We start from the raw sequence: 112,407 nt of genomic DNA, 5'->3' as shown, positions 1-112,407 counted from the left end.
TGTAGCTGTCACCTGAGTAAACGATTTTCGACTTTGTGAAACTGTCTCCACAAAAGTCCTTGGAGGGGCTCTGTCAGACAAATGCCAAATCCATACTCTAAAGGTGACAGTTTCATGATAGCTCAAGAAACAATAATGCAAGTGTTGGTATTTTTCCCTTTCTCTGTATGCCGGTTTTCCTCCTGCTGTTTAGTGAACAGGAGAAATGTAACTCCTCACAACACAGCTCCTCCTCTCTTGGCTGTACTGTAACTCCTCACAACACAGCTCCTCCTCTCTTGGCTGTACTGTAACTCCTCACAACACAGCTCCTCCTCTCTTGGCTGTGCTGCATGATAGGGTGTCAGGGTGTCCTGGCAAATGGCAGAGGTACTTGGAAATATTGCCCTTGAGCAACAACCCCCTCTTCCTCCCCAAAAAAGTCAGCTCACTGAGTCAGCTCACTCACACCCGGGGTGAAACCTGCTGGTTCCCGAGGAGCCCAGGCAAGCCGCTGTGCCCCAATCCCACCAGCATTGCTCTCTGGGAGCGCTGGTCCTGTACCCTCCAGGGGACCTTTTCAGCCTTCTCATCCCTTCATGCAAAAAACAAGTGGGTGAGGGCCCCCTCCACAGGAGAGGGAGTATTTTTTCCACCTCACAGTGAGCCTTTCCAGCCCAGCCAGGGTGGCAAACTGTGCCACCACTCACCTGGGCTGAGCCAGGGCTGCCAGAGGCTGCAGGGTATGGCTGAGGTTGTTCAATATGAGTGAGAGAAAGCAAAGTGACACACGGTGTGATTTGTCTGTGTTATGCACTGCTTCAGGGCAGCTGAGCTCTCAAGCTCTTTCTCAAATCGTTGTGCTGTTTTCCCAGAGTCACTGGGTCAGGATGCTCCCTCTTCTGCTGGCTTTGCTCTCCTCTCTCATTTTTTGTGGTTTTGGTGTTTTGGGTTTTTTTTGTTTGTTTGGGTTTTGTTTGTTTGTTTGATTGGTTTTTGTTTGGTTTGGTTTGGTTTGGTTTGCTTTGTTTTGTTTTTTTTTTTTTTTACAGCTGTTAAGCAAAGTCAATATGCTTTGTTCTGCCAGGGGCTTTCCAAGTCAGGTGCAGGATCAGCCCTTTCTTCTTACTCCCTCTGCCTTTGCCTGCTGCCTCGATTGATCAGCTGCTCTCAATTCCTGGCTATTTTGGTGGGCTTCAAACTGCCTTACTCTAGCCCATGGGTCCGACCCCACAGCACTCCCACTGTTCTCTAGACCCAGCCCTTTTCCTCTGTGGCTTAGAGGGCTGGTTTCTGATCTCTGGCTGCAGATGAGTGGCAAGATGTGACACAGAGTTGGTGCTTCACAGGCACCACCACGGCTGGACATTGCCCACAGCAGGAGAACACATCTCTAAGCTCTCCTGGCCTTCTCCACCGCCCCTTGCCAGAAGTACCTTTTCCTGGCCTGATGCGCTGGCCTGGTTTTGTTCCTTGCAATCTGGAATTACCTCAGTTGCTTCACCAAATGTCCTTGGTTTGCCAGTTCAGCATTCCCTTGTGTCTAATTTCAGCTGATACATTACCTCAGGTTTCTTTCTCCTATTCTTTTCTCTCTCACTGCTGCAATTACTGGGACATATTAAGCCTAATTTATCTGTTTGGGAGCCGTTCATCATTCCCCCTCTTTGAGGCTCTGAGGCCTGTCTCTATGACAAGACTCAGGAGCCTCACTTCTTACAACCATCACATACTTTACCAAAATGGATCACGGGGATGACAGGTCAGTCAATTGCTTCATGATTTTCCAAATCAAATATGCAAAATATATGCAGCAAATACACAGTGCTGCAATTAAGACAAAGCATAATAGGGTTAATATTAAGAGAACAACAACAGGGTGAAGAGAACAACAGCAAAAATCCCTGTAGCACTCAGTGACCCTCTCAAAACTGTGCCCCCCCATTGATGTTCTGCATGGATAGCTGCACCTTTCTTTCCATTGTCACATTTTCCCACTTGAACACGAAGAGCCTGGTTCTGCTCATCCTCTGGAATGCAAAAGAAAGCATCTTTTAAATCCAAAACAGTCAAATATTATTTTTTCCATGATTATTTGGTTTATTGTTCTCAAATCCTACCTATACTCCTGAGAACAAGGCTTCTTCATTGGTGTCTGATTCAGACTGACACTCTCTAAGCAGCATTCGGGACTGCACTCAGGATGTCATTCCTGGGTTTCTCTGAGCTCTGGTTCATTAGTGAACATATCCTTCCATGCTTTTTCTTGTGAGATACATAGAGCTTTCCAAGAAGTTGTTTGAGCACTTAACTTGCATAATGCATCTTGTCCTAACAATGGAAGGGGACATTCTGGCATGTGGAGACTCATGAGACAGTTGAATATCTCCAGTTGTGCCCTCCATGAGTTGTTAGAATGTCACAAAGCTCATTTTCCCGTTCCCCCAACAATCAGAATTGTAACTTTACTTAGCAGGCCCTTTCAGTGAATTATTACTGAATGTGTGGCTCCACTATACATCAAAAATTCCTGGTTTCGGTTGATATATTATCCTGAATTTATTTTCATATTTTTTTTCTGTAGTTGCTGCAATTACTGAGACATGCTAAACATAATTTATGTATTTGGGAGCTGTACACCCATGTAGTGACTAGATTTTGAATTTTCAGCAGTGTCTTTGTTACGTGATCAGTTTGGTTATGGGGCTTTGTTTAATCACAGGACTATGTTTCTCAAAAAAAGAACAACTCTGGGCAGTATCACCTGCTGTGAAAGGTGAAATAGGGGTTTTCCTTTCTCCACATGCCAAGATTTTGGTTCTACTATTTTTTTCTGAAACAGCAAAATAGAATCTTTATCCCCTTAGTGGAAAATGCTTTAATGTAAGGCACTGAAAACAGTTTTCATGTTTGTGCAATGATTTATAACAGCTTGTTTCACCAGCAATACATTTCTACAGATTAAGACAACACAATAAAGGATGTTTAAAACAATTAAGCAGAATTTCATTCAAATCTGAGAGTGTAGAGTATGTTTTGAAATAAATTTAATGAACAGAAAAATGGGACATGACGCAGAAGATGAATGACCAAGCATTTGTCAAAGCCATTTCAGGTTGTAAATTAAAAAGAAATGTCAAAATGTAATGTAAATGCACTAGTTGGCAGGATCATGTGGCATAAACCACTATGAAAAATCCTTAATCATAAAATTATTCAGATATCACACTGGGTGTTGTCCAGTCAATCTTTATAAATCAAAGTGTTTCAGAGAGCGTTGCCTTGGGCTTTATCCCGTTGAGTCTTGAAAGCCCTCAAGTACGGAGATTCCACAGCCTCACTATGAAATGAATTCGGATGATTAGCTAATGATTTTTTTTTCCTTCTTCTTCATGTCCAGGTGGATATATCCCCCCATGTTTCAGTTTATGCCCCCTGTCTCTCATTCCCCCTCTGTGCATCTCTACAAAGAGCTCAGCATCATCCTCTCAGACACCAGGGGCAGGGGATGCTGCAACCCACCCACAGAACCATCCCTTCCCCAGTGTCCTGGCTGGGAGAGAGTTAGTTTTCTTCCTAGTAGCTGGTGCAGTGCTGTGTTTTGGAGAATATGTTGATAACACAGGGATGTTTTAGTTGTTGCTAAGTAGTGCTTACCCTAAGTCGAGGACATTTGAATTTCCCATGCTCTGACAGTGAGGAGATCTCACAAAAAGCCAGGAGAGAGCTCTTAATTAGCTCCTAGGCCTGTGTGAGATTTAAAACCAAACTGAACATATCCTGGTTCGTCAGCTTTCTGTCACTCACACCCAAATGGGTGCAAGATGGGAATGAAAATCTGGGGTCCCGGCAACAAAGCAGAAAGCCAGGAGAGAGTGGCCCAGAGGATGGAAGCTGATGGTCTTCTCTGACAAGAAGTTGTTACTGCCTGGAGGTACTTTGCAGTTCAAATGTAAAACTGCTTCAGCACAGCTAATGGAGACAAAAAGCATTTTGTTCCTTATGGCAGGAAGGAGTGGATGGTGAAAGCTTGAAAGGCTTCAAGATAAACAGAGGAGGGGAAAGGTCAGAGAGAAAAGATAATTGGGGTAGGTGAATCCTCAGGTCTGTGTATGCATGAGGGGTCTAAAAAATACATCAGTGGGTACAGTACTCTCCATGGTTCAGAGCAATGAGACACAAGTCAGAGCCCTTTTCTTTAGTTACGTGTTTCTGAGCCTTGGTTTTCTTTAGTAAGGGATGGGTTATAAGGATTTGGCAAATAGGGTGTGTATGAACTCTTCCATCTCTTCCTGCAAAAGTCTCAAGTGTATTTGTCTGCTTTTTGACTTGGCTGAAGTTTGGATCACAGTACCAACTGTTGGACGTGCAAGTTTCATCCTTACAGATGAGAAGGAAAATCCTGAAGGGGGTGAGACTTGTTCATGTGAGTGTCCATCACTGTGTGGCTTCCTATTGGTCACAGAGAGGGAGCCAAGACTGTGACTTGTCTGAGTGTGATTTAGTGAGGCCTGATTGTCTTATGTAAACTGAATGTTGTAATCAAGGGGATCTTTTTCCAGCACAAAATTTGAGAGATCCAAATTACTCAAAGCAGTGGGAGCTGCTGACATCATTAATACCAGGGTAATCCCACATGCACTGGACTAGGACTATCCAGATAATGAGTTTTCTGCAGTCTCAGGTCCTTCCTACCCTCACTCAGTGGGCTGTGTCCTCTTCAGCTGCATGTAGAGACTTACAGTTCCTGTTAAATATTCACTGTCTGGGTGCTTTCCCTTCTTCCACCTGCCCTGCACATCTGTTAGGCGTCATGCTTTCTGGGCAGAGAGGTGGTTCTCAGACCAGTGCCTGAGAAAAACATGTTGAACTACTCTGGGAACGCTTTGCAGAGGGAGTTGTAATGATATTTCAGTGAAAATGCTGTAACTCTGGGTCCTGGTCACAAATTGTCTGTGCTGGTGTGTTTGCCAAAGCCATTTTTCCGGTCTGGACTCTGAATCTTGAGCCAGTGTTTTCCTTTTTTACAGTATGAAAACCTCCCCTCCTGTCCCCAGAAGTAGCTTCAAAAGAGTGTCTAAAGGAAAGCAGTCAGAAATGAGCCCAGGAACTGACATCTGAACTCCCTCTTTGTTGTTATCCACACTCTGAGTTTGTTTTCAGTTCCATGTTGGCATTTTTTTTCTCCATTGAGAAAATGGTAAAAATCCTAATGTACCGGGACTAGATGGTACAAATTCCACTGAGAAAAGGAGTAAAAATTTGCTAAGAAGCAATGAAGAGCCTAACCCAGCAACAGCTGACAAAGTGACGTATTTTTCTGCCTCCAAATTTCAAGGTAACCAAAGGCAAAAGCAAGTAAACAGAGCAAAAACTGAAGTATCAAACAAGAAAGAGGAGCTTTAACCGTGCAATGGATTGGGCACAACCCCCCCCATAACAAACCCCACACAATGAAATAGCCAAAATAAATTAAATAACCACAATGAAGAGAATCTATTAAGAAGCATGGGGAAAGAGGAAAAAATGAAAAAAAAAAAATCCCCCCTCAAAGAGAGAGACCATTTCTTCAATTCATATAAGGCAGTGTGACTAAGAATTAAAACTTTGTTATCTGGACTATAAACCTATTTGTTCAAGGGATATTGACATTTGTTAGTCATCATTATGATGATGGTATCCAAGCAGTTGCCAGGAGGTAATGGATCCTGACATCTGGATATTTACAAGGGGTGATATTTTTATCTAACCATTTTTAATACTTTCCTAGCTTCTGATAATGAGAAAGGAATAGAAGAGCATTGTCTGTTACAGATAAGGCAAATAAAGTCAGTTCCTCACAGCTCTTTAGCATTCAAGCATTACAGTTTGCATGGGGTGGGGAGAAACTGAAATCTAAAACACAGCTTGTAGCGTATATGATTGCCCAGGAACTGCTTGGGTGCAACCAGCTTTGCATGAGCTTCCTCCACTTCTGTTCCTTTATCTCGTTGCTTTAAAAATTACAGAGATGAGCTCCTCGACTCATGTAAATGATCATTGCCAACAGGAAACTAAATAGCAGTGAAGGACCTGGCGGAATAATGTTGGGGGATTTTTGTATCCCTTGAGGCTAATGAAGCACATATTTGTGCTTGAATAAAAAAAGGATTTAATGAACGGTGTCTAGAGCAAAGTCCTGCTGCCCTAAGTTGTTGTACAAGGCCTGTGCAAAGATGTGGCATGGGCTGATTCCTTACACTTGTGCTGGGATCTATCAGGTGAGTGCTGGCACAGGGCACCTCAGCCCCCATGGTCCATCCTCCAGCACCAGCCCTGCTGTCCAAAGGTGACCCCTGAGTGCTCCCATGGCACCACTGCCACAGGACAGTGCTGCAGGATTTCTCATCACCCAGTGGAACTTCACTCCCTCACAGGGAGCAATCCTGTCTCAGGAATCCCTGCTTCCAGCCAGGGTAACCCTTTCTTGCCCTCTTTCCCTCCATGCCACATCATTCCTTGGTCAGGAATGACCACTGCTGAGCAGTTACAATTTGAATTACCCCTTCTGTGCCATAGTAACCAAACAGGTTATGAACTTAATTAATGCTCATTATTTGCTGTGAAATATGTCAGTATTTCACTGACAGATTCACTTCACTGCAGCAAAACACAAACAGGGGCTCAGACACCAAGCAGTGGACTGTGAAACAAGGAAAATGCTTTCACCACAGCTGAGGAACCCATTCAGTGCAGGGAGCTCAAGATGCAGGTTGAGCTCTGGGTGGCAGGAGCTCCAGGCAAGAGGCTGTGAACTGGCACCAACCCTTTGCACAACAAAGGGCACAGGGACCTGCGGCACCAGCCAGGTGACCAGACACTCAGGGACAAGGCAGGAGCCAAGGACTCAGGAGGAAGAGGGATAAAAGTCCAAGGTTCCTTAGTTTGGGGTCCCTCCTCAGAGGCAGCAGCTTGAACTGTTTGTGTGTTATTGAGCTGTGGATAAAGTGCTGTAAAGGATCCAGATGTCTGAGACTCTGTTGTGGGAAACCTGGGGTCGAGCTGGGAAGGAAGCCTGGTCTGACTGTGTGGGTGGGGTGTGCAGGGAGTCAAGCAGGGCACCTGTTGGGTCACTGGAACTGCTTACCATGAAAGGGCTTCAGTCCCAGCAGAGGAAGCCTCTGGTGGTGGGACTGTGACTGCCAGAGTGGCTCCTGAATGGTCAGGCAGGAAAATCTCCTTAACAGGGGAATGACAAAATCACAAAATCATTTAGGTTGGAAAACACCTTTAAGATCATTGAATCCAGCTGTAGATCTAACACTGCCAAGTGCAGAGGCAGGCCACGTCATCTCAGGAATAAACATGGGATAATAAACGGCACCATGAAATCTGCAGGGCCAGTTCCATGCCTGAGTGGCATCAGTTGTGTCTTACAAATGTTCAAGTACTTCATGAACAGGCTTTTTCTGAGGAACAATGTGATGCCTGACTGATGTATATTTGTTTAACTGATGTTTTCTGGCTAAATTACATATATGTGAAACAAACCTCGTAAATCTCTAAATGCAAATTCCTCTGTGGGAAATCCCTGGGATATCAGACATTAGTTTCAGCAGCACTGGAAAATAACAGTTGTAGTGATATATGCATAAACAAGGAATACTTATGCTCTGCTGGGCAGGGTGAGGGGGCTTTCCTTGGTTTTATTGCATCCCTAATGGAGCCACAGCCAGCCCAGATAGTTAGGGGGTATGTTGCATTCCTGCTGAGGTGCACTGGCAGTAAAAACTGTGGGAAATTATATCACAGAAAACTCTTGAGCCCTCATTTTTGGTACAGCGCCATAAAAGTTTTAAGTGAACAACAACAAAATAAAACCTCCCTTTTTTTGTTCTTGGAATATTGGGCAAGGGATGGGAGGGGTGCACCACTGGGCTGGGCTCTCATCAAAGGGGAATGTTACACAAGTCAGAAGGGGAAAGCTGTGGGCAGCAGGAGGAAAATTTACTTTGTTGAAGTTCCTCGGGTGAGAGGGGAAGTACAGCCTCCCAGAACAGGGTTATTCTGCACTCAAGTCTCACCAGCCCCCCCTTCCTCTGGAGGGGGTTCTCAGCAGCCATCAGATGGAGCTGGACAGGGACATGGGGTTTGTAACAGGGAAGCCCATCAGGACTTGAACTTTCTGTGCTCCTGGCCCATTCTCTGAAATGACACAAGAAAGCCCTCACAGTTCATTCATCTGAGCTGGCAGTAAAGAAGAGATCACTCTAAAGCAGGTGCTGGCTTTGTACAGAGCTGCTCAGTGTTGTAGTCAGTGAAGTGAACAGGGGTGCACAGAATTCTGATGAACTCTGAGGTGCAGACGCTGTGTGTCCTAAAAATCACCAGTTGTTTCTTTGTGCAGGAGCTGTAGCTGTGTCCCCCAGTCCTGTCTGTCACACTGAGCAACCAGTTCATAAACCAGGTCTGACTGTAACATTGCACGTGCACTTACAGGATGCATTCTCAATGAAAGGGATCAAAAGCCTGATCAGTAAATCCTCCAAGTCAGGAGAAAGCCTGAAACACCACAGGGAATGTCAGATTCCTTAATCTTTAGTACTGGGCAACTGCAGAGCAATTATGGGTGGTGTGTTGGGTCATAAAACACAGACTCGTGAGGAGTCACAGCAGTGACTTCTGAAGGGGAGGCAAACATTTGTTTTTCATTCTTCTGCAAAACAGGGTTGCTTTTGTCTGGCTTTAAACACATCAGCTATGGTGGCACAGGGAGTGAGAGGTGATTTCCTATATCCAGAGATACTGAAGGTGTAATTCTTCCAGTTGCAGTCCTTGCAGGCAATAAAATCAGGTAGCACGCTATTAGATAGGAGCAAAAGTGGAATTTATAGTCAGGAGTGACTCCAAAACACTAATAACCCTTTGGAAAAATCTTACTTTCAGACCTCATTCCTCTTTTTCAAGTCCAGATTGTCACAGACCCTGGGGGAGAAGGTAGAAGTTCAGTCTCATTCCCAAGAACTCTGGTAGGGAATTCCCAGGAGATAGAAAGTAGCTATAAAAAGCACAGCCATCTAAGGTCTATCTGAGAAGTATGAAGTTGAAATGTGTATTGCTTTTGGCTGAAACATTACTATTAAAAAATATCTTTTATTTTTAATGAGACCTGCAGTGGGGCAGGGACTGGCTAAAGCACCTGTCTGTGTGCTCTCATCTTTGGAAAAACCAGCTGCTAGCGTGAAGTTTGTGTTTTAAGGAGAAGCTACATCTCCTATGATGCTCAAAATCTCTCCCAGAAAGAAAAAACAAAGAGAAACACAATACGAAAAAAAAAAAACAAAAAAACCAAAAACCCAACCAACCAACCAAATAAACAAAACAAATAAAACCCACAACAGAGAAGTGAAATCAAAACTTCAGAGTCCCAGGAAACGAGGAACTGCTGTCACTCAAACATTATTAAAACCACCCATCTTAATCCCCTGAATTATAGTCATCATTCAGCATTTCATTGCAGCTAAGGAGAGATCAGATAAATCACAGTCATACATTACTTCCCTCTAGCCATTGTGTATAAGTAAAAGCAGCAGTTTCTCTTTGCTGGTCTTCATGGATTGCACTCTGTGGGAGTTTTCCTTTAAGCACTGCCTGCCCTGCAAAAGGGGATCTTTCACCCAAGAACTTTTCCTTTCTTGTATTTTTCTTTTAAATACAGAGGAAACTTCCCACTTCGAGGCAGATAACATTACACAAAGAACATGAAGGAACAGTTAGCACTGAGAAAGTGAAAATGTTACCTATTATTTGATCAATATTTCCTACCGCTGCCATCAAATTGGACTGCCAGGGATCCAGGGATTTTTAAGAGGCATGTCAAGAACCTGAAATGCTTTTCATGCTCTTAGATGGAGAGAGAAAAAAGTGCCTTTTTTCCAGGTACTTTGTTCTTTGTGGGATTGGTTGCCACGTTCACACTGGAGGTGAAAGCAGGAGCACCCGAAATGTCCAGCTAAATGGTCAGAGGGTCCGAGAGACATTCCCGTGTGGAATGCTGACTGGCAGGCTGCCTCTGGGGGGGAGGAATATTTGAAATGGGAGCCTGCCACTGGCAAAACCCAGGAAAGGAAGGTCTGGCACGTTAGAGGCAAAAGCTGCTGGCTTCCACCCAGCCACAAGAGAAAAGCAAGGTGACCTCCAACCATGTACGTGGCTTCCAGTGTCTGTACAGGACAGGTAAGCACAGACAGGTTGGGTATTTCTACAGAGATTCAGAAGATCTGGAAAGACACTGCTGCCACCTGCTGTGCCATTCTGCTTCTAAATCCACAAACCCACGCCCTGAGTAAGGCCACTGCCCAAAGCTCATGTCTTCCCGTGGGATTTGCCTGCTGGGGTTAGAAAGAGATGGATTGATGTGCAGGTTTTAACCTCATTTTGTGGTGGTGACCCCACTAACCACCCAGGGGTACTTCACAGGTGAGACCACCAGCAGTTATGCAGCCCAGGAGAGCACAGCAAATCACTTCCACACAACCACAGCTGCTGCTTGTGGTTGGCAGTGTCACCTGGCATTGAGAGCATCCACCTCCCCCCTGGAGCTGGTCTGTGGTCTAGAGCACCTGACAGAGAAGGTGAGGAAGGAAGATCTGTGTTAGGGATTCTACACCCTATGGCCTCACCCCCAAACAAAATTAAAGTTTTTAACTTCACGATCTTTTGGTTATTTATAAATCCAAAGCTACTTAACCTTTCCCCAGAATAATTTTTCAGGATTACAATTCCACGAAAAAGCTTTTCACTCCTCCCAAGGAGGCAGTGCCTTTAAAAGTGTTCAAGACGTGGGTGCAAAGTCAAAATCCCACTTTCAAACCAACTCCCTGTAAGATTGCTTCTAATCTGAAAAATCATTGAAAAAGTGGCACCCGTTTTGCCCAAGTGATCACTTTTCCATGATTTCTTCAGATCAGAGGGTTATCAAAGCACTTGAGGCTCCTCTGCCTACCATGTTTAAACACTGTGTCATGAACAAATTAAAACAAAGCTGATTACAGCTATTCAGCACTGGAGATTATCAACACTCTTGTCCAGATGACTCAACTTCATCTCTGAAAAAGTGAAAACACCAGGGAGTCAAAGATCATTTTTCATGAATTCTTGCTGTGAAAGGCTCTCATGTGGTTTGATCTTTGATTCAGAATGCAGGATTGCAAAGAGTGAGATACTTGCACAGAGAGAACAGAGCAAGTGTAAGGCACGAAAATGTACTACTTGGAGCACTTGTACAGTTCATGGCAACTGCTAAACAGAAATCGAAGCAAAATTTAATTGTAATTGCTGTAAGATTAATTGTGGCCTGGAGCAGAAGGCAATGACTTGTCAGACTCCAGGATTGCCAAGAGTTAGCACTGTAATTATGTTATTTTATAATTCAGGCAAGTAACAAAGGGTGATTATGATGTAAGGGTATAAATGTTCTGCCAGTAACATGAACACTGCCTGAATAAATTATTATTACTACAAGAAGAATGACAGATGTGGGAAAACATTGAAACAGCCATTGAAGTACTCAATTTGTAACCACCTCACCGGCAGCAAGGTGCTAAGGAGCAACCACTGAGTCTGCCAAAGTCAAACTGATTTAAGTGTTTCTTTGGCAGCGCCCCTGGGACGTGGAGCAGTTTGCAAACTGGTAGCAGGAAACTTTAGGGACTGGTGAGGGATATGATACCAGAAAGCTGCTGGGAACACAACAGTGACTACAAGTAGGCAGTGACAGCTGTGACAAGGGTAGAGATTTGAAGCTGCCAAGCTTCATTTGAGGTTTCGAGAGGGCTTCAAGCAGGAAGCACGAAGCTGCTGAACTAGTGTTTTAATGCTGAGAAAAATGTAAAGAAAATTTAAAACATACCAGGTGGGTTCAGCCAACGGAGGAGGGAGTTGATGGGGACAGTCTACAGATGAATAATGGACTGGCATAAAAAGAATAGTGATGAGTTATTCTCCACGTAATTGGCTTGGTCCTTTAAGGTTAAATCAGTGTGTGTGGGGAATAACTACAGTAACAGTGGAATGCTACAGGAAGCAACTTAAGCTGTGGGATCTGCCATATGGGAGGGTTCTGAACAACAGGGGGACAAACAGCAGTTAAGAACAGTCCAGACATACTTGCTGTGCTTCAGAAAAGGGGAAATGGAATAAAAGGTTCTATGGTTTCCTTTCAACCATGTGTTTGATTCTGTAGTTTGCATGAACAGCTTGCTTGAAGGCACTACATTTTTTTAAGTTAAACTTATAGGGTGTAAAAATAATTAAACCAAACTATATAGATTTTCAGCTTAAATTTGGTAAAAAAAAATTCAAAATTCAAGTAACTGTATCTTTACATGTTAACATGCAATGTTAACATTGCTATCCTGTGTTGTCAACATCACTAAAATCAGCTCAAGAAATGTGACTGCTATTTCCATACTTTTTCTGAAGAGAAAGAATGTTACTAATAAGCTAAGATAGAAGTAATTTTCTTTCTTGCTAGGGATTCTATACTACCATTTAGGTTAAGCTCTATTTGTATATTAGTATTTTAAAGGGAACCAAAAGAAAACACATGCTAAAAAAAAAAATCCAAGTAAAACCAAACCCGTAAAATATACTAATGTATACTCACTTTCAAAAATCATGGCATTTTATGGCTGACTTTCTGAGCATTGTAATTCCAAAAGATAGTATTTTTTCCACTTCTCATCAAAATACCTATTTGTTTTCAGTTCAGAATAAAACCACAGAGAGGAAAGAAAGGTTAAAAACCGTGCATATGACTTATTTTACAATTAGTATTCAGCTGCTTATTGGGTTCTGGAGGCCATTCACAAGAGTCATAGGTATAAAAATATAGAACTGTCTTTATTAATGAGTTATGCATTTGTTCAAATCAGGTTTCTTGGGATACAGCCTTCTATTTGGATTTCAGCTGGCCAGCCATTGTATCTGTTGGTCTTCCGATCAGAGTGGTTTATCTGTAAAAATAAATAAATTTCAAAAATCAATATTAAGTTCTCTCCATTTACACAGTAGTTTGTCAAACCTCATACAAGAGAAAGGGGTGATGGAGGGGGACTGGGAAGCAAAGTAGCACATCATGCTTGATATAATGGCTGAAGATTCCACCAGTTTCTCTCTTACACAGAGTGCTTTATTTATTTCCCAGATGGCTGTTGTGATACACACTCAATTGAATACCTTTGTCCAGCAGAAGCTCTGAAATGTGAACAATTCTGCAACAATATTCTGCGCCAGTACAGGCTGGGGGCTGACCTGCTGGGAAGCAGCTCTGCAGAGAAGGACCTGGGGGTCCTGGTGGACAAAGAGCTGTCCCTGTGTGTCCTGGGGGCCAATCCTGGGGTGTGCCAGGAAGAGCACTGCCAGCAGGTCAGGGAGGTGATCCTGCCCCTCTGCCCAGCCCTGTGAGGCACATCTGCAGGGCTGGGTCCAGCTCTGGGCTCCTCAGGACAGCAGGGACATGGAGCTCTTGGAGCAGGTCCAGAGGAAGATGTGAAGATGCTGAAGGGATGGAGCATCTCTGGGAGCAGGAAAGGCTGAGGGAGCTGGGGCTGTTCAGCCTCCAGAGCAGACACTGAGAGGGGACCTCCCCCAGGTCTGTAGGGTCTGCAGGGAGGGGGCAGAGGATGGACCAGGCTCTGCTCGGGGGGGCCCAGCAATGGCACAAGAGGAACGGGCAGGAACTGATGCCCAGGAAGTTCCAGCTGGACAGGAGGAAGAACTTCTTTGCTGTGCAGTGACCCAGCACTGAACAGATTGTCCAGAGAGGGTGTGGAGTCTCCTCACTGGAGATATTCCAGAACTGTCTGGATACAATCCTGTGCCATGTGCTCTGGGATGACCCTGCTGGAGCAGGGAGGTTGGACCAGAACACCCACTGTGGTCCCTTCCAACCTGACCCATCCTGTGATTCTGTAATATTCTGGGAAAAAAACCCACTATGGCAGTTTGACGTGGCTTTGGAGGGAATCAGCATCATCAAGGACCTGACACCTGTGTTGGGTTTTCTCTCAGAATAAAATGTCTCTGCACAGGACATCAAGTTGAACATTTCCAAACTGAGCCTCTTTAGAATCTCTGGTCACTTCCAAAATTTTTCTACCGTTGATTTAGTCCTGGTGTGGTTCAAGTCAGTTCTAGCACATGGCCCAGTTCCAAAGCACAGAATGATGCACAAACAGTCTGCAGTTGTTATAAATAACTCACAGATTCTGCACCTGAAAGTTATACCTGATATACAGACAAATATAAAGTGAAAATAAAATGAACATGACCTTTTCTTTTTGGATATCATCTGGGAGCTTGAAGCCTTTGGCAGTTATAAAAACCCAGCTTGACCTGAACTTCATATTCATTATTTCTTTACTTCCCAGTTCTTCTACTAATTTTTTGGCATCATTTTTCAATCTAGGAAAACGTAGGGAAAAAATGTGTTAAAAATTCAGAATGTGAAAAATGCTGAAAAAGATCACAGCTGATTCATGCTTTAAAATAAGCATTAAACCAGAAGAAGCAAAAATGAGAATTAATAAGTCCTGAGAATTGTGGAGAATTCACATTGAATTCATGGAATTTTCTTCCTCCTCAATATGTTCCTGATGTTAATGCAACCTGTTTGTAACAGCATAGTAGAAAGAAACATGTATCCCAAACACTATCTCATATTCCAACCCTTCCTAAGTAAGGACAAGGGCATCAAATGTGGATTAAGTATTTTCCTTGATTATTAATATCATGGATCCAGCCAAAAATCCCCTAAGAGTCAAAAGCACCCGAAGAATCACGTTAAGATGTAAGAAGGAATGAAAACTAGGCACATCATAATTGTAAATGTGGATAAATAACATATAAGAATAAGGAAGGTTGTGACCCAGAGGTAACAGCAGTGCCCTTTGGGGTGCCTTGGAACAGTATAATGCAATTATCCATCTTTGGGAACATCAACATACCTGATATGTGCAGTCATGGAAAGGACATGGAATCAAAACCTTTTGGGCAGGAAATGAGGGAACAGCTCTGACTGTAGAGTGGAATTTACCATTCCTTCACCCCATGACTCAATAGTCACTTCCCAGCCCTGTTCCTCAGCCTGAATAACCTGCTTACAAGGTGCTTCCGTCATCGTGAGTCGCCATCAGCAGGAGGGTCCCTTCCTGGGCATTCCTGATGAAGCTCATCATCTCTCCCGAGTGGTCTGTGGGAATCAGTCACACAACTGATCATTCACACACACATCACGTTCCTGTTCATGCATGGAAGGCCACAAGCATTTTTAAGCGGTCAGAGAATCAGCTGCCACTGCCCCAGATCATCCTGTTTCTCCTCAGTAACTTACTGTTCAAAGTTTAGAAAATGTGTAAAAACTACTCCTCAAGTAGATCACCTTTCTGGTTACGTGGAAGGATGTTAAGAGACAGACTAGAATATCTCCTATGATGATTTTGCAACTAAAATACCACAAAATATGTCAGGAAAAGGGATTTTGCTGAGTGAAGGATCTGGATGTAGTATCTGGTTAAGTGCTACTCCTACCAGACTGAAATAATGGAGGAAAAAAAAAAAAAAAAAAAAGGGAAAAGAACAATAATTTTTTTTAAAAGAAGACATCTACCTCAACCAACAGGAGAAATTCAGCTTTTAAGGCAACATTTGTCATCATATCTGGCCAGGGCATATTTTATGAAGACAGCAGCTGTTTGTTTCTAGCTGATCCTTGTTGATGATACAAACATAATCATTTGAAAGAGTAGACCAATTCTATAAGTCCTTTCTTAGTGCTGAAACACTAACAAAGCTCTATTGCACTCTTTTCCTTACCTCCTGTCCACATGTCAAAAAATTTTGTCGATGTAACTTTTCCTGTTTTATCTGTAATTAAAAAAGATTTGTGTAAATATGAGCAATTATTATTTTATTCAATAAGCATATATATCTAGCATTTTCAGCTAAAGCTAGGCTGTGTGTATGATTTGACTTCTGAGCTTTCTTTGGTTTCAGTTTTTAAATAGGAATATGGACTAATGTAAGTTTAAGATTTGGGGAGAATATTTTGTTTCATGCAGTCTCTGAATCACCAAGTGTGACTAACACATTTTTATTACTTTTTATTTGAAAGAAAAAAATCAATTTTCCATGTGCTTCCATGTTTTTATATGTAAATGTATTATACCAGGTCACAACCATTGACAGGAAGATTGGTTAAGCCTAAGAATATTTGAATGAGCTTAAGACTATTCTGTGAAGTGTTTGAGATGCTCAAACTTTCATACCATTTGAATGTCAGCAGACAGAAACACAATAATCATCATCACTGTATCAGAAACTGGGCATGCAAATAACAATAATTCCAAAACATTTTGGCCAATATTCACCATGAATTATGATGCTGTTCAGATGCTCATCTTTGGTTAAACAAGACATGAACAATTGAAAATATTTTACAAATTTCTAAATCCATGCAAACCAACTTAATGGACTTTCATTACCCATGACCCCGCTTGGATCCCTGCTGTGTGAGAGAATTTTTTCCATTTAGAGCACATCAACCAATTTCTAGTGAGAATATCCAGCAGTTCCTGGTTCCTTTCTAGCTTATCTTTGATTCCTCTGTGGCAAAATTACGATGGCAGATTCTGCTGAGCACAGGACTCTGCATGGCAGGTTTATCAGTGCTGATGAGGGGAAAAGGTGGCAAAAATCTGTCAGTGGTAAAACAGAATTCTAGGCCTGGGTTGCTTCTGAGCAGAGGTCACCAGAAAATGGAAAAGCCTGTAGTGGGGACAGCAGAAATTCACACAATCTTTTTTTATTCCCTCTGTGTTGTTGGTTTGGGCTTAATAGTTCTGCCTTCCTTCTTACAAAAGACCATATTCCTTCAGAAAAGAAAGTTATCATCATGGAATAAAAGGCAGGTGTGATGCCATAAGATATTTGTTGAGCAAAGTCATTGGTTTGACTGATCTAATTAGAGGACATGTAGAAAAAATGTCTCACTACAGATTGGTGCAGGATAATGGACAGAGTTACCTGCTCCTGTGTGCCATATTCTTGCTTATGCATTCAAGATGGGTATTCACCCTCTTACTCTACAGCAGTTTGCTGAAAACTAACTTTTAAACTGTTTATGTGTTATAACCAGTAAAGTTTTTATGATTATTGGAAAAAAATGCACAGTAGTTAACAGGAAAAAAAAATTGGAACAATATTCTTGCCAATGGTTAATTTAACCTTCAACAAAATCATGCAAGTTTAGACAAGATCAAGACCTTGCTTAGACAAAAAAATTGAAATATAAGTGTTTTGTGATCAAAGCCAACTTGACTGTGCCTATGAACTCCCTTTCTTCCTCTCCTCCACAAGATTTAGGCATTCGTTTTTCCCTGGATCCATTTTTGAAGACGCTGCTCTTCATCACCATTCCCATTCATCTAAATCAAAATGGTGCCTCCAGATCTGGAATGAAGAGCACCTTCTGCTTCCCAGTGGTTCCTACTGTTAACAAAGACTTATAATGGCAGTTTAATATTAATCAATCTTTGAGTTCGTCTTTCTGTCCACCGACCAAGACCGGAAAATGAATTTGTGCCGTGGCTGCACCTTGTGGCAGAGCTGCACTTCCCAGTTCCTGCTTCCCCCTTATCAGTGGAGCAGAAGATATATTTTTTCAAGGATTGAAGCTGAAAATTCAGTCTTACTGCTGGAGATCACAGATATCTGTGCTGTGCTACAGGTTTTTTGTCTAATAAAATACACTTACACCACCTCTATGCACACATCCTCTATTTTCTTATCCTGATTTCTGAACATGTTTCTTTTGTTTAACCAGAAGATTGTTTTCTCACACAGATTTGTTTTTCTTACATTTAACATGAATCAAGTTCGCAGTATTTTCCTTTCCCTTCCATGTTAACTGGTAAAAACACCCACAAACCCAACAACCCCACCCCCCAAGAACATATATAATTTATTGCTGTGCAAAAATGTTTCTCTCTAACATTTTTTCTCTTACTTACAATTCACAGTGGCAATGTTTATACCTCTTCCAACATTACCATTCCCTTCACTTATGAGCCTGGAATTGAAATAAGTACAGTATCAGTAAAATGAACCTGATCCAAAGTTATATTTACCAGTGCTAAGCAATTTTCTGATATTTATGTTTTCTTCAGTTATTTAGTTCAAGACTTTGTAGTAAATAAGAGCTGTGGCCTAAAAATCTTGCCCATTGTATCAGTCAGTTTCCTTTAAAAATGGGTCTTTCAAAATGAGCCAGATCAAGAAAATCTTCATATAAATGCACAGAAAGATAAGGAGAAAAAAAAACCCCAATAAAAATGTGGGTTTGTGGCACTGTTCTCTGTTTGACTGTATCTTCACAGAAAAGCTCACTGCAGGTTTTGAAGTTATTCTACCTGTCCAGTTTGAAAAGCCATGAAAGAACCTGAATTTCAGAAGGTGTTGACCACTCAACAGTCTGTAAATTTGCTATGCTGCTCTGTGGAAATTAAAAATCATACTGGAAACTAACAGTTGGATGCAGCTTATTCAGAGGAACAAAGAATATAACATGAGATTAGCTTTAAAAAAAGCCCACAAAACAAAATTAAACTGGACAAAAGAATTAAATACTGTCAGTTATGCTCAGAAGTTTTTCTCCAGAATAGGAGCCCCCTGGTAGGAGCTCATTTGCTGCTACTGGACCAAAACAACACACTCTTTCTCACACTAAAAAGCACTTGTTTGGATGCAAAGTTAGACTGGTACTCACAGCTCATCCTCAAAACAGATTTTAGCCATCTTTCCTTTGCCCCCACCACTGAGGATCCGGTAGGCGTAATTCCCAGGTGGGCAGGGGCTCCAGTGGTCACATTTCTGCCTTTTGGGGACTGGGGCTACAACAGCAAAGGTGGGAAAACGTTTCCTTGGATGCTGCATAAACAATTTCTGCGTGGAATGAATAATCACTAAATGTCAACGCTCTAAGCTCAAACATAAACACACAGAACCCCATCCTGAGAGTTTTCCTGGATCGTGGCAACATTATCACAGGTTTGTCAGGGCTTTAACTTATCATTGACTCTTATCCAGGGAAAAATGCCCCACTTAATATGATCTGAGTAATTATTTTGTGCTATTCCATGCAACAGGAAACAAGGGCTAGAGGGATGAAGGTTTCCTAGCAAGAGCTTGAAGTTATTAGTTTCAGCTCATTTAAGCCTTTTTTTTAAACAATAACGTAGTCACAGAATGAGAAAAATGTACACATTAAGCCACTTGGTCAGATTAGAGATAAAAATAATGAGAATCTAATCACAAAGTCTGGTTAGTGGTTCAACAGTTTACTATAATTAGGAAATACATGTGATATAAGCAAAGCTGCAGCTTTGCACTATATGCCAGCAAACAAATAAGGTGTTCTTCCATCACTGTTCAATTAATTACATTGCATACTGGCAAATATAGGCTGACATCATATTCTTCACAGATAGTGTCCAAGAAAAAGTTTGACCTTGTAATAATTAATTTTACACAGCCAACTTCCTTCTTATAATAGCACATACTAAGTAATTTCTTAGCTAACAAGCCATTTCTCATTTGGCATATAAATACAGATAAATACCAGATACAGTATAAGAAAAAAAAAAAAGAAAAAATATAATTACACACCCCTCAACACTGGTTTCTTTCTGATGCCTTGAAATTCAGCACTAGATATTGTGGTTTGGGGTACCTGAGCAGCAATGAAGAATCCCAAATACCAAGCAGCCAACGATGTCAACAAGAGCCCTGTTAATCTCACAAGACCTGTGAAGGGAAAAATAAAAAGTAAAACCAAAAAACCCCATAAAGATGTTTTCACAGCAGGACTCAAAATCTTCCATTTCCTTCTGGCATTGCTACATGAACTGACTGTTTTCTGCCTGATACTCTGTGTTAAACACAGCCTCAGAGCTGTGGCAATAGAGGATTTGTTTTATTCCCATCCCTTTTGTTTCTGAAACTTGATCTTCAGGCAGAAAACTCTCCCCAAGACTCCCCTTTAATCCACAGCCATAATACCCCAAAGAAGCATGAAACTCAGCTTAATCCTAGTAGGATTTTGACTGTGAAAAGTAAGTACCAGATGCCACACAGGTATTTTGCAGTTACTATTGACTTTCTGTGATAGGCAAACACCACAGGAATGGTTTAAAACACTGACCATACAGGGAACTCCTTCCCTCACTCTTTTAACGTGCTGGGTGAAAATAACTGAAGGAGGCCCAAACAACCTTGTCCACACAACGGGCTCTGACTGCATTCAGAAAATCATAGGGTAATTTGGGTCAGAAGGGACCCTCAAAGGTAATCTAGTCAACCTCCCTGCAATAAGCAGGGAAATCTTCAACTCCACCAGGTTGCTCAGAGCCCTGTCCAGCCTGACCTTGAATGTTTTCCAGGGATGGGGCGTCCACCACCTCTCTGGGCAACCTTTGCCAGTGTTTTACCACCTTCACTGTGAAAAACTTCTATCTAATCTAAACGTCCTGGTTTAAAGCCATTCCCCTTTGTCCTGTCACTCCAGGCCCTTGTAGAAAGTCCCTCTCCAGCTTTCTTGTTGGCTCCCTTTAGGTACTGGAAGGTTGGTTCCCTGACTCAGGTGCAGCACCTTGCACTGGGCCTCATTTAACCTCAGGAGATTCCCATGGACCCACTTCTTGGGCTTGTCCAGGTCCCTCTGGATGCCACCCCATCCCTCAGGAGTGTCAACCACACCACACAGCTTGGTGTCATCTGCAAACTCGCTGAGGGTGCCCTCAATCCCACTGTCCCTGTCATTGATGGAGACATTCAAACACAGACTGGAGTGACTGTTTCACCTTCCCTCAGCCATATCAGAGTTTCCATGGACTGTATTAGCAGTGCACCTACACAGTAGGAAAACAACAGGATCCATAATTTTCCTGACCATGAAGAAAATATGTAAATTCCATATTGAATGTCTACTCTTCCTCAACATCAGAAACGGTATCAGGGATTCCTGATCTAGAAGAAATGCACCACCTGGTTTATGATGCTGAACAAGGAAACATCACACTGCAATTGTGGAACACAGATGTAATGGCATGAGACACTTCCTGATGTGTAAAGAAACATGTGCTTGAAAAAAGGGTCGGTCTGCTAAAACAAACAAAAAAGAAAATTATTACTTTTATAGTCCTGGAAACCAAGTTCAACAGAACCAATGTCCAAAAATATTCAGTATGTTCACTTTTACAGCTGTCTAGAAAATGTGGTGTATTATCAAGTCTAAATCTTTCTTAGAACAGTCTACACTTATAAGATACTCCCTTGCTTTCCTTCTTGGAATTACCTTTTATAAACATTAAGATTTCCACCCTACTTTTTCTCTAGAATAAGGCCAAATTTTCCACTTGTCTTCCTCATGTCCTGTTTGCAGGTTCTACCACTTTCCTGTGAATTCTGCCCAACTGGTCTGCATCCAAAATCTGAAAAACTCTGCAGAATGAACACACTAGTCCAACCACATTCTTGAGACTTTACTTTTGGTTATACGTGCCAGAAGGACCTTAGCCCTTTTTTTTTTTTCATAAGAGTAGACTTTATTGACTCAGGTTCTGTTTAGAATCTATCATAAAAATTGGATTTTACCTCCATATCCTGTATCTGTGCATATGGTTATTCCTGCATTCTACTTGACTTTAAAAATCAAAAGCCCAACAAAACACTGCAGAAACATTTGTGTGACTTTAAGAAAGATACTGTGAGAAATTTACAGTACTTTAATCAAAGGATTAAGACTGAAAGAGAAATATAATGAATCTTCAGATATTACAAATTTCCCTAATTATTACATATGAGAAATTTCTCACTCTATGACTAGCAGTGGTGCAAACCTACACTAAATATGGAAAATTACTCCAACATTTTATTCATGCAGTCAGTGTGAACATGAGCACTGACAAAATACACATGCACAAATAAGGAGAACTGGTGGAACCAAGCAGAATGAAACTCACTTTTTCTCTTTTTGAATACTAAAAAACCAAACAGATTTATACACAATATATATTTAATTTGTAAAGGAGACCAAGTCACGAGTTTCAAAACCCAGGAAGAATTAAGTGAAAACTGCAAGTTTATTGAGAGATTTTAGTGATTGTTTTGGGGAGGTGGTGGGTGCAAAATCTGCGGGACCATCAGTCAGATTTTCTTTTGCTTTTCTATTGTAGGCTTGGTAGGTTTATCTTTACAATGATTTTTCACTGTTTTCCATCAAAACTAAGAAGCAACTCTGTTGCAAAACAGTCTCAACAGTGCGGAATTTTACCCAAATAGAAGAGAAAGTACAAAATGTCGAACTGCTGTTAAGTCTGACCGTGGTGCCTGGGAAAATCATGGAGCAGATCATCTTGAGTGCAACCACATGGCACAAACAGGACAACCTGGAGATCAGGCCCAGCCAGCACAGGTTTACGAAAGACAGGTCCTGCCTCACCAACCTGATCTCCTTTTATGACCAGGTGACCTGCCTGGTGGATGAGGGGAAGGCTGTGGATGAGTCTACCTGGACTTCAGCAAAGCCTTGGACACTGTCTCCCATGGTATTCTTCTGGAAAAGCTGCATCCCATGGCTTGGACAGGGGCACTCTGTGCTGGGTTAGGAGCTGGCTGGCCCAGGGTGGTGGTAAATGGTGCTGCATCCACTTGGCAGCTGGTCACTAGTGGTGTCCCCCAGGGATCAGTGCTGGGGCCAGCTTAATATTTTTATTGATGATCTGGATGAAGGCAGATGGAGGGCACCCTCAGTAAATTCACAGACAACCCTAAGCTGGGTGGGACCGTTGATCTGCTGGAGGGCAGGAAGGTTCTGCAGAGGGATCTGGACAGGCTGGATCCATGGGCCAAGGACAGTGGCATGAGGTTCAACAAGGCAAAGTGCAGGATCCTGCACTTGGGTCACAACAACCCCCCTGCAGTTGCAGGCTGGGGGCAGAGGGGCTGGAAAGTGCCTGGTAGGAAAGGATCTGGAGGTGCTGGTCGACAGCCCTCTGGGTAAAGAAACATTCCCCTAATATCCAAATTAAGCCTCCCTTGATGCAGCTTCATGCCATTCCCTTGGGTCCTGTGTTAGCAGTGCTACCTTATGGCAGCTCCCAATTTCCCTTCTCCCTCAGGTGTTCACTTGCCCCTTGGCAGCAACTAAAGTGCTAAATGTAAGCACAGTATTGGGTTTGTTTTCCATGCTTAGCTGATTAAATATCCCCAAGCAGCCCCACCTCACTCATACACACCCACCCATACGCAGCAGGGCTTTAACAGAGGGAAAAAAAACTAAAAAAGGAATATATTTAAGAGTCAGGCATGAATTATTCCAGACTAAAAGCTGGGCGTTGATCTGGGAACAGCCCTCCCTTTCCTTCCCTTCCCTGTGGTGAGAGGAGTCTCAGGGGGCTCCTGCCTGAGGAGGGCACGAACCCAGAGGGGTGAACCCTACTCACAGTGCCGGCTCAGCTTCATTATTCTGCCTTCTCCTCTTCCTGCAGCTCGTCCCTCTCCTGCCAGCACCGGGAAGGGGAGCGGCCACCCGTCAGCGCTGCACCGCCCCAGGAGTGAAAGGAAATAACTTCTAAGTTATTCTCTGCAGAAAGCAACCAACTGGAGTCCACCACTAGCAAATTTGCAGATGACACTAAGTTGAGGGGGAGTGTCCATCAGCTGGAAGGCAGGAGGGCTCTGCAGAGGAACCTGGACAGACCGGAGAGTTGGGCTGATTCCAACGGGATGAGGTTCAACAAGGTCAAGTGCTGGGTCCTGCACTTTGGTCACAAAAACCCCCTGCAGCACTACAGGCTGGGACAGAGGGGCTGGAGAGCAGCCAGGCAGGAAGGGACCTGGGAGTGTGGATGGACAGGAAGCTGAACATGAGCCATCAGTGTGCCCAGGTGGCCAAGGAGGCCAATGGATCCTGGCCTGGCTCAGGAACAGTGTGGCAGCAGGAGCAGGGAAGTGATTCTGCCCCTGGACTCAGCGCTGGTGAGGCCACCCCTGGAGTGCTGTGTCCAACTCTGGGCCCTCAGCTCAGGAAGGATATTGAGCGGTTGGAGCAGGTCCAGAGAAGAGCAACAAGGCTGGGGAAGGGACTGGAGCACAAGTCCTGTGAGGAGAGGCTGAGGGAGCTGGGGCTGTTCAGCCTGGAGAAGAGGAGGCTCAGGGGAGACCTCCTCACTCTCTGCAACTCCCTGACAGGAGGAGGGAGCCGGGGGGGGTTGGTCTCTTCTCCCAGGCAACGATCAGTAAGACAAGAGGGCTGGGTCTTAAGCTGTGCCAGGGGAGGTTTAGGCTGGATATTAGGAAGAAATTCTTTACAGGGAGGGTAATCAGGCATTAGAATGGGCTGCCCAGGGAAGTGGCGGATTCTCTGACCCTGGAGGTTTTTAAGATGAGACTGAATGTGGCACTTAGGCTGGTAACCACAGCGGGGTTGGATCGAGTGTTGGACTTGATGATCTCAGAGGTCCCTTCTAACCCAGCTGATTCTCTCATTCTATGAAGGCTCACACGGCACTCGGCAGCTCATTTGGAGAGCTGAACTTTTTCCTGTTTTTTTCCTCCAAATGTCATAATCATAGAATCATACAGTGGTTTGGGTTGGAAGGGACCTTAAAGATCATCTAGTTACAATCCCCTTGCTGTGGGCCGGGACACCTTCCACTAGCCCAGGTTGCTCAGAGCTCCATCCAGCCTGGCCCTGAACACTTCCAGGGATGGGGCAGCCACAGCTTCTCTGGGAAACCTGTGTCAGGGCCTTACCACCCTCACAGGGAAGAATTTCTTCCTAATACCTAATCTAAACCTATTCTCTTTCAGTTTGAATCCATTGTCCACACGAAACAGTTATTTTTGAATCTGTTGAACCCAATCCAGAAGGCAAGCAAGCACTTTTTCCTGGCAGCAGCCAGGGTCTGCCTGGTCCACTGGAGCCCCCTCTCCTTCTTCTACCCATTATCTTCTACCCTGGGATGACACAAGTCCCACCACGAGTACCAGCCCACTGGGCCAAGCCCTTGGTTTATCTTTCCTTGTGAACAAGGTGTCATGCACCATCACCTGGAGGCTCCCTTCCAGGTGGGGTAGGTTGGTCACCCCTTCTTTGCGTCATACCACCAAAAACCTGGCACCACTTGCACTTGGGATGTGGGGCAGTACCCCTGCTCCTCTCCTTCTCCTCAGCTTCCCAGCCCAGATGTAAGGAGTGTGAAACTAGAGCACAGTGCTGGCAGCACACAGTTTCCAGTCCCTGGCAGATAACGTGAGATAAAGGCATTGCCCATCAGGAGCCTCACATCATGGGCTTGGTTTTCTGCTTTTAAAATTTCCATTTTCCAACATGCTCTGGTCGATGGGTGTGTGGGCACTGAGCCCCAGCAGCACCAGTGAGTGCTGGCACTGAACCAAGGAAACTATAGCTCACACCAAGGCAGCTTGTGAGGACTGAAGTGGCCACTCAAACGTGTTCAGGAAACTGGGCTGAAGACCTCCAAGCTGGGCAGAACCCTAACAGAGAAACCTGTAATTTCACAAAACCACTGAATCATTCAGGCTGGAAACGACCTCTAAGGTCAGTGAGTCCAACCTTTGACTGAACACCCCCTTGTCCCCCAGCCCAGAGCACTCAGTGCCACGTCCAGACTTTCCTTGGACACCTCCAGGGATGGGGAATCCATCCACCACCTCCCTGGGCAGCTCCTTCCAAGGCCTGACCACCCTTTCCATGAAGAAATTCCTCCTGATGTCCAACCTGAATGTCCTCTGGTGCAGTTTGAGGCCATTTCCTCTTGTCCTGTCCCTTGTTCCCCAGGAGCAGAGCCAGACTCCCCCTGGCTCCCCTCTCCTGTCAGGGAGTTGTAGAGAGCAATGAGATCTCCCCTGAGCCTCCTTTTCTCCAGACTAAACACCCCGCTCCCTCAGCCCTCCTCATATGACTCATTCTCCAGACCCTTCCCCAGCTCTGTTGCCCTTCTCTGGACACACTCCAGCCCCTCAGTGTCCTCATTGCAGTGAGGGGCCCAAAACTGGACACAGCACTCGAGGTGTGGCCTCACCTCTCTAATTTTCATTTAGAAAATTAATCAAACTACACTGTGATTTAGTAGCTGCCCTTAAAATTCTCAGATTTGGTTTCCCTTAAGCTTTTTTCATTCCCTCTGCCTCTAATGATGCACAGAAATTATGCTTAGTTCAGCAAACAGATGAATTAAATCCTGTAGGAGGGTACATGTAGGACCACCAGCTGGATTTGGGCTTTTCATTCCTCCCAGGACACCCATGAAAGCTATAAATGTTTCCAGACCCTGGAGGAGAGGTGCTTCTTGTCCTTTTCTGTGAGTGGTATATTATAATATCCTACAAATTGCAAGTAAAACCTGAGGGAGTAATTGCTGCTGGTTATTTTCAAATGTACTGGAGCTTGCAAATGAAAAGCAACATCCCATAAAACCTGGGGTGTGAATAATTAAAGAGGTAGCATGGGACAAATAAACTTGAGGAATGAAAAGCACAGGACAGAAAGGGAAAGGAGTTATGAGAGGGCAAAAGAAACTTAAGGACACCACTAGTCTGGGTTACTTTTCCAAACATGCAATTATTTCTGCAGGAAGCGTTACCCTGCAAAATGGCACATCAGAGAATGGTGCCCCTGCTAATAAATGATTGAAACTGTTGAAGAGTGCACTTCTAGCCCTTAAAGTAACAATAATCTGGCTTTAAACCCAGAATGCTATGGCTTGTGGTAGCCAAATGAAAAAGTCTTCCATTTTTATTGAAGCAAGGGACATGTAACTGGGACTTGGGATAATTTAATTTCTAAATAAATTTATATTCTATGAGCATTGGTGGATCACAGACTTCATAGAGAAAAATTTTAAGCCCTTAGGAACTTGGTCACCACCTCAATACTGTGAAAAAACCCCATCATTAGCAATCAGTGTCTGTTGGAAAACTGCCATTTTACCTGTTTTTACCCACAAGGAAAGTGTAGCAGGGTACTTCATTTTCATTATTGCCTAAACTCTATTGACCCACACCCAGGCAACACATTAAGTGCCTTGCTTACCTGACAAACCCCAAGGATCCAGTGGTCTCCAGCTGAGGGAATCTTAAATACCTAAGGAGTAGAAATCCCTTAAATGTTTTACTTCAGGTATCTCAGTTTGGTGTCTGCAAAAAACAAGCACTATGGTGCTTTCTTTAGTAATTAATCACAGATGTGGAATGCAGAAGACTTCCGAAGTATCATTTCTGATCTTACTCTCTGTACCCACTCACTCTGTAACTTGAAAGCTTAGAGGAAAAACTTATAAAAAATATTATTCTTCCCTCTCGATGCTTTGTGAGGCCGTGAGACCCTTTGGTGATAAGCAGGACAGGGAACCTACTCAGGGAAACAAATGGCTCTTGCAGACACTAAATGGCACACAGTGTTAGTCTTGTCTTATCCTCACAAAAGCCAGTCAGTAGAGAAAGTTTATGGGCTAACACAGTAAAACTACAACAGAGCAAGTTCCTGCTTGTCCTTTGAGCCAATGTTCCTCCAGAGGTATTTTCTGCATCCACCCCACTTGACTAGCAAATGAGCAAAAGTGTCATTCCAGTCCTCGTAGCTATTTAATTTACATGTTTTCTGCTCATCCACAAATGGATTTTTAATCCCGCTAGGATGAGTTAAAAGAATTTAATGATTTAAAATGCAGGCAGAATCCATAAGGCAGAAAAAGAACACTGTACTAAATCTTTGCTTGTAGGGGTCACAAGAACTTAAAGGGCTACCAGAAAAAAACAAAACCAAACACAAACAGACCACCTGCATAAAATATGCAACTGCTGTTTGAGTTAACTGATTTTACCTAAGACTTGGGGCAGATAAGAACATACACATGGACAACAGAGGGGTGGCAATGTGGAAGAGCAATTATTTAACTCAGTCATGCTTCACCCTGTGCTTGTGCCCATAATTCAGGTGGAACCTCAGTCTCCTGGTGGTGGTAGCATGAAGAGGAATGTGGAGAAATAGGGATGTAAATGTATATTGTAATACAGTTACTGTGGGGTTTTTTTCCTTTTCTTTTCTTTTTTTTTTTTTTTTTTCTGTTATACCTTGAATGTTTTTACGAAATCCAGGAACAAATACTTAGAACAAAGTGACGGCTTTTAGACACTTCTTCTGTGGATATATTAAAATCACCTTCCTCAAGATATGCAAAAATGGATCATATAACAAAGGGAAAAAAGCAAGCATTGATTACTTTCAGCTGATAAGCTACAAAACCTGTAAAGCTTGTGAGTCTAGGACATTGCTGGGCTGTTAAACAACACAAAGGTGGGGCATATTTGTGTGTTTTCCTTATGCTTCGTTAATCTAGAGAAATGGGTGGAAAATGTAACTAATTGCACTTCATCCAGACAGAAGATGTCGACTGAGGAAGTTTTCTCAGTATTAGCAGCAGTAGCTCAATATATTATGGGCCCAAATCTAGTCCTCCTTAATACACAGCAACCCAAACTTTTCCGAGGAGGAAGGTGAGGGTAGGGAAAAAGGCAAAATGAGAGGGAAGGAAAAAATCCTTCTGTTAAATGCTGGGTATTTTCACATGGCTTTGCACAATCCTACAGGATATCTGCTGACTGTTTCCTTGAAATGCAGCTGTCAGCACACTCATCAGGCCCACAGGTCCCTGTCAGGACAGACCCTGTGCAATCCCAGACAATTCTGCAAGCCCACTCAATCAAGTGGAGATTTACCAGAGGGAGCTGGATTGGTGAGATCCCTTCTACCAACAGTCCCAAAGCTCTTGTAGCTTGGTGACATCCCGTGGTCCACCCTGGAGCTCCTCCCTGATCCATTCAGCCAACACCAGGTGTCTCAGCAGGGTCAGGCTGATGCCACCGTGACAGACTCAGGTCACCAGAAGGTGATGCTGGGGATCTAAAAGAGAAAAGAATCCACAAGAAATCCACTTTTGAAGCCCAGTCTGCACAGACATTGAGAGAGCTGGATTTTTTTCCTGTCTTCTAGAGAGGGAGAAGAGAGAAAAATCCTATCACCTTACCTGGGAGTTGATACTTCAGAACAGTGTGGGGAAAAGGTGAGTATTAGCTAGTCAGGGGAGACTAAAAATACATCAGCAGTTAAAAATCAGTATAAGGCAGCAGCCTGGAGTTTGTTCAAGATGCACAACAATAAAAAAATCCTTCATACAGTAAGAATACAGAAAGCTGAAGTTAATGTTAAACTTACAATTAAAAACCACTCAAAGGAAAAGTAAATAGTGTTCCTAGTCATAATACTTCAGAACAATTCTGGGTGCATGAAAAATGTATCTGAAGAATTACAATACCTTGTTTATCCATAAAGAGCAGTTTTATCTAGCTAACAACTATAAAAACCCAATATGATAATATTTGTGTAGGTACTGGCAGCATAGATCCTTGTAGTCTTTACAATAACCTGTATTTCTTGGGAAATGCTACTGAATTTCCTAGAAAAACAATGATGAGTCAAGGTATAGGTAGATGGTACTTGTAAGCCTCTAGAAGGAAAAAAAAAAAAAAAATAAACCATTTATTTTTAAAGAGTTTGTTTTGATGCAGAAAGGGAAGAATAGTTAATGTTTACTGTTTAAGTGGCCATCAGAATCACACATTGTCCTGAAAAATTTTATTGAGCACTTGAATTGCAAACCTGCACATTTGTCTGCACTGCACTGTCATTACCAAAAAAGCCATATTCTTGCAGTAACTTCTTTTGTGTTTCACACAGAAACTTAAAAGCTGTTTTGTCTAAACAGGGAAGTTTTAATGGGCAAAGATGAGCAAGAAGAAATTGAATGAACACCTTTACAGTTTTGAATTAAACGAGCCTGAAGCACGAAAGGTGCTCTGAAGATGACAGGCAATTTCAAGAGCAGTTTAAGCACCAGAATGAGAAGTTGTACAGTGGCCCTGTGAGCAGAGCTGTGTAATAACAGAATCACAGAATGGAAGGGACATGAAAGATAGTCTAGTTCCAAACCCCCTGACCTTCCACCAGATTGCTCAGAGCCCCATCCAGCCTGGCCTTGAACACTTCCAGGGATGAGGCATCCACAGTTTCTCTGGACAACCTGTTGCAATACATAGAGAATATCAGGACAGTAACAAGCAAAACTAGCTTACTTGACCAATCCCCTAAATTTCCCAACAGGCACAATACACTGTGCTACCTTCAAAAAGCTCAGGGCTTAAAGATTATGGACTTTTTAAAGAGGCTTTTAGGTGGAGGGAAGACTCAAGGATCAGAAGACCCTGAGGTGAGGACCTTTTAGGAAGGATATTTAAAAGAGAACATGAAACTACTTTTAGTAGAATTCAAACAGGAAATGGAAAATGCTGTGAAAGGGCTCAGAACTCGGTTTAAAAAACACACCGTGGGCTCCACCTGGTGGGATAAGGAGCACAGAGCAGGGGGTGGCTCCCTGCCTTGGGGACAGGGACACCGGTTTGTGTCCCTTCCTCATCCACGGTGAAGCAGACAGCGACAATCCAAAACGTGACTTGAATCCCTTCCAAATGATCAGAAGCTTCGTCTTCTCAACTTCATGTTTTCCGTGCCCGATTCTGTCCAACACTGATGAAAAGCTGAAGCAAGAACATTTATTTCCTGCTTATTTGGGAATAAGCAGGAAAAAAAATCACCACCTTGGAACTAAACTTGCCTGCCTCCTTCCTGCAAGGCTCAGATGGGATCTAAAGCAGTTCTGCCTTCCCTTCAGAGCTAAAGCCAGAAGGTAGAATTGAAAGTCACAGGAAGAATTTGGACAGATATAACTTATCAGCTTTGAAGTTCATCCTGACAGTGTTTAAAAAGACACACAGAATAGGTTGAAAGAATTAATCATTTATTTTAAGCAGCATAAAATCTGATCTTTTACATACTGTTTATCTGAAAATGGCAAGGCCTGAAAGTACAAAGTATCAATTTTTTTTGAAAATTCAGTAATGAGGCTTGACAGTAAGTGGGATAGACATCCTAACATCACCTGAAGACTGACTTAGAAAGACTATACCACGTTTTTTCACTGTTTTGATCCCATTTTCCTTTCAGTCCATGTTAAAAATATTATCTGATAAAAACAAACAAATAAACAAACAAACAACAGGTGAAGCAATACCTCTACAAGACGAAATCATTTCCTTAGTGGTGAAATCCTTTCCACACTTCCTAAATAACTATAAAATAACAATTGATGTAGTATTAAATTTTTAAAAGATCTCTGCATCTCCATATAAATTTTCAATAAAAAATGTGAACTGCCTTTTTCAGAACACTCAGCTTTGTACAGTTTATGCACAGAGTATTGGCCATCAAAGCAATTCTTTCCAGGACATGTTGCAGCAATCCATGCCTTCGTGCTGCCAAGAAACTGTCAGTTGTCTTTTTAGGACCACTTCGACATCCTCAATTTAATTTTTTTCCCCCACAGAATTTTTCAAAGCACATCTATATTGCAAATGCAGCCATTTAAACACTCACCTACATAATCCCTCCCTGAAACACAGGAATCAACATCCCCCTTTGCAGGTTTGACTTGGCTCTGTGAAAATTTCCCTCCTCAAAGGAGGGTGTGAGGAGAGGATTGTTACACATAATGTTTATTTAAGTGTTTTGCCCAAGTACACTTTTTTTTTTCTGTAAAATCAGAGCAGGTCGAGTTGCTCAGCTGGAAGGAGCAGAAGTGTCTCTGCCACCAAAATGAGCCAACAGACCATAATAGTCCAGTGCAGTTGGTGCTGGACAAAAAACACCCAAGGCCTTCAAGAAAGAAGCTGTCACCTGCTTAAGGAATGGCACCAACTCCCACAGCTCCTTGTGGTCCTTCTCTCCACCCCTGTATTTTCTAAGGACAGAGAAAAAGAATTTACAAACAGGACCAGCGAGGAATACCAAGAGTATTTCCAAGTAGGAAGCAAAAGAGGTCTAGGAAACGTAGTCAAATGCACAAAGGAGTTCTTTGCACACAGGAAAAATTCAGGGACCATTGGAAAAGATGAAGTTTTGGCTCGAATTCTTCTCCTAATACTCCTGCAAGTATTTGCAACTCGGAGTTACTTTCTAAAGCCTTAAAAACTACTTTAAAACAGGTCTGTGAATGGTAAAAAAGAAATCTGCATCTTTTCTCAGAAGGACAGGGAGGTCTTCAGCTTTTAGGAATTTTTTTGCGGGGGCAGAGGGGTTGAGTGGGCCAGAAGACAATCAGAAAAATCAGATTTACAACCAGAGAATTAGTAGCACAGCAACTACCCTAACATACATTTATTTTAGGTGATTATCATCAATTAAAAAAAGAAAAAAGAGACAATACTTATTGAGGGCTACTTCCTTTTAAATGCTGAAAATTACTGTGTTTTACTTTTTGGTCGACTTAAAAGAAACTCTGGACGTGCCTTTGCAGTCCAGTGTAAAATTCCCAGTATTTCAAAGACTAACCGACCACAAATATCCACCCAAAGCAAACACAAAACATTCTTTTATTACTCCTGTACAGTCACTGCATGTCAACATGTTTTATGACGACGTGTCTTGTTGCCTACAAACAGATATTGCTGGGGGGGTGAGACACAGCACTGTGTGCTTTGTTATACAGAGAGGGGAATATTCAGCAACTGGGCAATGATTCTGCTTAAAGATGATAGTGCCCCTTATTCATCTGTGAGTGGATAATTCCCAGCAGCACAACAGGCACCTCAGAATGCGGGTTTTCAAAATGTTCAGGCAAGGGAACCCAGGGGGCTGACTGATGTTGCTCCTACAGCAGCTTGTCAGCAACTGCTGTCACTCTCCCACTTGGCTCTTCCAAGGGGCCTCAGCCTTGATCTGGAATCCTGGTAGAAGACTCATTTAACCTCTCCACATTTCACAACTCCAGCCACCTTCAGCTCCCCCACTACAAGTGCAAGTCATAGCAGTGGCTTTTGTGGGACAGATGAATCTCATCCAGCCATCGGCTGAAACCAACACCTCTATTTCTGCTAAAATTCCTGAGGAGCTATTACCAGGGTGCTGGATTACTCACAAGCCTGGATTAACATCTAATTAGGCCTCAGAAGCCAGAAAATCTAACTGGCTCAGAAGATTGCTCGCACCCCGTTACCAATCTGTCTTCACTTCTCTGAACAGCAGCAAGAACTACAGCAGCCAGAAAAGAACAATTTATCAATCACAGAGTCAAGTTTGACAGGAACTAATGTCTTGGTAAATTGTACAGCCCTTTCTTAAAAGGATCCATCTGTTATGCTCTTGCAATTTTTAATGAAGTTAAAGGTAGCTTACTTCTTTCTTTTCATAATTTCGTTTTACTTGCAGCTCCATAGGTCACTGTACCAGCATCCTTCACTACACAGCTCATATTGTTACTTATATATATGTCTGAGATCAGGATATCACAACCAACCAACCTAGCTGATGGAAAGCCCTACAGAAATTAAAGCTTTCAGCAGCACAATCATTCTGGATTATCAGAAACTTTAAGGATCTCTCTCTTTCTCTGGGAAAATCTGCTGTGTTAAGTAACTCTCCTAAACCTTTTAATATTTAAAAGGACAAGGTTAGCAGGAAAATGGCTCACCCTTGAGCAAAACCAGCCAATACACAAAAAGGAACTGGGTAGGATGCTCATAGGTTGATTTTAGCTGTTAAATTCAACTGTTGTAGGGCACCTGACGTGTTTAACCAGAGATCCCAAACCCCACAGTTCTGTGATCACCACGAGTTAACCTGCACAGCGTCAGAGCTGGGAACTGGAATGCTGCACTGCCTTGATGTGTTGTGTTTGAGTTGATCCAACATACAAATCTTAAACACAAAGCCCTTTCACATGAAAAACAAAACAATCCCCTCTATCTAACTTCTTTTACAGAACCTGAACAAAAGCCTTATTCCAACCTTTCATCTATTTTCTTCAGCATTTAAATTGAGCCAAAAAAGCCCATGATAACATTTCTAAAACTTGTGAAGGCAGTGGGGTAGAACCAACATACTCCCCTGCCTGAACTCAGGTTTAACTAGTGGAACTCAAATCACATCCCTTCAAATCCCTCATGATTGCACTGATAGTATCAATTACCTAAAAGGCTGCACCAAATGAAACACAGCTTTCTGACACTCTCATGGTATGTGATATTACACCCACATCAGAAAAACGCTGGTTCAGCAAGAAATATTGATCCCTGCACAAGGAATGATGTGGAGTGCTGTGGCTTGGAGCATCCTGCCTTCCACAATAAATACAGTATATTTTCCAGCACCATTTTTACTCAGTGCTCCGGCTTTTTTTGTGCCCTCATTCCCCTTTTTTTTTTTTTTTTTAAGGTTTGGTTTAATCTTACATCTGAAGTTAGTAACAGGAACATAAAATACCTCCCAGCGTATTTTTTTTCCCTTTAAAGATATCAGGGAAAGAGATCACTAGTGACACACACTTGGTAATACTGTAGTCTGCCACCATGTTTCATCTTCCACACACAAATGCTCAAGAGCATTATTTTTTCTTAATGTGCTGTAGGCTAAAAATGAACCCTCAAGGGTTTCTATTACTCTTCTTGTTGCCAGAGCAACAAAGCAATACTCACCTGAATATCTGCCAGTGTAAGTATCAATTTACAAGCTAAGATGAAGTTTGTGCTGCTAGCAGATGTCACTAACAGCGTTTTTACTATAAGCCAAATGTTAGTAGCAAGGAGTGCCATGAAAGCTCAGGAATATATTAGTATTTCCTCTGTGCTGCTCGATTATTGCTCCTATAATTCAAGTGTTTTTATTAAAATATCTTGACCAGTGACATTCAAAGTGAAAGGGCAAAACTGAAAGGCTTTTATACGAAATCCAGTGCACTAAAAAGACTTTTGTTAACCAACTCAGAAGAAATCTCAGCTGGCACTAGAAACATACTGAGAACCTTTCCCAGTAAATTCCTTCCTAAAACTCTTTGTGGGAAGGAGATAGGAGGGGCTGGGGTGAGGGAAGCAGTGATGAAACCTTTTAATAGCATACAAGTGTTATTACTTTCTGAATTGAAAAAGGGTTTATTGTTTAACACTGTATCAATCCAAAATTCAGACTGTGTTTCTGTTTAAAGCGAGAGACAGAAGCATTACTTCTATCACCATACTGAGGAAAAAGAAGGAATACGACTTGAAAATTATTTATGTGTAAAGCCAAACCCAGGAGGACAATATGGAACTCAAAATTATTGTTATGAGATATTAAGAGATATGGAAAACGGAACATTGGGAAAACAGCTAAGCTTCATGGTTCCTTACATTTCTTGTGGTTCACAATTTTTCTCCTCTTAAAAACCAAGAGGCAGAGGAAGAAGGAGACAAACTCAAAAATTCCCGTTCGCTTCCAGCTCCGAATTCCAAGAGAAATCATTTTCAGACGCTGGATCAGCACATCAATTATTTCACTCTTTTGAGCCAAGCCATCTGAGAGTGCAAGTATTCAAAGGGAAAGAAAACCACAGGCCCTGCCAGTTATGACGTGAAACACACAGGTCAGTTAAAAATACCCCCGCAGTGTTTTATTTTCACACACATGACGTGCACCTCTGTAAATGCACCATTCCTGAAAAAAACCCCTCAGAAATCTTTCCTTATTCCATGCAGAGTCAGATGCAGTGTGAATCAGAGAGCTATATGAAGGGATTATAGGCAGAAAACTGTCTAGGCAAGGCATTGGGAAATTCAGAGTTAAGCTTCCTTTTTTTTTTCTCTCTCTCCTGGTTTCCCACATGGATATGCAAACTGCTCTGCTATCAGAATGCAAAGGAATAACTTTTTCCTTTTTTTCATATATATAAAAATATCTCCCAAGATAACTAATAATTATCAGTGAAATCCTCAGCCTTGCATTATCTTTCAAATCCAAACACTGGCCAGTGTTACAGAGAAGCCACGGAGGTCCTGCAATGCTCACTGACTTAGAGACAAGAAAAACTGTCCAATCTGCAAAGAAAAGCCCAAGTTCTGACCCCAGCATTAAGATCTGCACTTGCAGAATAGAAATCTGGACAAATGTACTCTTCCCTGCTCTCTCCCACTATTGTTCTCAGTCTTACCATATGTTTGTTTTCAGCCAGTCAGTCCACACACATTTTTCATTTGATTGACAAAGCGGTGAAGCTAAAACTAAACACCTCCAACTGCTGCTCGAGTTGGAAAACAAGCCAGCATTAAGACTTTCACTTCACAGCCTGTCCGTAAAGACAGATACTTCTCTTTTGACCTCATAGTTGCTGAGCTCAGCAAAAAAAAAAAAAAAAAGGTTGTCTTTCTTATTTTGTTGTTTCCTTTTAGTTACACACTCACTAGAAATAGATAAAGACATCACAGAACACAGACCTTTGCTTTATTGCCTGCCCATACATATGCAGATCAGCCTTTTCTAGGTATCAGTCAGCCTCAACTCAAAAAAAACAAACAAACTCCCACATGAGGGGGAAAATTGAAAGGCCTTTTTTTGTTTGTTTTGTTCTGTTTGTGCACCAAAGTGGAAAGTCACGAAGTACTAATTTTTATAAAATCCTAAGAATTCAAAGCCAAGCAGTTCCATTTGGTTGGATGGAGCATCTTGTGCTTCAAGACCAGTCCTAAGCCACACGCTCCCCAGTGGTAGCATCCTTGTGAATTAAGAGAGGTAGTCTTGTTTTACACTAAGGCTGAACAAGTTTGTTTACCCAGTTTTCACCACCTCGAGCTGTTTCGTAACACTCAGGGAGGGTGACCCTCTCAAGTGGCAGCAGTGATCTTGAGGAGAAGAAACCACAAACCAACATTTCCTCTTGACCTCACTTGCTTTTCTCTCTGCTGCTTACTTTTCTGCCTGACTTTTCTCCCTCCCCCGCACCATAAGCACAGTTTCAAAATAAAGTGGTGTAAACAGAAAGCAGGATTCATTTAATGCAATTAATAAGAAAGATTATTAAAGGTTTTTTTTTTTTCTCTTTTTCTACAGTCAGGGCTCGATTAGTTAGAAAATACTGACAGGTCCTTTTTTGTGAAAGAGAGATGGACAATTTTGTTCAGACAGTGGAAGAACATGATGGTGTGGTTTTTTATCTTTTTTTTTTTTTCTAAATCTTTTTCTTTAGATTTTTTTTTTTTAAAGAAGGTACGTTGAGAGCATAAAGGCTCGTTGCACCGCAGTAGCAAATCCGTACCGTGCACTTCAGAGGTGTTAACAGTGCTTTGGTTCAAATCAGTGTTAGAAAATAAAGCTATAAAAGTTATGATGCAGGATATTTGGTGGGGTTTCAACAGCAATTTGCAATGGACGCAGAAAGGACCGAGGCATTGGCTTCTTCCCTTGGCAAGTTCTCTGCTCTTTGTTCTGTTGGGAGTCCCAGGTTTTTCAGGATCGAGTTTCTCACTTCCACGGTGATGCACTAAGGAGGATTCGTCATTGACCACGTCATTGTCCGTGTAGCGGTCGCTGGCACCGGGTGGGATGAGCAGCAGGATGATCAGGACGAGGAGGATCACTCCACACATGCTCATGAGAGCATAGGAGGCAATCCACACAGGCTCGTGAAAGAACGCTGGAAACGCAGTTGCTCGCAACATCTGCTGTTGTGAAAGGGCCTTCAATCTCAGAGACTGGAGAGCCATCAGCTTCTGAGAAAGTGCAGAAAGAAAAATTGAGTCCATAGACACCTTAAGGCTACAGACACCATTTAAAAGCAAATAACAAAGAGATCTAGCCTAAATACCTGTATACCCCTTTCCCTCCATCATCACACGTCTCGGCATACTCATGTTTTATTGCATTTCTCATTGCAACAAAAAGCTACAATCCCACGTTTATAAAAAGGGAATCTGAAGCATAAGGAGACTGTGACACTCCCACATCTACACAGGCTGTCTATGAAAGAACAGACATTTAAATCAGCTCTGCCACAGCCACAGTCAGAGCCCAAACCCCTGGATCGCTTTTTCCTCTGGACTAACCTTCAGAAATGTCTGTTTAATAGCCTACAACATCTACACTGGTGCAGGTCAGAGCCAGGGCAGTTTTTGTTTGTTTCTGCCATTTCCAGCAACTGGAAAGGTACCTCAGATGATTTCTGTGCCTTCTGTGTTTGCTGTTTCCCAGGGTCTTAGGGAGCAGCATCAGGTTCACAGGCTTCACAGACACCTTCCAGCACTGCATCCTAAATATGAGGTGCAGGGTGGAAAGCAGCACAGACACTTTTGTGGGAGGAGGTGAAAATTCAGAAGGAAGGGGAGGTGAGGCAGGAGAGCTGGGTGACATCTGTCCAAAAAGGGGAACGGTGTAGAGGAAGGTCAGTGTCAGGAACGAGGAGCTGGGGCATGAAGGAGCAGTGCTGTTGGGCAGGGAGGGAGAACTAACCAAACACCTCAAGAAATGACGACAAAACTAAGGCAAGAAGCACGAAGGGGTGCCCTGGCAGCTCGGTTTTTGAACAGCCATCCATCTCAGCAGCATCACAGACCGTGTGACTTTGCTTCATTACCACCACAGCCCGCTACTTGTCGAACCAGGGTGTGCTAAAAAGGGTTATGCTGCCCATGGTTGTCACAGTAACCGTGGCAGGCACAGCAAAGTTCCCCTGAGTTGTGGACAGGGCTGAGGGTGCTGGAATGGCAGAGCAAGTGAGTTGCTCTGGGGCAACAAAATTGGGAGCATTTCGTACCTGCGGGTGTGGGCTGGGGAAAGGATGGAAACCTTTCAGCTTGCTTGGGCAGCAAGGAGTCTGCAGTTAGCACTGTCTGTGCATTTTAACAAGTCTTCCACTTGTAATCCACTTCTCTAGTCAGATACTTCAAGGCACATTTGAGTATTTTTTATAAAGGTCTCAGTTCCACTTGTCCTGGTTGATTTCTTTTTCATTTTATAAACAGACACACTCTTGCCCAATTGTAAGTGATCCCACTACTGAAAACAGTCTCTCTTATTTACACAACTCAGTCATGACTGCTGAAACCGTGTTTAAAGAGATTAGCATAAAATACCCCTTGCAAGGAAGTGTTTTGCAAAGGCAGGAAAGGTGGACTTTAAGGTTCTTTGTGGACAAACAGACACAGAACAGGTTGGTTGCTTTACCTGCATATATTTCAGTTGGTATTCAGTCCCTGGCCTCACAACACCTTGTATTACTTTAAGATTTAGCTCCTGTTAGACTTAATAATTGTGGGCTGGTGCTCCAACTCGCAGATCAGATGGAAAACCAATCTATCATAATGAAAAAAATGCCCAAAAAAGGAATTTTCTGTAGGATTACCCAACTGAACCCACTCCTTCTCCAGCTGTAAGTGTGGGAAGACTCCTTTAGCAGCAATACACATTTAGAGTGGACTAAGGCTGCACCCACAGCACCCTGACACTGGTGAACACCAAACACAGACTCTCTAAACTTATCAGATGGTAAAAGACTGCCTAGAAAGTCAATGGCAGAAATCCTTTTTGTTCAAAGTCCCAGGACTGTGCTTGGTCTGTCCTGCCATTGTTTCTTCTGGACATCTCACCCTCTCACCCCTCTTTCACTTGTCTCTATGAAGTTCTGCAGCAACAAGGCCTAAGTATTACTACTTAGTAGTATTTTGGAGAAGTGGAGAAAAAAAAAAGGCAATACAATTTTCCACCTTGGAGGGAGCTTTGAAAATAAACAGTCTCTAATTACTCATTATTTGCCTTGAGTGCAATAATTACTCCTATCAGAAAAGACAATACAAAACTGTTGCCATAGTGGCTGACGTTTTAAATCACATTTTGAGAATGCCTGATAGCAGCACAGCTTCTGATTTCTTCCCTCCAAAAATAAAAAAGTTTTCCCTCACTCTCTTCCATCCCCAGAGAAATTGAGGGAAAATTTGCCTAAATTGTTCAAACAAGCCCTGAACATAAACTACCAGTCACAGGCACTTAGCATATTACACATTAACTGAATTAGGATATTTTGGTGTATTTTCCTAGAATACCTGGTGATAGCTACCTACAATACTTTTATGACCTTGAATATGAGATTTTCTTCATTACTGATTTACAGGACAGGAAAGGCACCTCTGGAAACACGCTCTTTTCTAACGTTTGTGTTGAACTTAACACACCCACACTCACTAACTAACTTGGGTGCTTTGCAAAGGAAGCAAACCTGGAATTAGATCAAATTTATCATAAAGATGTGAAGTGCAGCTTGGAAGGGGCCCCTGGAAGTCACTAAAACTAACTCGTGGATCTGAACGTCCTGTCTCAAGAAGGGACCTGATCCCAAAACCTTTCCTAGTCATCCTGTAAACAAGTTATCAAAAGGCAACTTGAAACTCTTTGCCTGAATAAGTCTTAAAGGGTTTCACACACTGAAGAAAAAGCAAGTTTCTTTTCCTGCTACAATGAATAGCTGCAGCCATCTATCTAACCTTCCTCATTCTTGGTGTACCCTGGAGAATGAAAATGGTCCAAGGAGTGGTGTGGGATAAGCCAGTTCTTATTTGTAGCCAAGCCTCAATAATAACTTGAGAGCTGTTCCCATGATTTTTACATTCAGCAGGTACCAGTTTAACACCTTATAAAAGCATGATTTTAATGGTAACACTAAGAAAGCATAAGGTCATTGCAAAGCCACACCAAATGGCCTTTTATTTTCCCCTGTTTCTGAAGATTTATGCCCCCAGCAATTCAGTTTAACTTATGCCCACGGACAGCCTTAAAAAGCTCCAAATAAATTACATTAATATAGTTGCTGTGGAGGACAAGGCTGGCCTCCACAGGAAGCCAGTTAGGCAGCTTAATCCCTCACACTGCTCTGACACTCACCACTCACAGCTGTGGTTCTCTGATGGAAGCAGAGTTAAATACGGAAACCACAAGCTGTGAAGGAGTGAATTCAGAATAACTGGCACATCCAGCAAAATGTCATCTGCCCCATGTGAGTGGAATGTGACAAATCAGTGTATCTTGCCTCAGACAGTCATCTGACTCCTCAGGAAGCTCAGTTCCCGTGATGCTTGGTTAGACATACGCACGGAACGTGGACAGAGAGACGAGGAGGAAACGTCTTCCAGCACCAGTTGGGTCCAGTCACGTGCCCAAGCTCATGTAAATTCCAACAGCATTTCTATCCAGCAGTTCTTCCTCTCCAGACAAGCCTGGCAGAACTACATGAAGTGGCCAAACTATCTTCCAGGTAGCAATAAACACTGAGGTGTTTTATTATTATGGTTCCCCGATTATTTTTCCTGACAGAGGAGTGCTGTCACAGCAGTTCTCACGCCCACCAGCTGGCTCCTGTCCCCTGTGACCATCACACCTTGGTCAATATGTCCTGTCAAAATGCTCCACTAATGGCTGCAGTGTGACAGGGACAGGAGGCAGCTCTGCACTTGCTAAAACTGCAACAAGGAAGCACAAGGAAGAGAGAAAGGCAGGAAAGCCTGGCCTGCACTATTTGTCTAGTCACACTCTCCTGCCAGGTGCATTCAAAATGTGTCTTTCATCCCTGCACAGTACCTTCATTGAGCAACCCATATCAATATCTGGATTTTCTTCCACAGCAAGCTCAAAAGTGACAATTCTGAACCCATTCACAATGGAGACATTGCAAAAAAAATAAAATAAAACAGAAGGCAGCTTTAAAAATGCCCTAGAGCTACAACTTGGCCAGCTAGCATTTCTCTTCCCCGCCTCTATTCCCTGGCTGCATTAAGCACTCAAATCCTTACTATCCTTACCCTCTCTAACACAAATACTGGAGATTAAAGAAGCACTGTCAGTCCTAGTCCTTTTCTCATGCAAATCTCAGGTGACACAAGGTTTTTCAGGGCATAAGCCACTCCTGTTTGGGACAGAGACTTGCACATGGGTGCACATCCTTTCCCTCCTCTCCCACCTGTATGTTCTTGTGATGCCAAAGCAATGCCTGAGCAACAAGGCAAGGAAACCCCAAAACCTCTGGTTTTAGCTACCCTTGGTGAGGTAAGAGATATGATGAAAGAGAAAGAAAGTTAACCAGCACAGAAAAATCAGCCAAAAGTTATCACAGAATCACAGAATCTGCTGACTTGGAAGGGATCCACAAGGATCAGAGTCCAACTCTTAGCCCTGCATGGGACCATCTCCAAGAGCCATGAGCTCTTTCACATCTCCTTAGCAACTAATTAAAAAACTTATGCCTTTCTACTTCCACTGACAAAACCATTTGTTTAGAACCACATAAACACCACAAGTCTTAATGTGAAATGTGAATATGTCCCATTTTCACCTCAGCTCTTTCCTTGTGGATTTCCAAGAGGCTGAAGAGGCTCAATTTACATTAAGAGTAAAGAGTGAGTAAGGTACTTCACTGCACACTGCAAAAGTCAGTTGAAGAATCCATTTATCCACAATTTAGAGCAGGAACTACACAAAAATGAAGCTGCCTTAAAAACAGGGACTCATCTGATATAACTGTTGGGGAAACTGCACACACAGACAGATGTCTTGGGAAGATCATCTCTGTGAGAAGGAAGAACACAGTGAAGGTACCCAGAGCTGAGGGCTGATTCACTTCATGCCAGAAGACTGTTGCAACACAGCTTTTTTTTTTTTTTCTGCTTTTTTTTCCCCTTCCTTTGTAGTGTGAATAGCTTGGAATTGCTCAAAATATACCCTTTGCACTTTATGAGTAACCACACTTTTCCCATCAGGTAAGTGGCAAAGGTGTTCCTCTGAGACAGCAGGGGTTTCCTCACTCACCAGGTCCTCAGCAATATTTCTCTTACCTGCACATGGACTCACTGCAAAGCCCACTCTCCTCTGGGCTCTGTCAAATATTACATAGAAGCCTTCCATGACTGTAGCACCAATAACCAGGGCGTTTGTGGAGGAAGAGATGCCAAACCGTAGCACTGCAAATTCTCCCCTATTCCGAGGATGGGTTGGATATAGAGCTATTAGAACAAACAAACAAAAGATCCAGAGTGTAAGAAGTCACAGCCCAGAAGTTCAGTCCTCTTGATTTTTATAGTCGAGCACTCAAACTCCGCTGGAATTAAGGGAATTAATCGGGGCAAACGTTTCTGTGCAGGATTTAAAACTGGTCAAAGCTCACATGCAGGTGAGAGGTAAAGCTCTTGGATTATAAGCTTAAATTTGAACACAGCCAGTCACTATGTGAAGGTCAACAGCAAATTCACAAGAGCCCCTTTTTCCTGTATTTTCCATAAGGGAATGACAGCTGAGAAAGAACTTGGGATATGAACTCAAATGAGAGAATAATTTTATTATTTAAAAAATTATCAGGATGGAGTTGTTTCAGAAAGGATTCAGTGTCAGCTTCAAGGCTCTAGATTTATAAATTCAAGTCACATTTTGCCCCTTGTCTCCTCAGGGAAGATGAATGACTGCCAAGCTACATGATCAATACAGAAAAAGCTTATCATAAGGCTTTACTATATTTCAAGTTAAAATGTACTTAATAGGTTCATTCTCTCCTTTGTTCCTGCTGTCCCCTGAGGTAAAAGACTGTATTAGTAATGTTAGAGGATACCAGCCTGCACTGCAAACCATACTGGGAGGGGAAGCCAGAGAAGAAAAATAAAAGTAGCATATTATATTCTAAAAGCTGGGATGGAATATTAATAAAAGATAAACCAACAAAGTTACAGAAACTGGTGAAGAGCTCACAAAGGGTCACTGCCAAGATTTTCATATTCAGAAGAAGTGCTCCAACTCAAAATGCCACAAAAAACAAATCAATTTGCTTCCCAAAAGGAGAAGATCAAAATGAGCAGAGACATTCTGTATTGACATCTGATGTGGCTAAAGCTCATGAAAACAAAACAAAAACTTGCCTGTTTTTCCTGATTAATTGAAAAAATCATTCTCAACTACATGGACTGCACTGAGAGGGCAACTGCTTTTCTTTCTCAATTTTAGGTTTGGAAAGTTTGTTATTTTCTCTATTTAAAATCTGATTAAAAAAGATTTCTCTTGTATGCAATAAACCAGTTCTCCATTACTGCCGAAAACAGCTCCTATTTTTTAAGAGCATGTGCTTTATGACAGTAAAAATAAATGCATAGTGAATAAACAAAGAAGGTTGAGACCTGTGGTAGGATAGAGATCCGAAACGACCTACTGGAGTTTTCATCCCTCAGGTAAATGGAGAGTTTGGGAAATAAGGACCAGGGTCTTTCACTTTTATCCCAGCATGCAAGCTGGGAACCAGTCCAGAAACCAGAAGAGAATTCCTGTATCTATTAAAAAAAAAAAAAAAAAAAAAAAAAAAAAAATGTGATACTTACATATTACATACATTTTGATAGATTTTTTTTAAGTGAACACTACCACTATTTGATACTTCTTCCATTCCTGTGGAGAAATTCAAGCATGAACGCAAATCTGAGCTGCTTCTTTAAGGGTCAAAGCAGAAACCCAATCCCCAACACCCAAACTGAGGTGTGTCATAGCCCAGCACGACTTGGAAGAAGGGGGAAGAGGCAAAATCAAGGTCAGCCCCCCTTTCCTCCCAGTTTTTGTCTCATTACTTCCACTGCTCCAATGAACATGTGTGAGGCATCAATGGGCTTTCAGTGTCTCCCCACCTCCTCTCTGACCAAGCACCAAGGTTTTGGAGCTGCAGACACTTCATAAAAAAACACAAACCAAAACACAAACCACATGAATATGTAACGAAGCGACGACCCTTCCTCACACACCTCCAACTTCTTACTCAGCTTTCAGGGTTTTGAACCCGAGGGCTAAGCCAAAAATCTCCTGGTATCTAAAGGAATCAAGTCAATGGGAAGAAAGATGACCCTCAGCCTCTTTTGCTGCCCCATCACTCAGTCCCAGTAAAACCTGACATGCCTTTGAAATAAGGCTGATTAACAGTACTTTGTAATATACCCATGGAACTAACAAAGCAAAAAGCAAACCCCTACAGAGCTTGTTTGGCCAAGACAAACATCTTGCCTAATGCTGTTGCACCCTGAAGCTGACCTGCTGCCAGATCAGAGCAAAGACCTCCCTTGTTTTCCTGCATTGCTTTGTGCTGGTTTTCATTCCCCCACGAAGCAGCATTCAAGGCAGTGTCTTGTTCTGAGGCTGCACAGCCAAAGCCTTCCATTTGGGTGAGAAAAAAAAAAAAAGGGATGGAATCCAGCCTCTTTGCTCTCTCACTTGTATTTATCTGTGATATTGATTATTTTGTAAACATCAGCTCACACATTAGTTATATGGCATTGTACAGGTGACAGGTATTCAGCCCTCCCCACACACCTGCCAGTGAAATATTGCTAAGGGCTGCACAGAGACTTCATACTTTCAAGTGCTCATCTTTTTTCTTGGGTCAACAAGCACGGGCTCATGGAAACAAGGAGACTTAACCATCACAAACAGGCTGCTTTTACCCTTAACTATCAATGCAAACTTAAGTACATCCCTCAGCACAGGGCAGAACACTCTGCCCCTCACAGCTTAGTCCCAGGCCAGACCTGCTGAGAAATACAGTTCTCCTCTCCTTCCATTTGAAAAGCAGAGCTTGTGATCCGAAAAAAAATGCCAGACAGCACCTAGACTGGGCAGACCAAGTGTATAAAGTGCTCTGCTTTAAGTGCCTGCTTTAATTTCCCAGAAAGACTGCTTAATACATTGCATTTCTTTGCCTTACTTCTGTATGCTGAAGCAATGCATTGGGGAGATCTGAGTGTATGATCCCTAAAGGGCTATTAAAATAAAGATTTTAGGTTTACTTGAACCTTTTCTTCAGCTTATTAACTCAGCATTGTATTAACGCTGTGAGTAGGCACTGCTCTGACTTCAGCTCAGTCAGGTGTAGAAGGTGCCACCCTTTTGTGGCTCATCTCTGCCCATCTATGAAAACCACCACCCTTCAAACCTACCAAGAGCAAACTGAAGCTATATAGCTGCTCCCTAAAAGACTTCAGCCCAAATAAGTCTGGTTTAAAAAACCACCTGCACCACTGAAGAGCACAAAGCTCACTGCCCTGTTTTTTAATGGAGCTGAATAAAGGAATGTGCCACACACAGTTATCCCAGAATATCTGAGGGGGAAGTGGCATCTGGCTGGGAAGATCACAACAACCAAATAGGAGCAGGGACTCCTTAACCTGGTTCACCTGTGGTCAGGGAGGGCTGTCTGCCTAAAGCAGATGATTTTATGTTTCAGTGGTACATATCCTGCCAGAAGCACAGAGGACTAAGAGTACAGTTGTGATGCTGCAGTACAGTTGCTGAAAATACCCATTTTTCTGACACTGTTCCCACACAGCCGGAATCCAATCCTTACATCCCCATGACTACTTTCTTATTTAGTAGACTGCTTCCTTTTTTTTTTAGAGCTGTGAAAGTAAATTTTGGGGGGTGTGGAGGGAAAGGGGTACAGCAGGGAGGTCCCTGGGATTAAACAGAAACCCTGAAAAAGAAGAGTTAGTTTATGCATTTTTAATAGGAAGAGCAAAAACCATTGAGCAGAGTGAGTGAGTTGTTCCCCTCTAACACCTTATTGATCAGTCCACTATTCACATGCCATGTCCTGACCAGCAGCAGACTGTGAACCACTGGGACCCACTTCATGGGATGCCCCATCCACAAGGTACCATTACAGGAGCTCTGGAGTGGCTTCTTTCAATTCCCCCCCATGGACTGAAATTGTACATGCCAATACTGAAGTGTTTTGCAAAGAGAAGAACTTGTAACTGGCACATTTATTTCAGATACTGGACACCTGCAGGCAGTGAAGAACACTTCATGCCAAATCTCTGCTCTCCATCAGGTAGGAAAAGGACCTCAGTCTTGAATTATCAGCACACAGGAAAATACTCTGTCTTTTGGGAAGCTGTTTACTGTATTTCCTGTGATTTGCTACTGTCTGATTGTGAATCCACGACAAAAACGACAAAATTGTTCACACTGAAATACTTGGGATTTCTTCTTCATCTTTAACCTTGTTGTTCTCTTCCTTGTATTGAACAAAAATTTATGAATAGTTTTTATTAACCAGAAAATGCTGCTTCAGCTACTCTACATGCAGAGAACCATCCCCATGCCCTACTTCTAAAGCCCACTCTATTTCCAAAGAAAGATGCTTTTGAACATAAATAATTCAATAATGAAGGTCAAAAGCAGCTTTATTGATAGGAATAATCCTAATGAATGGCATTTATTCTAGACAGCAATAAGCATTATACTTGGAAAGGAATTGCTTGCAGCAGCAGGTTCTTCTACTTTAGAAACACTCTGTTTTGAATGAAAGGACTGATTTTTGCACTCTTAATACTTTGAATCAGAGCAACAGGGATTATGTCTGTGTTTCTGAAATGCTTAGAACAAAATACTCTGTCTCTGCCCTATTTTTGATGCATTTCAATACAAATACTTTTGCCTGTACTTGAACCCCCCTTTTCCCTCCTCCCTTTCCCTTTTCACCTCTTCCTTTCCCTTTCCCCTTTCCATCAGTCATTTCTCACTTATTAACAGGAATGGACCAGGTGAGATTCTGCTCCCCTCAGGTTTAAAACCTATGACTTGCAAGGCAGACAGCAAAGATAACAAAGAGGATCTTTGAAATCCTTTCAAAGATCATGGGATCATTTAACAGGAATCTCACATTTTGGGCAGATTTAATGCCATCAGCTTACCAGGGACGTTCGAGCTATTGCCTGCACCACAGCACTGAAGACTTTCTCTGGCAGACGAAGGAGTGTGGTTCCACTGTCCACTATTGCTTTATCAGCATTGTACTGGGGAGTGGAGACAAAAAAAGGAGACTGTAGTTACTGTAATGCAGATTCCACTGTTTCATAACCATAACAAAGCTGTTCCTTTCCTTTTCTTTTTTTTGGCAGCTGGCTTCCCAGACCTGCATGTCATTCCTGTCAGCAGCCCTCTCCAGCTGATAGCTTGAATTCAAATGAAGTCTGAGAGCAAAAGCAAGATACCATCAGCTTAGACACAAGAGTGAGTTTATCTGCAGCACTCAGGAAATTGCTGTGTGCCACCACAGCTGGTGCAAATGGCCAAAACATGCTGGAAAAAGAAGTAAAGCCCAGCCCCTCTCAGAGGGGGCAAAGGCACTTCCATGTTCAGTACAGACAGGTGCTAAGCACACATGTCTAAGCCCTCAATCAAGGTCTCTGCCACCATGAACACAACTCACTGCAGTCTAGACGCTGTTTTAGTGGCTGGTATATTGAATTTAAGCGTAGCCAGAGAAAATTAGGCCTTATTGTGTGTTGGTACTGGCTCAAGAGTACAAACACCACACCTTTCTCCCTTGGCTGCTGAAAACCACCGAAACACAGACAAAAGCAAGCACGAAGAAACTTCAGGTTTCAGTCTTGCTGCCTCAAAATCTGCACAACCCCCCCCTCCAAGTGAATATTTCTCTTATTATTAAAACCCTAACCCTCAGACTAAGAGATTTCAGCAAGTGTCAGATACAGCAAACAAGGTATAAACTTTTTAAGAAGTAGAACTTTTTCCATGAACTCTTTAAAAACTGTAAGGGGGGGGGGGAAGTAGCAGTGACAGCTGTTTGTATTAATTACTTTGTTGCCAGCTTAGGCAGCAGGATTAATATAACTGAAGAGTGACATGTTTATGGCATAATCATAGGACACAAGATAATATACAGCATAAGCTACTTAGGAAGAGGTCAGACAGCAAGTAAATTTAAAATACATTGGTTTAGATGTTATCAAGTCACATGGCCATGGAGTCCCTTTAGTGAAGTGACAAAAATAAAACCCACCAAAAAGAAAAAAAGTGGGTCTGACAGCTATTTCTTTATTTTTCTTTTTGGAAGAGCTGCTACAGGCTGCCATGCAGAGCTGACAGAAAAGCAAACAGGAAACCATTTATTATACACTCATAAACTTCTTTATATTTCTATTATACACTCCTAGAGAGTGGAGAGAAATATCAAGGCCTTGTGGAGTCCATTTTAACAGATGTGCCCCACAACTACACAATCACTGGCATCCTTGGAAAACAAGCAGTTAGGAGGGTCAACCACTGACATAACCCATGGGAAATGCTGGGAGCAGTGGGATGGCTCAGCTAGGGACTAGGATTTTCATGCTGTGTACAGAGTGCTGGCAGCAATTTGCCTTCTTGGCCTTCCTGGTTAATATTTACCAGGGCAGCCTAAGCAGGGGGCACTGCCAGCAGCTCAGGACTTCTCCCAGCCCCAGCCTGCCAGGCTCAGGGACACAGCTGTGCTCTAACACTGCACAGATTCCCAGCACTGAAGCAAGGGGACAACTTTTCCCTGGCAAGGAAAGGAGCAGCCTTCTGGTGAAGGTTACAAATAATGTTCCATTTCCTAGAAAACAACTAAGAGGAGAGAGGGCACATAGTTCACCGGCCCATGCAGTGATTCATGCATCCTCTGCAAGCTCCTAACCAGCCAAACTTTAATCACACCAGCTCCCTTTCACTGTTCTTCCTCTAAATTTTTTGTGGGATGATTGCCTGTGCTCAAGGGAGGCACAGTCCTTGTGCATGGGTGACCAACGTGCTGTGCTAACACACACACAGAGTGTGAAAGCAAACCCTGGCTCAGAAAACAGCAACAATAACAGGAAACTTCCGTAACACACCGCTGGATTTTTTAAGTGAATTGTTTTCTGGAAACAGCACGGATTACACCATTAGTGCAAGGGCTCCCCTTCAAAAACATGTTGACTGTTTTCAAAGGCAAGAAAGAAAAGCAAACATTTCTGTTAGAGGACCAGCAGTTTTGCTTTCCTAGCAGTACAACAGAGAAAAGCATTTAAATAGACCTTGTTTTGCTTATTAAGTTGAAAGATGCTGTGACTAATTCTAAATAATTTATATGGCAATATGATTTCCATATTTTGTATGGAAATAAATATTTATGCACATGTAATATAACTATAAACCTTCAGAATTATCATGTCTGACATGGTTTAACCCCAGCCAGCACAACATCCCAATGATTTCCAACTAAGAGCACAACTACAAGATAAAATTAGAATGTCTAATGAAATCGGGGCATGAAAATTACAGAACTAAAATGAAAACATGAACAGCAACAAGCAACAGAAAGAAACAGATAAAACACACACATACACAGATATCCTCCACAAAAAAAAAAACAAAGGGAAAGAAATGGCTTTGGAATAAAAATTGCAACAACACAGAACATTATTCCTAATAAAAACAGAAAATATCCGTCAGGAATAGTAACTGGCAAGGCATAAGAGATCAAAAGTAGATGACAAAAATATGAAATAAAAAAGGAGGCATAGGATGAGAACTTTCATGGAGCATTCCAGGATAACAGCTGCCACTGCCATCATGAATTATGTACAAGGGTCAGTCCAAAATCTCCCCTTTTCTTTGTTTGACCAGAACTGCTTTAAACCCCTTTGAATTGATTTTGCTGTAGGAAAACCATATACTGTAGTTGTTTAAAGACTATTGTCTCCTTGAATCATTGCACCATCTTCAGTGTTCAGACACCTTTGTTACGACTGGAACAACCCAAGAGGCTGAGTCCTCCCAAACCACAGCAGCCTGATTCTCAGTGGACTGTTGGCTTAAAAATTACAGCTTAGTTCCCAATTTACTGGAATATTATCAGTGAGTTTTTAAAGTCCTCTGTGAAGCAATTTTAGCATGTTTGATGCACACCCTGAATTTCGAACGGCTCACTCATTTCTCTTCAAAGTTACCAGTTCTCAGAGGAGACTGTGATACACATCTGCTTGCAAGGACCCAAACTGATCAATCAGGTGGGTTTTTTCTCAACCAAACTTGCATTTTATATAAACTGAAACACAGAATGGCAAATACCTCTCTGCAGTCCAGTTGGAGGTTCTGACCCCCAACCTCCAGTTTGAGAATTTCCACCTGGTAATACCACTCCTCTTTGATGGGTGTGTACCAAATATCCCCCGTGTACAGACTCGGTTCAATTCCACCCAGGACCTGAGGGAAAGGAGAAAACAACTAGCATGCTTTGAAATCCCAGAGGTTTAGCTTTGGGGCAAGTACATGCAGAAAGGGGAATTTTTAATGGTGATACTCAAGGCATCAAAATTTTAATTTAGCATCATTTATAAGGATTTTAGTGAGAAGTTTGTTGTCAATAATAAAGCAGTATGAAACATCTAGACATTAAACAGACTGTGCCTCAGTCAAACAGAATTCCCATACTGGGCCAAATTACCAGCATCTTTATCTAAAAGCTCACACTGACTTTATTATGAAAGCTCCACAGTTTAAAATCAAAACAGAATCTTCAGGGCAATGTATAAAATGGGCAGTGTATAAAAATGGGACAGAATATTAAACTTACACATGATGAATTTGCTTTATCAGACCAGAAAAGCTTTAATACTGTTCAAGAGCATTTCATTTTTCTTACACACATCCAAAATAGAATATGATCATCTTGTCACTGATATCACTATTGGCTTCCATCAAAACTGAGGTTCAGGATGACTGGGAGCATAGTGGACTCTCAGACTTTGCACTGAACTATATTAAGTGAATTCTCTCTTGGGCTTCACCTACATGAATAACATTTACAGTATGTGAATTCACTGCAAAAAATAATATTTGTGATCAACTCCTGTGCTGATATACTTATTTCAGCATAATTTGGGAACAGTCATTCCAACTCCCAATTCTAGATACATAATGGTCAATTCTTGGTCCCACTAAAACTGATGGAAAGACTTTCCAGAGTAACAACAAGCAGAAGATCTCATCTTCAGATTTTTTCCTTTAGTATGTTATCAACAACAACCACTGAAAAAAAAAGACCCTTAATTCCTCTCCCCCTTTTCACATCATGTAAAAAGAAAAATTACCGTAACATTTTGATGAGATTAAACAAGTTTATCAGCTGAGTAAGGGACTACTCAGTTTGAGAAAGGTAGCAGAATCCACCCTGAGGAAACACCACAACATTTATGTTTTTCTTTGTTAAAAGAAGAAAGGTTTACTCAGATTTGAGAGAGAAAAAAAAGAATTGAGAATGAAAATAAATAAGACACTTGAGTTTTGCCTAAGGGCTTAACTTTTCCTTAAAAAAAATAGAAAACATCATATATTTAAACACTAAATTTGGCAGAAGTAAAATAGTCACAGAAAAGAGGGGGAGAGATTAACAAAGATACATCTTCCCTCTCCGATTGACAGATACCCACAAGACTACCTCCGTTGGTACCACTTCCAGAAACAGGGAGTCCAGCACCACACATCTGCAAGGAGAAGATGTTGGGGATCTTTGCCTGCCTCACGAGAGAATCAAAGAAGTCTCCACAGAACTTGAAGGCTTGAAGGTGTTGAAAAACAAAACAAAAAAAAACAAACCAAAGAATTGCAGGATTCATTAAAAGTGCTTTGCAGAAATCAGCAAGTCATTTCAAACAAGACCACTTTTCACGAGTAAATTGAATTTCTGACAACAAGGTGATGAAAGTTCTAGACTATAATAAGCCATTAAAACCCAACATCTGTATTTTCTGTTTCTGTTGTTTTCAAAACATTTTTACTCTTGACCACTGTCACTGTGGCTGCCACCAAATCCCTAAGCACAAGAGTAATTTTCAATTGCAGTTTTCACACTCAAACAGTGGTTTCAGGCACAACCTCTCACCGATGCTTCTGGTTGGAAAAGGCTTTGGGGTTATTAGAACAGAAAAATGTAACTTGTCCTCACACTTTTCCATGCTTAAAAAGGCAAATTTAAAGTCAAGATTTTCAGTTTTTCAAAATAAATTAATTCTAATAAACTTTTTTATTCAATGGCCATTAATTCCTCTTATTCTTTTGAAGAACTTCATGTCCACGCACGTTCACCTTCAATTGACTGTGGCCAACAGGTTCTCCCTACACTGCCTGTCATGTTTGCTTTGCAGTTATCAGGTATTGGCAACCTCACTGTAATTCAGATTTCTGAGCACGTAGGTCTCCCGATGGGCAGAGACCCTGGCAAGTGTGAGGGGCCAAGGGCTCTTTACTACACAAAGACAGAGCAGCCCCAGAAGTCAACAACTCTAAAGTCTTTGGAAGAAGGGAAAAAATCAACTCCTGGAGTACATATTTGCCCAACCAGAGTTTCAAGAGCAGCTCTTCCCTTCCTGTTGACAGTACATGTCAAGTCAACAGCAGAAGTCAATACAAGGCTCACACAACCCTTGAATAAAGCAGAGGTTGTCAGGCAGTATTGAACCATTTGTTCTAACTGGAGAGATCTCACTTTGTGATGTGTAAATTGAAAACTATGATATGAGGCATTCCAATCATGTTTTCAGTTTTAGATTATAGGGTTATAAGCTTTAGATGATAAATTCTGGGTTTAGTTTAAACTTCTACCTGAATTTCCGACCTCCAGAAGACCGTGATGTGCTTAGCTCTATGTTCAGGGGAAACACTGTGGCTAATATTTGTCTATGAAATTATCCATCTGTCCCCTCCATCTCACACTTCTACTTGATGAACGGAGAATGTTTTAGAATGAACTCCCAAGGGCCTTTGCCAAGTAAGTTCATCAGTCCATGGCACGTCTTGCGGATTGTCATCAGTGCCCTAATAACACCCTTCACACATATCAGAAGACTTCAGACCCATACTCTGGTACTACAAGCTCTGTAAAAGCTTAGTCATTCCAGAGGAGCTAAAATCGGTAGTTTTCATCACCAAAAAAAAAAGCCCCCCCCCACAAATCTCACATGGGAATGCGGGCACCCATCCACAAACCACTGAATTCTTTCAGGAACAACCATAAAGATCCGGGTTAAGAGCGGCTGGAAGGGAGGGAGTCTAATGCTGACAGATCATCTGCACACTTATTCAATTGTCACATTTCTGTTTATTGTCACTGCGAAAGACAATCACTGGGGAAAGGATGATTTACCTTGGTCTAAGGCATCATAGGCAAGGCCAGAATCCCGTGCCATTTAACCCCAGGTAAGAAGAAGTTCTCTGACTCCAGGATGGTGGCAATGTGGATGGTGTAGCTGCCATAGATTCCTTGGGCATAGTAATGACATCTGTACCAGCACCCATCCAGCTCCTTGACTGTACTTAACTGTTACTTCAATCCCTTCAGATCTGTACGTGCTTGACCTTTAAAAGGAAAAGATACACTATGCACAAGCTGTTCATCCTCGATGCAAGACGGAATATATTCCATCTCAATTTTGCCCAGAGAGGGGAAAAAAAAATTAAGCCTGCAAAATATATATGCATACTACTGTAAAAGCTGTAAAATGCAGAAATAAAAAAAAGAAAATCTCAAGGCTCTGTTTTATCTAGAAGCCATCAATACTCAACTCAAAATCCCCCTCCTTTTTTTTTTTTTCTTTTTTTTTTTTTTAAATCTAAGGTATTATGTCACCTGGTGCAGCGTGTCCCTGACTCAGACTGGTCCATCACAATAGGAGCAACACTCTAACTGGAGAAGGAACATCTTAAGTGGTGTTAGGAAATGAAAAGCTGCTGAACTCAAATAAAAAAACTGAAATGCCAAGCTAACTGAATAGCTGTAGACTAACACCTCATTAATATTCTTAAAAGATCCATTTTGGGTAAATTGAAATGTTATTGTGAGTATCAGCAGTAAGACAGAGGCTTTCTAAATCTGCAGTTTGGTCTATCTATCAGGAAGCAAGCAGACTTGGATATTATTAACAAATGATTCACTGACTTGGAGGAGGAAAGGAAGGAATTCTTTCCAGACCAGGGTAGCAATGCAAAGGAGTAGTTGAGTATGGCAAGCAAAGGAAGGAACAGATCTGTTTAGAAGACTTAACACAAACGTTAGAAGAAATCTCAATAGATTTTTCCATTTAAAATCCTGTAATCCCTAAATACTGCAATCATATTCCACCCACGTCGTACCAAAGAGCTACAAAACTTTTAGATCCCTCACAATATATCTTGGACTCATTCCTTAGCACACAGCTTCCCCTTTTGAAGACACAGGTGACCACACCCAGTTCGCCTGAACAGACTTTTCTCTTGACATCTTTTTAAAAAGTAAATTGGGGGGGATGTAAAATAATTTTATAACACCACTTTTACAAGTGTATAGAACAAGGGTAGGTGATTTATCAGGTGTGGATATTTTTATCAACCCAGCTTTAATCTAACACCTGCTCTGACAGAAACATCCACATGAAGTGGCTTCACACCCCCCTGAGCCTGAGCTCACCAGCACAAAATCAGTGTGATTTTGCCTATTATGCGGAATAACCTTTAGATGGCAACACAGACGAGTTCCATCCATTCAAATGCCTTATCCTGAGGGACAATTTGGCCACGTGGACCAGGCAATTGACTCTTTTCCTGGAAAAGGGAGGAAGAGAAGCCAGGCTCTAACCCAAAGTGGGTTTTGATACTCCCAAGACCTAACCTTTCAAGGGTTAACATCCCAGACAACAGAAATACATGAGATAATATTTCAAAAGGCATGAATTCTGGAGACAGTTACTACCTGTGTCTGGTTATTTCTACTGCTGTTTTACTTGCTGTGTAATTCTGCAATTGTATGATACACAAAGGAACATCTCTGCTCAGGCAGGGCCTTCAGAACACCTCTGTGATACTGGTAGTACATTTTATAAATCAAAATAGAGTCTGAATAATTAGTGACATAAGAGAAGCTGGGGGGGGCAGGAAATGAAAGGGAAAACACAGGGTTCTTCGTGTAGAAAAGCGTCTGGCCGGGCAAGAGAAGAGGAAACATCTGAAATCAGAGAGAAAACTGAGTGCTGGGAGAATAAAGTGAAGCAAATCTGCAAATACAGAAGGTGTGTGACTGGCAACAGCAGTAGCACGCAGCTCTTGTTCCATAAGCAGTGACAGCCTCATGGATGAGCTGTGGACCAGGACACAGAAAAAATGGGCTCATGAACTTTCCTGTGGAAAGGCAGGACAAGTCACCTCCTCACCCTTTGTGCCTTAGCTTTCCCACCTGTAGAAATGGATATGAAGATGCTCATCTCATTTGCAAACCTCACAAATATCACATTGAAGATAAGACCCTATTATTTCCTTCAAGGAGCAAAATACCTAGCATGGGAAGGGATCTCACATAATTCTTGTGGCAGTAAATTCTCTTCTGCAAAACCACTTCCTGCTCCATCTTCTTGCCTGTAATCAGCCACTCTGATTCTTTCACCTTTCCACCTCACTGATCTAAAGGAAGATATCTTCTTTAGAGGTCAAAACTAGAGACTTGTTATAATTCATGGGCTGAGTGTTTTAAAACAAAAAGACAGCACAAAAAAGGAGAAAATTACAAAACAAGCTGCTTTTGGCTGTGATAAGAAAGAAGAAATTCAACTATTCCAGCAGAACAGAGTGCAACTTAGCCAGAGGCAAGGGAAAAGGTCTCCTAGACCACGGTGCTGTAGTGACCCTACTCCCTTTCCATTTTTATCTTCTCTCCAGAGCAGCCAACAGAAACATGGCCTCAAACCTCAAATGGATGTCAAGCCTCAGCAGTGGTTAATTTTCTCTTGCAGAGTTACTCCTCATTATTAGCATATAGCATTGAACAAACAAATAAGGAAATAAATTAAATTACCAAATGTTATTTCTCATGTCATGATTCCTCTGAAGGAAGCTCAACATGGCAACAGCAAATCCACTATGTGCAGGAAGCTCTGCTTAACACCCACCTCACCAAACAACTTTAGGATAAAGCAAATGTGAAAACATAACATAAATTATTGATTTTTAACCAAGAAGTCCCATCTAATTTGCAGGGCTTCTGGAAGAAGCTTATAATTCACTCCAAACCACAAGCTGTACAGTGTACACAACCAAACTCAGAGCATCAACACTGCAAGGCAGTTTATTTTGCTTGCTGGTATATAACTGATTGTATTACCTCAATTTATTGCCTTTATTTTTCTTACCTCCCTATCTCTTGAAAAGATCAACTCTTGAGCAGCTTGCTCCTGAACCTTCACATGGTGAGGCAGTAGTTCTCACACTGAAATAAAACTGGATGCTGTTGCTGAATACTGAAAGCCCTGGGTATGTCATGTTGACATATTGCTGCAGAGCCATCACAGATAAGTTGGGTTCAACTGTAAAAACCCCTTTATATGTCTGTTTAAGTATCTCTTTTATCATAAGTAGTGTATTCAATAAAACTACTTGTTATTTTGAGCAGCATGAGAAACAAGCACCGTGATTTCTTTTCAGTTTGGGACAAATTGGGCTGTTTCGCAAAACCTTATACATCGTGGTGACTTATAGAGCATGATTATCACAGCAAACTCAGAACTTTTCACAGCAAAGTTTTGTCAGAGCCACTCAAAAGCCCATGTTGTAAAAGAGTTCATGATAACAGCTTTACTCAATTTGTACAGAAAGAGGCAGATAATTAAACTGCAGAGTTATACGACACAGATTATATGATACATGACATCACTTACCGAGCTAGTTCTAAAATTGCTCCGGGAGGGCTCTTTCTGAAAAACACACCCTCTGGGTCCTTTGAAACAAAGATAATGCCCTTCCTATGCATCCTCCTCAATTTCAGTCAAAAAACACTCATGCATTCCATTTCAGATTATGATCATTGGAACAAAATTAAACTAAGAGCGTGGCATCAGGAAATCCAGACCCATCACTCTCTTTCTCCAACACAACATTAATATTCTAATAAGCACACATCTATAAATCAGTCCCATTAACCTAAGAAATTAATCTTCTTCAACTTGCAGTTTATGACTTTGGAAGCCACTCCATGACAATATAGGGAAAAACTGCAGGATCTATTACCAGACAAGAAGAAACCTCTTTATCTAATTTTGAAGTGTTCCACCTAGCATGGAAGGAAAGTGCCCACAGGTCACTTTTCTCATTTACACATGGGTAAAGGTCACTCTTGGGTGTGCACCATCTGTGCAAAATCATGACAACCAGGTGTGTGGGTTTGGGCTGGGCTAGAGTTAACTTTCTTCACAGCAGCTAGTACAGGGCTGTGTTCTGGGTTGTGCTGAAAACACTGTTGCATATAGAGATGTTTTTGTTATTGCTGTGCAGCTCTTGCACAGAATTGAGGCCTTTTCTGCCCCTCACCCCATCCCACCATTGAGCAGGCTGGATGTAAATGATAATTTGGGAGGGGACACAGCCAGGACAGCTGACCCCAACTAACCGAAGGGATACTCCACACCATATGGTGTCGTGGTCAGTATATAAAGAGGGGGGAAGAAGGAGGAAGACATTCAGGGTTATGGTGTTTGCCTTGCCAAGTCACTGTCATGTGTGTGGGTGCCCTGCTTTTCTGGGGATGGCTGAACACCTGCCTGCCCATGGGAAGTGGTGAATGGATTCTGTGTTCTGCTTTGCTTGTCCATGCGGCTTTTGCTTTACCTGTTAAACTGTCTCCTTCTCAACCCATGAGTTTTTTCACTTTTACACTTCTGATTCTCTCCCCAGTCCCAGTGGTGTGGGAATGGCAGAGGGGCTGTGTGGGGCTTAGTTGCCACCTGGGGTTAAACCACAACACCAGGGAAGGTAATCCAACTACTGGGAAAGGTTATCTCAAGGTCAATCTCAAAAAGAGAGGAGCAGCAGAGACCAAGGAACTAGAGGTCACTGGGCTTCACCCCAAGTCACAAAACATCTCAGAGAACAACCTCCTGGGATCAGTTCTCAAGCACCTGAAGGACAAGAAGGGAATCATGGATACTTAAGGAGGAATTCACAGTCATTTCATACCTGACCAATCCCACTCCTTCTACAGCGAGATGACTGGCTACACAGATGAGGAGAACACAGTGGCTGTAGCACATCTGGACTTCAGTCAGGCTTTTGACAGCATCTCCCATGGCATTCCCATTTGGAGGCTGAGGATGTGGGGCTGAATAAACTGGCCACTGTGTGGCTTGAGGATGGGCTGGGCCACTGGGCCCAAAGGACAGTGACCATTGGCTTGACACCCAGGGATTGTGAGTGGGGGAAACACTGTTCAACAGCCTGGAGGAAAAGAGACTCAGAGGAGACCTTTTCACTCTCTACAGCTACCTGAAAGGAAGCTGCAGCCAGGTGGGAGTCCTTCTCTTCTCCCAGGCAACCAGTGACAGGATGAGAGGACGTAGCTTCAAGCTGTGTCAGAGGAGGTCAGGCTGGACATTGGGAGGAATTTCTTCATGGAAAGGGTTGTTAAACATTGGAAGGGGCTGCCCAAGGGAGGTGGTGGAGGCCCCATCCCTGGAGGTGTCCAAGGAATGACTGGACGTGGCACTCAGTGCTCTGGGCTGGGTGACAAGGTGGGGATTGGGCACAGGGTGGACTCAATGACCTTGAAGGTCTTTTCCAACCTAAATGATTCTGTGAATATCTTAATCAAGAACCCACATGATGCACAGACAGCACACTCAGTAGATTTGCAAAGACACTACATTAAAGGGAGAAGTTGACATGCTGAATGTCAGAGCTTGAATCCAAAGGAACCTTGAAAAATAGGAAGATTGAGCCAACAGAAACCTTGTGGCATTGAACAAGGAGAAGCCCAAAGTTTTGTAGCTGAGAGAAAACAACTCCATGCATCAGGACAGACTGGGAAGCAACTGAAAAGGGGCTCAAAATGATTTGGGGTGATGGTGGACACTGAGCTGGATAAGAGCCAACACCGCAAGTTGCTCCATGCATGCAGCGAAGTCCAGACCAGGCCACATTTGCAGGGCCAGGACAACACATCCAAGGAAAATGTTCTCCCAGTGTGATCAGCACAGGTGAGACCACACCTGGAACAGACTGTGGACAGCTGTGGGAACCCAGTTCAACAGGGATCTGGCACAAGAGGGACTGGCAGAGCGTTACCAGGCAGGTCAGGGTCCACAAACACAGGACTTGTAATGAGGAGCTGAGAGGAGCTGGGCTTTGGTTTTGCAGACAAGAGGCTGAGGGCAGATCCCACAGCAGCTCGTGACAACCTGAAACACAGAAAGATGACACAGCCAGACCTTTCTTTGCATAAGGGCAATGCCCACTAGTTACATTTTGTGAGGTTGAGGCTGGACAACAGGAAATATTTCCTCCATGGGAGAGTGTGGCCCAGCACTGGAGCACAGTGCCCAGGGAGAGCACGGATTCTCCATCCTCAGAGGTTTACAGGGCTTGGCTGGACTCAGCCATAGCTAACCTGATCTAGTGACAGCCCCACCTCATTTGGGATATGTGCAAGGTGACCTACAGAGGTTTCCTGCAACCAGAATTTTTGAAACATCTGATTTCATTGGGGCAAGGATCCTTCCAGGATGACATTTATTTAAATGTATTTAAAATACTTAAAATGCAAGAAGCACGGTGTAGTCAGGTTCAAGCATGCTAACAGTTGCAGTTTATTCTGAGCACACTGTAGTACTCCATCAATCCAACACAAACCAGAAACTCTTATTGCAATTGCTCCGGACTGTACTGTCTTGAGTTTGAATAATTTTGCAAAACATCCTTAACTAACTCTTCAGGGCCTAAATGTCAAGGTTTCGTTATTAACTTTATATCAAAGTTCTCAAAACACAGTGTACATTGAGAACACTGATCAGAGACTTGTCACCTTCAAGTGATTTCACAGCCTTTCTCAACACACAACCTTTACTGTAGCTGTTTCTAATGGTTTATGGTTCTTATGAGAGAGGCCTTGTCCTTCCAGTCTCAATAATATCAGTTAAGAGAAAAGGGGGAAGGAATGTTTGTGCTTTAAATTCTTTGCAATTAAGTTTCCTCTAGGACTACATATAGAAGAGGATATCTGGCATAGAAAACTCTGCAGTAGTGCAGAAATAGCTTTTAAGTGCAAATTCTTGACTTTCCAGACCTGTAGCATATCAGAACGAGATGTGAAATATCTCCATTAACAGGATATATGACAGGAGGTAAGGCTATTCTAGTAAGGAGTACAGAAATAATGGATTTCCCTCCAGCTCATCTTATTGGAAAAAAAGTGCAAACCCCCATGTTAAAGTACATAATGAGGTAATGGGAATGGTGATACTCTCCAGCCTCCCAGCCTTCCAAGTATTTTCATCCATATGCTTCAGCTAAAGATAGACACTGTGTTTTGGAGAAGTTTACCTGAAATAATTGAACCTAGAGAAGGGCAGAAAGGAAGGAAGAAAAGAGGGAGAGTGATTCAGACAGACAAAGCTGTGCTTGGCTGTGATTAATGTCAGCTTATGCTAAACACAGTAAATTTAGTGCATAACAAGCACCAAAACCAACAAAGTTGTATTTTATAAATAACAAGATTCATCAGAGTCTGTCTAGATCATTAACTGATTGAGGCCCTTGAGCCAAAATAAACAACAAATTAGGTTTTGACTAACTAATTTTGCTTTTGGAAGTGATGTCAAGTAAACAGATACAATTAATTTAACTTAATTAATTTTTGTTTTCAAACAAAGGCAAAGTATATTTAAACTTTTAATTCCTTCCAAGACAATTCAGAGAAGAAATTGGCTGGAATTGGTGTGATTCTCTGCAGATGATTTTTACCCTGTAGTCCTCCTCCTTTTTCTCCAGCTCTAAGCAGTGCTGTGCTCAGAGCTCAGCTGTGCTGAAATCACTGGGACTGCTCATGGTGTCAGGCAGGACTTTGCACCAGGCAAGGCCAAAATTCCCATTCAGGCAACTAACATTCCACTCTCACGGGATGCCACAGGAGCCCCATAAACTGCCTTTTCATCCTCTCTTGCATGGAGGAACCAGAATCTAAAAGACACCCCAACCCAGCACAGAACAGGTACTTACAGCTCAGCATTGAAGTAGGAGGTGACATCAGGATCAGGCACACCTGCTACAGCAAAATTACTGCTCCCAGTGTCAACCAGAATATTTAACTGCCAAAACAAACAAACAAACAAACAAAAAGAAATAAAAAAAAAGGAGAGGTGATTTGCATATCCAAATAAACAAACAAACAAACAAAACCCATTACTGTTTCTGTCTAAACTACCTTCAGCTTAAAAGATCATGATGAACATTGCCCTGAAAAACAGATTTAGAGTCACTTTTGTGGGGAAAGATAATGTTGCTGCAGGCCCTTCAAAACAGCTGATCATGCTGAAGTGCTTTAAAATAGTCATGTTCCTGGAAGGGGGGAAACTTGCCAAGCCCATATTCGCACAGCAGATGAATTCCTGATCATCTCAGATTTCTTTTTTGGCCCAACCCATGCGTCTCAAAAACTTGGCTCATCCGGGACACAAGCTGAATTATGTACTGCTCAAAGCACTGTTTGCCTTAGAGCTTATGAAATTTGTAAGTAGGGACTGAGTGCAGGTCTAGGACAGAAATAAGGAGAAGCATGAAGGTGCCTCATGGCTTGGAAAACATAGGGAACGATGCCCAGTTTGTCCTCAGCAGCAACAACCTCCCACAGCCTTCACCACCTTTACACAGGACGATGGTGGATTTATAAGCACCGTGAAAAACGGTGATTGAAAGGTGGCCTAAGAGTGGACCACTTGTTTGGTTAATCAGGAGGGTGATTTAGGGCTAAAATTGCCTCACAAAACCACAGGGACAAAACGAGGTGCCTCCTTTCCCCATTTGGCTCAGGTAACCAGGCTGGTTCACCACAGCTTGTGCTAAGGAAACAGCAGCCAGGCGCAGGATTGCTTCTTGCAGTGAAACCAAGAAACTACATTAGATGTAGTGTTGTTAGATGATAATTTAAGTCAGTCAGTCAGAGACTGTACTGCTACTGAAAGCAACAGTCACACTTTTTCCCTGCTCTTGGCTGGGTGCTTCCCAGGGCTTCTTGGCATATCCATGAGACTGTGATGCAAATCAGAGCAGCTACTCAAAAAGAGGTGGTTGGAGCAGATACTAGAAGAGGGTGATTGCCCCTTTTGGTGACAGTGTGGTCTCAGACTGGCTTAAAACAATTGTGAAATGACGCCCAAGGCAGCAGGGAACACCTGCTCCCCAGAAAAATATTAAGGAATTAAGAATTTTCCTACAGGAGGGAGTGAGACGTGAAGACTTGGCTGCCCGTGATATAAAGACAGCTCGAATCAGCCTCTTTGTCAGCCCTCAGCACTCCTCAAAAAGTGAGGCAGCTTGGGATCTAGCATGGAAAGGGGATGTGGGAAGGGCAAGAGAGAACCATCAGGGAAACAAGCTTAGTGTTGACAAAAGAAGTGGAGAAACACAGCTGAGCTCAGAAATGAGAGTAAAGACAAAGGAGGATAAAGCATTTGGAGAAGATATGCTGAATCTTTCTTTATTAAGCCTAAGACTGAGCACAGACAACAAAGTGTGAGTCAGTGTTCAAAAACATCTTTGGTTCGCTCGTGGAGTGGGAGGGAGGAGATGGTTCCCCTTGTTTTACCTACTTAATATAGTATGGAACTGAGGAGCTCTGAAATTAAAACATGAACACAAAACCAACTAGTAAGTTGTGGGAATCCCTTTTAAACTTCATTCACACTCTGTCATTGGTATTCCCAGTCCTAATCATGCAGAAATTTTAAGACTAAAAAGAAACCAACCTACAACCTCAGTCAGGTGCCTCACTGCAGATTTTAGATTAAGCAAAGACAATACATTAAAATTTATTTTGCAACCCCACAAGCTAGACAGAGACATTTCAAAACAAAAGGACATCTACAAGTTCACCTGGCTCCAGAAGCTGAGGCTTTAAAAGAAAATAAGAACCTCTGAGGCATGGCTTGCAAAAAAACCTCAAAGTTTGCTACATACTTCGTTTTGATGATATCAAAAGCCCAGCATTTGTTAAACTACCTAACAAAGTACAAACTATTTATTTTGCCCCTCCTGCCTTCTCTGGGACAGAAATCATATTAAAAATAAATAACAAAGAGCAGCTACAATGTGTGCATCCATCAGGACCGACAAAATTTGCCTCAAAGGGGTGCTGCAGGGCTTAAATTAATTAGGCTTCCTGAGGCAGTCTGTGATGCTTGAGTAATGGGCATTATACATCAACTGCATAAATATATGTAGGTGTTGCCCCAGCCTCAGGAATATGCATGGCACCACACACGGAGGAGGACTTGGGGGAAAAAAAAAATCCCCAACAAAATATGACACATATGAAAGATATTTTACCCCCACACCTTAAATACAATGTTATCACCACAGAATTCACAAATCACTGGAAGAAAAGGGCAAATTTACTACCCACAGTACAGGGCGAGTCAACATTTCCAAAAGAAAATAGATATCTCCCACGAAAAAAAAAAAAAAGGGAAAACACAAAGCTGGCTAACCAGGCAAGCGCCAGCCCACTCGGACACAGCAGCACTCACACGACAGATCCCTATTGAGCCTGACATTCCCTATCCGCATGTTTGTGCTTAATGAGATGCAGGCGGCCAGGGCAGACACTGATTTATTGTAGTCCTCACAATAGTGCCAGTGATTAGCAGCTCATTTTGGGGTGGGTATAACTTACTGAGTTCTCTTTCTCTCCCGGCTACCCTTCGGGTCCGCATTTCCTTTAGTGCCTTCACATCTCATTAAGAGCCACTTTCATGTTGTCACCACCGGAGCCTTCTTTATCCCGTGGTGCTGCTGGGGGAGCTTCAGGCGAGCTCTGGGGAGTCGCAAGGTGGCCACTGAAGGAGCCACGGCCCAGGGCTGCCCATCCTGCCTCATCTCGATCAAAGATCCACAGCAGCCCTGCTGAGAAGGTCTTGGGGCTGTTGGTGTGTGAGAGGCTGGACGTGAGCTGGCTCTGGTAACCCAGAACACCCCCGTGCCCTGGGCTGCATCACAAGCAGCGTGGGCAGCAGATGAAGGGGGGATTCTGCTCCTTTGCCCCACTCTGGTGAGACCCCCCCTGCAGTGCTGCCTCCAGCTCTGGGGAACAGCACAAGGACACGGAGCTGTTGGAGCGAGTCCAGAGGAGGCACCAAGATGATCAGAGGGATGGAGCAGCTCTGCTGGGAGGAAAGCCTGGGAGAGTTGGGATTGTTCAGTCTGGAGAAGAGAAAACTTCAGGGTAACCCAACTGCAGCCTTCCAGTACCTGAAGGGAGTTGAGCAGAAAGATGGAAGGACACTATTTTCAAGGTCCTGTAGTGACAGCACAAGGGGGAATGGCTTCAAACTGAAATAGAGTGGCTTTAGATTAGATATTAGAAAAAATTCTTTCTTGTGAGGATGGTGAGACAATGGCACAGGTTGCCCAGAGAAGCTGTGGCTGCCCCATCCCTGGAAATGTTCAAAGCCAAGCTAGATATGGGTCTGAGCAACCTGGTCTAGTGGAAGGTGTCCCTGCCCATGGCAGCAGGGGTGGAACAAGATGATCCTTTCCAACTCAAACTACTCCATGATTCTATGATCTTCAGAGGGCAGCCCTGCCCTCTGCCAAAAGATGAAGCCAAACACACCGTGTGCTCACTCCCCAGCCACTGCCCTTCTCTGCCCAGCTTACTAATGAAAACAGAAATCCATGGCACCTCCACCCGATTCCCTGAGCAATCTGCTGTGACAGCTGGAGAGTGGCCAAACCTCTCTGTGCCTTTACCTTTCTCCCACAGGGATACAAGACCCTGATGCTGAGGCAGAACCAGCAGTGGTGGTATCACCCTCTCCAGCTGCCCCGGAGATGGTGACTCGGAGCTCTCACAGGCAGGCGGAGCAGCTTCCTTGGGTTTATTTCGGCCATCAGTGAATCACTTCCTGTCACTCAGAGCTCATTATTTAGTGATCTCCCCGTTTTGTCAAAGACTGTCAGACAAAGCCAGGTTTTGAAAAGGTCAAGACACAGCTATGAACAAGGCTATGAAGGAAAAACTGCACAAGGTCTGCTGACCGATCACATGCCCAGCCTTAAAACCAACAAAACCTTACTTTCCTTTTGCTTTCAGAGGCACAGAAGCAAAGCCTTGTTGTTTTTGCTTTGATTTTATTTATTTATTTATTTATTGTGGCTTCCAAGTTCAATTTCAGACCCACTAAGAGCAAATGCAATAGGCTGTTTTTTCCCCCTGAAGGTCACCTTTACCACAGCCGTGGGACATAAAACCTGCACCTAGTAAAGCACCTGGAGATTATTCTGCTGGATGCATTTCCTATGTGGAAACAGTGTTGTTATTATTAATAGGAGGTTCATAAAGATCCCTGTTATAGAGTAAGCTAGACAGGAACATCCACCTCTGCCATGACAAACTTACAGACAGAATCTGACACTCCATCTATATGCCATTAAGTTGTGGTTATAAAAAGAAACAAATCCAAACCTGTTTACTGAAAGTCACAAACATTGAAAGTAGAAGTCTCTTCGGTCATGCATTTTACATTTTTTTCTACTCTGAAGAGGTAGGAACACTAAAAAAACCCACCCAGTTGTAATGACTTTTTTCAGCTGGAAATCAAACACACTGTCAATACTTCAAGGATCCCTCAAACTTGCCAGTGCTTGATTCAGCTCCAACATCAAATAGCACCTTCTGTGTGCTTATCCCACTTCAATAATTTAACTTGCCACTACGTCTTTAATATTTTTAAGCCTTCCGTTGCTGAGTGTTGTGTTTTGATATCAGAAAACAAAAAGTAATTGTCTATTCACGTGTCATCTTTACTTCATTCAGCCAAGCTTTGGCTGTCTGTGTTCAGGCACCTGCCCTATCTGATAGAGCAGGTGATGTCAATGTGACGGCATCAACGCCAGCCTAGGCATTATGCATGCATCATTTAACTGCAATTTGCTGTTATCCACCATGCATTCAGAAAGTGATTTCCTTCACATTTTCAAGGAAAAGTGATAAAAAGTAGCAATCTTTCAATTTTTGTCGCACAGAGGTTGCTCGCATCCCTCAGCAGACAAACCTCACCCCCGTTCTGATACACGCCCTGCTCAACTGCACAGAAGTTTCACTTCCCTGTTTTACTTTGAGGTTGGGAGTTTTTGGTAACTGTGATATATAAATAATCGTGATTCATGAAACAAATGGGTGATTACATCAAAATAAAACAAATGGATTGTAAAACTTAATTGCACCCCCATAAAGAAATAAAACAGACCCTCACAAGGTCAAGAGGCCTAAACCCTCCTTACTATCCCTAAGAATGAAATATAGTAGAACTTTAAATCTTTAGGCGCCTGTTCGTCCAAGAATACATGAATTATGACTGGTTGTAGAGATAACCCTTTTAGCTTTAGCTGTAAGAAAACCCATATATTAAATACTTAGCAAAAACCTGTAGAATGAATATGTATATGATATAATTAATATGTATGAAGTAGCTAAGATAAATACTAAATGTACCCTGTAGTAAGGGTGTGCAGATTTGGGAAACTGGTCCCATTTCTGTCACCCAGCTGGCTGCTTGCTTTTACCATATAATAAACTATTATTCAAAAACTTATAGAAACTCGAGACTTTGTTTATCACAGTAACTTTCAGAAAAAAATATACAAAGCAAATCCCACAGGCTACAAGGGCAAAATGCATTTCTTCGAAGCAGCTCCATGCATGTTTTAGCATACACAGCCTTTTCCAGGTGTGGAATCCTAGGGCTTGCATGAAATCCTGTCCCACTGCAGCTTTTGATGTGACTCCTTGAGCAACCCACACTGACGGTCTTCATTAAAAGACCAGCCCATGGAAAAATCCACTACAGTTTTCTTTTCCAGCTTAATGGGTCATTTAGGTCAAGTAATAAAGTTTCACCACTGGACAGACTACAGTCTGTACAACTACTTGAAAGGAGGTTGTAGTGAGGTGGGTCTTAATCTCCTTTCCCAGGTAACAAGTGACAGGACGAGAGGAAATAGCCTCAAGTTGCACCAGGGAAGGTTTAGATTGGATATTAGGAAAAAATTTTTCTTGGAAAGTGCTGAAAAGCATTGAACCAGACTGCCTGGGGAAGAGGTGGAGTCACCATCCAAGGAAGTGTTTAAAACACATGTGGATGTGGCACTTGAGGACATGGTTTGGTGGTGAACACGGTGGCGGTGCTGGGTTGATGGTTGGACTTGATGATCTTACAAGTTTTTTCCAACCTTAACATTTCTATGATTCTATGAAGAAACCAGATTGCAAAAATATATTTGGCTCTTCATCCCTGCTTCAGCTGAAGCATAGGGGGTGGGGGAAAAAAAAAAAGGAGTAAGATTTGCACAGAGAGGGCCATAAATACAATAATCAATCTCATTCAGCCTTACATTAACTCTGGGGTTCAGTCAAAACCTTAATAACAGACAACTGATAGTTTCCACTGCACAAGCCAGCAGAGCAAAGCAGCTGACTGTAAGAATTCATAGAATCACTGAATGGCTCAAATACTCATTCCAGCCCCCCTGCCATGGGCAGGGACACCTTCCACTAGCCCAAGTTGCTCCAAGCCCCATCCAACCTGGCCTCAAACACTTCCAGGGATCCAGGGGCAGCCACAGCTTCTCTGGGCAACCTGTGCCAGGGCCTCACCACCCTCACAGTAAACAATTTCTTCCTAATATCTAATCTAAACCTACTCTTTTATAATGACATCTCTTTTCATGATGAAAATGATAAGCCATCACACCTTCCCTGGGATTTTAACTTGACCCAAGGGCACTCCTTTCTTTTCCCTTCTCTCCCATCCCCGGTAAAGAAAGAGATGGTTCCACACCAGTGACATTCATCTGCCATTCAAAATCTTGTCTTGCTGTGCTTTCATGATTTCTCCCAAAGTACACACTTAAAACAGGGTTTATAATCCTACCCTGCTTCATGGAGATTGCCACACAGTGAACTATCACAAAGTAAAAAAGTTTTTATCCCCATGTAGAGACCAGTAATAGGAAGCACCACATCACCTGCTCATGAGCTGCTGTCACACATTACAATGTACTGGCTTAGTAGGAGTCCACCCCATCTAACCCCTGAGCTTGTACCATCTCTTAACTCTCTTTCTTATTTTGTCCCACACATAATAAACCCTCCAGAAAATAATCTACTAGACAGTGCTTAAAAAAAGGTGCACAGCAGCACTGCGTTTCTTGTTAGGGATTAGCAGCTAGAAATCATTTGGATAACAGTTCTTCTTTTTCAAGCTGGTTAATAGATAGGAAAATTAGTTTCCAATTTAAACGCCGCCTCATTTAACACAACGATTCCTAATTACATTATCAGCCCATCTGGCAAGAATTGCTTACAACCATCACACAGAAAAGAAAACAGTAGAAACTATATGCTGTGTTTGCCCATAGTTATTACGTGTTATTATTGGCACTGACTGTCAGTCAGGTTATTTCAGCAATTTGTTTCTACAAATTAGTAATGTTACAACATACAGAGGCTTTTTAAGCACTGCATGATTTTTTCCTCTGTGTTACTTGGAATTAACATTTACAGCCTAGTTTCTATTAAAAAAAAAATCAGAAAGCTAGGCTTTAATATAGATTCTTCATCTGCTCTTCTTATGATGCAGAAATAAAACCACTTTAAAAGATGAGTTAGAAGAATCTTTGGAACTTTTCTAGATGTAGAGGTCTGCAAAGTCAGACATAAACTTAAAAAGCCTCCACAGTGACGCATTTCTGCTTGCAGAATAATATGCATTTTGCTGAAAAGGTAAGCCTGAAAAGAAAAAGAAAGCAAAGCTTGTTGGACCAGGGGCAGGGATGGGACTCTCCCATTTTTTCCCTGCTCGTAAGCAGTCCCTGGACCAGAGCAGCCCAGTAGCACTTCACAGAATGGCTGAGGTTGAAGACACCTCTGGAGGTCATGTGGTCCAGCCCCAAATGCTCAAGCAGGCTCAGCTAGAGCAGGATGCCCAGGACCACCACATCCAGACAGCTTCTGAAAGTCTCCAAGGATGGAAACTCCACCACCTCTCTGTGGGCAACCTGTGCCAGTGCTTGGTCACCCTCACAGTAAAAATGTGTTTTGCCATATGTTTCGAGGGAACCTCCCGTGTTTTGCAATTTGTGCCCTCTGCCTCTGGTCTTGCCACTGCCACCTCTGAAAAGAGCCTGGATCCGTCCTCTTCACACCCTCCCTTTAGATGTTTATGTACAGTGATGAGATCCCCCTGAGCCTTCTCTTCTCCAGGCCAAACAGTCCCAGCTTCCCCAGCCTTTCCTCATGCAAGAGGTGCTCCAGTCCCTTAAATGTCTTCATGGCCCTTTCTTTGCTTTCTGTCTTGTACTGGGGAGCCCAGAGCTGGAGACAGAATTCCAGGTTTGGCCTCACCAGTGCCAAGCAGAGGAATCCAGAACACAATCCAGCTCTCTGGCTGAGAACTGCACAGCCACTGGTGGTGGTGGAGGAACACCTCACCCAAAGCCAAATGACTCTCTGCACTTTGATGGTGTCACACTCTACCTTTGAGGAGGAGGAGGAAGAGTGCAGGCCCACATGTTACATCAAGTTGGGGAGGAGAAGTATTTCCAGTGTTGCCCTGAGTGAGGTCACCTCACCAGAGAAAACAGACCTCCAAAAAAAACCCCTCCCACGGTCATAAGAAGGGTTTAACCACACGGCCAAGATAAGAGAGGCATTGTGAGAAGGAAAAATGAACAGAGATTGATTATTTTCTGATGATGTTTGTTCAGCAGGTGGTGCCCACGTTTCGCTGCAACGTCACACTGGAGAGGCAAAGGAAGGTGACTTATTGCAGCATGAAAAAGTGGGCAAACCAGAAGGTCAAGTTTATCACAAGGGTAATTCCTGCCCTCACAACAGCAGAAGCTTTTCACAGAAACTGGTGTGTTTGTAGGTTGGGGAGTTAGAAGGAAAACAAGTGGCAAGTGGAGGCTCTTCAGGGCAGCAGCAGCAGAACAAGCTCACCAGAGAGTTTGGCTCTTGCTGTCATTCCCCTCATCCAGCTGCTGTCAGGACCTGGAATTTGACCCCATATCTACAGTACCTTCATATTCACTCCCTCCCTCAACCACCCAAAACACTCAGCTATTCCTGGACATTCTCACTGGGCCCAGCAGAAGACCAAGAGTCTTTCACCCTCAATCCCTTCATGATCTGCACTGCCAGACTGGGAGGAACACTTTTCTTTCTCTCTGAAAAGCAATAATCTCTTTCTTGGCCAAAAGATTACAAAGTACTATCTGGATTAGCCAATCTTTCCGTGCTTAAGAGCACTGCATGCTTCTGTAGTGGAGATTTGTATAAAAAACACAAATGCTAAAATGACAGATCGCTCAGAAGTATAAACTTGCTAAACTAAATTGTGAGTTGAAATATGAGCATCTGACTCTGGGACTGATGAATAGTCATTTTGAAGAGAAATATTACAGGAAGTGCTTTATATATATTATAATTTTGACAATAAGGGAAGGCTATTATGGTTTAAAGACAAAAAAAAATAGTCAGCCAATCAATCCTGGGAACAAAACAAAATACCTATTCTTCATTTTCACGCTCTCCTTTCTGCCAATGCCTTCGGTTCCCTAAACATTAGCATTCTTTCTGCACATGCCGTCTCATGTGCTATCTTATTTTTCAGGCTGAAATTTATTTGCTGTGTCCAGATTTATCATACAACACATCCATCCTATTCATGCTATATGAACATGCTTTGCTGTTGAACATGAGCTATTACTTGCTTATCTTAGAGCTGTGTGAATCGTAGCAATTTTGTCCCATTACCTTTTCAGAAAAGATTAACCTTTCTTCCTCTTTTTTATTTTTTTCCCCCCCAGATACAAGTCCCTCTCCCATATCACACCCTATAGCAGGCAGAAAACTAGGTGTGTGTGAAGCAATCCCCTAGTTCACATAAACCAGCTACAGCTGAAATCATGCCCTGCTCTAGGCACCGAGTTTTAAGGAAAATCTGGATTAGTTAAAGTTCAGTAACAACAATAAGCTAGAGGCCTGGCAAAACCTCACCTGTAAATAACCATTGACAGGCTTGAACTGGTTTGAGAAGCCTGAGGAAAACACTGATAGTCTTTTAACAGACACAGGATTGCCACAGAGACACCCTGAGAGCCAAATCTTTCAGGAAGAAGGGGTTGCATGCAAAGCTAACAGGTACCTTCATCAGCCTCTCCCAGGGCAGCCAGCAATGCACATTAACCACGAGTGGACTGTTAGTTCTTACCAAGAGCAGTAGTTGCTCAAGGGCTCACGAATTTGAGTCAGGAAACTCTATATATTTGCTATACTTATACTACAGACTTTCTTGAATGGAAAGATTAATGAGTGCCTGGATAAATGGAGGATTAAAAAACCCCCACAAACACGCTCTGAAATTCAAGAATGAATGCAGGAGACGTCAGCTATTCCCAGTTAAGTGCACACAAAGCTCTTGTTAAACCCCAAAGCCTGTTTCCACCTGTTAGTAGGTGTAAAGGAATTAAATTCATCAATTTTCTGCTAATTACAGTACAGCACTGACGAGACAGGGAGACTGTGAGCCGAATGCCACTGGGAGCAACTCTAACTGCAAGACTCAGGAGGAATCCCAGTGCCCACGCAGCCTGGGTTTAGAGATAGGCTATGTCTAAGCTCTGGGCTGTGCCCTAAATTAGTAAACACCTCATTCAGAGCTCACCCCGCCCTCCCTAGAGAACACAGTGGCCAGAGGTGTTGGAGAGACAGCTATTAATTCAATAATTCAATAGCTAAAAAGAGCCTCACTCTTGGAGATAACGCTCGTGAACGGCATCACTGATTTCATAGTCACCTTCTCAGCCTAAACCCCTTTCTCACTTGGAAACCACAGAGTGTTACCACTGCAAAGCAGACCTGCTGGACACTGTCTGGCAGGATTTTGAGCTCTTTGGAGCAGTGGCCAGTCACATCAGATGGCTACTGGGCACTGCAGGAAGACCTGAGGAGAAGGAGAGCTTCCAGCTCCATGGTAAATAGGACAGTGGCAGAGGTGATAGAAGGGCTGCACATTGTATTTCACAATCCAGGGGCACAGACACCACCAGGAAGCAAAAAAGGGTTTCACTCTTTCCAGACAGCTCCCTCAGCAAGCCTCTGTGCACTTGTACCCTTGTGCTCCACCACAGCCTGTCTCGCTTCGTTCCCGAGAAAACCACTGTCAAATTATTTCAGTTGACCTGAAGCAAAACTTTCTCTGCAAGAAAATAAGACAATCACCTCACTGAAAAAAACAACAAACCATCCACCTCAAGTGTCTGAGGCTAAATGTCTGCTATGGCTATTCTGTTTACCAGCACTACTTAGGACATGATCCTTCTAAAAAAGTATAATCACGTCAAAGAATTTTAGAGGTTGGGATTTTTTTTTGTAGGGGCAAAAATAAAGGAGAAAGGGACTCACCATGCTAATAAACTGCCTTTCAGAATACAGTATCAAGGAGGGCTTTTTGCTTTATTGTTTTGCCTTTTTTTTTCCTAAGGAAATGAAATCAGTAAGCCTGCATTAATATATTATACCCAGTGAATGATTACAGTTAGAAGCTGCATAAAGTTCAGAATTTCAATTTTCCAAGGCTTTTGCTCTGCAAAATTAGCTTCCAATTTATTCTGTCAGGTCATTCTTTTCTTTTCCTCTATTGTTCATTAGACTCAGAGAAGCTGCTGTCGGGAAAAAAAAAAAAAGGCATTTTTAGCTCTTTTCTACCTACCTTCAGAAGTCCTACACTATAAAAAAAAGTTTGTTTTGAAACTAAATCAACAACCCTCCAACTGCAGTTAGACCAAAACAGTTTTATGCATTTGCAGAGAGCCAAGCCAGACTAAGTAAACCCAGGGAGGCTTGAACTGACTGGTATTTAAACCTTCCTTACCCTGTACAAGCTTCTACACCTGAGTCACTGCCCATGTTTATTCTGCCATTTGGAAATAACAAAATTAATCAAGGGCCACATTTCAAACTTCAATATTGTTTATGAAGCCCATTCCTAATGTTCTTGAGATTAGGCAAGGAGGGATCTCTAGCCCTATGAGCACTGTTATTTTTTTGGTCATCTCCCTTTTTGTCAGAGACACCACAGCATCCTTATCCTTCAGCAGCAGGCAGAAACCTTCCAGGACAGGTTCAGTCTCACTCCTTTATTTCTGTCTCCATTAAAAGGTCTCCTTCACATCAAAAATCTGAACTTCAGTCTCCAATTTAAGTAAGACCCTGGCTTTCAAATTGCACTGGAGACGTGAAACCAAGTGCCAAAGCTGCTCCTTCAATTTTAAGAAGCTTTTTTTAATATATTTTTTTTTTGAGAGAGAGACCATTTACTAGAGTGTGTAGTGACAGGACAAGGGCGAATGGCTTCAAACTGACAAAGTATAGATTAGATATTAGGAAAAAATTGTTCCCTGTGAGGGTGGTGAGGCCCTGGCACGGGTTGCCCAGAGAAGTTGTAGAGGTCCCATCCCTGGAAGTGTCCAAGGCCAGGCTGGGTGGGGTTTGGAGCAACCTGGGCTAGTGGAAGGTGTCCCTGCTCATGGCAGAGGGTTGGAATGGGATAATCTTTAAGGTCCCTTCCAACCCAGGCCATTCTATGATTCTATGATTTGAAGGCAGCAAGTAACTTTGGAAAAAGGCTGCATTTCAAAGGCAAGGAGGAAGAAAACGAAGCTTGCAGGACAGCAGTGAGACAGAGCAGAGTTTTCAGAAGGCTGCATGCCAGGTCTGCTCTCTCACCTCTCCTCCCCCCATCAACTCGCTCTTGCAGTGACACAACTCTTTTCAGGTTTTTTTTCCCCTCCTCTGTCAAGATGTTGGTTTTGGAGAAGGGTGTGTGTTAGCAAAGGCTTTTCAAAGCCTAGGGAGCTGTGAGGAGGAGAGGTGAAGGCAGGACACTCCTGACTCATCAAGTCTATCTGTTCTCCCCAGAACTAGCTCTTCCCCACACAGTGGAGCCACCACGCATTATAACATCCTTCCAGCTTCAGGGAGTCCTCCTTATGTTTTTTTAGTGCTTTTCTTCAAGAAGGACACTGAATGCTCACAGATATTTTCCATCCCTTCCCCTAAAACATGGTAGCAAAACCAAAGTGGATAAGCATCTTTTTTCCCTGGGTTTTCTTTACCCATACACTGCAACAGTGAGACAACCAACCTTCCCAAAACATGAAAGTCAATGGATGATTACATGGGAACTCCCACCTTGCTGCTTAAGTGAAGTTCATGGCTGTGAAAGCAGCCTCTTACTCCTGGAGGCCAAGAAACTACCACCAATCCCACATTCACAGGCTGAGATCCCTGCATTAGCCGAGATCACGGAGAGGCAAATAAATTAGCACACACCTTGGAAAGCCAGCTGAGAACTCCCTGTACTTCAAGGCATGACCTCTGCAATAAAAATGCCATAACTTGTTCTTCAGGACTGGATTTGCAGCACTGCCAGATTTTATTTAACACATGGGATGTATCAGCTTGGAGAGCTGAAAAGACTGACCTCCATCCCCTAACTCCCTTGAACTACCTGTTCTTCACCTGTCATAGCAGCTCCCACCTCTGTTCCTCCCTTTATGCCAAGAAAACAGCCACAATCCCACACTTTCACACACCTACTGGGCTGCTGCTACACGGATGGTAAAGGGACACGACTGGATCTGCTGGTGCAGGCGAAGGGAGGGTGGGAAGAGATCAGGATAAAAACCGAAAGAGGTTCGGCTACGTCAACCACAAGGACTGGAATTTGGTTATTCTGACTGCACTCCCCGCTAGAAAAGTTGTGCCACACCTCTGGGGAAAAGGTGAAAGGCCAGGCAGCTTCCCACTGCTCCGTGGCATCTTGGGAGGCAGCAGGAATGTACACAGGCAGCCCCAGGTCTCAGAGCACAAACAAGGTGACGCAACCGCAGTGGTTTTATTTCCCCGGTAATTAATAAAGGGAATACAACAGACAGAAGGCTTTTGCTCCCCATTGCACCTGACCTATTTAGGATATTACCAAGCAGAATTTGATTGTCATCATGGGTGTTCCCTGGAATTATACAAGGGAGTTCAAAGGCACAAACAGAAAGCAGCATTACATTCCATTAATAGCAGGAAGGACTATTTGATTGGGGAAAAAAAGAAAACAAGCTATTAAGCACTGTCAAAATGATGAGCCTGATTTATTAAAAATAAGAATCACATTTTTTATTCATATTTATTCTAACATTTCTACTTAAAATTTTGGCAGGACCATTTAAAAGGCAGTTTTGACTCTCAAGTGAAGTAAGATATGATTTTTTAGTTCTCTTTTCTAAAAGCAGCACTGTTCCTCCCCCTGCTATTAGACTCGTTTATTCCTCTCTTTCCTCAAACATTCGTACTTTAGTCTTTACCTTGGCTAATACTGTAGAGGCAGCAGCTCTGGGAAATGAACCAGCTCTGCCCGTGGCTCATACATCAACAGAATTGTTAACCAAGTTCCACTATAAAAATCTTGATTACGCAGGAGAACATAGAGGCAGAAAGGAACACAGCTTTATTTCCAGATACCGGGCTGAGTTTGTAGGGCAGGAAGTTAAAAGACTTTGTTACGCTCTCAGGTTGATGAAGCCTGCCAGGACACATCACAACAACACATGGAAGACACATTCCTACTACCCATTCCTCTGGATATCAACCTGTATGTAGGACTAAGCTACTTCTACTTTGGCCAAGGGTTATAACCCACTGTGAGATGGCAGATGCGTGATGGGAGTTGGAACTAGAGGATTTTTAAGGTCCCTTCCAACCCAAACCAGTCTGTGATTGTCTGGTACCTCAAGTTCATTTTACACACTACAGGGAAGGCAGCAAGTGCAGCCACGCTGGAGCTGTTGGTGCTCAGGGCACTGGAATTGTGGAATTTTGCCCACTAGCAACATCAAACATTGTGCAAACCTGCCATTGAGAAAGCTTCCAAACCTGACCAAAAACCTGCAGGCAATATCACTAGGATTTGGTCACTTGCCAATACAGAGTTAACCTGAAGGCTCATCAGAGTGCAAATGAAAGTTAATTTTAGCAGGAGCATGCAACAGGCACCAGCATTCCCTACTACAGCTCCTGAGAAATTTTTCAAGCTTTTCCCACCCTCTCTCCCCCCATTATTTATCTCAGCAGTTCAAATGCAAAAATATGGCACTTTGGATCACGTGAAATGTTTGTGTTATTCCCTGAAGGACTTTCCATCCCGAGAAGTAATGAGAAGATTATTCTGTGACAGTTAAACTGAAGCACTGTGACTGCATCAGATGTTATCTTGCTACAGCACTTCTCAGACTTTTGGGAAGTGTGACCACCTTTGAACTCCTTTGTCTTATTTGCAACCCGGGAGTCACTGAGAAGAAAAATGAATGAATTAAATAAAAATCTCTTTAGTCACAGAAAAGTAGCAGTAGGATTGATGAATCATTTTCTGACACGCCTCACATTTCACTCTTACCCGTAGCAGACGTGTACTAAGGCAGCACAGTGAATAAAAGCACAGGTCTTTCCACACCACGCTTTAGCAGCAGGGTAATACTGCCCTGAAGACCTTCCAAATTGATACAGTGTGTTCTCTCTTCAATCATGGAATGGCAGAGGGTTGGAAGGGACCTTAAAGACCATCTTATTCCAACCCCCCTGCCACGGGCAGGGACACCTTCCACTAGACCAGGTTAGTCAGAGCCCCGTCCAGCCTGTCCTTGAAAAGACACTGCGACTGTTAATTTCTTAGGCTGCAAACACTGACAGCCAAGGTTTCTGTATCAGCAGGTATCTTAATGGAATTTTGGAAGGAAAGTTTCCACTTAGGTAGGGAAAAAATGAGAGAAAAAACCCCCAAACCTGCCTTCGGATTTCACGAAGCCGCAACTTCAAAAATGGACCCAAAGCCTGCAGTTGAAACGGACACCCCAGTATTTTATTTTTTAAGCCAAAGCTATTGCTGCCAAAGGCAACCTTCCAAATTTACTTCTTCCTTAACACCACAACAAAATTCCCAAGGGGGCACATGCAGAACCCAGCCTTCCATACGATGACACAGCAGGTAAGCCTTTTATTTCCATAGAAGCCCCAAATGCCTGATCTGCTCTGGTATGAAGCTTCCTATGGCAGCAAAGTAAGAAGCAGAAAGAGCCTGGGTGGGTTAGAAAATTCTCACGTCTGGCCTTGACATGAGCCTGAGCACCAGCTGCAGTGTCACAGCAGGCTCTGAGGTGCTCTTCTACAGGCCACTCTCACAACCAGATCCCTAACAAATATCAAGTAATTATCTGAGAGATGGCTGCCAAAAACATCCAATTATTTTTTTCACTGTCAAGTGGCAGGACCTGGCCTTTAATCCCTCCCTCAAGTGGAAAGGTGACTCTCAGTTCTTGAGTTGTCATCTCTTTTTCTTTAAAACAAAAATGCTGGGTTTGGAGTTTTGGATCCCTAAGAACAGACTCATTTGTGTATAGGGAGAAGAAGCTTACCAAGTGTTACTGCAGCATTAATACCTTTCCTCTTTTAAAATGAGAGCAGACTACTGTGTGACACAGGCATCTTCCCTAAACACACACAATCTAGCTTAACAGCAGTTTTTGCTAGTAAATAGGTACAAAAATAAGCCAACCATAAAGCCAAATAAAATCAACTAATTTTAGTACTCACAAGCTGAGCAAATAGGACAAAATCTACAAGTAATTTATTTTTCAGAATATCAAATTATTAGTAAGCAGCAGTGAGGGAAAAAAAGATTGCAGAGTGCAATTACTGTCTTAACAGATTCCCTTCAAAAGGGCCTAATTATGACACATTAATTGTATTAAATGAATTGCAATTTTCACTCGAATAAAATCTTTTTTCCCCATCTAGCTTATTTTCCTCAAATTGTGTCCTCACCATACCCCACGGGTTTCATCTGTTTGAGGAGGATTCTCAGAAAAACAAAACTGCTCTAGAACATCTGTCCCCTGCTGCCCTCCCCATAAAACACTCTCAGATGTAAAAAGGCAGCGAGAGCAGTAGGAGAGACCAGCAAAATGAAGAACGAGGGAAGTACTGAGGGAAAAAGAGAGAAGAGGGGAAGAAAGGTATTATTTTAGCAACTTTTGGCAAAAGATGGAGCCAACATTTCCTCTGGCTCAAGGCTTTCTAAAGGCTCAAGAGATGAGTTTGCTACGCGGCTGCTCTGGGATGAGCGCGGCCCAAAGCCCATCGGAGAGCCACGCCTGGAGGAAGCCTGTTCAAAGGGCTGGGAGTGTGGGCACCAGCAGGTTCAGTGGCCAAACTTTCATCCCAAGGGGGAGAAGTTTACCAAGATCCTTGGTGAGGCTCTCGGGTGGTTCTAGGCTGCTGCATCCTTTGCTGCCCAGAGCACGCTGCCGTGGCAAAACCAAAACCAGGGAGTTGATGGAGACGTGCTCAAGCTACCTCAGGTGCTGCCAGTGGTAGAGGAGCTTTGCTGTGTGTTGAATTTGCCAGGAAAAGCACAGTGGATTGCTCGTGCTGAGGTCTTTGTCTCAACTAGACTGTTACCAACCCAGGTGGGCTGGTTCCTACTCCCTCGGTTCTTTAATGCCAGTCACACGGGTGGCTGTGATGGAGGCAGGGGCAGAGGAGACAGACAGGCAGCCAACTTTTCTTTTAAAACAAAGGGAGGAGTTTGTGTGCAAAAAATTGCAAATATAAATCTGTTGTAGTCCCGGGCTACTTGAAGTGCCCTGAAGGACGCTGAACTAATGGATACAAACTCAAACGTAAAACTTTGGATGTGAACAGCAGTGTGGTATCTGCTTTTCTTCATGAGCTCAGATATATAGAGCAAACCCAGGCTGAAAAGCAGTAAGATGTAGGACAGGCCCACCAGAGGCAGGAAAAAACACTTCCTTTTCTGAGGCAGCTGAGAGCTGCCTCCTTTACTTTGAAGATTTGACTTCAAGTCCTGATCTGCGCTGAAATAGAAGCAACAAGTTCCTCCACTTATTTACACAAGTGTATGTGCAATTACATCTGTATTTTACAGGCAGTAAGAAAGGGGAGAGAGGCCTGTCCCACTCATGCTGGCCCATGTGCAAGGGTATGCCATTTTACCAGCCTCCTTTTTCAGATGGAGTTATACCTGACCACAAGCAGATAACGTTTCAGGTCAGACTTGTTTCACCCACAGTAAGTGAGAAAATTTCAAAGATAATAATATGTGGAGGCAATTTAATAGCTAACGTGTCCTTGCATACTCAAAGTCGTAAGTGCCCTTCAAGAAAATGAAGACCTCTGCAAGGTGTAGGAGTTTTTAAATCTGTCTTGCCAGACACTATCCCTAGAGCTCACAGCCCTCACGTGAGAGGGGGGAAAAAAAAGGGGGGAAAACGAAAAACAACAAAAAGAAAAATATTCGTTACTAAATAATCCAAATCATCCAAACACATGGAAATTGCACATGGGCTTTCTTTTGTCCACTGTTTCATTTTCATCTAATTTCTACTCCAAATCCCAACTCAGTTACTCTTTAATCAGGTGAAACAGTTATTTGCTCACCCTCTACTTTTCTCTTTCCAAATTTAACTGATGCTTTTGCCTTGACAGGGAATGAAATGCAAGGAGCGGTAAAAATTGTGAGCCCGACACCTCTTGCCACCACCCCTGCTCCTCACAACAGCTCCTCTGCCCTGACCCACCAGGGTCTGAATGAACAACTGCTACAACCAGCAACCCTGGAAAGTAGAGTGTCCACTATTTCTCTGAAGAGGGGAAAGCACCTTTAAAGGAGCAGTTAGTGAGGCTCTACATCCTGAGGAACAACCAGAATGAGCCTCTTCCATTTAGTGTCACCCTGTGCATGGATATCACAGCTCACTTACACAGAAGGACAAAGCCTTGCTATAAAACACTCACAGTGCTTACCCTGCTTAGGGCAGCTGCATTGTAATTATTACTCATGTTTTGGGTTATTTCTATAGTACAGGCTCTACTCCCACGCAGTCCCTTTTACCAGAGCTAATTCTGGGTGGTAGGAGGTGCTGGAATGCTAATTTGTAAAGGCAGGGACTTTTCTGTCAACCCAAACCTGGTATGTTTATTTGCTTTGTCTTTGCTCAAAAATACATCATACCCCACCAAGCCACAGACATTCACTGTATTAGTCCTGAAAAGGACTGCCAAGTCCTTTTCCTTTTTATTTTGTAAGCATCCAATGACAGCAACCAAAATTTACTCACCGTTTAACAACAGGAGTATTTTGCATTTCAATAGTACTTCCATTAGGTGGACATGGAGGGATTTTGACCCTGCCACCTCAAAATACTCCAATGCACCACAGCACTCATCTTTGCTTCTCAACCCCTCCTTTCTTCAGCTTTCATAAAGAATTCAAAAATAAACACAAAAGACTCAAGTAATTATTAAAAAAAACTAAAGCAAAACAGAAAGACGGAAAAAGAGGCTTGAGATGGAACTTGCCTTCTGATATTTGAACGGAGAGAGATCACATTTTTCAAACTTCTTGTATCTAGAAAGACAGTAACCCCTTTTCAGCAAAATTAAGAAAGCAGAGCTTAGCTTCTTGGGGAATAGCAAGCACAGCTCCAGAAATCAGGCCCTTATCACCTACTACAGCGTGACTAGTGAAGCAGGGAAATTACAAGAGCAGTTGAATCTTCCCTCACAATCTTCATTCCTTCCAACACTCAGGGAATAAGGGCCATCACCAATTAAGGAGGAATGGCTGCAAGTTGAGAACTTGCTAATGCGTGTGTTCATCACCTTCAAAACACGAAGCCATAAATTCTAAGAGTCCATGACACACTTGAGGTACTTAATACATATCCTTCCTTACCCTCCTTTTCTTTAATAGCTGGAAGAATCTGAAGCAAAGATAACCTCCCACCAATTATATGGGAAGTGGAGTTTGTTTTTCACAGTGAAGGCTGTTAGACCCAGCACCCACTCTGACCTTAAAACTTCAGAGCAAGTTTACAGAACAGGTTTTTGCTCACCCCCTGCACAGAACAAACTGCCATTAGGAAGACGAGCAGATAAACCCTCTTCATGCACAGAATGAAAGAACTGACACTGAAAAAAGGGAGCTGTGGCATTCAGAGCACAACTCGGATCCTGCTGTGGTTTCAATACCCGCTCATCAGACCAGAGCTATGTGATCTCAGCTCTCAGGAGGCACAAGCCCGGCCTCTCTTCACAGTGAAGCTGCAGGAATAACATTCACCTGGTCTCAATAAAAACACAGTTTGGAAATGCAGTGGGATCAGCAGGACTACCACCTCACACCATGAGGACTATAGCACAAGAGCCAAGATGAGGCAATGGTACTTTCCTTGCAAACATTTAATGCAGTCCAGATGAACTTCAAGAAAGCTGTGAAGAACATGGGGTTTTTTAAGGGTTTGACTATTCTTTTGGTCAAAGGCTTGTAGGAGAAACAAAGTTAACATGAAGAGAACTGCAGTGAAGATAGCAAAAAACCCTAAATGATCTTTGATTCAGTTTCTCACAGTGCTCATAATCTCAGGGGAGGCAAAATAATAAAAGTTAGAGCAAAGGAATTCCATCAGATTATTTAAAGAAATAACTAAGAACAGTGCACACAATTCATACTGGGCTCTTGGCACCTCTTATTTAAATCTGGAATTGGAAGAAGTGCACCTATACAGACAGGTATAAAGCACGTAATCCATCAGAAGTAGGACATATAGAAATACATCCATGAAATAAGGGACAAATACATCATATTCTTCAATACAATACACCTTTTTCACCTTTCACATAATTCTTAAATAGGTCTACATGTGAATGAATAGGAATTAGTGGGAGTAATGACATTTGACACCAGCTGGTAGCTAGTCTGGAGATCTGATACGATTAGGAAGGATACTGTACTGTGAAACTGTAAATGATCAGAAACACTTTGGCTGCAAACACTTTGCAAAACTGGATTGACTGCACTGAAGTTTCCTGTCTTGGAAATAAAATAAATTTGACTTCACACAGCTGCTCTATTTTTGTACCGTCAGAACAAGTGTTTCAGAGCTGCCATTGTGAATCGCAGCTCTGCGCTGTGTTTATCTGCTATATGACAAATCAGAATCGGAACCAAAGCCAAAAAAGTGTGCCTTAAATGACCCGAAAAACGAAATTCTGTCATAGTAGCTTCCTTCCAAGAACAGAAATTAAAAAAAAAAAAAAAGGAAAATTTCTAAAAATGCAGCTGAGCGGTGAAGCAAGCTCAGTAGTGCTGAAGTCGTTCACAAATGTTCACTCCCCATCCTGGCACGGCAGCTCCCGACACTTGACGCAAACACTCGCAAAGTTACCAGGTGCCAACTGGTTACTATTGTAACCATGACATTAAGTCTGGTGCCTGCTAGTTGGTCGTGGTCCACGACTGCCCTGTGTGCATTTATTCATCCCCTCTCTTCAAGGCCATGCAGGGCAGCTCTGCCATCCACCCTTCTGCTCCGACAGCGCGGAAGCCGAGCTGTGCTGCTCTGCTGCTCTCCTCTGCCAGTATCCTTCTTCCTCCTTGGCAAAATGTCAGGAGAGCATTACCTGCTGCGTGGGCTTGGCAGTGCTAGGACAGGCCTGGGTGAGGAAGGGAGTTAGCCTGGGAATTCCCCACATGTTGGAGGGGTGTAAGAATAAAGGAATCATAGAATGGCCTGGGTCAGAAGGAATGTTAAAGAAGATCCAGTTCCAACCCTCTGCCATGGGCAGGGACACCTTCCACTGGCCCAGGTTGCTCAGAGCCCCGTCCAACCTGGCCTTGAACACTTCCAGGGATGGGGCAGCCACAGCTTCTCTGGGCAACCTGTGCCAGGGCCTCACCACCCTCACAGCACAGAACTTCTTCCTAATATCTAATCCAAACCTACTCTCTCTCAGTTTGAAGCCATTCCCCCTCGTCCTGTCACTCCATGGTCTTGTCAAAAAAAGTCCCTCTCCATCCTTCTTGTAGGCTCCCTTCAGGCACTGGAAAGTGTCCAAGCATCACTTTACGCTGCAGCTTCTGACGTGAAGCAAAGTCAGGTTGGGAGGAGCATTTAAATCAGTAAGAGACATCTCTCCTTTTCTACACGATCGTGCACAGCCCACTCCAACTCCGGAAACTACTTGCACAAGGAGCTTAACACAATCCCAACGCTTGGCAGTATCCAGACACTTGCTTTTAGCATCAGCATGTGAAGGATTCAAGTAGCACCAGTAGCAGCTTTGTAGCTTTATACTATTCATTGCGAAGCGGAAAAAACAACAAGTACATTTGTGATCTTTAAGCCTTCCAGTTTCAGGCAGGGAACGAGATAACAAATTCTGCCTCATCAAAAGTAGAGAATAAATTTTAACTGCACTCTACTGAGTCACTACACACCAAGATCTGATTTTGGAAGCACAATTGCATTTATAACCTTACTTACAACCTCAGTGGGCCTACTCGTGAATAAAACCTCACATGTGCTAAACACCAGTAGCAGTCTTTTAAACAATTAACTCTGCAAGAACTCAGAACTAGTTCAAAACAGTAAAAGCTTTGCAATCACATTCAAAGCTTTTTTTTTTTTTCCAGGTGGAAAAAGAAATCAGAGGCAAGTTTAGCTGAAACCTTACATCACCTGTAATACAAGTAATAGGGGCTGTTAAGTGTAAGTGAAGCCTCTGGGTGTACTAAGGGCAGCACATTTCTCCCTCTTAGACCTCCAGTCATATTATTAAAAGCGTGTCACATTTTTCCTTCTCCATTTCTTCCAGTTGCAGAATCCCCCTAGACACATAAGGAGATGATACGCTTGATAGGCACTTCTTCTACCTGAAATTATTTTTTTTCATTTAAGACACACTGAATTGGATTATTAGTCCAATCAACTCTGCTATCTTGATCCTGGCAGAGACCAATATTGAATGTTTGAATGTTCCCTGGAGTAACGAAGCACTCACACCACCACAGGAACAGAACTAGTCAAATATGCAGCGCTCAACACAGAGGAAAAATTATTTCGTGGCCTCTGTGGCTGTGGGGCCACACCTTGATACGCCACACCTAGTTAGGTTTTTTTATTAAAACTCCATTTATTGATCACGCCAGCCTTTGTCAATACATGTATTGATCCTAGTGTGGTACACTTCGATGAGAGCGATGATGTGGCCAGTCCTCTCACATCAGAAGTGTAAAAAAGAAAGAGTTCACAGACGTCCAAAAATGTAAGGACAGCTGAACACTTCCTGTTGGCTGGGCATTTTGGCATTCATTGGCTTTTTATCAGGCAGAGGAGTTAAGCAGAAGAATAAGGTTTTTTTGTTTGGTTTTTTTTTCGTGTGTGCACTGGGAACGGAAGGACCTAAACTCCTGAAGCAAACACGAAGTTCTGAGGGAAAGCCCCGAGGACTCCCAGGAAATTAATCCCCACTCAGCTGACTAGTCATCCCCACCAGCAGCCCAGCACCGTTCCTCCTGGGATCTCATGACACAGATGAAAGAGCAACTACCTGGCAAAAAAAAAACCAAACAAACAAACAACAAAACAACAAAAAACAACAACACTTCAGCCACGCTGGTGGATGCAGACGGGGGAGATTCAGGGCAACACGGTCTATTCGAAAACAATATTCAGAACACAATCGTTCTTTGCGCTGTTAATGAGTAACACATGGATTCTAGACAGAAGGGGCTGGTTCTGCCCAGCCATCACTTAGTTTAGCAGGAAGATTTCGAGCGATTCTCCCGGGAGCACCGGGAAGATCCACCAAAGCGCCCAATCACGATGCAAAGCAGCTTAAAAAAGCAATGAATAAAAAAAGCACCCTCTGTCTCCAAAACCACGGTCATTTCGAACTGACAGAGCAACTCGCTGCGGATTCAAACGCCGTGACACAGCCTAAAACCGGGGACCAGGTCCGCGGGATTTCCCGAGCGGTCGGGGCAGGACAGGGCAGCCGGGGCTGGGCAGCCGGGGCTCGGGAGGGCGCGGGGGATGCGCCTTTCTCCTTCCATCCCTCTTTCCCGGCCCGTGGAAACTCCCGTCTGCCGCCGCCGCTCCCCCGCGCCGAGCACCGGCACCATCTCTCGGGAAGGGGGGGAGGGAAAGGGAGAAGGAGGGAGTCGCCAGCACTGAGCACCGGGAGAAAGTTGCGTTTGGGCCGGGCGGGGGGGGGGCTCCGCAGATTCGCTCCCACCCAGGAGAAGTTTGCCCCTCTCCCACCCTTCCCCCAAACCCGCGTCCCCCATCCCGCTCCTACCGCCTGCGGCGGGGTCCCGATCAGCATCTCCAGGTAGTAGCCGCGGCCGGAGTCGCCCTGGAGGTTCTCCACCATGGCCAAAAAGTTGAGGGTGCCCCCGGGATCCGAGGCCAGGGCCAAGCCGTCCGCGCCCCCGGCGGGGTCCTGCTGCGGGGCGCTGCCCCCCGGCCGCAGCACCACCGGGGCGGGCGGGGACCCGCCGGGGGCGGCGGGACGGGACACGCGGAGCGGCAGCGAGAAGAGAGCCCGGCAGAGCCCCGTGGTGCCGGCCAGGAGGAGCAGGAATCCGGGAGCCGCCAGCGGCGTCCCCATCCCGGCGGCAGCGCGGGGGCCGCTTCCCAAGTGCGGCGGCTCCGGCCGGAGGCAGCGGCCGCCTGGCTGCCAGACGGGAGCAGCCGAGGGGGGAGGAGGAGGAGGAGGAGGAGGAAGGAGAAGGGAGCGGCTTACCCACGCCCCGGCTCCATCTCCCCCTCCCCCGAAGCGAGCTCCACCTCGCGTTCCTCCCGCACGGTCCCCGGGCAGCCGGAGCGCTCCGAGCTTTGGGAACCGTGCGGGAAACTTGCTCCGACCCAGGGCCCTCGGGAGAAACTTCCCGGCAGGGCTCGGCTCTGCCTAACCCAGCTCAGCTCAGCCCAGCCCACAGCCCCGCTATCGGAGCGTGACGGCACGGAGGGGAGAAAAGTTTCCGAAAGCCCTAAAGGGAGAGCGGCAACCTGCCAGGGCTCCCCTCGCCAGCCGATGGGATCAGAGGCTGTGCTCGGGCAGGAGGAGGCGGAGGTGGGAATGCGGGGTTACCCGGGGATGCGGGTGTGTCTCCCGCACGGGTGTCCGTGTGCGAGGAGCGGGCGAGTGGATGGATGTGCGTGTGGAAATTCCATCTGCTGCGCTGGCAGGAGCGAGGCGTGCAAGGCGTCTGCTTGGGAGAAAGCCTGCGAGGCTTTTTGAATGTCTTCATCATGCACGGAGTTAATAACGGCAGTCAAGTGCGGCCTTTTGAAGGATGGGAACACTTAGGATGGAATTAGTCTCTACATCTCTGGAGTAATGACAGCGCCAGATAGATCGCTGGGTGGAGCGGTCCAAAAGCCTTGAAATATAACACCGGGCAAGTCTCAGCAGAGCCACTTTGTGGCTGTTTCTGACCCTTCCCCCCATCCTGTGTAGTAGTTAAAGTTGAAAATTACTCAGCCTTAGTCGCGTGTGCTCTCGCTGTCCGCTGACCAATTTTCTGTCCTAGGCAACCACCTGGTCACTCCTTGTGTCTAAATCTGAGCTAAGATGCGTGTACTAAGATCCCTCCCCTGGCATGGTAAACAGAAAGAGCTCCCTCCCTTCCTTGAGCTGGAGTAATCATCCAAAAGATTTCCAGGTGTTTCACGGCTATTAAATGAAGTTTCACTAGAAGGCAGACAGCAGTAGTGTTCATTCCTAGGACGGCTGAGCAAACTATTTGCTGGGAGGATACTCAGGTGAGGCTGTTAATCGTAGCCATTGTCAGAGTTGCTTGCAGAGAATAATCCTTAAAAAGAAAATGGGAGCCCACCTTCACTTGCTCACTTGCTGAAGAAAAAGAAAAAAGTGTTTTCACGTTTTTTCACTGATGTTTTCAGTGCTCTGGCTCTGTCATTTAAAATCTGGAGCTCTTGCACTTACTTTGTAGGTTCTCCCTTACATCAGATCAGTGCTTCTTGTGTTCTTGTGCAGTTGGATGCTTTCCCCCCGGGCAGGAGGGGGATGTGGTCCCTGTCCTGGCTGGTGGAACTCTCCACAGGGAGGAAGGTGCTGCAGGGGAGGTGGGAAGCCTGCAAGGACCTTGGCCTGGCTGGGGACTGGAGGAGAGGGCATAGATAAAGCTTGCTCTCAAAGAGGTTATTGTACTTGTGGGGAAACTACACACCTTAGTAAAAGGTGAAATTGTGCGAAGTTCCCCTGCTGCACAAAGCTTTCTGTTTGCCTGACAAGTAGGAATGTGAAATATTGCGGTCCTGGTATGTCTGGTCTCACCTGCTCCCGACACAGCAGGGAAAAGCTGCTGCGGGCTGATGGCAGCTGAACACCTGAGGGAGGGGCAGCACAGCTCACACAAAGATGTTATCTCCGGGGTGCTACAGTAATGGCTTTTCCTAATGTAGCTGGGATGGTGACAGGTTACACTGTAGAGCCTGTCTGGTCGCAGCTGTAGCTGAAGGGGAATTAAAATGCTCGGGGCTCTTCATGGGTGAGCTGAAAACCGGAGAAATGCCCCCGCCCCTTTGGAAAAGGGAATGTGAAAAGTAATCAGGAGTATAATGGAACACCCCCTCAGAGTGGTAGGGATGTATTTATAACAGTCAGCAGCTATATGCATTTTGTTTTAATTCTTTTACAGTACAGTAAGTCTTCCCCCTTGCTGCTGTTGCTAAGATACGTTACCACACTTCTGGCTAAAGCAGCTCCAGTCAAAGAAGTGCATAGTTTTTGGAGCATAGGAGCATAGGAGATATAGCATAGCCTTTCAGAGAAAACTTCTCTTTTTTTCATGCTGTTTAGTAAAAGTTCTTCTTGTCCTGTTTTCCACAGACCTAGAGAAGTCTTGTAATAACTGTGCATCTGCTGCATGTGAGATGCTGTGTGTGTGACCTTTCTGTCCTCCCATCACAGCAAGGCTTGTGCTCTCATGCAACAGCTTGTTGTGAGATTTCTGCCTTGTCTCCTCTGCTGCTTTATTTACTTAAATATCTGATAAGGCTTGTTGCAGGTGAGAAGTTCCACTGCATTTCTGAATAATGGCGGGAATGGGCCTTAAAGGAGCAATGTGAACAGCTGCTTGGGAAAGAAGATATCAAAAAGTCCTCCCAGAGAGCCAAATGTAACTATATCCAAAGTGTTCCTCGGAGGGGAAGTCATCTGTATGCAACGAATGCCACAGTCAATATGCACATTTCAGTTTTATGTACCACATACAGAAAAGAAATGGAGTGCCAGAAATAGACATAAGTTCAAGTGTCTGTACACCTTGTATTCTGCAATATTTGGTGAATCTTTTTTTCCTCTGTTGTTTTTTTTTTTGTGATTCCAAATACGAATTCTTTGAGTAAATAATAAAAAATTTTAAATATCAGCCCCCGTGAATAGGTCTTCTTTTTTTTTTTTTTTTTTAGATAAAGTCAGTTGTCCACATAAAAATTTTCAGGTGTAGCTTGACTTTGATCCAACTCTGCATTAATTTAGTTGATGGTACCGTCGTGCTTTAAACCTTGAGCCACTTGACAGTGAATTAATGCTTGTTTCTTTAACACAACTTTCCACCAGTATTTCCACAATACAGAGCATCATAAAAATGCAGCTGCTCTGTGCTATGGACGAGGTGTCTGAACTCAGTCAGAAGGGCAGTTACTGTGTGGAGATGTTAAATCAGGACTGTTGAGAAAACAAGCAGGAACGGAGAAGGCGTCTGAAGATGCAGAGGAAGTGCTGGAGCTGATCCGAGCAGAGGAACTCTGTGTGGCTAAAAAGAGATCCTCTCCTTCCCAAAGAGGAAGCTATTAGGGGATTGCTCAGATCAAAGCGATTCTCTGCTGTGCTTCTGAAGGAGTCAGGCTGACCTGTGCTGTTGTTACACAATGATAAGGGCAGATGGACACAAAGACTTCTGTTCTAAGATTGCTTTGTCTACTCTCTGTGTTCCCTCTGTTAGCATAATCAATACTTTAATCAGTTTTAAGCAGACTGATTGCTCTTTACTGCTAATTGCACACTGGTACTGAATGAAGCCCAGCTGGACCTGCAGTGCCCAAGCTGTTAATTCATAGAATTTGGTAGCCCTGGGAGAGGGGAGATTTTGTTCTTGCTGGACCTGACTGGGAAAAGGTCTTCTCTGTCTCTGGTTGTCTTGCAATCAGCCTTTTCATATTTTGGGCCCAATCCAGTGAAATGTTGCTGGTAAATGACAGAAGAGTAAACCATCAAGGGGCAGCAGAGGCCACAAGGTTTGGCTCTGTTCTGTGTCTGCCAAGGCAGTTTGCCTTTGAAGGCCACCAACAAAACAGCTGCCCTGGGGAACAAGAAATATGCCACCAAAGAGAGCTATTCCAGTGGCACTGCCAGGGCACTGTACTGTGTCCTGTGCCAAAGCGAGGGCATGGACAGTTCTGGGACTTTTTTAAGGACCAAGCGTACGTACCCTGTATAGAGCTCATGCAAAATGAATTTTGTGGCTGAAGACTCTGTTGGTTGGGGGTGTAAGTGGAAATATTTATCACTCTCCATCTCTTTATTTTGGGTAGAGAATCTGTGGGTAGGGGTGTCTTCTTTGATCACTGTGCAATGAGTTTTCTGAATGATGATAAATCTCTTTGGCTGCAGTTGAACGTGTAAGATGTTGAGGAGCCAGCCGTCTTTAGTCAAAGTTCCATTAAAAAACAAGCACAACATCATTCTTAGTTGCTGTTGAAGGCATGAGATCACTGGGGGAGCCTGGCTGAGCTGATTTCGGAGTCCTCTCAACACAGTGATTAGTGGTGGAGGCTGTCACCTCGTTGGGTGCTGAGGTCCCTATTTTGCAAATTTTTCTATGGAGCAAAGCCCTCCACCCCAGCAAGATTTCATGGAATGTGTTTATCTCCATTTGGAGCACAGGACCCTTTCTCCTATAGAAATCTCCACACCCCAGTATGTTTTCTTTCTTTCTCTCATAGGTCTTCAAGTCCACGTATACAACACCCTCTCCTCTATCCTACCTTGTCCAAGTGCAAGGTCCTTCACCTGGATCAGAGCAACCCCTGGTATTTAATCCAGGCTGAGGGATGAACAGATTGAGAGCAGCTCTGCCAAGATGGTCTTGGGGGGGTGTTGGTGAATGAGAGGCTGGACAAGGCCTGGCCATGTGCTCTGGCAGCCCCAAAACCAACCATGTCTGGGCTGCATCACAAGCAGCGTAAGCAGCAGGTGAGGGGGGGATTCTGCCCCTCTGCCCCCTCAGGTGAGATCCCTCCTGCAGAGCTGCCTCCAGCCCTGGGGTCCCAGCACAGGAAGGACATGGAGCTGTTACAGAGTCCAGAAGAGGCACCCAGATGATCAGAGGGCTGGAGCAGCTCTGCTGGGAGGAAAGCCTGGGAGAGTTGGGATTGTTCAGCCTGAATACAAGAAGGCTTCATAGTGACCTAATTGTGGCCTTCCAAGAAAGATGGAAAGAGACTTTTTTCGGGGCATGTAATGAAAGGATAGGGGGGAATGGCTTCCAACTGAGAGTAGATTTACATTAGATGTTAGGAAGAAATTCTTGGCTGTGAGGGTGGCAACAGGCTGTGAGGAACTGGACAGGTTGCCCAGAGGAGCTGAGGATGCCCCATCATTGGAGGTTTTCAAGACCATGTTGGACAGGGCTTTGAACAACTTGATCTAGGGGAAGGTGTCCCTACCCGTGGCAGAGGGGTTGGAACTGGATGACCTTTAAGGTCCCTTCTAACCCAAGCCATTCTATGCTCCTAGGATCACTTTTTTTTTTCTGACAAAGTGGTGTGTCACCAGTCAAAGGGAAGAGATGCAACAACCAGCTTGTTTTCTGCTTGTCTCAGTGCTGAAGCAGAGGGGCTGTGCAGAAGCCACCATCCCTCCTTCATGGAAAGAAGTAGGAGCAAAGGAAGGGGAGGCAGAAATGAAGCTGCAGGTCCAAGTGGCTCAAGGTAAGGTTTGCTCAGGCCCCACAGGCTCAAAGGGCAGCACAGAGCAGAGGTCAAGGGAAAGGTCACGGACATCCTGATGCTACAGTGTCATCAGTATGTTTGGTGTTGTGTTCGTCTTGACTGTTTATCACCTTCTGTTTGAATCTTGCTAGTGGGGGATTGGGTATAACTCATTGTTTGGGCATCTCTGCCTCACATCTGAGGCAGCCTGCAGAGTTCTTGATAAATGCATTGGCCACTCTCAGAAAAGTGTTATTTCTCCTCAGAAAGTTCTGCAGGCTTCCCCAGCTCTATTCTTTAGCTGGCACAATGGAAGAAATAATTTGTGGGTTAGACCTTAAAATGATCCAATATCGACCTTCTGATTCCAGACTTTCCTACACCACAAACAGCAATGGTTATAAATTTATAAACTATGAAAAATTAAAGAGGCAGTGAACTACAACAGTGCCTTAAGAACAACACATTGAGAGCTGGCACGTAATGCTGAGATTACTCAGATATAAATATATGGGGCTACAATCCACTTGCCCAGAACTGGTAGACTATTCATTTATTGTTAATAGTAGGAATAGCTTGTTATCTGATGTTCAGGAAACTAGTCAGCTTGGTTAAGACTTTTCAGAAGTGTTTAGACCTCCATGTGAGGTCTGAACAGAAGTGGAGGACATGGGATAGGGAGTCCTTCTGGAAGTGTGGGCACTAGTCTTTTGGGGGAGGTAAATGCCTTGAATGGGTTTTGTTCTGATCTACCTGTGATCCAGATGTTCAACAAGGCAATTACAGGTGTGCTCCTGCCTGCACTCCACTTAAACATTGCAATAAGGAATGTTTTTAAAATAAGTTTGTCATTTAATAGAGCTGTGGGTCTATATTTTCGCCCATTTTTGGAGAGATTGAGGGATGTATTGATGGACCACCTTGTCTGGACAGCCAGCCTTCGTCTGGGAAGTTACTGGCTGTCTTCATTTCCTTTGTGACCGTCTGTATAACCACTCACTCCAGCCTGGAAAGTTCAAGAAATAAAGGAGCTCACACATGACAAAATTAGTTCCTGCAGCCTGTCTTTTTAACTTGCTGGGGTTTTTTTGGTCCACCTTTCTTTATCACCCTGCTGCTGACCCTGACAGGGCCCCTGAAGACTGGATGCAGCAGGTAAATTTTGCCACAATCTATAAACATCTGCAGTTTCCTTAACTTGGAGTCCCCAACTCAGTGACTGCCAGCTGGACAGAGAGCTTAATTCCTTCCTTCCTTGTCTCTCCTCCTGGACCAGTAAATTTCTGGATTCTAGTTTAGATATGCTGCTGCAATAAATAAAATCTGAAATGCTGAAGGCTGAGCACGAACCACTGACTTCCAAGGATCTGAGTGATACTTGGATGAAGGAGAATTTAGACCGACAACCTAGGTACATGCAATTAGTAGGATTAATTAGAGGGTTTTTTTAAAACCCGTTTTCCATTTTGATAAAAGATTATTTTCAGTCTGACAATGAGCTCTTTATTTTTTATTTTTTACTTTTTAGTGTTGAAATGGTACTTTGTTTATAAATTTTGCCCTTTTTTGTTTGTTTGTTTTGGTGAGTATTTGTTTGTTTTTCTGAAATAGTAAGAGAGAAACACTGGAAAAAAATTGTTACATTGGTCCCAGTGACCTTAATCTAAATAACCAGCTTTGTATCCCATTTCTTTCTAATTTAAATAATTAAAAAAAAAAAAAAGAGAAAAAGACCCCAAAACTTGAGCTCTGTTTTTCTAAAATTCTTAGAAAGGTCAAAGTTTTTCTGTTCATGCGTGTGAAGACAAATATGTGCATGAAAAATGAAGATGTTACCAGCAAAGTCGACCACAAGCACTGAAATATTCTTGGCATCTAAGCCATGGGGAAAAACTGGTGCATCTAAGAGAGGTTTACAAAGCATCTCTCAGCTTTGTAAAATAAGGTCTTGTTGTTATCCTTCTGGGTCTCTGGAGACCTCTGAAATGCTTTATTGGGTTGGAGGAAGATGAGGTGGAATTGTGTTTTACAGAATGAACTGCAGTGGCAACTGTAATGCTGGTTCATGATGTACCAGGGTATATTTAGCTTTTTGAGTGTGCTAATGATAAGCCCAAAACGCTACTTAAAGCTCACACATACTTTAAAAAAGTGATAATGAACTGTTTTCAGCTGTGAATGCTGGACTTTCTGCAAGATAGAGCTGAAAAATTGGTTTAGGTGTTTGGTGCTTTAAGGTTAAATAAGTCAATTAGTAAAAGGGCTGTTAATCCTACAGTCACCTGGGAACTACAGTAGATGAAATGGTCCAGAAAAAAAATACATCCTAAGGCAAAACACTCAGATCCCTTTCTCTAAAAAAAAAAAGAAAAGAAAAAAAAAAGAGTAAAATTTGTGATCTTAGAAAGTTTGTTTATGTTATTAATGTGTAAAACTTTACATGCCTTTGCACTTCAATTTTTCTCTGTCTTCTCTGTTCATTATTCCTCATCAGATACAGACTTACAGGCCTTCTCATAATTTGTGTCTCCTGACATTTGTTTCAAGAATCCAACAATGACAATAATTGTGCCTGCCTTTTGGAATTCTTTGTTTTCGGGAAAGAATGCATCAGGGAGATGCAGCCTCTCCCAGGCAGGCAGCCAAAAGAGGCAGAAGTCTGCAAACAGGGCTTAAAAAACTTGAGGTGATTCTTCCCTCATTTGTAATAGAGCCCACTGAAGTAAGGTAGATTGATATGCTGCTTAGAAGGGCAAGATCTAGGAATTTTACCACGATTTGTCTTTCCTTCTTAATAGTTTATGCTGTTTCTTATGCTGGGCATCAAGAATATATTACTTGGAGCTGGGTTTGTGACTTCTGATGGGTAATGCCCAGAACCTCAAATCAGAGAAGTTTGTAATTGCTGAACTTAGAGGCTGAAGTCTTTTGGGCTAAAGGTTTGCCAGAGACTCATCCTGTTTTCTGCAAGTTTGTTCCTGGCCTTTCTGAGGAATGCACTGGAGAAAAGCACGTTTTGATGCAGTTAAAAACAAACGAACAGTCAGTTTGGGGTATTTAATTGTGAGAAGCAGATCTGGAATGTCCAGGTACTAGAGAAAAAAAAAAGACTCAAAGGAAATTTGCCTGTCTATGAGGTATATGTGAGGCATATATAATGAGGTGTGTGTATATATATAATATATATATACGAGGTATATATAATAAAAACAAATGTGAGCATAGTCACAGTTATTTTCCTATAAAAATCAGTTTACATGTGCTCAGTAGCAACTCAACTAGCAGCTAATTTCTTCCCAGGGCCCAGGGGAAATTATTCCATCTCATTGTTGGCATTCACCTTCAGGCTGGAGAGCTGTTTGGTCCTGGTGTGGGGCTTGATAAGACTTTTCCTTGGAATTCCTGCTCTTGTGCTGAATACAGGGACAGAGATCACAGCAGTGACAAGAGGCTCTCAGGAGAGTGCAGGAAGGAAGGCAGCTGAAGTGGAGCAGGACGTGGCCTGGCATGCACAGGGCCAGACAGAAGAGCTGTGACAGCACAAAGAGAAATGGACCTGCACAGTGATGTGACCTGGAGGAGAAAAAAGGGTGTGTTGGAGTGACAGGAACAGGCTGACACAGAGCAGAAGAGCTGGTGGTGGATTTAAAGCACTTCCTAACAAATGAGGATGCAAGTGCCTGAATCCAATATGCCTGGGATGAAGTGGTTTGTTAACTAATTAAGATTTTCCATACAGGAATCCGTTCTGTCTTATTCTGAGAGCAGCTAGACCTTCTGGATTCTCAGAGGCCTTTTCCTTCTTAGTCGCTGCTGGAGGAGTTTATTGACTGCATTTTAATACCTTCTGAAGAACCACACAAAAAAAAAACCCCTTCAGGGATTCACCTTCTACTCTGGTCCCCATGGCAAGGGTTTAGATGCTATTGCTTTTGAATATGAATATCAGGATAGAGTACTGATAATCCTATTAGTTTATTTAGGAAATAAAAAAAAAATAAGAAATAGAAGCTGACTCAACTTTGAAGGTAATCTCCTTTATTAGATTTGTATGAGAATACATGTTTCAAAGAGAAAAAGCATTCAAGAATTGCTGTTTCACCTTTCTGGGGTCTCATGTAGGCTGAAGTACCATGTAGAAGTACTGAATGAGTTTTTGATTACCTTATATTAGCAATACCCTTATCCATCCCCTGTACTCAATTAACACTCAGGTAAATCTGATCCATTTATAGCAAAAGGGAGCTGTAATGTGCAGTTTGGGTTCACTCCACCTTGTACAAGCAGGCTCTGCTTTGAATAGTTCATAATAACCCTTTGGATTTGAAGGAAAGTTGGCAGGAATGCCTTCTGCCAGGTGACCTTTGCAAATGTGTCTGCTGCTGCTACGTGTAGTACCTAAGAAGATGGTGTTTACTGCACTGGTTCTCTCCTGGGAGCTGGGAAAGAGGACACAGCAGCTCTTTGAGGCTTGGCAGAAGATAATCAGAGATGTCACTCCCCACTCCATTCCTGCCAGATGCAATTAGAACTTTTGCTGGGGAGAAAATCATTTAGGGGTTGCACTTAAATCTTAGAAGGAAATTTAAGACACATGTGAAATGCTTCCTTATCAGCAGCTGATGCTGTAAACAGAATGTAGATACAAGTAATGGAGTAGAATTTGTTTTTCTTGCAATGAATACAAGGCATAAAGTGTTTATTGACTTTAAAAGAAAAACTGAACAAACAGAATAAAGAAGAAAGCGTTCATGGCTGCTTTGAAGGAAAGAATGTTTTTATTTCATACTTTGAAGAAATTGTTCAAGTAGTTCAGCTGTGTAAAAATGTGACCCCTCTAATGCTGCCAAGGGCAGTGAGATCAGGGATAATCTGCTGAGGAAATGCAGCTCACGCAAGCCAAAAGCAGAGTTTTAAACTTACAACACTAGTTTTTCCAAGAGTGAGGCATGTGCAGAAGGGGTTCTTTACTTGCTGAAGAATCCCATCACCTGTTTTGAAGAATGTTCTCTCTGTTTTTTGCTGTAGGTCCATGTGAGGGACAGTCTGACACATCTTCTCCCTCCCTACTCCTTTGTCTTCCCAGTTAAAAACTCCATATAAGGGTAAAGGAAAACGATATGAAAGTTACATTTCATCCTGCATTATTCTTCTTCTGAAAGAACTGCAGGATAACTGCCCTAAAAAGTGGAGACCAAACTGGTACGTTGCAGCACCATCACCTGGTGCAGGGACACCTTCCACTAGACCAGGTTGCACAAAACCCCATCCACCCTGGCCTTGAACACTTCCAGGGACAGGGAATCCACAGCTTCTCTGGGCAATCTCTTCCAGTGTCTCAACACCCTCACAGCAAAGAATTTCTTCCTAATACCTAATCTAAACCTACTCTGTCTCAGTCTGAAGCCATTTCTGTGGCTGTACAGGCAATGAATGCTCTCATCAATGTTGTGGTGATGGATGATGTGCACGTGCCAGGCTCATCATGGTTCTGAGGGTGTGCAACTTGCTCTTCATATTCATGAGGTACTGCAGTGCCCTTGTGCACTGCTGGATACACCCTCTGACTCCCAGTTTCTGCTGGAAAATCTTGCCAGTGCTTCCTCTGCGTAGTAGAGCTGGGGAGGAAGAATGGATGGGGACCATTTCCCCCTTACCTGCCCCTTCCTGATCAGTGCTGCCAGGTCTGTGTGGTGCTGTGTGTACGGCAGGGCAGTGTCTGAAAGGAAAGTCCTGTTACTCAGGTGATCCCAAAGTCCTCACATGGATAGGAGAGAGATGAAGTATCACAGAGCATGTCTTTATAATTAGGGAGAGAGATACAACCTCCAACACTCTGCTTCTCCTAAAATGTCACTGACTTCTTGTTCTTGGAGTGTTATAATATCTCTTTTTGGTGTTCCTGTTGTGAAAAACTCCGGTGTAATTGCTCAGTAGTCCCTCGCAGTTCCAAATATAAAATCCTATTTAAAACACTCTTCTTCATAGGGCCTAAATGGTTTTCTGTGCAATGAGGAGGTTCCCCTGGCCATGCCTGGGCTTGGGCTGTCAGGTTTGCTGTCTGGAGGGACTGTGAACCTGATTTTCAGGATGATGTTTCCTAGGTCAGTGTGGGTGGTAAATGTTAAGCACTGGTGAGGCCCCACCTCGAGGGCTGTGTCCAGTTCTGGGCCCCTCACTGCAAGAAAGACATTGAGGAGCTGGAGAGTGTCCAGGGAAGGGAATGGAGCTGGGGAAGGATCTGGAGCACCAGGACCAGCTGAGGGAGCTGGAGGGGCTCAGCCTGGAGAAAAGGGGGCTCAGGGAAGATCTTCTTGCTCTCTGCAACTCCCTGACAGGAGGTTGTAGCCAGATGGGGTGTCAGCCTCTTCTCCCAGTCAACCAGTGACAGAATAAGAGGAAATGGCCTCAAGCTGCACCAGGGAAGGTTCAGATTGGACATCAAGTGAAGAATTTCTTCACTGAAAGGATTGTCAGGCGCTAGAAGGGGCTGCTCAGGGGAGTGGTGGATTCCCCATCCCTGGAGGTTTTTGAGGAACAACTGGACATGGCACTCAATGCTGTGGTCTGGGTGACAAGGTGGGGCTCAGTCAAAGGTTGAACTCAACAGTCTTGGAGGTCTTTTTCCAACCTAAATGATTCTGTGATTCCTCTTTCTCCATATATTTCCTTGTAAGCCGAAAATGGTCTCCTACCATATCAGCTGGCATCCACATTTTTTTTTAAGGCAATATTGTTGCTTTCTGAAGCATCTTTCTATCCTGCGGACAACAGACTGGTGGAATCTTTACATCTTGTTCTCATCCTTGCCCTGTAACATATTTTGGCTGTAGTCACTGAGTACTTCCATTCACTTGCTTTCCAAGTCTTCCCTAGAGCTGCCTGTGCTGTAGCTGAAATATATAAGGTCAAGATACCAATTTGCTGGAGTGGGCAGTGCTGCTGTAGCTGTTGTAGCAGACAAAAATGGTGGTGCTCTACTTCTCTGCCCATCAGACTTTGTTCCTTCACCCTGCTATGTTAGTGCTTTTCCCCTTCTGGGAAGAGAACCCCAGGCACAAGTTAGTGGGATTTACCAAGTTAGGAGTGCACCAAGTTAGAAAGAAATGCTGCAGGAGAGAAATGTGCCCCTAATGATAATCCTCAAGCATTAAGGGATGAGCAGCTTTGTAGCACTTTGCCCTTCAATGTTCTTGCTCTGTGTCACTCTACTGCCAGACATCCTTGCTTTGCTCAGCCATCATATCACCAGGACTGTGTTTGACCCACCAGTTTGTTTCCTTCTTCTTCATTATCATGGTTCTTCCAGCCTGACTGCTGAAGTTCTTAGGAGTTTTGAGGCACTTCTTTCAGCACTGTGCCCAGGGTATTGTTTTGTTGTCTACGTTATCTTTATATTTACCCCATCAGCAGCTCTTTTGCTCCTGGCCAGTGATATTGGTATGCTCACAGCACCCAGGTATGCTCCTTCTTTCTTGTCAGCTCACATGCTCATCAATAATTCTGTTTCTACCTCCCTTATCTCTCTCTTGGAGACACACAACTTCTTTAAAGATAACAAAAAACAGAAATTCTTTTCTTCCCCTCTGATTCTCACCATTCATCTTTCTCCTCTCACTAGCAACGTTTGTGTCATTTTTGTTGTTATTGCCAAGAAAATACCTCTTTAAAAAACAGTGGTGCTGTGCTCTGGACCCATCTCACCCACACTATCAAAACAGGAATGTTTATTTTTAAGCACAGTTCATGGCAATTCTTAATTTTGGTTCAGTGGATAAGCCCTTCCATGTGTCTTTGTTTTGTGCCTCCACATCAGCCATATTATCTATGCCAATGTGTTCATTTCCCTACCCACCCTCTGCACTCTCCCAAAGCTGGTGCAAATCAGACTGATTTTCCACTTTTTTTCTGTTCCTCATGATCCCCATCTTTTCTGAAGACTATTGTAGTCTGATATTCTCACCTTATGCTTACTATGGCTTTTCTGTGTATTTTTCTCAGCTCCCTCTCCACCTGCCAATTCACTTTTTTTTTGGTTTAGCATCCTTTTCTCGTTCCTTGCTGTTTCTACATCACACTTTTCTCATTTTGTCCTTTGGATTTTTTTTTATTAACTCCTTTCACTTCTTGTTTGTTTCCACAATTTAAATCCCTTCCTAAAAGAACTTTCTGTGTTTTTCTACTTAATTCCAAGCATACTGTCTCTCATGGATCAGCATTGCTTGTTTTCTTAACTAGGCTATATTACCCTGGAAGATATTGAGCTTGCCTGATGTTTTTATGTTTTTATTGTTCTTTGTGTCTTTATATAATCCTCCTCCAAGTGTCATATTGGAAACTTCTACAAGGGTATGGATATTTTATTTCCAACTTCATCATTATTCTGTTTCTGCTCAAAACTAACGTAATTTTAAGACTCTATTTTCCAGAAAGACAAAAACATAAGAAGACTTCTTTTGAAGGGAATCAAAGATGTGAGAACTCACAGGCGTCTTCTTCAGAGCCTAAAAAAAAAAATACTGCATTGGGCAATCCAACTGTGGAAGGGAAAGGAAAACTTTGGAGAGGGTTCAAGGCCCAGCTCAATGTAACACCTTGGGCTGCAGACAGTTTCTTGGCTTTTTTTTTATCCTATGCATTTTCGTCCCATGTGCCAAATCCACTTGGTCACAGGTTTCAGACGTGCTGGATGAGGCACAAGGAGAAAGAAAAAGGCTACAAAACTGTGCTTCATGGGTGGCTGTGAGCCTGGAGGCAGAACCCAACTGTGAAAGCCAAAGAAAAATAATTCTGGTTGGGTGATTCACTGTGTTGTTTAGGGCCCTGATTTCATCCCAAGTCTCTCTGTATTTGATATAATACTCAGCTCCTGCAGACAGATACTTTTGGTGCAAGTCTCCTCTGTCACTGAAAAAAGCCCATTATCTATTCCTGGCATCTCTAGGGGAAAGGACATTTGATGTGACTGTGTCTGAAAGATTCATAAACCAGAATGTGGTTGTTGTTGTTTGAAGTCTTTTAAATTTTTTTTTTAAAAATCATACTATGATTTTTAAATCCATCTTCTTGATTTGGAGGACAGGTGATTTGTCATTTGCCATCACAATCAGAACACAAATACCTCTCCTTCCTACCAGAGGTGGGGAGATGTGGAAAGATCAATTCCTTCAGTAGGCCTTTGTAATAGGATGGGCAGTGGGGGAGAGGAGTATTTCCGTGGGAAAATCGTTGAAGAGGCTGGATTTATGTGATACAATTACTGAGGGGAAAGGCCCCATCATGTACAAAGTGAGGAAACTGGGAGAGAGTTCAGAGAAACTGTTTCATGTGGAGGCATGCCTGGGAGGATAAAGGTCCCTTAAAATGCTCTTAAGCTGTAGCTAAGACTGGACTGGGCTTATGCTTCTGTTTCAGAGGTGTGAAGCTTGGAGATGTGCAAAAAAGCTCCCAGGCTCTTTAAAGGCCTGAAAGGGTGACTGCCTCCCCTGTGCAGTCCAGTGATGCACAGCTGCAGGGATTTGGATCAGCCATTTGATTTCTTGTCTGGCTTATAGGAACCAGCATAGGAAGAGAGAGGAGAAAGTGCTTCTAAAAAAAATAGGAAAGGTTATACTTAGCGTAAGGGAAGCCTGAGGTATCCTAGTCATTGTATAGAGCTGCCCTGGGCTTTTTATGAGGGGAGGGAGTCAAATAATAAGGACTGGACAGGAAGTTTTTCGTTAGGGTGTCGTGATGCTCCCTGTCCTGGAAGGTGAGACCAGCCTGTGGCCACTTCCAATATGTTATTAAAGCAGTGGACCCAGCTCAGGGGCTCTGATAGTCGATTTACTGCTGTTTCCTTGGCACCTCAGGGGTCTGCTTAGGTGCAGGGATGGTTCAGACAATGTAGGGGAATTCTTTAGTTTGAATGTCACCCTGCACAACACAGCTGTACTGCTTTTGGGCCTCAGCCAGCTTGTGTAGGTGCTGCTGTGCTGAACCAGCCAGATTTGTTGGGCTGGGGAACATCTGTTCAGTGGTCCCCTGAAAGACATAAAAAGATCTGAAACTATTATAGACAGATCTGAAACTATGAGATGGATGCAGGTTGATGAAACTGGTCTGAATGCTGGACTCAACATGTGGACCTTTTTGTGTCTCCTGCAGGGTGTTGTACTGTCTGCGCTCCCAAAATAGCTCTGGAAGGAATTGTTCTCCAGAGGAAAAACCTCTGAAGTATAGTTTCTTCCATGCAGTGAAAAAGCATTCATGCAAGCTCACAGCTGGGCTATATTAGCAGTAAATTATGGGAATTGGCAGGTAGTCCATCTATATGGTCTAATTTGGGGCTAAGGTGTGGGAGGAAGAGATTTTCACATGCTTCCCACCTATCTTCAGGAGCAAGGGAATGTTTGTTTTGAAGTGCTTGCACACCTTTATGGCAAAAGCCACAGGGTGACACTGTCATTTCAGCAGTGGATTCTTATTTTCTTCGTTGTTTTCTCGCACAGACATATTAAAAAGCCATGAAATCCTTATGTGGATTTTAGGCATTTCAGTCCAAACTATGATCCTGAGGACTTTGTGCCTGCTACTGTCTAAACTTGGAGACAGTGAGGGTTTGTTGTTTTTTTTCTCTCCTCCTCTCCCCTGGAATTTTGCTCCCCTGAAATACACCTGAACGAATGTCTCTGCATACACAGACACACAATCACTTCAATATCATAGAATCACAGAAAAATCTGGTTGGAAGGAACTTTTGGAGGTTACAGAGATCACGTTTCTACATGCAGTGATTATATTCCTGACACTTGGTCCACTGTGGCTCTACCCTGTAAACCTCTGAGGATGGAGAATCCGTGCTCCCCCTGGGCACTGTGCTCCAGTGCTGGGCCACACTCTCCCATGGAGGAAATATTTCCCACTGTCCGGCCTCAACCTCACAAAATGTAACTAGTGGGCATTGCCCTTATGCAGAGAAAGGTTTGGCTGTGTCATCTTTCTGTGTTTCAGGTTGTCATGAGCTGCTGTGGGATCTGCCCTCAGCCTCTTGTCTGCAAAGCCAAAGCCCAGCTCCTCTCAGCTCCTCATTACAAGTCCTGTGTTTGTGGACCCTGACCTGCCTGGTAACGCTCTGCCAGTCCCTCTTGTGCCAGATCCCTGTTGAACTGGGTTCCCACAGCTGTCCACAGTCTGTTCCAGCTGTGGTCTCTCCTGTGCTGATCACACTGGGAGAGCATTTTCCTTGGATGTGTTGTCCTGGCCCTCCAGGTGTGGCCTGGAGTTCACTGTATGCACAGGGCAAGTTACAGTGTTGGCTCTTATCCAGCTCAGTGTCCACCATCACCCCAAATCCTTTGGAGCCCTTTTCAGTTGCTTCCCAGTCTGTCCTGATTCATGGAGTTGTTCCCTCTGAACCAAAAATCTTTGGGCTTCTCTTTGTTGAATGCCGGGAGGTTTCTTTTGGCCTGATCCTCCCGTTCTACAGGATTCCTCTGGATTCAGGCTCTGCTGTCCAGCAACTGCTTCCCTTTTCTGGTACCAGGTCACCTTCCCTGCTTGTTACTATTTTGCCTAGATGGTAAGCAGAGGCCTTGCTATCACACTAGCCAGCACTTTCAGCACTCTGGGAAATTCTGCAGGTCTGGGTGAGCTTTTCTGTGTAATTTGCCACCAGTTGCTCTCTCCTGCTGTTTGCTGCACTCCTTCCCAAACTCTGTGGTAAGCACAGAGGAACTGAACAAGACTTTAAATTTGAAGACTGAGGAAAAAAATAAGCACTGCCACTTTCTGCATTGCCTATCTCTGTGCCTGCACTGAGGTACACGCAGTCTACGCTTGTGCTGTTGGGGTGTTCTCAGGGGGTTGTCAGTGCAAACTGCTGATGGTGATTTAAAAAATAATACCTTTCATTGCATCAAATTGGCCTTGCTTGTAGTTCTCATAACTGCCTTAGCTGAGGTGCAGCGTGTTCTGTCTGAAAATGTCACTGAAAACGTCTCAGGAAGCCTTTTGGTGAAACAATTGTGCTCTACAACTCCATCTAATGCAAAAGAATGTGCAGCAGTGTTAAATCCTTTCCTTGGGGATTTATGTGGTTTCAGAACACAGTAATGCTGATGTAATGGCCATGGCTCAGCTGGTACATGTCGTTTGTTAAGGTGCAATGTGATGTAACCCTCAGAGTGCTTTGGGGGGCTTGAAAACAGTGATGTGGTGGAAGAAGACTTGTCATCATACTCAGGACATTTGAGGGTATTTGTATTCTCACGAGGGCAAAGGCAACAGAACCATGTGAGACTGAAATCCTCCCTTGTTTTACATCTACTGATAGGTGATGAGCCAAACAAGAACTGACCAGGCCAGTCTTAGAATCATAGACTCATGGAATGGTTTGGGTTGGAAGAAACCTTAAAGATCATCCTGTTCCAACCCCCCTGCCATGGGTAGGAAACCTTTCACTAGACCAGGTTGCTCCAAGCCCCATCTAACCTGACCTTGAGCACTTCCAGGGATGGGAGATCCACAGCTTCTCTGGGCAGGGCCTCACCACCCTCACAGTAAAGAATCTCCTCCTGATATCTAACCTAAGTTTCCCCTCTTTAAGTTTGAACCCATTACTGCTTGTCCTATCGCTACAGTTCCTGCTAGAGTCCCTCTCTTCTATCATTTAAAACAAGAGATGACCAAATTATCTGAGAGATCAGAAGAATTTGATGAAAGCAGACCAGAACTGCAGGACGAGGTCACGCTCCTGCACGAGAACCTTAACCACAGTACTTGTATAACTTGGTAAAGAGTCCAGATTAAAAGATTATGAAACAAGAAGCAAACCTTTTTTTTTTTTTCCTGAAGCTCTTTCTCACTTCAAAGAATGAGAAGTTTCCTTACAAGAATGAAAGGCGGTGAATTCATAACAAACAGTCAAACCACAAGTGCTTTGTGTAGTAGTGAACTGCTGCAGGCAACAGAGATGAAGGGCTCATTTCCTCCTAGAGTAGGAAATGAGGGTGGCTGTGGAAGTGCACTGGACCATGAGCCTTTTGAGCTCAGAGCCTGGCAAGCACCCACACAGTGCCTGGCTTAAGGTAGAGGAGTTTTGGGGAAGATTTAGTTACCTCTTAGATCCCTTGGCCCTTTGTAGCTGTGTAAAGGAGAAGGAGGGTGGATCTACAAGCCACGTACTCCCCGTTGTGTCCCACGTGTCAGCATTGTCTCAATGGCCTTCCTTCAGCAGGGATTGTGAGAAATGCCAACAAAAGGCCATTGTGTTGGCTTTTCCTGGTGGAAAATGAGCCTTGTGCAAAGCCTCATGTTGCCTTGTGCTATTTCTTCCTTTCCACAACATCAAAAGGTGAGGTTTGTGCCCGTGCTAAAAATACAGCTGGGAGTAGAGCTGATGGTTCAGGACACAAGTTTAACATGCAGAATTCAGCTCTCAAGAAGTGCTTTCAGTCACAGAACTATACTAACTGTTGAGCATGCCGTGGGGTTCATTTTTTCCTTGGGAATGTCTGAAGCTTGGTATTGTTGTAAATGCTGGACTTTGAGTCACAGCTCTTCTATTTTTGTCCACGTGCAACTAGTGTGTGAAGGCTTAAAAACTCTTCAATCTCTTTGATAATTAAAACTTCTCTGCTTTAATAAATGCCCAGCAAGTTCTATGTGAGGCAACTAATGTGCTGGGGTATTGGCTTCAAGGCAATGTTGTGATGATTTGCAGTGCCAAACTCTCCCCTCTGCAGGTGAGAAATGCAGCAGACTCTCATTATTCATTGTCATCCATGCACATGAAAATATCTGTGTTTAAATATCTGGTAGTTTAGTTTAAGCATAAAGTGATAAGGAATAATGGTCCAGAAAGTGAAAATACTGATTACTGTGAAAACACTTTTTGCTGTTCATGAACTGTTTATAAACTGTGTGTGGATTCTGCAAATCTATTCAGTGGATAATATAGATGAACAATTGTCAATTTACATGTGCAAACCACCTAGTTTGACTATTTGCCCTCTCTGACACATTACTGGTTGTGTGGCTACATAGTTGTTCATGGACTGAAGGAGAGATTTTTAAGCAGGAGAATACTGAATAGCAAATATTTGTGCTGCTGCATTGAAAAACTCAATTATGTGCAGGCATTTTGCAGAGAATAGGTATTTTTCAAGCATTCACATGAATCAAAAAGCTATTCACTAGAATGTTTATGAACTTCAAAGCAGGGGTACATGAACAGAAAAGAGCATAAGAGTGCTTCAGAATTCAAAGAGAGTTTCTTAAACATCACTTGGCTGTGCCAGCCTTAGGCCAAGTGTCAATGCTGCCTCTCTGCTTAATATTTATTATTCTGGTGATAAATGCACTGAATATTTGGGATGGCAAAGTGTTCTAAGTTTATGGTTTTCTTAAAATATTTAAGTCAGCTAGGGGTTGTAATCTAGGGAAATGCTTGGAACTGCAAACAACTGGGAAGGGGAATCAAGGCATTAAAAGTGACTGCCACTCTTCATAAGAGACAAAACTTCTTTTCTTATCCTCTCTTCACAAAAGCTGTCTGGAAATTATTTGACTGGGTGAATGATCCTGGGATCAGGGAGGCTTTGGACAAATTGCCACTTGTTGACTGTTGAGGGACTCCAAAAGAAGGCTGGGGAGAACTATGGGCTGATTTCTGGTTTGTTTAGGTGGGATTTCCCAAGTTACACCAGACCGTCATGGAGAGAGGCAGTAGAACAGAAGTAACTTGAAGTTGGCCACTGCCCAAACAGGATATTTTGGACTACAAATGTCATACTTGGAGCACTGTGTAGCTGTTTGATTTATAAATTACACGCAGACTTATCACTCATCTCACACGTGATTCTCTGCCAAAGAAGGAAATACTGGAATTGGGAAGGAATATCCCACACAGGAGGATGGTTAATTACTGGAACACGTGCTTGGGGATGGTTGTGATATCTGCATCCTCAGAATTTTTCAAAACTTTTTTGGATGGAGAAATGATCTCCCTGTGAAGTAGGAGTCGCGTGGACCAGAAATCCGGTCTAATCTGAACATTTCTATGGTTCCAGGTGCTGAAAGAAAAGTCCCCAGGTCAAAAGCAGAGGGCACAAGGCATGAGATTAATATCTATTTCCTGTCTGGGCTGCAAGGCAGAATTCCAAAGAGCTTGATAGCTGGAGTCTCCTCTCTGTGCTGTGAGCCTTGCACAGATTCTTTATTCAGCCTTGGTTTTTCTCTTGTGGTTTTTATCTCATCTCTAAAGTCATGGGAACTGAAATTTTATGTTACAATTTTTCTCCTCTTATCAGAGAAACATTGCTTTTTGTTGTTATCTGTCTTGTCTAAAACCATGTAGCATGTTTTTGGTTTTGTTTTGTTTTTTTTTTAAGCAGCACAAATATCAGGCTGGGAAGAGAATTATTGTGTTAATTAGGTATAACAGTATGAAATGAAGAGGGAGGTTAAGGACAGATAACAGGGAAACCTTTCACTGCAAGACTTCAAGGGATGTAGCAGTATTAAGTCATTTAAAACAAGTCTGAGCAACTTCTTGAGAGTAACACTTTAGAGAAATATCCTGGATTCCTTGTCTGCAAACTACTGAGCGCTTGCAAATCCAGTTGGAGACAACAGAATATATATTCAACTCTAGTCCTTTTACATCCCAACAACTTCCAGAGAAACACACCAGAATTACTTTATAAATAGTATTTCACTGTGCCTCTGCTGGCCTAACCTCTAAGCTTTCTTAGCAGAAAGGACTTTGGGATATCTAAAAGCCCAGCAGAATGTTTTATCTGCAAACACAGGGGGGAAAAGTTTGGTAGCGTTAGTTTCTATTTGAGTACAAATTAGGAAAATAAGTAAGAAATTTTGTTTTCTTGGGGGGTTAGACTCTGATGCCTGGATTGAAGCTAAAATACGTTTAGCTTATTTAAAATACACATTTGGCCACGTCCTCATGTAAGTGAAAGAAGCTTTGAGATGGAAAGCCCAGGTGGGTTCCCTCAGCCATGGCTGGACAGCAGTAGCTGTGACAGAGAAAGAAATATGAGCAGAACTTTGCATTGCTTCAGCTGCTGGAAAAGTGAAGCCACGAGAGAAGAGCTTTGGTGTAACCTCTGGTCACCCTGGGGCAGTCAGCACCCCATATCCAGTGGGGTGTTCATCTGGGGGATGGTTCATGGCTGTCCAGATCATGTGCTTGCTCAGCTTTATAAATTCTCTGCTGTGACAGGCCAGGTGTCACCAGGCCCCTCTGAAAGCTGGAAGGGTGATATTTAGAGCACTGGGTGAGGGCAGCACACAGAGACATAACATTAGACACAACTCACAGAGTCGTTACCATTAAGGAATAAATTAATAGTGTTATCTCTAGCTTCAGCCTTGAGTAATTTTATCAACTTTTTGAAAAAGGACAGCTTGGAACGCTGAGAAACTGCTTTGCAAAATATGCAACAGTGTTCTTGACCACAGAAAGAAATTAATAAATAATTAACCACTTGCATAGATCACAACACGTTCAAAGCAAGAGGGTCTGCTTTGAGAGGTCAGTTGTAAATTGTAGAGCTAGGGCAGCTGAAAGCTGCTTAGAACTGGGCTTGAACTTAGGCAGGGGTGACTCTGTGATCTATGAGAGACAGCCCCTCAGTCTGGCAGTTTCTCCAGGCTTGTGCCAAGCGTGCTGATGACATTTCAAGGGGTTACCAGCCAGGCATAGTTTACAGATACTTGTATTAATGAGTGAATCAGATCTGAGAGCAAAGTGAAAGATAGCTGTTGTAGTCAGAGAAGTGATTGATGATGAAGGTTATGAAGAACTTGGCATTTTAAAGCATTCTCAGTGAAAAATTATGTAGGAAACAGAGGCTCCCTGCATGCTGATGTGTCGAGTCTCCCACCTCAGCCTCTCATTCAAATTATGAAACCACCTGCAACAGTACTTTGCTTTGATGAAGGCAATGTTATGTGTATGGGGCAGGATTTCATACCTGAACTAGATGGAATATTTTCTGGATAGCATTTTGTTCCATGCTGAGACTTGTGAGGAAAGATTTTGTTTAAGCCCAGCGAGGTGTTGATGTGTTGAAATAAAAGCTTGTGAAAAATGAAATTGTAGCAGAGGACAAGAAGGGTGGAGCACTAAATTTCTCACTCATAAAACCCCCAGACCAGCAGGGGTATGACCCAATGTCAGGTCAAGGGAGGAACCTGGTATAGTTGTCATGGTCTGCAGTGGTCAGTTCAGCTGAGATGGTGAAGTGTCTGTGATACTGAAATGGGAATCCTGCTGTCAAATACCTTAAATAGAAGAACTGTTTGTGAACAATAATTGCTGTGATCATATTCTTTGAGAAGGTTGTATCTCTGATCTTGACTTCAATTACATTCAGTTACATATGGGTTTGCTCTGTAAATGCAGACAGTTCCCTTCTCTCTGGGAATGATGATTTCTCCAAGTTCTGGTCTTTCTGACCACTAATTATCTTCCTAATTGAACAACAATGTCCAAAGTCATGTACATTAGATAACCAGTGCAGCTGATAAAGAGCTCAGGCACTCATTTGGTAATCTTGTCCTTGTAACTGGAATGCTTTCTCTTTCAGAAGAGAAACATAGAATGGTTTGGGTTGGAAAGGACCTTAAAGATCATCCAGTTCCACCCCCTGCCATGGGCAGGGACACCTTCCACTAGCCCAGGTTGCTCCAAGCCCTTCCAACCTGGCCTTGGACACTTCCAGGAATGGGGCAGCCACAGACAACCTGTGCCAGGGCCTCACCACCCTCACAGTAAATAAAGTATTCAACATTTTTCGTGGTTATATTTTGCATAATATATGAAAGAAAAGCAATTTAGTTCTGGTTACACATTGGAGCAAACGTACGAGGTGGGACTATTCGATTTTCTTAAGTTGATTTCCACTCTTTGATTTTGCAAAGATGGGAAATCTGCCTCTGTGTGGAAAAATGTGTCTTTTTGTGCATTGATTCATCATAAAAATGCGTAGTAAGCATCACAAAAAATTATATTTGAGTAATAACCACACATCCTGTGTGCATTTAATTTTTAGCTGTGCCTATTTAATCACACACAAAAAAAAAAAGATAAGAAATCCTGTATCAATTTGTCTAAAGAAGATAGAAATAAAATTCTTTAAATTGTTAAAAAGAAGTCTAGTTATAAAAAATTTGCACTTTCTGCTCACAAGTTCACACTCCAGGATGCATTTTTGTCTGACACTGCAATAAAGCAGCAGCCCAAACCCTGTCATGTAGGTCCATTCATACTCATGGCCACCGGGTGTCACTATGATATAGATAAAAAGAGGCTCCAGCACAGGAAGAAAAATTCCAGCTCTGCAAAGCTTTTCTGCCAGAGTTTATTAGTCATGGCAGCCTTGTAAAGCACATTCGGCTCTTCAGGTCCGGGATAATGGAGTCTGTAGGGAACAGCCTTTACTCTGACGGTGCTGGCACTCATTCAGGATGCCAAAATCATGCCAAGGTTGAGGCTCTGATTTGGAACTCAGGGCAGGGTCTGGAGTGTTGGGATGTTCAGCAATCAGGGCAAGTGGCAGGAAGGAGATTGCATTTGTTTATGAGCATCAAGGGGTTTCTGGTTTTACTGTTTTTCATTATAAATTCCCGTGGCCAAAATGTGAGGGGGAAAAACCCAACAACCTGCTGTTTCATCTATCCAGCACACTTCTGAATTTATGGCTTCAGAGCTGTAATGGCAGTTAATTGGAACATTTTGTCCTTGCAATGCTCACATTTTCCAGTTTTTCCTATTTTATTCCAACATCTCTTTGCCCTGCCTCATCTCTGAAATTGGCCTTAATCTGAAAATGAAGGTAGAGCTCTGTGAGAGACATTCATTCCACGTGGGAACTGTGCTGCTTTGAATGCTGGGAGAAGGAAATAGGAAGTCTTCTTGTGGAATCGATTGTTTCTTTGTTTGTTTCTTTGATTTTTGTTTGTTTTTCGGCCACCTTGTCTTGTTCTCAGCAAACTGAGTCACTGAAGCCTCCTGAGTTCTGCCTGCATGGGTGACAGCAATGCAATTAAAGGGAGGTGCTGCTAAAAACAGCAGGCCTGTTTTCTCCTGCGTGGGAGAAGATTCCCTTCCAGTTGTGACTGTGCCTGGGGTTGGTGGGTGGACATTTTCTGTGGGACTCAAGGGAACATCACAGCTCTCCTTGCCATTCGTTTCTCATGGTATCTGGGATTATGTGGCTCTCTGTGCCCCAGCCTCTGGCTTTTCCCACAGCTTCCTGCTTTAGGCTCTTCCCTGTGACAGGTGATGGGTCGTGGTTAGAGGTGGAGTTTTCTCACCTCCTACACAACAAGCTCTGTTTGTCTTGGTGGGGTTAGACAGAACCAGGGAGGGTCCCAAGGCCACCATTTTAAACAACTGGCAAACAGCAAATGATGGAAAACCTTTGAGGCTCCACACAAAAGATCAAAGGAGACAACTGGCTATCTCCTGATCCTATGGAAATGTTCAGGACATATCTTTCATGTGGAGCCTACCTAACCTTAAAGGAAACACCTGCATCTACTCACCTTTGTGGGGAGGAAGAAAATCCAGAGGTGTGAACTGACTCCCTACAGATCAGCCTTGGAGTCTGGATCTTCCATAATCCCAACCAGAGCTTGATCCAGCTTCCATAGCCAGACTGGGTAAGGCAAGAACTGGATGGTATCTCTTGTATTGTGCAAACTCTGACATTCATTTTTCAAAATTACCAAGGAGTGTTGTGCAGCAGAGTTTTTTATGTGCCTCATTATATTTTTTGGCTGGTGTATTGCTGGCTGCCATACGGCTCAATATAAAAATCTTTATGGGTATCTGCTGTCTCTCATAATACACAAAGATATGTTAATTAACACTAATTAAATCAATCTAAAACATATATGAAACATAGCCCCACAAATTAGATAATTGAAGTCAGTTGGCCAAGTCCTTAGTTTTTGGCTAAATGCTGTTGATGCCTCATGAAATCACTGATAACGATCTTCTGCTCTGTGTATGTCTGTCCTGTGCAGACAATCCTGGTGCTCCTGACTTTTCTTAGTCATTGAGGGTACAGGAGCAGAGATGTGCATGTTGTCATTTTGAACACAGCTGGAAAAACTAGTTGCAACACAATGGGATTTCTTGCTGTTACTCTGAATGGGGGAATTTTTTCTCAAGTGTCCTTGGCCAATTTGGATTCACAGCTCAAAACTGGTCTGTTCTGTAGCAGGGTTGAGTTTAAAACCTGATTTAAAAAGCAGGTAACATCAAGCAGATTTGTTTACATGATTGTATCTGGAAAAATTGTTCAGAATACTGAGAAAAGACAAAGTATCACAGGCAAAACATCTCTGCTCAAGGAATTTCACTTAATTTATTGTCAGTTAATGCAAGCCACTAATTGCTGACTCAGACGTTGAGAAAAGATGGAAAGACAAATAATTAAAAAAAACAAACACTTAGGGAAACACTTTTCCTCCCCTTCTCCAGGATAAAGTTCAGTCCAGCTCTACTCCTCCCTTCTTCCCACTCTCCACATCCCTTGTCCCTGTGTGCTGCAGTAAGTCTCCACTGACTCCTTTGGGCAGGTGACAGGCAGCACAGGAGGTTGGCTCAGTGTGCAGTGAGCTAATACTTTCTGCTAATA

At 43.3% G+C, this 112,407-nt stretch overlaps 2 protein-coding genes across 2 annotated transcripts; both read right to left on the bottom strand.

Annotated features, from left to right (window-relative positions):
- Nucleotides 1-12,860: 12,860 nt before the first annotated feature.
- Nucleotides 12,861-23,780, bottom strand: FAM3B (FAM3 metabolism regulating signaling molecule B). The gene is made up of 8 exons (XM_032678219.1): nt 23,520-23,780; nt 19,684-19,821; nt 18,785-18,908; nt 18,030-18,088; nt 15,835-15,885; nt 15,124-15,211; nt 14,292-14,424; nt 12,861-12,974 (listed from the first exon to the last, which is right to left on the bottom strand). Exons 1-8 carry the CDS (start codon nt 23,536-23,538, stop codon nt 12,885-12,887), a joined length of 702 nt encoding a protein of 233 aa, XP_032534110.1. The 5' UTR covers nt 23,539-23,780; the 3' UTR covers nt 12,861-12,884.
- Nucleotides 23,781-34,403: 10,623 nt separating this feature from the next.
- On the bottom strand, nt 34,404-86,487 carry BACE2 (beta-secretase 2). Its single transcript, XM_032678193.1, is given in 14 exon segments — nt 34,404-37,645; nt 37,647-37,725; nt 42,829-42,948; nt 42,951-42,996; nt 44,155-44,304; nt 47,710-47,811; nt 50,891-51,025; nt 52,252-52,361; nt 52,364-52,379; nt 53,964-54,082; nt 54,085-54,120; nt 54,123-54,175; nt 61,826-61,914; nt 86,097-86,487. Coding segments are annotated over 14 exon segments (1,935 nt in total). The 5' UTR covers nt 86,409-86,487; the 3' UTR covers nt 34,404-37,077.
- Between the last annotated feature and the right edge of the window lie 25,920 nt (nt 86,488-112,407).

The sequence above is a fragment of the Chiroxiphia lanceolata genome, chromosome 2, assembly GCF_009829145.1.
Source record: "Chiroxiphia lanceolata isolate bChiLan1 chromosome 2, bChiLan1.pri, whole genome shotgun sequence".
NCBI lineage: Eukaryota > Metazoa > Chordata > Aves > Passeriformes > Pipridae > Chiroxiphia > Chiroxiphia lanceolata.
The sequence above is the reverse complement of the archived record's forward strand: the minus strand, read 5'-3'. Positions and strand labels throughout refer to the sequence as shown.

Bases quoted from the DNA above. Each gene is read 5' to 3' on its own strand.
- FAM3B (XM_032678219.1), bottom strand. The intron at 15,886-18,029 runs GTAAGTAAGAGA...TTTTAATTACAG, and splicing joins AAACATTGCCACTGTGAATT to ATAAAACAGGAAAAGTTACA. The intron at 12,975-14,291 runs GTCATGTTCATT...TTATTTTTACAG, and splicing joins ATGATATCCAAAAAGAAAAG to ATAAACCACTCTGATCGGAA.